This window comes from Motacilla alba, chromosome 3, assembly GCF_015832195.1.
Source record: "Motacilla alba alba isolate MOTALB_02 chromosome 3, Motacilla_alba_V1.0_pri, whole genome shotgun sequence".
Classification (NCBI taxonomy): domain Eukaryota; kingdom Metazoa; phylum Chordata; class Aves; order Passeriformes; family Motacillidae; genus Motacilla; species Motacilla alba.
The window spans coordinates 24922875-25034705 of NC_052018.1; the positions used below are offsets into that span (position 1 = coordinate 24922875).

Consider the following 111831-nt stretch of genomic DNA (forward strand, 5'->3'; position numbering starts at 1 on the left):
ATTTTAAATTGCCATTCACAAACTTTTGCGCACAGATTTGGATCATTTCAGCAGCTCTCAAATAACAAAAAAAAAAAAAAAAAAAAGATATTTTTATGGATTTCTATCCCACATAGTGTGTTTCCAAGTCAATATATGGGTTATGACTGAGTTGCTGCTGGTACTGCAAAAAAACTGGAAATAGGCAGTAGTATAATTTCATAGTAACATAATTTCATAGCCTCTGAAGTATTATTAGCTCAACAATCTACATAGAACCACTGTTTTGTGTCATATAGAAATGGCTTTGAAAGCACTTCCTTTTGTCTTTATAAGGGGGAAAAGTGGACGCTGCACAACTCTTCATAAACAGAATACTAAATTTTCTGCAATGTGAGAAGATTGCATGGTGACTGTGGAGGAGAAAAAGCTGATGTTGGTGGGAAGATGAGGAAACAGACATATAATTATTAAAACATTTGGTTGCAAGTAAATGAGCATAGTAATTTACCTACAACAAATGGGTGATTAGAAATGCATGAAATTAGAGCAGTCCAGAGGAAAGCTAATTGTTATAATTGATATGATGAGTGATATGGATTCTGTAGTCTTTGGGTAATCATGAAAACTAGATTATAAAGGCAAAACCTCTAAGTAGAAATGACCACAGATGAATTTTACATCTGACAGAGATCTCTTCCTTGCTAGAAAAGTCATAGTACTCTTCTTAATATCTAGAATATAATGAATGTACATATGCATGTAGAAAACCAAACTGGGGACAAGTGTTCTCATCATGATTCAAATCCATTAATGGGAGAGGTTACCATTCCTGGCTGCACTCCAGTGCTCTTCTGAAGAAGGTTACTGTATTGAGTAAATTTCTAGAGGAGCAATCTGTTTAAAAACTTGCAAAAAATCACATCTGTGAAATGAAACAGCCTGACTGCCTGGCATTGCTTGAAAATTTAAGCAGACTGCTCTCCTGGAAGGCTGATAGGCCTTACTTAGTGCTTAGAGTCAGGGCAGCGTCATGTAACTAATGACTGTAAGGAGAATGATAAAACAGCTGCGTATCATGTATAGTTACCTAATTAAAACAATTTAAATATGTACATTTCACATGATTTCTGCCTTAATAATTATTATTTGGCTCATTTCTTACAGCTTTTTTCAGCAGCAAAGGTCAATTAAGGGAAAATATTATGAGGAATGAGAGGAAAACATTGAAGGAAATATTTTGCAATTAGCTATTTTTAGCTAGTATTAGTTGCTTAGCTATTCTAGAGTAAATCCAGAGAAACTCTGCTGCTTCTACTGCAGTGTGTATTTACATCATGGGAAAAACCAAGAGAATGGGAAAAGAGACAGTCAGTGGAAATGGGGTGTAACATGATTGAAGAGAGGGGTCAAATTCTTTCCTGCCAAAAATGAGCAAACCTCTGTGAAAATGTCAGTGAAGCTTCACTCAGAAATGTCAGGAGAAATTCTAGCCAGAGTGGGAATTTCACAATGAATATGTTTCTGGTTTTTTGAAATAGATCCATACCTTTAAGCACTTTTATGATTGAATGCAAGCATTTTCAGTGGGCTCTGCTGTGCACCATTCTACAAGACACTTCTGTTTCCTTGCCGGACAGCCCCTGTGTCTGCACTGTGTTAGAGAAGGGAACCCTGCAGCTTCCAGGCTCTTTTCCACAAACGTGGGCTGCTGGCTCCTCACTGAGTTTATCAGTGCCCTGCAGCCACAGCCCCTGCCAGGCTGATGGCGCTTCTGCCAGGTGTCAACACAGTCTTGGCTTCTCTGCCCCAATGGCCACTTACACAGCGCTGCCGTGAGCTCTGCAGATCTGCAAGGACCTTTTAAAAAACCTTTTAAAAACTGCTTTCATTATTGTTTTTAAAACTTCTAATTTAAGTTTGGTAGCTTCCATATTCAGTTCAATTCTGAAGCATGGAATTAATTTCCCACAATTTTAAGTTATCTTCAGCCATATTTTGTTGTAGATGAGTGAGAGAAAAGAGTAAAAGCATCAGGCCTCATTTATAAGGAGAAGAAATTTGAGAATTAAGGAGTTAATTGTATTCTGGCATGAATACCATTCTCATTACCTCACTGTCCAATATGGGTAAACAGAAAGAATCAGAAACATGTTTACAAGTATTTCAAGGGCACTATCAATTTTGATAGATTTTATATGTACACTAATACATCCAAGAATATTGATCTGGTCCTTGCATATATGTCCTGAGGTTCACAGATTAGGTCCTGCAAATTAGAAACTCTTAAATTTTCACTGAATTAGTAGATTTCAAAACACGAAATGTTTTCAGGCACAGTAGTTTGCTAAAAGCTCTTTCCTTTACGGGGAATAGAATTGGCTATACTAATTCAATTTTCAAAGATGAATCCAAGTAGGGAGTTTTGTTTCTTGCTAAATGCACAAATCCTTTTCACGGACAAATTTCATGGAACCCTATGCACTTACCTATGTATTTTTATCCACAAGATTCATACCAAGATAGCAAACCAAGAAAAATCCAAATACATGCAAAAATAAAAGAAAAAATAAGCAAAAATATTTCTTAAAGTTTCACATCCTGATTAAACAAGTAACTGACTTGGCAGGTCTTGTCTTTGTTCTGTCCCTGCAGCACAGTCTAGGAAAGAGCACTCCCGGTGGGAGCTGTTAGTCTTGAATAATAAAACAGATAACATGCAGAGAAGGCTGAAAAGAGCCATTGCAGAGGTTAGGGGAGAAACACTAATTTTGGAAAGGAATCCCAGTGGTGGATGTAAAATTTGCCTGAATAAAAGGGAACACATGTTCCTGTGGCAAAACAGCTCAGCAACCGAGAAAATAACCAGGCATGAAAAGCTTTATTTTCCAATTAGATTAGTTTAGGGAGTTTGATATATGCACTCTGTTTCTCTACCATGTCTTGTCCAACTTTTGGTCTCTCTGCAGTCGCGTAGTTCCAGGTTCAAGCCTGGACTTCTCTGTCGAAGAATTTATGGGGGCAGAAATGCCAGAAAGATCCCCTACAAAGTTTTCTCCTTACAATTTAGTCAAAGACCTTTTCCATTTTCACAAGTGTTTCTGCTCATAAGTCAGCTGGAAGCCCAGAAGAGACCAGGACAAGTTTTACAGAGAAGATCTGCTCCCATATCTCTGCTGCAATAATATTCTCTGAGAGATGTTCCCTAGAAAATATGTTGCTCTCACATCTCCAGCCAACATCTGGCCTGAGAACCCCTGCTAGACAGATATGAACAGTCCCAGTCTTAACACATTGCTGAACTTCCCACTGAGGAGGAGGAAAATGCAAGAAAAGGGAGGGATGTAGCACTGCCTTCAACTCTAACAGTACAGATTTATAACCCTGTTGAAAAGGTGCTCAAAGATCTGCTGCAAGATAGTTGTTGGTTCCCTAGAAGTAGCTTTTAAATTCCACCACTCCCACATTGGAAAGGTGTGGTCTACATTCTGCACACAAATAACCATGAAAATAGAAAAATATTTTGTAAATGCAAAGTATAGGTCCAGGTAGCCCCTAAGACTGCCTATCTTTCCTTAAAGGTATGAGTTGCTTGGACAGAAGTGCAAGTGTATGCATCCCTTGCCAAGAGTGTGCAACAGGGTTTAGAGCAGTGGGACACTGGAGGCCTAGTTGTCTTCCCTATCCTGCCTCTCATCCGCTCTTCTCTTTGTCAAGCCTCTCCACTTTCCTGTACATGTAAAGTTTAGCAACATTAATAACACACACTTCTATTGTAAAGCATTAACATCTGCTAAAGCAATGAGAATATTCATTCGTATTAATAAGAATAATTGGTGGTGCCTATTGGAAGCAAAAACATACAGGAAGAGAACAGAAAGCATTTCGCTGGAAATATAGCAGTTGGGAGAAGTGTCTGTGTCATGTGTTGTAAATGTGGAAAACAGAATACAAAAGGCCCTTTTAATTCACATGAGATTCACGACCCCTCATATACCACGTTTGGTGGTGATTTATTTGAATTAAGATGGCAAGAAAACCTCCTCTCACTGTTTTTTGTTGCATTTTTTAGTTTAGTTTTCTTTTGTTTTTAATCAAGATCTTGCTCAAGCCCTGTGAGTAAGGATTCAGTAACACATTGTAAATCACATTTTGCAAGTTCTGTGACTTCAGATGAGATAGTAAAAGATAATGCTGTATAATTCACATGTGGCTGGTTTGTCATTCAGGCACCACATGTCAGATTCTCCCTCTACACAGCTGAATGTGTGAGCAAAAAAGCTGTAGAGACTGCAAATAATGTAATTTTAAGGTCCTGGTAATTAGAATGTTTTCATTATTGCTGAAACAATTCAGAGTCTTATGAGTACAAGCCTAAGCCATTTTTAACAATCTCTGAGTAAATTCAATTTATCATGAAGCTTTTCCAAAAGAGGAATTGAAAAAAAGCTCAAAAAACAACAACTGACCGAAACAGAAGTAGTACACAGTGAGCAGTCAAACCTTTCTGCAGTAAATGGTAGAGAAAATTCTATTCCAAAACAAAAGCGTGACATCCCATCATAATAACAGGAGGTTTCTCAAAGCTTCACATACAAAATAAACATCTGAGTAAAACTTTTTCAACAATGTAATGTTATTCTTAAGGTGTCAGGGATTGTCACTGGCTGCAGTTCCTCAAACGAGGTCTATGCGGAGTCACTGTCCCGAACCTACGCTGTAGTCTTTGGAGAGAAATAGGTGATTTGCAATCCAAAAAAGCAGCTTTTCTATGCTGTCCCTAAGAGAGTCTCAGTTAAGGTGTCTACATCATAGGTGTAACTCACACCACTCATGCATTTACCAAAATGAGGCCCCAAATGATCTGACAATTGACTCAGATCATAATGTAAAGACTAAGTGCTGTTTCATAGCTTTATACATCCCAGTTGGCAGAACAATCAGCTGCACTCTCATGTGCAACAAGGAAGGCCTGGTTTCTTATTCCTGAAGATACCCGAGCTCCTCAAGTGGCTTCATTTTCACTACCTACCTAATCACTCACACAAATGCATATTTACCTGAACAGCCTACTGCAGAAGGCTCTACATGCAGAGTCATGGCATTGTTAAGGACATGTCAGCATTTCAGAGAGATGCACAGTGGAAAGTAGCATGATCATTGTTTTGCTTGAAGACATCCACACCAACAGCTCTCCAAGACCTCTCTAGCTGGGTTTTGCACTGGTCCAATGTATTGCTATATTGTTAGCTACTAGACAGCTTTGCAACATTAATTCTGAGTTTTTTGGGTTTTCAGTCCTTGAGGTTCCAATTGTTAAGGATGTTGAAACCCTAAACAACTTGAAAAAGAGTAAAGCTCTTGTGTCCTAAATGATAACGGAAGAGTCTTCATAACTAGAGAAGTGGATATAGCTACATATAAGGGTAAATTTTCATATAATTATGTACACGTTGCATTAAATATGTGTGTGTATGTTTTGCATAAATATATATAAAATAACAGATATTTGATAGGATGAAGGAAAAGAAAAAAAGTCTTGCATTAGTTATTATTACTGAATAAGAGATTATCTGAACAGGTTTGAATGAAAACATGCCTACATTTACTTCTCCAGAGCATGTAGAAAGTTTGGTGTCACTATCCTTTATTGCAAACAGAGGAATGACCAGTTATGGATTTATTAGGAATTTCAAAAACCATTTTTCCTTTCTAGTATTTCCTTTCTAGTATCTAGTATTTTAAGTAGAGTACTAGCACTTGGAGGTATGATTTGAAGGTACGATTCTTATTAGAAGTGTAAATAGTTCACCATCTGCCGTTTAAGAAGCAACAAAATAAAAGTAATTTTGCAAAATGTCTGTACTAGAAATGAACTATAACAAAATCTGTCTGTAACCATTGATGATCTCCTGCTTTTCCTTTTTACAGGATACATCAAGTCAGTGTCATTTTGTCATGTTTAAGAAGCAAAGCCACAGCAGAGAAAAACATTATTATAAGTTTATTATGTCTCAAAATATAGAAATATATTCCAACAGCATATTTTAAAGAATAATATAACAATAATCTTCAGCTTCTTAGTCTCAAAATGGTACACCATTATTTAAAAATATATTACTTAATGTACCCAAAATTTAGTGTCCATCAAATTCCATTTAGAATAAATTGAGCTCAAAAAAGCATATCCACCTACACAATTTATACAGAAAAACCAGTAATTTTTTGAATACAACAGAGGAGTTTTTTCTAAAATGGTAATTCAGATGCAGACCTTTTTTCCTATACATTCTTGTGCATGAACTGCAACTAAATCTAGATATGTAGGTAATGTCAGTATAAAACACAGATGAGAGTGTAAAATGGAACTGTTCTCTTAAGGGGAAAGAGTTCCCAAGGCTGAAATCAGAACTGCTATTTTTTTTAATTGAGTGTATGCATAGAAAGGATTTATGTATTACTCCAATAGCAAGATAAAATAAATTAGTTTCTGCTAAAACAGCAGCTGCTTATTCACATGCATACACACAGTCACACACATGCTGATTTTACCAGTCTGTAATCATCTGAGATTTCTGAGATATGTTTTAAATAACCAGAGAAGCCAGAGTTTACATGATTAGACTATCTAAGAAACTTATCAATCGTATCCATTTTTAGCAACTCTTTTAGAATGGTTTAAAGGAAATATTTTTAATGAAGGCAGTTCATGACAAAAGTGTATTAGCCATGTAATAGAGAGAAAAACATTTCTATTTTCCCGTTTTCATAGCACTAAAACAAAGGGGTACCCAAAGACATTGAGTGTAATTAATTCAAAATAAACCTGTGTGTAGTGTTGATGGGAATGGTTATTTTTAATTGGTTGTGTAATTCAAAGCCAAAGGATTTAACTTGAGAAAATTTAGTGGGAATAAAAAGTTGTTGATATGTATTTAAGAACTATTAAAGTTGCAAGTGATAAATAAAAGTTTCCCACATTGAGTCCCATTATTTAAATCAATTCCCACCTGATAGAAAAGTAGATAGGACTGCAAGTAGGCTGCAAGTTACCAAACATCATCTTATGAAAGGTGTTTTTCATCTTTACCTGAAAACAGCCACCACCAGGGATAAGATTTTTGATTAAACACGTGACAACTGCTGCACCCCCTGTGCGTTCCCCTGCACACTCTTGAAACACATCCAGAAGTGGGAGCTAAATAAAGCAAAGCCCTTCCATACCCTCTATTCTGTATACTTTGTGTTTGTAATGGGAAGGCTTGTGTGGTTTTTTAAATTTGACTTTGGCTCGTTTTACACTAATATAAAAATACCTGCCAGAGCAGTGTCATAGATAATAGACCGATATGATGTGAGGTAAGAATGTTGTAGTTCAATTTTTAGTGTTAACTTGGAAAGTCATAGATAGAGGCAAGAGTCTGTCTACACAGAATTTCTGAAGCCTGGAGCCTTTTGCAAACTCTGCAGATCACAAGCCAAAAAGTAACATACTCCTCCAGTTACACTCATCTTGTTAAAGAAAATAGTTATAACAATTATGTGCAATTTTTTCACTTCTATTTTTTATCTGCTATTTATTTACTTAAGCACTGTTCAATGTTTCATTTTTTCTAATGGAGCAGAAGTTCTAAAAGAAAAAATATGTTTAGCTGAGCAGTTTTGTTTAGTTTTTTTCTTCCTGTGCCTTTTTCTAAATAAATACTTTGCCACAGTTTTCACTGGCAAAATATGAGCAAATACACTTTAGTTCTTCTAACAACACAAAGCAGTTACAGAACTTCTGGAATTTCTAGTTTTAAAAAATTCTACACAAAAGGCTTTATTTTACAATATTGAAGTGGGATAAAGCAAATTTCGGTGTGGTCAATTGGAAAATTAATTTGTGAACTTCTGCTGTATCGTGAGGTGACCCATTAAATAAATTGTTCTGAAATTTTGCTCATACAAAAGAAACTATATACTTTTAAATAAATAAAAGCTACTATGTACATTATACTGTACAATTAAATGAGAGACAACATGAAATGGAATAAATTTAGGCCTGCCTTTTCATCATCAATGCTCATATCTTGACTTTATTACAATTTTGAATAAAACCCTCTGCTTTAGATTAATTTTTTTTCTATTTTAGTGGCAGCCACATGAGCGCACCACCATATTTCTGTATTTTTTTAAAATAACATTGGAACTGTCATCAAAGTAGAGCACGGAGATTGCGTTCAGTTTTGTTGGTGCACAGCATGGCTTTGGGACGTGATCGGGGAACATCAAGTGAACCTGAAAGACAGATAAATACATAGCTCATATATCAAACAGAGAGGTGCAAGGACAATGTCAGTGCAAAACATGTCTTTGCAATTCAGCAAGGGCTGTGGTCACAAATTTTCCTCGGTTAGCAACTTTAAAGAACAGCTTACCTCCAGCACATTTTTCTGATTTCAGTTGCACAGGCGGGGATATTCAATAAAAGCAGATGGAGGGATAAATGAGAAGCGGCCAAGACAGAAAGTTGGTTTTCAGATGAAATTTAGAGAATTGGAGTTAGGCAGCTGCTCAGGAAAACATTTAAACAGATTGTCTGTACCATCTTTGCTGAGGGCAAGGCATTACATGAAGCAAGGGCTCAAGCCCCAGGTCTCACCAGGACCCCAGCGTGTGCTAAAATACTTTCCTGTGGGGACTCAGTGTGGAGGAAAATCTATTGCAGACAGCAAAGGTTGTGCAGGCAAAACCTCATAATGAAAATGTTTTCAGCCTATGAAATGGCAAGATGTGGGGTCTCAGACAGTACGAGTGCATTTTAAGGTCTTATCTAGGTATCTGTGGGTCTAATTCTACTTCCACTGAAATAAAAATTAGTTCATTAGGTGGGTGCCAGCTGGACAAAATATTTGGGGCAGGGGCTGAGGCAGAGAAGTCTTTATGTTCACCAGGCTGAAATATATCAATGAAAGATTAAAGTGAAAGAAAAGAGTTTTGAAAAGTGTCCCAGCACAAACAAGATCTAGTGGAAATAAAATGGAGGAAATTCAAGTTCTTTGTACTTGAAAGAAGGTTGGATGTAATGTTCTATACATGCTGAAGACTTGGAACCTGGGGAGCCAGAGAAGACGGAGTTATAATAGAGAGGGCAACATATTATTAAGGCATGGATGAAGACTTCAGCAGTAATAGATATTGTTTGTATGTTAAGTCTTTGTAAATCTGTTAGAGCCATCTGTCTTGCAGTGATATAAACCCAGAGCCTTTGCCAGACAACAGAGAACAGTCTATCAGGAAACGATTTTTACATAACAGTTACCATGAGAAGGTCTTTAGAAATGAGCAATAATAAATCCTGAAGTAGCTGTTTTGTAACAGTTTAGACACACATTTAAAAACTATTTAACAAATGAATGGCAAAGCACTGGAGAAAAAATGATTGTGCCTGACCTGGGAAGATGTTTGTGCAGCCATAAATCATGGTCCCACCAGCCCCTGCCACCCTGATGGAAGATCCACAGCCCGACAATACCCCCTTGGAAGTGATGTTCACAACCTTTTCAAGTGTTTACCCCAAATTCAGTGCAACCTGATAATCCACTGCCTTGCACGACCAGGAGGTCAGTGCTACCCCTGTGCCTGTTCTGAGGGTGATGCAGGAGACTAGAAGAAAGTTTAAAGAGCTTATTAAATGCACCCTGTCTTTTATTTATATACATCTGTACTGTCTGCCTGAGTTCAATTGCAGAGAAACAAGAGAGAAAGAGAGTGAGGTACTGGCCCGTATTTCTCCTATTCTTGTTACAGAAGAAAATAAAAAAGAATCAGTTAAGTTTGGAGGGGTACCAAGGAACAATCACTTCCCAAACCAAAGACCAGGCTTTTTCAGAATGGTGTAATCATTATGGCCAGGAGGTGACTGCATTTGGATCAGGGTGGAGCGTATGAATAATTGCTTCCAAAGCCATCCCCATATGCACACCTTGTGTAAATCTGAATTTTGTATAATTTAAACCAGAAAGCATTAAACTACTGTTATCTCATCTAATTTATGTACAGCTAAAACTTAATTGGCCTCATGATTTTTTGGCTGCGCTCAATGCATGTACAGTACATGTAAAGGGAGACACGCAATTCCAAAATGGCCATAAAAAGAGCAAAAATTAAGTATCCAATTTAAAAAAATAGGAGAAACTACACACATTTCCTAACAATGGGAAAATAACCATTTTTGGAAAGGAAAAACACACAAGAGAAAGTAGCACTGAGCCAACTCTTATTTAACAGTCCATAATCGCAGGAGGGAACTCTAACCTGGGGATCTCAGTGATATTGGCAACTTTTCTGGACAATGCTTGTGTAATACTAAGCTATTGCTTTGCTGACCTACTTCTTTTCTGCTCAGGACTGCAGATATGCTGTTCTTCATTGTCTTCTAAGAACATTGCTGTGTTCCTTGCCAACTGGCATTTTCTGTTCCCTTTCACCTGAACCCCTTAGCACACTTCTACTTATTTTCAGCCTCTGACATCTTCCCTCCTTTTTGTAAATCTTGCTGACTGGAATTCTAATATAGAGGAATAATGTTGCATTGGTGACTGGACTTGGAGAAGGTGAGTAAATGAAAAATTGAATGGAAGGGAAAAGTTCTCAGTATACACTGAGTTTTTGAAAATGTCCTCTCGTGTAGAAATACTTGGCAATTTTCACAAACAGAACTTGTTTTCTATCAGAAAGAAATCAAATTATATTTTTGTTTGTTTTCTTGCTTGGTTATGGTTTTTATTTTTTTCTGGTGTGGTTTAAATTTGAGGGGGATGTTTGGGCCGGTATCCCAGGTAGTAACTCCACTCATTTCTCAAGGGTGAAAGGTTTTTCAGGCCCAAATTTTGATGTGTAAGTAAAAGAAAAAGATCATTATCTTTGGACAGAGTCATCAGCATAATCTGATAGTCAGGATACCTTACCATTACTAGTTTAAATCAAACGGAACCTTAAATCCATGTTTCGCTAATGTCAGTTGAGTGTCTTGAACATTCCAGAAAGTAACTGGGGATGACAGCCCTTTCATGTTCTCATTACTTGCTGTGACTCCCTCCTTGTATGCTATCTTTCATTCCTCTCCTTCTTAATCATTCTGTATACCAGTGCTAGTCAGAGCCAGTTCTTCAGCTGGCACAGGTGAAAAATCAGTTTTTGACCAGACTTACCAGACTTTGGCCTCAGAGCATTACATTCAGCCATAGTCTAAAGGTCATGATTTCTGTAGCTGAACGCTGCTGGGGTAGAGGAGACCTAGCCAGCTGCCTCAACTAAGATCATCTTTTTGGCTGCTCCAGCTGAGGCACAGGACTAACATAAGAATTAGCAGAGGCAGAAAGCTGGCTGCAAATCCCCTTTTACATGTACCAGGCAGAGGAACGGATCCAAACACACTTATTTTTAAATTGCATTTGTAAGCCAGGCATGACTGAACACAATTTCGTACATGCAAATGCATCTGTTTGCAAAGCTTCACATTAAATTACAGTGTAAGAATCTGTGCCAACAGTTGACAACAGAGGTCCACAGAGTGGCCAAGTGTCATCATTTCTGGAAGGTATAACATATAGATGTTAACACTGAGTTTCAATAAGCTGCAAAAACTCTTGGAAGTCAAACCAGGGGGCCCCTTTGGTTCCGGTCTACACAATTCCCCAGTAATATAACACAGTCTTCTCATGTGCTATTGCATTTGAAATGGAGGTGAAACCTACCACACAGGCCACTCTGAGCAGTTCATCCTCTCTTCAACAAAATCACTAAAGCAGGTTTTGAAATAAGTTATGATTTACCAAGAAATAATCAAAATTCAGTAGTGGTAAACAGAAGTCAGACTGAGCAAAGACACAAACAACTTCAGCATAGCCAACTATAACACAGTCAGAGGCATACCAGAGTCTGAACAATGGCATGGTTTGTTGCATTCATGTGGGCATTGAGGGGAAAAGAACACTCTCCATCACAGTAAAACGCAGCGTAGCCCTCTGGTGCAATAATCCAATCCTAAAACAACAAATAAATCCACTCATTATATTTTCTCACTCAAGGAATTTATAACTATATCAAACTAAGACTTGCTCAATGACAAAATGAACTTCAGAAGGTGGCATGTGAAATGAATGTTGTTTTTTTTTTAAAAAAAGTGCTTGCTTTGTTCATGCAAAATTGAGATAAAAATTAATGAAACCTAAAAATCCGTACTGAGTACTAACTAATGAGGCTATAAGGGAGATTGAAGATTAAAATATATTTGCTGAATACTTTTCCTTCCAAACTAAAAGTCTTGAGCACTTCCTTGGTGTAACAAAAGTAATTAAAATGCATTCTCTTCCTTCAGCACAGTCAGTACTGTTAACTGCATTGCTGTGTGAGACAGCGTTGCTAGGGATTACCTGTTGGCATGTCAATGAATCATACATTTTCAGTATTCAAGCAACACAGCATGGGCAAAAGACCACAAGAGAGAAAATATTTTAAAATGTTAATGAAAGCTGTGTGTTTAGTTTGCTGAATTCCTCCTCTGCCAGGTAATGGAGGTGCTGCAGGAAAGGCAGAGAAGATCAAGTAGCTACTTGGGATTTGTATCTCTTTTTTTTGTATCGTATTTCACCCTGTGTTTCACTGATCAAATATTGTACAGTGTACCTCTGGCTTTCCAGCTGAAACTTTTAATTCTTACTGTAGCCTTTGTGTTAAAAATAGATTTTCTTTTTTTCTTTGACTACTGCGGCCACTAAGGCCACTGATCTGAGAGCCTAGCACATCTTAGAGCATACCAGAATTTACTGTTAAAAAAACCCCAAAAAACAAAAAAAACCAAACAAACAAAAAAACCAAAAAAACAAAAAAAAAACCCAAAAAAACCCCAAAACAAACAAACAAACAAACAAAAAAAAAGAAAACAACCAAAAAACTCTGTTGATATCTGAAAAAAAACCCCTGTAATCAAGAGACAATGGCTCACTTGTTCCGTGGCCTGAGTTCAATACCACAAGCCTGCTCTGTGGCCCTGGACAGGGTAATTATGCTTTGCAGACTTGGGAAAACAGCCTCTGCCTACTTTTCCAGGCTGCTGTGGGGATAAATATACTACAAAATATCAGAAAGGATAATGAGGCCATATGAGAATCTGAGCTAGATACATAAAGGTTGAGCTGTCACTAAAGAGATAGCATACTTTTGGTCCTTATAGACTTGTTCTGCTCCTGGAGAGTGGTTTTAAAATAATTCAGAGAAGTGTGAAGTTTTAAAATAATTCAGAGAAATGTGAAGAACCCCATCCCTGGGTTCTTACCTATATATGCAATAGTTAGAGGTTGCTGAAGGCCTTCTTGTTCTTTCTTTATAGAGAGTTCCTTGCTTTCTGGAAAAAAACCCTAGATTGATCTCTATTTTCTTCTCCCATAATGCCCTGCCTCTGACTTCCTGACCTTTTACTGTAAGTAAATTATTTTTTTGTTACTGTGTGGCAGGATGAGTTTTCCTCAGAAATTATATAAAATTAGCTATGGTATCATAAAGATCACTGAACCTATTTTCCTTAGGGAAATAAATCCAAGATTTACTTCCCTAAGGACCCTACCCCAGGGTGAAATCTCTATGACCTGCAGCAGACAGCACTGAACAAGGAGGATTTTAATCTGAACTAGTGAAAATTTGAAACCTTTCATTGCTTGATGTGGGGATTTTGGTTTCATTTAGTGCAGATTGATTCAACTCTTGAGCAGTGGTTTAAATTTATCTTTATGTGAATGAATCCATATTATAAAGTTGCTAATCTATGCAATATCTTTGAGAGAAGAGCTGAAAAAGGTAAAGTTTTAGTGATAGCAACACTGATAAGGATTTGTTACAAAATGCATTTAAAGAATCTGTCTCTCATCATTTTAATACCAATTTTTATAAAGAAAACAGAGTGTAAATAATGGGGGATTTTAAAATAGCTTGTCCCAGTTTGAACTGTTAGGAAAGAGCATTTATAATCTTACCTGCCATCCTAAGTCTCGGAAACTCACATAAAGTTCATGTTTCTTACATGCTTGCTTTTGCTCGCTTGTGTTATAATCTACAGGAAGTAAATAACATTAAAAAATTATTTGGAAGCATTGCTAGAACTGACATGCTTTAGCTATTTTTGAGATCCTTACCAAGCTGTACAAAGGAAAGGAAAACCATACTGTTATATATATTCCTAGGGTTAGTTGTAAAGGCAATGAAAACCTGGAAATACAGAATCAGCACAGTCAGACTGATACAATTTCTGTACACTGGCAAAATAATGCATACAGTATTGGGGGAAACAGGTTTACAAGATGTCTATTTGCTGGCTAGCAGGGAAACACCTCGGATAATATCCATACAGGTAATCAAAGAGGACAAGTGAGAGCCTGATCCAAAATATCAGGGAAATTAGGTTGGCACAGTTTTAATTCCCAGGTAAAGAAAGTAGCCCAGTTCAAAAGATGAATTAACAGCAATAAAAAATGTCCTGAAAGAAGGGAATTTCCAAAAGTCTTTTAGTTAAACACATAGTGGCACATATTACGCTTAATTTTTACCATGTATTCTGGAAATATTCACCACTTGATGATCTTTAGTTGCTAATACTAATGTAAAAAAGTAGACTAACAGGTGATTTTTAAAGGACTGAAAGCTCTCTGTCAGAGATGTGTCAGGAAAGAAGAGCACCCAGAACCTTCCATATATGCTTTTCCATGACAACCTTACTCCTGGAGCAATTCTAATACTTGTTCCTTACTGCTCCTAAGTAACAGGAAAGGAACAGGGTCATGCCTTCATCACATTAGCCCCCAGAGTTGGCTTATACAGCTATTCACGTGGTGCCATAAGTGAGGGATGTGACAGAGCAGGGAGTACAGACTGTCTCCTCTGCTTCCAATTCAAAATGCTTAAGGTGACTTTTTTGAACCAAAATACCCATTCTGGGGGGGAATAAAAAGAAAGTTCACAAAAAAATTCCACAACAACAACAAAGAAAAAGCAAATGAACAAAACTCCACAAAACTCTAACAAAGAAGACACGGGAAAATAAAACTAATATTTCAGTTTCAGAAAAAGAATTTTTAGATTTTTTTTAACATTATCAGACTTTAGACTGAAATGGGAAGGGCTCTGAAAAAATTCAGGATAATTAAGATTCATAGAGAAATTCCTTTTTCACATAAAATGAGAGGAACTTCCACAGTTTCTGAACTAATCTGCCAAGTTCTTTACCATCTGCAGAAAACTCTTCTAAATATATGGCCTAGAGGAGTTTCTCTGCAAATTTGTCAAGTGCTTTTTGTCAGCCATCCTGACCTCTGCTACCATTGCTTCTCTGGGCTCTCTTCAGCTTCTCTGTGTCTTTCCAAAGATGTGATGGCCACAACCAAAAAACAGTATAAAATAAAGTAAGATAGTTATTCAGGCTTGTTTTCTAGTAGTATTACCCAGAATAAGAGTCTTACCCAGAATAAGAGTTTTGCAGTAAAACCACACTGTCAAGTAATCAGCTTCCAAATTTTTTTTAATATATTCCTGCCTCATCAGCCTTAGGAGTCTGTTGTAGTTAAACAAATCAATACATAAAGAACAGATTGGAGATGAGGATGTTAGTGAGAAACGCAGCATGATGGGGCTGCAGCAACCATGGTAAAGGTTCTGAGGGATGACATCGACAACAGCATTGCAACCTGTTGCAAGTCAAGCAAATATGGCACAAATCCGCTGCGGTTGTCTAGGAAAATCTTGACTGAATTCAAATTTAAATAGGAAGCAAAAGTAATGTGTAATTGGGATGAACCACACAGAAATAATATAAGCATGTTGCCTGGGAAAACATAAGAAAAATACAGCTTTGTTGTTCAGTAGAGCAAAGGACCTAGCGACAAGGACTCAGAACAGGTTAATGTAGCCAGTGACTTCTTTGTCTTGTTTTTTACTGGCAAGATTTACCCTCAGGACTCCCAATTCCCTAACCCTAGTGGCTGAAGCTCTACCCACAGTAAAAGAGATAGAGTTAGGAGTCAGTTAAGCAGCTTGAAGATACATGAGTCCATATGAGCCGAAGGGATGAATTTCAGGGTGGGGAATGAGCTGACCAACACAGCAAAGTCACTTCCTGCCCTTTTTGAGCATTCATACACCAAAAGACATTTCCGATGACTCAAAATGGAAAACGTCACACCCATCTTCAAGAAGGCAAATCAGCTTAACCTCAGTTTCTGGGAAGTCTTTGGAACAAATTGTCATGGAAACTGTCCAGGCACACAAAGAACGAAGAAGGTGTTTTGGGAAGAGTAAGCATCAATTTACTAGTTCAAACTGTGCCTAACCAACCTGACTTTTCTGTGATGATCTGACTAGCTTTGTGGGCTTTTGAAGAGCTCTGGGTGTTGATCCCTTTGCTTTTAGGAGGGTTTTGGATATGGTCTCCCATAATATTCCTTGAGTCAAATTGGTCAAACCAATCAATAACTTTGATAGGTTAGAGTACTTTGATAGGTAAGAATATAATGGATGGAAACTTGTCTAGGCTGCTGGGCCCAAACACTTGGGATCAGTGGTACAGAGTCACCTGGCAGCTGGTTACTAGGGAGGTCCCTAAATGATCAGTACTGGTATTAGCATCCTTTTTAGAAGCCTGGACAATAGAACAGAATGTGTTCTCTGGAAGTTCACAGAGGATATGAGATCTAGGAGGAGTGCTCCATCATGCAAATTACCAATAAAAGGTTGGACTGAACCAGATCCAGAAGAGACTCCACAAGATATCATTCAAAATACACAGACAACTTTTTCTCTTACTGGTAACATGCTCTTTGAGTATGCTTTTTCTTTATTTTTTAAACAGGCTGTGTACCTACTTTCTCTTGAATACACATGGGCCCAATATGACTGCCAAACTGTGTCAAAAGCTGTCCACAAGTCACAAATATGTCCATTTGCAGTACTAAATAAGCATCAGGGATGTTAAGCTGGGCTTTCTAAGCTATGATTTCTCAAATCCTCATAGTTTTTAAAGACAAACACTGTGTTCTTTCCTATGGTATTTTCCTAGCCCTTCAATGACAGTTATTAAAGGATCTCCACATACGACTGGTTATGTGTTACCATCTCAGACACTCTCAGTTGTCCCAGAGCATGCAGGGTCAAAATATACACCCACATCCCATGGGATATCTATGTCTTTTTGGAGTAGCAACTGGAAGCAAGGCAGGATTCTCTAAGATATCACAATTTTTTAAAAATCCATCTGCCTTTGATACAACCAAAATCTCTGAGTCATACCTTGTGTTGAGTTGGATGTAATAATCCAATGCGTTTTGCACACACTCTAGAAGTACAGTGAAGGTAGATAAAGTAAAGGAACTTTAAAAAAAATGAGCTTTTTTCACTGATCACTCTTCACACAGATCTATGTATTCATTTTCACTAACATCAGTGCTCATAGGAGGTGAATATTGAGCTTTTCTGTCCCCGCTATTAGAGGGAATTTAAAAATCATACATATAGAATACAAGTCACTTTGCAAAAAAAAAACTGTGACTGAAAGATGTGGAAAATATGCACATGAGAAAGTCAGAAAAGTCACAATATGTTTTTTAATAGCACACAAGCAGGCAAACAAATGAAAGCTGGAGATTTTGCCAGCTTTCTCTGCAGTGACACTTTCTCATTTAAGAACATATTCAGAAGTTTTAGGGCCAGGATGTAGCAGAACATCCTACAGTTAAAGGCAAAAATCTGAATAATACATATGTAAGTCATTACACAGATGTCATCATTGCTGTGATACTCTGAGCCATTTGAATATGGGTTCAAATGACTAGTGGCCACACCAGAACACCTGATAAAATGGCCAGCATGTACAGACTGTAAGCCATCTAACCCATTCACCTACGAAGAAAGTGAAAATCGCGAAAGGCTGAATCCTTCCCGGAATTCTACCTTTCATGTAGGACAAGTATTGTGTGTAAAATAACATTTTATGTAAGTATCAAATTTGACATTTATAATAAGATCTGGTGCTAAGGATTCAATTTCACACACTGTAGCTTCAAAGCCCATATGCTTCTTCTGTCAAGAATCAAAACCATAGGCTATTGTGATTGAGAAAACTTTGTTCCTCAGTGGAATCTAAACCCCTACATGACAGAAAGAGCCATGAAAGGAGGTCAATAAAATATATGTATAAGAAATTTCATGAGCTTTTTTTTTTTTTTTCCGGGGGAAATAAAGACATAAAAACATGCTTATATGTAGTATTACAAAATACTACATTTTGAACCAGTTAATGTAACACCAATCAATAGCATGCACAAAATTTAATGTTAAGTATTGTTTCTTGGCTTCATCTCCATATGAACAAAACTTTTGTAGCTTTGTTTTTTAGTTTCCATTCAGTATGTAATTGTGGCTGTTCGCTAGTGCCTAGTTACACAGTAACTCTTTTTAGACAATGCTAAAATATTAAAATTTAGCCAGCTTTTTTTTTTTTTAGGGGAGAGGTATGTGACGTACTTTGTAAACAACCTGCCTGGTTTTGGTCTGGTTTGGGGATTTTCATTTTTTTGCTTCTAGCCATAGTTCAACAAAAATAAAACTGGGTAGATAACAAAGAGTTTAATCCTCTATGCATAGCAGGCAGGTAGAGCCTGAATGCTAAGCTTAATTCTGTCTGTCTTTACACTGCATTGATGTCATCTCCTCTTGAAGCTCTTAGCAAGAGAGGGATGGTGACCCCAAGTCTGTCAACAATTTCCCAGGTGTTACAATAATTGATACACAAGATTTTATTCCCTTTTACTGGGATTGTGTATATGAGAGAATCACAGAATGTTAGTTGGAAGTGACCTTAAAGATCATCTACTTCCAACTCCCCTACCAGGGGCAGGGACTCATCTCATTTTCCACTAACTAGGTCTCTTCCACCCTAATTCATTCTATGATTTCATGACACTTCATGAAAAATTGAAAAAGTATCTTGACCTTTGGAAGGGAAAAGCTGGGCTGTCCAGTGGAGCTTTCCTTTTTGACATGCTGAGAACACAGTCAAGCTAATTGCTGAAATCCAAGAACTTAAAAAGTAAGAAGGGGAAAAGTAGAAGGCAAAATACAAAATGCAAGAGGCAAAAGAAAGATGAAAAAAGTCAAGAGCAAGGGGAAACAGGAGAAAACAAAAGAGAAAGAAAAAAGGAAAGGGGAAAAAAAGGAGGAGAAAATGAAGAAGAAAGAAGCAAGGAGGAAGTGAAGACATGATTATAGTAAAGTTGAGGCCGATGTATAGAGAGAGAAATATTAGAAGTCTGTCATACATGAATGACAACATACCTATCTGGGTCTGGCTACATTACCTCTGGCTATATAAGTGAGCACTTTTCACTGTCAGTGTCTGTCTTACTTGCTGTAGACACAAGATCATGGAAGAAGCTTAGAAACAAAAGACCTACATCCCACAATTATCTTGGCCAGTTACTGTGTCAAGTGTCTGGCATCAAGGAGTGAATGAGGATTAAATATAGTCTATTGACTATCTTCCATGAGAAAGATGATGGGCAAAATTCTTTGTTTATTTCCCAAAAATTTTGTGTTTGAATATGAAGATGTGAATTTTACTTTTGAAGTTCTGCTCATTACTGAAGATGTAGAGAACTTAGACAATTAGCCTTCTCCACAAACCCATATGGATACAGTTTATCCCTCAGATCCTGGGGCTGGAAGAAAGAAGAAAAAGAGCATAGCTTTTCTCTGATAGCAGGCTCTCCATATAGAGGGACTATATTCTGAACAGTCAGAGATCAGAGAAATAAGAATGTGTTCTCTCCTCTATGTCTTTTTCACACTCTGGTGACATCTGGATAGAATCCGTACATTGCCTTTGTAGCTTTCAGCATGCTCATCCACAGTATTTCATGAGTATTCTTGCAGTAGTTATTAAAAGAATTCTGGATCACCCATGGTGGGAAAAGTCCAGTGGGCAATCATTAATGACACCCAAACAAGTCTGTTTATTTGTGATGTGGGGATTGTTGAGGCAAACGGCAAGGCAAGAGCATGGAATGTTGTCTGCCACAGTGCAGGAGCTACACCTTCAAGCAGTTTTGCCACAGGGGATGTTGCTATGTGAAGCTGTGGATGCTTATCTACCTTCATCTTTGCCATCTTTTCCAGCCTGCCTACATCTTACTGCCTCCCTCTATAGGCAATGGCCAATGCCTCTGATTTTCATGTAATTGCACGTGCAATTACTTCTTAACCTGATCTTCTTTTAACAGTATGGTTTTCTTGAACTGCAATCTCTTCTGAAAGAGGAGAGGAATCTCTTCTGATATGCCATGGATGAACATATGTAGTGATGTACTCTATGCTTATGTAGACCTTAAAAAGATTAAGACAAAATTTGTTTCATAATGCACATTTCACTAGAGATGTTCTGATTTTTCTTGTTTTACAACAGGTATGGAGCACAACTGGATTCAGAGACAAAGTTGAAAAGTATTTTGAGATTTACAGACAGCTCTCCCTGAGGTAATACTGATGTCAATGCAATGTGATAAGCTTGTGTTTTTCCCAGGTTAAACCAGCAAGGGGTTTGTGTTTAGCTTTCCTGCTATAATCAACGAGGCTTAAGAAATCTGTTCAATTCTCACTTTTTCATGCACTAGATACATAGGATTCAATCTGAAAGTGTGATATTTATATTTAGGTATCTTGTGTGTACCATGTACTCAGGTGATTATCCCTTCACCCAAAATAATGTGATTCTCAAAATTAGCAGACTTTCCAGAGAACATGAAAAATTATGTAAATAATTTCTTTGATTTCTTTAGCAACTCAGAAGTAATTTTTGGTTGTTATGGTAAATTTTTCCTTCTGCAGAAGATCTGGGAAAGGCTTTTTCATTGCATTAGAGTAGTCTTAGCCTGCTTCTGTCAAGGTTCTGAGACAGATATAAGTGATGCATATTGCTTATAACACTTCTCCTCAAATAGGTGAGCCCCACCCCAAGACTAAATTCCTTCCACAAAATATTGATTTGCTTACTTTTAGACTTCCATGGGATTTAAGAACAGCACTTATATTAAGGTTTTGATATGCTGTTATTAAATCTGCCATGCTTCTAGAAAGAAGCACTTTCACACCCTTTTCCCAAAAAGTAGAAATGTTTGTTCAGAAGTGAGAATATTTAGACTTTGGGCCTTCAGCTGAGAGGATTGTTTCAGGAAAAACTGGAGCAAAATTTATTCCAGGCTCTAAAGCAATTAAGAATATTTTTATGTGCATTATTGTCCATACCTTTCAAGTAAGGGACCAAATTCACTCCATAGAGGGATATATTTTATATTTCTCTCATTACTCATCAGCTGGTCTGAACTCCTAAACAGTTTATGATTTTGCAGATTGGTTAAGCTTCCTCATTTCCAGTATTGAGATTTTTGTGTTACATCTTGCCTTCTTCAGCTGAGAGGCAGTTTTGCTGAGGCTTGATAGACAAGTAGTAGGGGTACAATCCTTTTCCTCTATTTTTTAGTTATGCATAGCAGAGATATCATCCAGTTGCATACTGTGTAGGCTTAGCTTCAAGCTCAGACAAAGGCTTTCTTAAACTTCTTGGTCATTTCACCTCCCAGAGCCCATGACACATGTAATTGATCTGACTTACAGAAGGTAGATCACACCCAGGGCCAACATAACGAAAGAGGAGTGGGAGCACTGTTTCTGACAGTTCAGTCAGTGAGCAGTATCTTTGTGAGTTGTTGTGACTGTATTGCATTTGAGCAGGTGCCCATACCTCCTATAAAAAGACTGCAAATCATAGCTCCATCTTACCCCCAACGCTTGGCATCCTAGAGGACTCCTGCTGACTACTGGATTTGTTGCGGTTCTGATTTTTCCTTTTATTGTTGGCTGCTCGGACAGAACGGAAAAGCACCTCACTCGCCTTGAAGAATGCAACCATGAATGGTTGCTTTGACTGAGGCCCATGTCTTCCAACCAGGCCAGCAGATTTAACATTGATACTTCGACCTAAAAGCAATGGAAATTGCAAGTTAAAAGGTGAACTTCTGCCCTTCCCAAAGCCATAGCAGGACTTCTGCTGACTGAATCATACCAAGGAATTTGCTGCAATCCTGAATTTATATGATTAGGAATCTATCCACATTTTGTTGAATAGAACTTAAAAGGACAAAAAAAAAGCTAAACGATTTGCAAAAGTTTCAACAGCTTTATGGATACAATTTTTATTTCATAAAATTGCGGTCTCTGTGTGTTATATATCTTATTCATTATAGAGGTGTTTTAATTCAGTCTCATGCATATATCTATAGAACTGAAAAATAAATAATCCCCATTAAAGTCTATTTTCTACAGAAAGGATAATGTAATGAGGTCTTCTAATTTTGCGTCGTTTCAATGGGATGTGGAACTTTATATCCCCCAAGCAAACCAGTAGCAAATAGATGTGTAGATAACAAATATAATTCTGCTTTAAAAAGAAATATTGTGCAGTGTTACTCAAACTGATGTTCATTCACCAGTAAAGGTAGGAAGCCATTCAGTTGTTCAAGAGAAGAGAGTTTGAAATATGTGTATTATTGACTCTGGTTCTGTTCCCAGGGGATGTGCATATTTCTTTAAAATATTTGTTCAGTCAGGACTGTGTGGTAACCTCCCTATATTATGTGGTCTAAACCTCACTGAAAGAAAGGAAAGCAAAACAAGTCACTGAAACTGCATCAGTGACATTTTAGCAAATAAACCCTCACTCTTAACAGAATTTATTTTGGCAGCATAAACACTTTTGTGCGTACGTGTATTATACAGAGCCCTTCAACTGTCAGAAAATGAGACAGTGTCATGTGAAGCTGTGCAGCTGTGCAGGGTGGGGACACAGAGGTCCTTTAAACAGGAGGGTACGGGCACTGGCACCGCGCGCCGGGCGGCACCAGGGCGCCTCGGCATTCTTCTAAACCCGCTGGAAAATTTGTTACGTGGGCCACAAAGGAGCATCTGCCTCACAAATGTATGATGCTGTTAACTCAATCACCCTGAAAAAGAACTTGAAAACAAGCATAGGAGTAAACATTATAGAAATAAGCATATAGGTTTCCTTTTCAAACACAAACTCACAGTGGCTGCACGCCAGAGTCTATATTTCTTAAAAAAACTCTATCACTGGCGTAAATGAAAGAGGCAGTTTGATTTGTGGTTAAAGTAGTTTCCATTCTACTTCCACTGTAACAAATGTATTAATTCAGCTCAGACTTCCTCCTTCTGGCAGCCCTTTTGCAGTAAAAAGAGAAATTAGAAGTTCCAGCCAAATACCATACCTTGAACTGACCCACTTCAATACATAAACACTTTTACAACATGTTTATTCAGGTGTAGCACTTTAAATTGGTTTAAGATGTTTCCAGTGACAGAGAGCCCAGCAAAGGCAAGAGAAGAACTGAGAAAGTTAGCAGTTATGGAGCAGAGTAATTGGCAACATATTCTGAACAATTTTGATAATTACTTTTTTGACTGCAATGGAAAAATATATTTTTTGAAGCTTCTGATTTCATTTTAAATGCTTTTTTAGTCTTGTGTTTCTTTAATTCTTCTTTTCATGTGTTTGAGTTACTATTAAATAATTCAGTAACATTAATTTCTATATGTTCCAATCTTCTGTTGCAAGTCAGATATGAAAAACTGTACACGCTATTCTCTATTCATACCAACATGGACAAGCTAGCTTCTCACCACAAAATTCCACATTTCCCTTCATTTCTAGAGGGAATATTTTTACTATTTTTCTTTACTTTTCATTCCAATGACTCTCAGAATTTTAATTTTATCTGCAAAATATTAATGCTTTACTGGTGGACATTTTGAGAATACTATTAGATTTATATATGGAGAACTGTAAAGGTGTGTGAAGCTTTTCTGAATTTAAATTTAGGTTCCCTGAATTTACAATGGTTGATATTGTGTGCGAAGCAAAATATCCTTCAAACCAATGTGAACTCCCTTTAAAATAACTTTTAATATTATTAAGTTTCCTCTGGGTTTCCTTTAGACTTCAGCAATGAGATGGCTATTAAGATTCCACAACTTAAGGCTTACTTGGTTATCCAGGGTATAGAGATATACTATAAAAAATTAATCCTGTAACCCACAGCCTTTTTACACAGAGAGACAGCTTATGTGACTATATTCCTTTATGTGCTTGATCTTCTAAGCAGCCAGCGTAAGATTTTAGGACTCATTTGTTCAATTCATGAATTGTATATGCACTGGATCTGTTTCTTGTGCAGAGGAAAACTTTTATTGACTTCTGTGGGTACATTGTTAAACTTTTCTCTCTCAGTTTATCATATACCTTAGCTTAACTGCAACTTTCAGGAGATGAAGCAATCAAAATATACACTGCCCTTGAGACGCTATATTTCTTATGAGGAGGATCTCTGAACTGTTTGGTTTGGAAATTCAACCTACATATGTTGTCTCCATTTTAGGTTGCTTTTTTTCAAAAGAAATTTTGCATTTACAGAACTTCTATTATCCTTTAAAAAAAAAAGGAAGAAAAAAAGAAAAAAAATTGTGTATATGGGGGATATTTGCTTTCAGTCCCTTTTGCCCGCTCTTGGACAGGAGGTATTTCAATGCATTCTGCCTCTGAAAAACATCAAGCTTTCTGCCACAGCAGTAGCTCCATTATGTGTGCCATGGTCTTGTTAGGTAGTCCTTATTTTTGTTTGTAGTGTCAATTTCAGCATACATTAAAAAAATATTTGCTCTCTCCTGAATTGCCCTTTGTAGCATTCATTTTTGTATTTGGTTTTAATCTATTGTTTCTTGTAAACATTTCGAAAACTCTTGGCTTCAATGGCAACTGGAAATCCAGATCTCTGGGGCATGCAGCTGTTCCATGCTGTGGCATTAAAGCAATACTTTCTAAAGTCAGCTGTAGGACTCGGGCTGACCTGCTCAACTACCCTCGGAGCTTCAACCAGATGAAACTCGTAAAACCAAAACAGCAAGGTTTGTCTTTCTGCTTCTCTTGAGCATCTCTGAACAATGCTGTCAAGCATTCTGAAAAATGGGCTCCATTCTATCCTTCCATCAAATCTTAATTCTGAGGATTTCAAAGATTTTTTTTCAGATTTCAGAAGAAAAGAAGAAAGTGCAAGTAAGCAGCAGTCTGCTGGTGCCTGCTCCACTGAATTTAGCCACTGCAGTTGCCCCTGCACCCAGGAAAAACCCCAAAACCACAACAGATGGATTTACTCTGTGCAGTGATAGTCCAGAGCCCTTGTATTCTTCACATTCTGGCATGCACTTCTCAATACTGCTCTGATGATTCATTATCTCCTCTACATACTGGCAGGTATATTTGGAGACCAAGACTTATTTAAAGCATTATGTTTCAAATTTGCTGAACTCCTTAGTCCTTATTCATAGGATTCTGAGTCTTTGGCAAGATGTATTTGTTTGACTTGGCATTTAAATGTCTTTTTGGCTTTTATACTATTTGATAGTAAAGTGCCCTTAGCAGTTTGCATAAAAGCTTGCATGGAAGTTTGGGTTTGACTGACTGAACTGAATGAATATTATTTGTCTTTTCACATTCTCTCCCCTAACAATAAAGGAATCGCTGCTGCAAAAATAACTGTGAAGTTCAGCTTACAAAAAGGTCCTATCTCAAAAATCCTGACAATTTTGTGATTTTTTGTTTTTTCACCAACAAAATAGGAATTGCACTCGGGTTGATAACAGCAGAGCTATTTGCTGTGTCACTCTGTCTGCTTCAGTTCTGTCCCATGCAGTCATATCATACAATTCTTTGCGTGAACTGATCAAGTTCCATCTTAAAAGTTCATTTCCCCTCCAGCTGCTCCGAATGGAAATGCAAGAACCCTTCAAGCTTTCAATAATAATCTGTCTTGCAGTCTTGACCTGGAGACATATCCTTGTTTTTCATAACATTCAGAAAGACGTCTTTTTCCGAGACTGCCTGTGTGGATGCTCATGACAGTAAGATCTGTGCCTTGGCTTTATCTCCTCACACAGTATATATTTTAGGTAAAATATTGATCAGACACTTATTTTGCAAGAGCTTTCAGTCATTATGTATCCTAGCCAGATTTACACTGGCAACACAGCACAATGAGTAATTCAAAAATCCATTATTTTGTCCTGAGTCATCAGCCTGCACCAAACCACTCATTTTGTTATGAAAAGCAGGAACCTGTTTACTTTCAAGTGTTCAAGAAGTCACAAAACACATTTTATAGATTAACCACTACTGCTAGGTCACAGTAGTTATTTTGGTAATAATTTTATGTATTTGTACTTAGAAATGAAAAATGTAATGATTCTGAAAATTCATTTCAATGCCGTTTCCTGAAAAAAAAAAAGAAAGTTCCAGTGCCACACCTAGGATTTCCTTCTTTTGGACAGTGACATCTGAAATGAGGAAAGGCTTTTTGAAGAAAGACCCTGAGCATCCAAGGTCCAATAACATTTAATATTTGAGCAAAATCTACCCATAGGCTCTGACTATGAAAGCTGAGACTGTAGTTTTCAAAATTAGAGAGAAACTTTCATTATTTTTATGCCCGAACAGCACTCTTGAGAGCAATGGGACTTGAAACAAAAGAATTGAGCTAAAGCTTGGCTACCTAAGCTTATTTTTAAAAAAGACAAGAGAAAAGCTAATAACACCAATATGATAGTCTGTATATAACACATCCTCAACACTCCAATTCTAAAGTATTTTTTACTCTCTCTATTGTGTTATCTACATAAACTGTTGCTCAAACTTTTCCTTTGGTGGACACATTTATCTATAACAACATAAAATATGCTTTTGACACATGCTTTATGTGTTTTATTAACCCTTCTTCTCCCTGGAGGCTTTAAGGAATTCTGACAAATGGGTGGTCTTGGATGCTCTGTTTTGCCTTTCCTAGGCTTCACAACTTTAGTCAAGATTAGATTCATCTTTTGTTTGTCAAATTTTACATTTGGTTGTTTTCACTCAGTTCATTTAAAGGAATTTTGGGTATCTTTTTGTGTTAATTTTGGTATTCATAAAGCTCTTGAAGAAAGCACTTGGGAACACATAAGGAACTCTGATATACTGTATAATGTGGCAGTACCATATATGCTTACACAAAAAAAAAAAAAATCAGTTGTAATTATAGACAAAAATGCTCTGTAAGTACTTGATTTATCCTTCCAAGTTAATGCACTTAAACTGTGAGTGGCTTGTGGGAGTCCTGGGGCTTTTCTGCACCATTAAAAAATGTGTTCAGGAAGACAATAAAACAAGGAGAGATTAGATTAATTGGTCATCCACCAAAGAATAAAATGGATAAAAGCCTTGTGAATGGAATGGAAGACAAATGCCATTATCTCTAAACTAATGGTGTTGAGAAGCAGCTGTATCCTTCATCTGTCTGGGGAGCAGGGTGTGGGGTGATTTGCACAGCTGTACAGCAAGGACCAGTGTGCACCAGTGGTGGTAGGAGAAGGAGTGGGAGCCCATCTCACTCCCCTCCTTGGCCCTTCTGCTTAAAGTGAGTGTGCCCTTACTAACAAAGGGTGTGTTCACTAGCTGCAAGCCGACACAATGCGGATCATGTTTGTGACCCAGCTGGAAACTGTGGTTCCACCTATCTGAGCAAATTAAATAGTGCTGGAACTGGATCATCTGATCTGCTCAGGGTGGGAGTGTGCTCCTGATGCATTTACATCCTGTGCCAGTTCCACCACAGTCAACAGAACCTCAAGGCAGCACTGCAGCACTGGGACCTTTCTCATGGGGACAGCTGTCATGGGATCACCCTGTTTCGGAGACTGAGAGACTCATCCCTCCAGCTTGTTTCACACCACAGTACTGCCGAGCAGGTTTAATTTAAAACTAGTACAATTTTGGCCAAAGTCAGCTCTGAACCAGAAATGAATGTAGCTGTACTTAGGCAGTGCTTGAGCCCAAGCTAATAAAACCTGCTGAGGGGCAGGATGTATTAGCTCGGGTTCAGTGCTGTGCTAACATGGCTGTATGGCTTCCAGATGGCCCAGAATTTAGTCAGACCTATTGCCTGCCAAAGTCCATATATACATATATATCAATAGAAATACATATTTCCCAAGTTCCCCCACTATAAGGACAGTAATGAAGGTGACATTGCTCCTCATACTTTGCCTTGTAAGTACCAGATCCATCAAGAGGTTTAAAGGTAACAACCCTCCAGAGTACTTGATAGCTACCATGGCCATGTAAACGGGGTGCCAAGGTGGTCTAGGGGCAGCTGTGGGATAATATAATGACATTTAGTGTGGTAACGGTGACGCCAAAACAACATCAAGTATACAGCCAAGTACATGAAGAGGCCAGAGTGCTGCCACAGGTTGCCATGGCTTGAAAGCAATCCAGCCACTCCATGCCATGCCAAGAAAGCTGCCTTTCTGAAGGCTTAGTTGGAGAAAGGGACCTTGGAAGATCCAGGCTAAAAGGAAGAGAGGGTAAAAGAGAGAGAACTGTGTTTTTTAGTTTCTTCCCCAACATCTCTGGAGAAGAACTTCACCAACCCTTCATGCAGCATGTAGGGTTAAGAACCAAACCCCCTTCCAGAGGACACACATCAGAGCATACCCAAATTCCCGCTGAAGGGGAAATTAGCCTTCCACAGTCTTCACTTGGATTGAATAACCTATTTTTTTCAAGTTTGCTTTTGCTCTGGGGGAAAAAATACTTGAAGTAAGAGTCAGAATCAGGGAGCTGAGGGTTCCTGCTGCCTGCCCACCTCAAAAACCAAGAAAGCCCAAAGAAACCTTCTATGGGACTATGTGGTAACAGAAATCTTAATATTTGTTTTTTCAAAGTAGACACCAGTTTCTTCCCCTCTGGTGTGCTGGTAGATGAAACATAAGTGAGAACTGAAGTAATCTAATAAAAAGCACAGAACTATATGACTGTGGGGCTACTTAGGGTGTTGTGTTGAGAGCTGTGTATTTGGAATCCATTTTATTCTGTGGAATCACCACCAATCACATTGCACATTATCTCCCTCTCCCATTCTCTGTGAACAACTCTAGGTTCTCTTCAGCAATGACATAAATAGAAAAAGGATTACTCTTGTAGCTGTTTATACCACCTCAGCAATAGCGATGCCCATATCACTGCTAACGTCCACTTATAAAAATGCTAAATGTTAATACAAAGGTGCTGATTCACTAGAACAAGTTTTAAGTCTTAGGATACACGTGATATATATACAGGAAGAGGTTGCATGGTGTTTTTCAAATATCACCTCTCATTTGAATCACGACGTACAGTTTTGGTGTCAAAAGTAGGGAATCAGCCAAAAGGGGATGCTGCAGAATGTTGAGGATACATTTAAAAAGAGAATCAAAAAAAACCTGATCCTTAATTTGCCACAGCCCCAGGGAAAGAGCGCATTATATGTTGACAGCTTCCATATGTGTCATGCAAACCTTTATTCTTACTGTTCAAAATAAAATATCCTATTAAGAGAAAAAGTCTACATTTCATGCTAAAATGGGATGTATGATACCAAATACTGTCCTAAAGAAAAAATAAAACACATTCCAGTGTCATGTGGCTTTTTGTACTTTTTTCAGGATTTTCAGAGGGGGAAAAATATGAATTACAGCAACCAGACATTTTTCCACAGATTTTTTTTTTGCACTGTTATATTAGTTGCAATTTTTTTTTTATTCCTTATGTAGACATTATTATTATTAGTTGTGCACCATCTTCAGGAACGCAAAGAAATATATCTACACAAGTAATTGCCAAAAATGTCTCTGATAGATAACTGTAAGAAAGATTACTTTTAATGGCAGTGATAACAATATAGTAGCACCCTGGAGTCTCAGCAACTATTGGTGCCCCATATTGGATGTATGAATAAATCTAAAAATTAGTATACATTTACAGACTTGATTATCCAGGACCCCAGTGTAGCACTGGAATAACTCAATCAGGGATCCTCTTACTTAACAGAATCCCAGTTACTTTACTGATCTGTTGCTATAGAAAGGCTAATGGATCAGGTCTTATCATAAATATCTCTCCAGTTATGGGGACAGAAGTACTATGCCTCCTGTAAACTCAGCTGACAGCTGGAGGCATGAAGAAATGTGCTTCAGACCGGCATGGCCTGAAGTTCATTCGAGCCAAGGGGAGGTTTCTCAGTTTATTTGAGCCAGTCCCTGAGGTCTCACAGAGAACTGGTTGGAGGAAAGGTGGGTGGGGTTCTCTGGGTTACAAACCGAGTCCGCTACATACTGAGTCGTATAAAAATTCATGTTCCATCTGTACACAAACGTGTCATTCAACTGCTGGTGTTTCTAATAGCTTCCAGAAGTAACAGCAACCCAATAAAAATAATCAAAGCCTTAAGAGCAAAATTGTAAGAGCATGAAAGGATGATTTTGCTTGTGCTAAGCTGAAGTGGTGTAGCATAGGTCTATCCTATAGTTTTGAAAACTTTAGTCCCTAGAAGCAGACTCCTTGTACAAATAAAGTGAAAAAGGGAATAGAAAGTGAGGTAAAAGGCAAATTCCTTCATAAGTTAAATAAGTAAGGTGCAAAAGGTAAAGCTGTTAGTGGCTTTGGAATTTAAAATAGAAAATTATCTATCACCTTTCCAATCTTGGGAGTAGGACAGGGGAAATATTTACATGAGCTATTATTTTACAGTTTCTTCAGTGTATTAACCTAAAGGTTTCCTTTTACCCATACAAACTTTCCTGTAGTTTACCAAACAGATGTAATTTTGAGGCTAGAACCAACAAATTGCTGGTTGCAGGGTTTCTTAATGAATGCCTTTCATGGATATTTAATTTTCAACAATTTCTGTGTTCAAATCTCCAGGAAAAAAAAAAAAAAAAGTCAAGGATGGAGTTTATTCTGGAGCAGGAAAGCTGGCCAGAAGCCAGCCCACCTAATTTGGATTCCTGACGGAGGTGTCACCTCCCCAGAATTGTAAGAGCTTTAAAATGGCCTCAATAAACCAGGCTGCCTTAGAGATCTACTTCCCATGCAGCCCAAGCTCAGGAGTGGTGCCTTTGAAGGCTGGGTGAAGGCAGCAACGTGGTTTACTTTGCTCTGGTGCCCCCCTTGTCGACTGGCTGTACTCTGACCGTAAGGTAACATCAGATGAAATGGCCATGAGCTTAGGTGCAAGCCTGCCAGCTGTCTTCTTAAGCATCGTGCCTAAAGGACAGTTTTTGCATAACTCTCCGGCAGCCAGGGCACTTGCTGAAAAAGCATGAGATGCTTTGTTCACAGACCAGCTGAGCCTGAGGGAGAACTTAGATCAAAACCAATGAGAAAATGTAGCCAGAACAAAGAAGAAAAAAATATTAATCCTTACACCAGGGTTTCTTCTGCTACTCATTAACATTATGTCAGCTAAGGTTTAGATTAACTGGCATCATAGATCCCTTGACCTCTGACATAAAAAGCTTTTTTTGACAAAAAGAGTTAAATCTGAGTTTGCTTTTAAAGTGGTATGGATTAAGTGAACCATCACAGAAAAAGCAGTATATAAGTCTCTTTTTATTAGTTTCTAAAGAAGTCTAAGTAAAGAACATTTCTTCTAAAAATATTGTTTTGCACTGAGATGCATTTTCAAATTTAATGAAGAGCATAACTATGAATAATTCAGTAGCCCAGTAAATTTGTACTAAAACCCCCACAGCTCAAAACTTCAGTTTTGATAATATTTTTTTCTAATTTTCAGCTAACCAAAATTTTCAAGATTTCAAATTTTTAACCCATTTCAAGGTAAAAAACATTCATTTTTTTTTTTCGAATTGAAGAAAACCAATTCCCACGTTACCCTACTGTTAAACTTTCTTCAACATCAGTATCAACAGATGCTATACCTTCTGAATGGCTCTGAGGTTTATTTTATAACTTTTTCTATGCTTCAGCCCAAGAAGTTCTGCAAATCTGTCTGACTTTCCCGAATGCAATCATCAGTGGTAGAATATTAAAATGGATCTTAATTTTGTATGTAGGAGCTCTTATCCTGAACCAAATTCCACTTGATTCAGTTAGTTTTATAATTGCAATATTCTAAAGAATTGAAAATAATAGAAAATTTGCAGACCACATTAACAGCAGGATAAGATTGGTGTTATTTGCTTATAAACTCTCAGTGAATTGTCACCCAGTCAAGTTAAAAAACACCCATCCAGAAAAAAGTCCTAGCAAGGTTTGACAAGGGTACACAAGGCATTACGATCTGTAGTTTGGATCTTACCGTCCCCAGTTTCAGCGCAGAGTTGCAAGCCCAGGTTGTTCTGTGGATTAATCACCCAGTGATTGCTGGTCGCTGTAATGTCAAAGACAAACCAGCCCACATCAGAAGCTTGAGCCTTTCTTGTGTCTAACAGGAACAAGTCTGCATCCCTAAGTTAAAGAAAATAGAGAGTTAAGGTATTCAAATATTATTAGCTTTGTCCTTAATTTTCTTGCTGACGATAACTTCTTGGAGTTCAAAATAATAATCCTTTGACATATCCTCATTGTGACATAGCACAGCATGTGCTGTAGCTGACAGGTAGTTGGTAAGTATAATACAGGTATTGCCCCTAAGAGGCCTTTCTGAAATGAGTCTCAGCATGTAAAAACGATAGCTCTGGAAAATCTGAAAAATACAACTTCCTGATATAACTACAAGAAAAACATAATTGAGGCCGTGTATAAAAAAATTCGTCTTTCAACATTAGAATGCCTCAGGAAGATTCACTTTTATAAACTTTTCAGCATAAAAGACAAAAAATGTCAAAATCACTTCCCAATTTCAACTAAAACTCAGAGGTATAGCATTGCTAGAAAGATCTGTTGTTAATAACAGCTGTATCCTATGACAAAACATGAATAGATGGCAGTTCAGACCGTTTCCTATTACTACAGATGTTTAGAAAATAAGTCTCCATATCAAAGCAGAAATTACATATCTATTCAATAATATAATTTTACATTTTAACCCTCAGTTCCCTGGTATATTTTCAAATTTGTTCCCATGAAATCTTCCAGTAATTCAGAAGGACTGCCCAGGGGAGTTAGTATAATTGTGTTACTAAATTTTTAGCATGGGTCATTTATTCGTTCTATTTCCACATATCTCGTGACACAATTGGTTCCAGATCATCATCTGTATAACAAATAATTTACTACAATGACCAGACTAAACCCAAGATATTTAACTCTCATCAGTTTCATTTTACATGCTTCTACAAAGCAGCATGCATTATTAAAAACTGTTTTCACCATTTAACCTTTTAAACCTAAATCTATAGTTATAGAAACCTATTTTTTTATGCCATAAACAATAGTCAAAAGAGTAAGATACAAGAAAAAATGTTTTATTCTCATTTTTTACTGTACAAGTCAGCTAAAGGCAGAGTTGGCTCACATAGATCTGGGAATTGTACTGTTGCCTTACAGACAGAATGAATACACACTTAAAGAGGAAAGACAACCAGAAAGAACAGGCTTTGTGTGAAAAAGTGGATTTAAAATTGCTAGTGTCTTGTCACTGTATTCCTACAGTGCTTAATCACAATGACACCTTAGAAAGTTCCTGTCTTATCTAAACACAGTAAATGCACCTAGAAGGTCTGATAGCAAAAAAGCATCAATTGCACCTTTTGAAACTGTGGTTGCTAAATAATGAAGAAAATAAGACCAAGTGAACTATGACAAGCATATGTTTACTTGCATGTGAGATATATCTGCAAAATCAGGTTAAAGAGGTCAGAAATTATATATATATATATAAAAAAAAGTAATTGAAAGGGCTTTTTTTTCAAGTTGTCTTTTTTTTTTTCTTCTGTTAAAGAATAATCTTTTGCTTGCTCTTATCACTTCCATTCTAGTAGAACTGTGCTAATGACCACACAAGGAGAAAACTTACATTCCCCCTCTGGAGTTAACATGAAGAAAATCTTACCATTCAGAAGAGCCTGACCTGCTATGCTAGCACTGAACAAATTAACAACGTACCACAAGCTCATAAATAGTACTCTCTGGAGTCTTAAATGCCAACTTTTTTTCTCTAATAAGCAGTTTTATCAGAATTTTAAACCTGAAAAGTTCCGACTGTAATAGTCTTTGAGATTTTTATTTAGAAATACTTTTGCATCATTCTGTAGGTTTAATAGAAAACTGTAAAAGTGTTTGGAATATAAAATACTACAATACCACAATGAATAATTCTGCACTTGTCTTTTCTCCTCCTAGAATACATAATTGTTTTCTCGTATAGAGTCTTTCATTCCAAATCCAGGACTGATACTAAATGTTCTCAAAATCACAATGTTTCCCATGCCAAAACAGAATAAGGCACTACTAATGGTCCAATCCAGAAATTCCTATGAGGGACAAATTTTTCCTCAATGTGACTTTATTACTTTGTACTGCAGCAAAAACTAATACTAAAGTGTCTTTGGTATTGATATTTCAATTACTTGTCTGTCTCCCTGCAAGTACAGTGATCTGGCTAAGGTAATAAACTTTAATGAGACAGATTGCTCTTACTCATTAGCTCAGCAAATGAAACGAAAATGAGTTGGGGTTACCTACAGAAAACCAGAACTGATTCTTGAGACCACATAGAAGAATGGAGAAAATGTATCTGGACCAATACTAGTAATTTCGCCCGCATAGCAGCATGTTACCACAGAAATTCAGTCTGTAAAACTCAGGCAAAAAATTCAGGGAAAATAACAACTTCTTCCACAATTGATACAGACACAGGGTAAAAACCTGAACCCTGAGAAGGCAGCAGGAGCTCTGGGATCAGGGTTCCCCCGTTAGCTTGTGTCATTCATTCAAATTTCTCATCATATTTTGTGACATTTTTAATTTTAAAATTCTCCTTTATTCTTTGCAATCACACTTAAAATGAAAAACAGCTGCAAATTTTGGCTGAATTTTAAAAAATATTTCTATTTAAAATATAGCCCACAACACATAATAAAAACCCAAGGCATTATGTCGTAAATAGCCCAAAATGCAAGAGTGAATACATTCAGGCAGAATGCAGCTGATTGGCTTTACCTTTACAGAGACTCTTTAAGTTTAGTGATTTCAGTCTGGTCCCCAGTGATCAGTTTTCTAAAGGAGAAATGCTACCATAGTCAAGAATTTCAGCAAAGAGGCTGAAGGCAGAACATCTAAGCTCCACAGCTCCTGGGGCCCTTAAGGAAGTAAAGGTGGAACAAACCAGCTACACGTTCCCTGAAACCCAGAACAGTCCTTGAAGACCAAATAATCATTACAGTGAAATAGGCCATCCCAACAATGCCGTTTTACCTCTAGGCTCATTCTGGAAACCTGCTTTTGTATCTTACTGCCACTTGAGCATTCCCTAATGGGGGGAAGACCCCTCAGAGTTTACTTGAATCAGTGGCTAGCTACCAGCAAATCATGAACAAAGCTTTGGCATCAATTGGATAATATTTACTTTTGTCTTGAGGAAAGACCCAGGTAGGAGTTGATGGTGGGGCTCCATAGGAAGTCAGCCTGCTATGGGCCATGCTGTACATTTCCTCAAACCAAATAAAAAACTTCAATCCCAAAAATAAAAACTTCAATCCCAAATACTGGAACTTCAGCAAACTCCAAGGGAATTAAACACACACACTTCAGTAACCATGCTGCCATAGAGACAGAAAAATGCCTGAGACTACAGCACAATCCTTAGTATGCAACTTGGAAACCCTGAAGCCTGGGCACTCCCTGCCTGAAAGCATAGCAGGACTGTGTTTGGGATTGCAGAATCCTGTCAGACACCCGTGTTTCCTGCTCAAAACAAAGGGTGGAGGGGCAGTTTTGCTGTGGAATGTCACTAGTAAGGACTGCGGGATATTACAGAATCACAGAATCAAAGAGAGGTTTGGGTTAGAAGGGACCTCAAAGATCACCAAGTCCCAACCACATGCCATGGGCAGGGACACCTTACACTAGGACCTGTGGCTCAAAGCCCCATTCAGCCTGGCCTTGAAACCTTCCAGGAATGTGGCATTCACAACTTATGTGGGCAACATGTTCCAGTGCCTCCCCATCTTCAAAGTTCTCTCCCTCTCCCATTCTGTAGTTGCAACTCCTAAAAAGTTTGTACCTGAAACCAAATGTACATATGTAGAATAAACCTGAGGTGACAAAGTCAAGAAAATCACAAGGGAAATCTGGGCCCAAAAGCAAAAGGTGTGGCTTTGTTGGAAAAAGAAAAATTTCTGGGAGCTCGTCTTGGGGTCTCTTCTGCCTGGAGACAGCAAGGGGCTCGTGGAAAAATTTTCTTGTTTCTAATTAGAACAGTGAAGAGCTTGTGGTCTTCTTCTATCCTGTTCCACTGAAGCAGTTGCCTATCAGAACCCTACATATGAGCAGAAACTGTCAAAATCAACAGCAGGAGAGCAACACTCAGTCTATGTCTGAAGCTTCTGTACTTAGCTGGTGAAATCAAACACATGGCATGTCATTGCCTGCTCCTCCTTTCAGCATTATGCTTCCATTAGAGGACATGGGGCTTTTATAATTATAAATGTAAATATAAAGCATTTATAAATTTCTGTTTATGCATTGAAAGAAATCAAAAGCATTGCTTAATGGCTCCACAGAAGCAGTTGCCATTTGAATAAGTCAGATAATATTAACTGTGATTTTCATCTGAGAGGCAAACAGTTTTGCTTTCTCTAAAATAGAATACAAACCACCAACAGTGAAAATATTCAAAAACTTAAAAAGAAAACATCAGAAGTATTATAACAACTAACTTTTCCCATTAGTTCATAAAAAAAATCCAAGTTCTCAGGTGAAAAGTTTTCATCACCTTAGCCTTGACCTGTGCTCTTAAAAAAAAAGATGTGCTTTTCCCCTTCCTGCTTCATTCCTTCCTCCAAGAAGTTTCTTTCAGTACTTATGTCAAAAGAATTTTTGGGAAGCTGAAGATAGAGGTTAAAAAAAAAAAAAAACAAACAAAAAACCCAACACTATTTCTTCATCCCCAAATTTACTAAGAAAGCAAAAGTTATTCTGTAAGGATGAGTGCTTTCCCTCCTGTTGATTCCATTGGTATAAAATGCATCCCTGTTTATAGCCATAAATATTTTATAACTTGGAGTGCAGAGATATGACCTGGAGGGTACAAGCTCAAGGTTCTGTGGGCAGAAAAGAGATTTGAATTCTGGCCCAGCCTTCAAGCTAACTCGTGATGGGGCTTTTATTTCCTCCCGAATACTCTGTAAGTTTAAGCTGACATTTTCTTTGGTTTTGCCAAACCTTCCTGGGATAGAAATCAGTTCCAAGATGAAGAAGAATTTTTGTTTATCTTAAAATAGAACTTTTTTCCCCCTGCCTTTTCTGAGAAAAGACATAAATTAATTTAATTTCAATCCCTATATATTGGGTCTATGTAGCTTTTTCAGAAGTATCTTGGAATTGATACTAGTTTTCAATCATAATTTTCAGGTAATTAGCTACTTTGCCTGCTGAAACCTGCTAATTTACTGAGGTCTTGTAGAGTCTTGGAAACATGTCATACACAGAGCTCTGCAAACTCAAATTCAGAGATTTGCTCATGCAACATCATATATGGCACTTTTGGGCATGGTTTATTGGTGGATTTGGCAGTGTTAGGTTTATGGTTGGACTTGATCTCAAAGATATTTTCCAACCTAGATGATTCTATGATTTGTTTTAGTTTTCAGTTACGGGGAGCAGCATGTGTTAAGTGTGCACATGCCATCTTAAAGTTAATGCATGATTTAATTCTAATTCAATATTTTAATTACTTTCTGCAGAATTGTCAAACACAAGCAAAAAAGCCATGCTTCTTCAAAAGTAATCAAAGTTAGACAATCTTTCTGCCTCTAAGAAGCTAGGTGAATCTTGGCTTGCAGTACCTCAGTGCCAGCGAATGGTGCATGTTCCAAATCTAGACACTTAGATTGTGCATGGGACTCTACCATCTGCTCGCTGAGAACATGAAGCCTCACCTGCTCTATTATTTGCTGAACTTGGACATAAACCTGGAATAAATTACATTTAACGTAAGTCTTATTCTTGTTCAGTGCTTGCTGTTGTTGCCTAAGAATTAATACTGCCCAAGGCACAGTGGTGACAACGATGCCTTGTCAGGGGTACGCCTATGATCGATTATTGTCTCCCTACTTAAGACAGGCAAATGGGATGGAATTCAACATGTGATGAGTTCCTTCCAGGATTAGGATACCTGTTGGGATACTCCTTGATGATCTGATATATGCTAATCTGAATGGTTTCATTCTCAAAGCGGCTGTTGCTCCGATCTTTGTATATCCGGAACTCGGCGGCTGTCACTGCCTCTCCGTGAGGGATCTGAGTCAGGTCAAAGCGGAATTCTTTGTAGTGCCTTCGGTGGTGGGAGAAGTCCTTGTCCCTTTCAACTGTGAGAAGAAGAATTCAATGTAAATTAAAGACGTGAAACAAATGCCCATTTCCCATGATTAATGGAGCATTCCCTCTGCTTGGGGGTTAACAAACATGACAATATAAAACTGTGCAAATAATAAAACCACAAGCCCAGACATACTTTCAGTTAAAGGAAATTCCACCAGCCCAGTATCTTCAGTTCAAAAGGAAAAAAAACTCCGTGGCTTTTATATAAATTCCAGAAGCTGGAGTGGAAAGAATATCAAAAAAAGCTGAAAGGGGGCATGTTGTAAAGCAACTAGAAATATGGATAAACTAAAAGCTGTGAAAAGATTTAGGACTTCAGTGTAGCCATAAGCACAGCAATAACAATGTCAGAACTATAGATGACTTTGGAAAACACTAATTGCCTCTAATAACCAGGCTGATGAGAGGAATGCAGCTCATTTGCATTTAACATAATAAAAGTGGTACTAAAGTGCACTGCAACAACTATATAGTTAAGAAGCAGTTAAGTCATATAAATTAACACAAGTTGTACTCTAATCGCATGCACATCATCTTTCCAGTGGTCAGAAGAAGGAACTGCGGGTCAGGGCCAAGTGGTTCTGGCACCCCAGCTGCATAGGATGTACAATTCTGGCTTGAGAAGTCCCCTCAAACCTGTTCTTGGTGGGCAGGTACAACTCCCACTGCTTCTGATATTGCCACAATTTAAAATAAAAAATCAAATCTCATGATTGCTTAATTGAGGTTTCTACAGAATTTTAAGAGGAACAAACCAGAGTATTTTGATTTATAACTGGTTTGGGTCTATTTCCATTGTCTGCTGCAGTTCTGATTCTGAGTTAGGAGCAACTTTTGCAATGGAATATATGTTTTGATGTGACAACGGAAACTACAGGCCATAGTACTGGCTGATGATCGCCTTATGGGATTAATACTTCAGATTTTAAGGATGTGGAAAGGAAAATGATCCATGGTTTCCACTTCCACAGAGTACAACGTATCACTGACCTATGAATAAGCTGTGCTCAGTGGGAAGACAGAATTTCTCTCTTCTGGAAAGTTCTACCTGCCTCATGAAATATGTGCTTTGTTTAACTGATGGTGGACAAAGTCTAAAACACAGAGTTGGGATTTGGTTTAGATAACCAACTAAACATTTATGGCTGCACTCAGCTCCCCTAAACACTCTCTCCTGTAACCCCAGCTCTTTTATTGCAGTTTAATCCTAAGATCTGAGGGAGGAACAATATCTGTTCTGAAAAAGCACACATTTGCATTACTAAATGCTACATGTATAAATAATGGGTAAATTATTACAATATTTCTACTTACATGCTCACATATACCTCCCTCCCAAACAATTTTTTCTACATACATAATGTGTAAGTGTTTGCATGCATATACATATAATTATACAATTTTTTATATAAACCTACATATCTGTATTATTATAATGTATATGTTGTCTTAGAAAATAGAAATCTACTAAAAGGTAAAAAAATCATTTTGGGCTTGCCATATAAGGGTATAATTTTGGACATATTAAAGTGGGAGCTATTGAACAAAAAGTATTTAACACTACTTTCAGAGCAGTAGTTACTAGTTAAGTCACCTGTGGTCATGTAACGAGTTCTTTACAGTGTACTTCCCTGTCACCTTTTCAAAAATGCAAACTCTCCTTGTTTTCATTAGATTTTACTTTTTTTTTTTTACATACAAGTCTGTATTGCTTAAAGAACCAACAAAAATAAAATATATAGGCTATAAGAACACTTTATCTTCAGTGAAAATGAACTTTCTCCTGGCTGACAAAAGGAAAATTGTCTGCTAACTGTGAGGTTTACTTGGCTCAAGTGCATATTTAGCTTACATGGGTTTGCCATCGAACGCTGTGTAGAAAAAGTAAAGCAGAAAAGCAGCAGAAGCATGTAAACTGGCTGCTCTGTACCTGAAGATGGATGGGCTGCTACTGAAGAGAAACAGGATACAGTCTATTTAGCAGCTCCACTGCCTGGTTCTAAACTGTGAGATATATACAGAGATCTGACTTAGGGTTTGGAAATTGTTTGCTTTTTTTTTTAAAAACCCATGTAAAGCCTTTCATTTCAGAGGAGCTTGGCAGAGATTAGCATATGCAAAAGCGCTGAGCCGGGAGGGTTTTTTCTAGTACAAAGAGTCTGCTCCAAGTTTCTGAGGTTATAACTGAGCATTTCAAAACTGTCCTGGAACAGATGTGTCAATAACCTTCAAATGAGAACTATATTTAACACAGACTTAGTATAGTGCAAACCCTTCCACTGTCTCTGGATAGTATTTTTTCAAGAAATATTTACCAGCATGCATGGGTAGCTAAGCACTACTCACTATGAGTAAATACTGAATAATTAGACAGTGAATAAAAGGTATAAATGCCACTACTCCTGGACTGATTGATTTTTATTTGGGTTTGAAGCTTCCTTTTGTGTAGTTTCTACCAAGTACTTTCTAATTAGTAATATCAGTTTAGAAATAGTAGTTGTCTCCCTGTGTGTTATAGTTTGGACAGAAGCCTCCACAATACCCCTAACAGTATTAGTGGGGATCTCTCAGGATCACTCACAACTGCTGAAAGAATACTGACAGCCACTTTCTGGTGGGCCTCAAATTAATTGTTACAACTCACACAGATAGTACTTATCTGCGTTTCCACGTATATACCAAGGAAGATGCAGCACTGTCATCTGAAAGGGACACAAGTTCAAAATTTCTCTGGTTCAAGACAGCATTTACAGGCAGGCCAGGACTTCAGAGTAGCAACAATCTGCAGAAGTGAAGGACAACCCTGCAAAAACACCCCAAGCCCAGGGAGGTCCCGTTCCTTGCAGTGAATCCAGAATGTCTATCTGCAAATTTATACCAGCCAATGTATAAAGAAAAAAAAAAAAAAAAATTGCATACAAATGTAGACAACTTAAAATCTTGCATTATATAGCAGACTGCAAAAAAGAGGTGGTGGTGACGTTACAATAAAGACCAATGGTTAGAATGGTAGCCAAGTTAAAAAAGTAAAATATTATTTAATGATAATGAATATTTTATTACTGAAAATAAGACACAAATCTTAGTCCCTTCTGCATTTAATAAATGCATTGTCAGGCAAGACTGTGAAGGCTCAGTAGGGTATCTGTCAGGCCCTTTGTCCAGCTGAAATAGCATGAAGTGAAAGGAGGCACCATTTCTCAAATAGTTTTATTTCACAGGCAAGAGCTTTTCAACACTGGCAGCCTGAAAAACACAGGTTAAAATTTTCAAGTATTCTGTCTTTTCAGAATGTTCTCATGTCATTCCAGCCCTGCTCAGTACATCTGCCAAAATGCATTTCTGTGGGACAAATCACAGCATCTAAAAACCAGTTGACCAGAAAATCAGTAATCAGTATTTTTTAATCATTGGAGGAATAAAATTTTTCTAAGTAAAAAATAAGTAGAATATTAGGGGCAATGTTGATTACAAAAAAAAAAAAATATTAAAAAAAGTCTTCCTTTGCTCTCATTGATGAGGATTCTTAGCATTGACTTTTAAAAATGGTATTTTTATACCACCTGAAGTTAATATATGCAGCCCTGCAGTTACATCAGACAAGTTGTGGCTCAGGGGAATATCACAAACACCTGTGTGTAAGATGGGAAAGAATGATATTTTCCACCCATGTGGCAAACTGATGAAACATTTATACTGTATTAACACTACGTCCAACTCTAAGAAGAAAAAAGTCAAATTTACAGGAAAAAAGGTATTTTGGAAAAGAGGTCTTCCTTCACACCAAAATAAAATATCATGCACCGTTTTTCATTAACAAAATTATTTCTTTTATGGGGGGGGGAACACTGAAAGCACTTACATAGATGTGTAACAAGTAATCAGTATTTTAGAAATTCAGCTATAAATATCTGACTATGTTGACTGAGCTAAAAAATATAAAAACTGCTAGCAATGAGTTTACGTCATAGTGCATGAGATGTGCTCTTTCGTTAGTGATTAGCTCCACACTGATATGTGCTTCACTTTTCCTGAAGACGTTGGTGTGTGGCTGTGACACATAGGCAAAGTGAAAGCTGCTTTGGGAAATGGGTAGCAAACCAAAGATATGCTGAAAGACATGTTATAATAAGCTGTTTTACATTATGACATCCCAGGGTCCCAACTGGCTTCACAAACAGTGAAGCCTCACTAATCAAATTAATGTCACTTTTTAACTACTAAGTCTATGTCCCAAGGCAAAATGAAGGGTCTTACAGACCTGTGTAACTATAAAGGCTCATTTACACTAATCTCATTGAATTTCACTGTTTGACTCTAAATTCTTTGTATAACTACTGAGTAAACCAGTCAGTTTTAATCACTCCAGGGTGATAAAGTTTACAGTAAGCTGATACACTACAAACGACATTCATTTACATCTTGAATATAATGAAATGATAGTTTATCTACAGTGAACACTTGTGGTTATCTGACCAAAACGGGTCAAAGGTTCCAGGCATTTTCTCCTGAAATTACTCAGTGCTGCCTCTAATGACTGATAATTGAAAGCAGAGACTGGAAATATCAAATGTGGTAGGTGACAGATAAGCAACAGATTAATGCAAGTACTCTGTTACAGGACACTGAAAGGTCAGAGGCCCTAGGAATTAGCTATTGTGCTACTGTGAAAAGACAGACATCAAATAGCTGTTTACCCCATTCTTGCTCTTCTCTCTCTCATTCAAATTCCAGTATCACAAATGAGACTGTTTAGAGTGACTCACCTTTCATAAATTAAGGGAACAAATGTTTTGTAGGGTGTGAGTAAAGGTGAAAAGTGATTCTAGAGAAGCATACAGGGTTAAAAAAAAAAAAACCAAAATAAAACAGCTATGCTAGGTGCAAATATTTCAATGAAGTGCTTCTGAGAGAAGTTAAGGACATTCATCAGAATGTCATTCTCAGTAGAAGAGAGACCAGATTACAGATTCTAAAATATTTATTTTTATATTTTTAAGATTTGTAACTTTTTTGGCTTGTAGAAAATGAATATCAGCTTTAGAAACCACTTTATATGGGAAAGCATACCTTTCATTTTTTTACCCTGGAAGTCTTAAAAATATAAAATCTAGTTAATATTGAAGTAAGGGCAGCCATTTTATCCTGTTCTTTGGCCTTTGAATAAGGATTACAGTCTTCTAGAAAAGGTTTTAAATCAGGTGAACTTTTAAAGTCCAAGAATGAAGAAAAATAACTTCCCAAAGTAGTGTTTAAAAAAAAAACAAAAAACAGATCATGATTCTACTTCTCTAAGCACTACTGTTTTACTAGGTTTATCTGTTTTTTATAACAGTAAGTTTCCTGATCTAAACTCAGAGAATCTATTTTGAGTTAGATGGTAAAACTGGAAAAAACAGTCACCTGTCCTTAAAGCATTGCTTTAGACATCAGAGATAGCTGCCTGATATGGTCAGTGGAGAGACAATTCTGTTAAGGGTCAACTGTCTTGTACCAGCCAGTAAAAACAATGAAAGAGTTTATTTACATTTCCCCCCTTGGTCCACTGCAGCTCCAGTGGATAGTCCTTGCTCAAAGGACAGTTCAATCCTTATCAGCTGATTTCAGTGACTGTATCCTAACTGCCAGGATGCCAGTAACCCAGCAATGGGACATCCTGAGCCATTCCACAGAAGAAATGCAGGGGTTGAGGTCCAAAATGATAATGAAATGGGCTTTTGTTCCCACACCTGACTTCTTTTTATTATTTACCATTTACATTACCATAATCCTTCAGCTGAGTGTTTTATCTACAAAACTTGCCCACTGCCTGTCTTCCATTTAGGCTGAAGTAGTTGTCACCTCAGAAACATGATGGGATGTCTTGGACAACTAAAGTACTGCTAAAGGTGGCTATAAACTCCTGAGAAGGGATAGGCAAGGAAGGAGCAGCAGTGAGGTAGCCCTCTATATTAGGGGACGTTTTGATTGCCTAGAACTTAATTATGGTGACAGCTGGGTTGAGTGCTTATAGGGAAGAATCAGAGGGAAGGCAAAAGGCAGATATCCTGGTAGGAGTCTGTTACAGACCATCCAGCCAGGATGGATAGGGAAATGTTCTACAAGCAGCTGGGAGAAGTCTCCCAGTCACCAGCCCTTGTTCTCATGGGGAATTTCGACTTACCAGATGTCTGCTGGAAATACAGCACAGCAGAGAGAAAACAGTCTAGGAAGTTCCTAGAATGTGTGGAAGAGAACTCCCTCACATAGCTGGTGAGGGATTCAGCTAGGGAAGATGAACATGCTGCTAATGAGCAGAGAATCACTGGTGGGTGATGTGATAGTTGGAGGCCTCTTGGGCACAGCAAACACAGAATTATGAAATTTTAATGGAGTTTTTAATTCTTGAAGAAGTAAGGTAGTGGGTCAGCAGAACTGCTCCTCTGGACTTCCTGAGGACAGACTTTTGCCTGTTTAGTTGGCAGAGTCCCTTGGGAGGCAGACCTGAAGCATGAAGGAGTCCAGGAAGGATGGACATCCTTCACGAGAGAGATCTGAAAGCCTAGGAGCAGGCTGTCATCTGTGCCAAAAAACCAGCCGATGGGGAAGAGGAGCAGCCTGCCTGAACAAAGAGCTTTGGCTGGAAATCAGGAAAAGAAAGGGGAGTTTATGTGCTTTGGAAGAAGGGGCAGGAAAACAGAAGGACTACAAGGATGCATGAGGTTATGCAGAGAGAAAATGAGAAGGGCCAAAGCCCAACTATAATGTAATCTGGGCACTGCCTTAAAACACAATGAAAAGGTTATTGCAAATACATCAGCAACAAATGGAGTGCAAAGGAGAATCTCCATTCTATTGGATGTGGGGAAAAACACAGTGAAAAAGGATGAGGAAAAAGGATGAGCTGGAGTACTTAATGTCTTCTTTGTCTCACCCTTTAATAGAGCTGGGCCAGTTGTTCTCTGGGTGCCATCTCCCTGAGGTTGAAGACAGGTACAGGGAGCAGAATGAAGCCCTCAAAGTGGTCGACTTGTCAGTGAATGTTTAATACTTGGAGTCAATGGTCTTAAAGACCTTTCTCAATATAAATTATTCTATATAAAAAAAAAAGTAGGCAGAGGTTGAAAATAGGAGTCCCCAAAATTACATTCCATACATATTCTGTCTTAGACACGAAAGTCATTGTCAGAAACTTAATCTACATTCAGATCCCCTTCCAACTGGAGCAAAGCTGTTTCCTTTATCAGTGGGGATTTTGCTTAATTAGAAAGGGCAAGTCTGGAGAATTTTTTTTTCATTGCAACAGTTCTGTTTCTTAAAAACTGATTTATTGCAGTACTTTTTATTTGAGTTTCTCTGCATTTATTATTATTATATTGGTTGTATTTAAAGTAATTGTATATTTACAGATGTGGTTTTGAAATAATAATGTAAATTACTTTCACATGAAACTTTCTTTTCAAAACACAAAGAATCAAGTTTGATCGGTCATGTGCAGAAGCTAGATACACTGCTGTAAATGTAGAGTTATTTCACAAAATCCTTTATTTTCAGGTCAGCTACTGACATCAATGAGCAATATTTTCCTCTTTTGTTTACCAAAATTAGAGGCAGTTTGAAAATTGTTTGATGAAATACTGTGCAATTAGTGACAGATTTAATAAATAAAATACTTATTGAACACAAATTTTTAGTGGTTTAACATCTCTTCTATAATTAAACAGACTTACTGAATTGTATAAATTGCATAGTAATTCAAATCAAAATAAAGTCAATGCAAAAACCTTCAACAATGGCAATATAAAGCAAGAAGGAAAACAGAAAGCATAATAAAAAAAATCAAACCAACAAAACCCGATTACCTGTCTTTTTTCAAAGCAAATATTTCACTTATTGGTTTTCTTTCTTTAACCCTCAAAGAAACACATTTCAAAATCCCATACTTTATAAAAAAATAAGTTACACTGTATTAATGTATTTTAATCAAGCAGTTAGTATTACATCTTTTGAGAGCGCTGTTCTATTATTAAAATGTTCATTTCTTCATTTTGTTATTGTAGTCAATAAGGTCTCATAGATCCTTGCCACTTAACAAAACACACATTTCAGAAACTCCTAATAGTGTAAAGACTAAAATATTATTAAGGTGGACTTTCAAATTATGTGATTTCTACTTTCTAATCCTCTCAAAATGTGTAGGCAATGTTTTCACTTTAGTAAGTGATAGACACTACCCAGGTAAATAATGAAAGTTATACACCCATGCTAGAATATAAGTGAATATGTAAAAGGATAAGTTCCTTTTTTTTTTTTTCATGAATTATTTTCAGAATTAGAACTCAGTTAATAGTTAAAAGCTTCCAGCATTCACCATGAGAACGAAAGAAACCATGTAACAGCGCCTGCCAGCAACTTTTCTAAGCAGATACCTAAAGAAATGCCTCCATCAAAGAGGCAGAACTGGGCTTGGCTTTCTCACACAGAATCTCGCAGGTGATCTGGACACTGTGAGATTTCCCATGATACCTTCTGGTTACTTTACATTAAATTATGGAGTGAAGCAGAAGTTTTAATGAAATTGCTGGTCTTCATTCAATAGCCAATGTTTTGTTGAAAATTTCATTGCTAAACATGTGTTATTCATTCAATTTACTCTTCTTCCAAGTCAAATGCACTTGCTCAACAAGTCAAAACAAGTGCTGCACTGCAGCTGGTCCAATGATAATTAAACGCTGGAAGGCTTTCAGTTGTTGATACAAAATAAGTGGGAAAGCAACACCCTGCTTTTCTTATGCTGCCTTGAACCCGGCCAAAACAAGAGGAGAAGTAACCAGAAAAAGAGACTGAGTTTTACAAGTGAACAGAACTTTGAGAGTCTGAGTTTGGGTACTATCACAATCCTAACATAGAAGATAGTTGGCAACGTGATTCCTCAGAATCTCCTTTTACTGATGGTTTTGACAGTATAATGCACTGTATCTTTCAACCTGACAAATGCAAATCTTCCACTCCAGTTGCTCAGCTGTAGCATGAAGCACAACAAAAGATACAACTGCACATATGTGTGAAATTAATTCTTTCATAAGTAAGGACCCTGTGCTTTCTTTGTTGTTTTAAGACACACCATATTACAAAGGCACTCCAATCACAAATACAAATGTTAATCTAACTCTACTAGATTTCTGATTGTGTTCAGTTTCATCAGCGATAAATAAATCTTTACTTGGAAAAAAAGAACTCCACAAAGATCCCTCTATTACGTAGTTCTGAGCTAATGCATAGATAAATTAGTTAATCCTTACACCACCACATCTTCAGGTTGCTAATTTTGCCTGCTGTTTTCAATGATGTCTATTTTGCCTCACCTTTGGCAAAGCCAGTAAATTTTGATACCATCTGTCAATAGACATCCATTTTTTCTCACATTTAATTTTGTTTTTCTATAATCACAGATCATCACAAAGAAAACTAACAATTATTGCCAGGTTTCTGACTGTGTGTGAAAGTCAGGATGTCAGATCAACACAACCTCAAGGTTAACAAATGACAGAAAAAAAAAGATCCCTCTTGGGTTCAGCTGCAACTGAATAGAAACAAAAGTTATACCTCTGGGATCCAATGGTCAGAAAATAGGTGTAAGTTATAACTGTTTTGACACTGTAAAAGTATACAGATGGAACATAACTTCTGAGGAGGGTGAAAGGGCATATATCATCATAGGGCAACTGGCAGGGGAGGAAAAGCTAAACATTAAAGTGTACTCTATCTTCTCACATCTCCTTAGTTTCTGTTCATGTTAACCCTCTGCTCACTTCCAGCCAGAGATGGCAAGTAACTCTAACATTTACCATTCACCCATGCTGTCTGATAAACTCCATCTCTTTTCTGCTGTGGAATTTGTTGGAAAGGCTTCCAAGGAAGTTGTGTCTGAACATTAAACTGGATATGACTGGAAAGGCAATATTTTCTGCTTACTCTGTGCTCATATCTTAGTATTTCAATATTACCCATACCCATTAACACTGATCAAGCATTCCATAAAAACAGTCCAGCTGTAATAAGGATAAGGAAGGAAGCCCTCAAGAACATCTCATTTAGAGAGTAGAAGAAGGCTTCTTTATATATAAGAAATTTTTAAAAATTGCTAGACTATATTATAGACAGGATATTAAATACAGTTGCAAAAAATAGCTGCTGACAGGCCATGCACTTAGTTATTATGTCAGCTTGGATCAAATAAAATCAGAACTCCACTGATTTATACTTCAGTTGCACAAATGTATACTGGGCTAATCACTATACTGAGTCATCATCTTAAAATCAAAAATGTAAGGACACTAAGCTTCATCTTCTATAATCTGCTGGCCCTTGTTTTGCAGGTTTGTCCTGCGCACTCTTGCTGTTGTCCAACACCAAGGACCCACCTAGCAGAGCCTAAGCAGTGGTGCTGAGAAACAGAGCCGGGGGGCCAGAAGCACAGCAGGGGCAGGCCCTCACAGACATTACACTGGAAGAACACAGGAGAAGATGAGGAGGAAGACAGGAGACTGGCCTGGGGTGGTGAGAAATGGCACTTTCAGATGGCAGGTTTTAACAGCCAGTTTGGGATCTGACAGTGGTTTTAACAGCTTGTTCATATGGATACAAAATATATCCATATCCTCTCCTCTGTAGCTCTGTCAGTCTAATCTGACCATGATTTATTCTCACAGAGACAATTTCGCCCCCATATGGAATAAGTCCCCTTAAAAAGAAGGAAAAAAAAATTGTGTTTTTTTTTTTTTCTGGAAGAAGTTTAAAATTTACCAAAGTTAATTATAATTTTGACCCTCTTTCTGGGCAGAAACTCACTGACGGTTAGTGAATAAAATACCTCTGGATTAATAAAATACTTCCAGCATTACACCCGCACTGCCAAAGGAAAGGAAAAATAATCTCCACAAACAATGTGAAGAGCTCAGATTAACTCCAGGTAACACGACAGTAGGTTGTGATCCCTCATAATAGGTTCTTTTGGATAGACTTGGGGAGAGAGACGCAGGAGACTCAAAATGACATAAGCAAGAAAATAATTTCCAAAGTAGAAGGTATGTCATTTTGAGCAAACAGTACTGTTCGTGCAACAATTGTCAGATGCAAGACCATCACTCCTCTCCAGAAAAGACCCAATGATTGTTGTCATTGTATAAGACAAGAGTAAGGTCCCCTTCCTTTGTAGCTACTCTGTCACAGAGTTGCGGAGAGGCTACAGTTGGAGGGGACTTGAGGAGGTCATCCGCTCCTGGCTCAGGCACAGCCACCTAGAGCTGGTTGCTCAGGACTGTGGACATGCTTGTAATATTTCCACATTTCAGTGTTATTCCCCCTGGGACTGCATTTCTCATACTCCTCACACAGTTACTTACAAACTCAATAACTAAGCTGATTGTAGAGGCATCTTCAATCACGCCGTAGGTATAACACTTCTCTGGAACAGCAAAGATGGTCTCCTGGAGCTCGTGCTCTGCTGAGCTGATGTGCCCCAGACAAAACTCATGTGTCTTTCTGAGCAGAAGGTACGAATGAGCAGGGATGGGAACCTGACCTGCAATCTTTTTGGTACAACACCACTAAGAATATTTCACATGCATTTTGCAGCAGCTGGTCAGCCTTTGCCCACGCTTGTGCTAAACCTTTGTTTCCACTAGGTTTGGAAGTGACAACTGCTCTAATCTCTAGGGATAGGCTTAAAAAGTAAAAAAACCCATTTGTCAATCTGGAAGCATCACAGTCTCATCTTTTGGATACATGCTTTCATTCCCATTTTGATTAAAACATGCTCCCTACCTGCAGACAAGGAGAAGCTCATGATTTAATGGAGGTTGTGGTAAATCTCACTGATATAATGATGTAATGTTAATGATACAGTGATATGTTAATAAAAGAAGCTTCACTACTGTACAGCAACAGATGGTAATGTAAACACAGCATGAACTTGTTTGGCAGCTGTGCCCATGGAGCCAAGATTTCAGTTCATGCGTGTTACTGTGTACTGGTTCCAGTTGAGTGATGGACACCTTTTAGACAAGGTCTCCCATGCACACACACATCCTAATAAGGACAGCGTTTGTATTTCACATTTATAAGGAATACATAAAAATATGGAAGAAGCAGAACACAACTGCTGGGCAATCAAAATATTGGCAATATGCTGTCAATCCTAATGACATTACTCTCTTCATTCTGAGCCAATGAATTGCAGCATGAACTTGAACTAATCGACTTCAAGATTAGCTCTGTTGGCCAGAGCATGGTGCTAATATGACTAAGGCTGGGGTTCAATCCCCATATAGGCCATTAATCACTTAAGAGGCACTTCATTCTTGTGAGTCCCTTTCACCTCTGAATATTCTGTGATCTGTGTCTTATAATTCACTCCAGAGCACCAATTGCCTCTGGATTTTGCATTAACACATATCTATATTTCTATAGAAAAATATATATGTACATATATTTTATAAAATTAGAATATATATTTAAGATATACTTATTTAAATTAAAAATTTTATATATCTAAAAATGTTTGCCTTGTAAATGTAATCTCATTATTATATACAGCCTCATTAAACATGATTATTAATTCAATACTTTAAGAAGTGATGAAAAAGAATTACCTTTTGAAGAACCATAGTTGATATCTATAGGATATGATATAGGAGATAACCAAAGAATTAAAGAAAAGATGAAACTTTATTCCTAAATAATATTCCTAAGTAATTTTAAATTACTGTGATATACAATACTGTGTAGTGTCACATTATGCTAGCTCTCAAAACTCTGAAAAATATATCAGAACTCCCGGAATGTCATCATATTTAACTGTATGTTTTCAGGTATATTTTTTACTGCTTAACACCCAAGAGAATTTAAACATTGTGATCTTTTGAATACCTTACTATGACATCCAGCAAATTCTGTCTTTTATTTTTAATCACATAAGCTTGTAATTTAAATCAATACACAAAAAATATTTAACTGTGTAAAACTAATTGTGTTAAACTATAGGTTTAACCTTTGCTACATGAAAGACAGTACAGTTTTAGCTTTCACAATAGTGTTCAGTTCACAGTGACAACCATGGGCAGTCCTGCATCAGCCAAAGAGCTCACAGCACAGCTCTAAGTAACTTATCTTTTTTATCTAGAATTTGACTCATACTGTATGATAAATCATTGAAATAATGCCATAATGATATGCAATTAACCACTACAAACAATTAGTTTTTTATAGCACTTCATTCTGCAAGAAGCCTATTGATCATAGTTATAATAAAACAAACTTGGAGGTGTATTCTTTTGCCTTGCCTTAAAATTTTGGGACTAGATTTTCATCTTGTAATGGTAATTTTATAGCTTCTATTCCCTTTTTACTTAATGTATTTCAGGAAATTGAGTTTACTACAAATTGGTGGAAAGTAAGCTAAGGAACAGCAACAGAAAAAGACACACACACACACACACACACACACACACACACACACATATATATATGTATTTTATCACTAGTAAGAAGAGACGTGAAATGGTCAATGTCATGTGTTTCAAAAGTCATCAACTATATGAAAAGCATTGCAAAATAAAAAGTGCTTGAAGTTACTTTCTGAGCCTTTAGACTGACCATTTTCAAGAACTGCAGCTCTTTCTGGATGTTGATTTGTTTTCATTTTTGTTTTTCTGCAGCTGCAGGGGATAATTGCTGATCTTTGATGAAACCTTAGATGTGCTCATAAATCATCAATGCACAGAAAATCTCATAACAAATATTATGTAAGCCTCAAAAAACTCAAGAGAACTGGCAATTTTATGGAAGCACAAGAAACTGAAATTTTTGAAAACTACAGAAATATCATGGAAACAGAGGATACTGTCTTTTATCTCATCAGATATGAATTTCTGCCCTTGCAGTACAGTTGATATCTCAGTCCTTTCTTGATCTCTTTGGAGAAACATCCAAGCTGTCAGTCAGAGGAGAAGCCCTTCTCCAAACAAAAAAAAAAAAATTGTGATTTTATTCACAGAAGTACCAATGATCCTAAATGGAAAAGGACTGGTGTAAGGATCTAATTTGGCCATTGACTGGACAAACCACAGCTCTCATCAGCCTCACTACAAGACTACTCAGCACCTCATACCACTGAATTCTGCTGCCGTTTTAGTCTTCAGGTCTTTGGAGCAGATCCATAAACTCGCCTCCTTATTTCAAAATGTTACAACAGGATGTAATTAAGTACAATTAACAAGGAGGTCAAATGGTCATCTGATAAACACTGGTCCAAACAGGCAGCTTGAAAGGTCAGGGCTGTTAAAGCCACATAGTATTGATGGGAAAGAATATTATGATTTAAGGGGGAAAAAATTCAAGTGACTAAAACTGAAGAGATTTACATGCTTTCTATATTACATACACAAAGCCATGCACACAGACTGATATGCATGCGCACATGACTCGGAGAGACAGAAACCTATATTCTGAGAACAAGAGCTAAGCTAGCCACACTTCCTCTCTTCATTACACCAGAACACAAATCTCAGTTTTGGTGCTTAAATTCCAGTGCCTCTTTCTCATTTTCATTATTTTGTAAACCGTGTTTTAAGAATAGCAAACTTGTTGCCTTTATAGAAGAACCTTTTTAGCCCTTTCTAAAATAACATCTAAGATCACCATGATGAAATGCAAGGTGTTGTGAGGCTTTTAGGAGCAAAGTATTTTACAGAGCACACAGCCAGAGTAAAACACAAGAAGAAAGCTCTAACAGACCTCTGCAACATCAAAGAATGACAATGCACAGAGGAGAAAATGAACACAGAAGTGTTTGCCCATCCTCATTTTATGGACTGGAAAACAGAGGCACACTGTCTTCATTCTCTATCTGAGGCTCTTCAGGATTTTCCTATTAGGTTGCTCTGATATTTCACTCTCTGACTCAGCTGGGGGTGGGACTGACTCACTGCAAAACCTTTGCATACATTTGATTCTCATGTATGAGGCAGCAAGGTAACCTGGTCAGGAGCAGCAGATTAACCTTTGGGATCACTGGCGTGTTATGACTTGTAGTTTTTCACAAATATTCCAGCTGAGCTAACCTTGCTAGAGGTTCCTGCTGGATCTCCACCATCCTAAGTGACCCCGAAGACTACAGCTGTTATGGAATTGTACACTGGGTTTGGACTTGCTCCCACAGCAGTATCATCCACACTACTGTTCTCCCACTCTTTCGATTTCTCAGCTTGTGTTTTTGAAAACTGTGCCACCAGAATCCCATGGCTCTAGGCACCAGATACCATCAGATACCATCTGCCCACTGCTCCAAAATCAGAGTCCCTGCTCATTCAGTGTCCCTGCTCTTTCTTTTTCTAAGGCCTAGAACAAAACAGATATAGGGTTTTTTTTCCAGAATTTTATTCTGTGTCAGAACAGAATTTAACACCTCTACATCCAAAAACGATGCCATTCATAATTGAAAAAGTCCAATAAAATGAATTTTTTAATTTATTTTGCAGTAACTCATAGAGGCATGTGTATTTCCCCTACATTTTTGTTTTAAATGGGTATGGCTAGATAAATTGCTCTTAATTTACAATAATTACTCTGGAATAGGGGTAGGTTTTGGTAGTTTTACCAGATCATATGAATTTAACTTCATTAATTTGACTACAGTCAAATACCTGCAAATGAAAACAACAACAATTTCATTTAATTGACCCAGTCAACAAAGGGATATAATTACAGAATCATCAAAGTTGGAAAAGACCTTAAGGTTCTCATGAAGTCTGAATAAGTAATATTGTTAAGTCAGACAAAAATAAACCTTACAGAAATTTCAGTTGTACAAATTTCTTCCTCATCCTGACTCTCCTTGAATAAGAGAATTACGTCGAATTTTGCTTCTGCAAAGTCACTGGTTATTGGCTACAGATACATATCATGAACCAGCACTAGCTGTCCTGGATAGTTTTCTAGGCTCTGACTCATTAATAATTTTATAATAATGCCTCAGTTTGCCTTGAATTACAGTGGGAAAAAAGTAGAACCAAATTTTGGTGAGCTACCACATGTGCTTCATATACTATATGTGTATTAAGTGGTAAAGTAGTGGTTAATAAAGCCAGGTTCTGATCTATTGCACCAAAATAATTGCTCAAAAAGAGCTGGGAATTAAACACCAAAATTCACCTCTTGGAGCACCTCTCAATAACTGGGAAATTTCCGAGTGGAAAGTTGAGCTACAAAATCTTTCCTTTTCTGCTTTTATTACAGTCATGTTTTATATAGAAAAATATTCATAATTCAGTACAAAACACAAAACAGCTCTTGCTTGTTGTACCCCGCCCACAAACTTAAATAATGTAGTTGTCAGGGTTGACAAGTTCTGCCCGCTGTAGCATTTCTGTGTTTTATAGGAAATTTTAATCAGGGGTGTTTTTTTAGGAGATGAGCAAATAGGGAAACCCCATGGCCTAGCCAATAAATATGAACTTTAGGTGCAATGGAGCACTCATAAATATGACTCAGAACAAGGGGATTCATTGTTTCTCCTGACCCCTCTTAGCTGCTCCTCTGATCTCAACCTCTGTGTGCGTCATGGCAGCCCTCATCCTTTAACCTGCGGTTTTTAAAAGCGGCTTCTAAGTTATTTACGGCTGCAAACGTTAGTAGCCCGTCTGTGTACTCCTGGCACACACATACCGAAGGGTGGGGGGAGCTGCATTTTGTTTTGCAAGGATGAAGAGTTTTGCCTTGGAAGCCAAGTGCCTGGGGAGGCTGAGGTAGCTGCTCTGCCACAAGGGATTCAGGAGAAAAGTGCTCCCTTTGCCTTCAAGGCTTACCCAGAGAAGAAACCCACACCTGCGCTAATTTTGCCTTTCATTCGTACATTATCTCTCTTTATCATGCTCTTTGCTCTTTCTCCATCGACATTCACCTTCTCCCTACATGACTCTCCTACTGGCATGGGAAATGCTCTCAGTGCTGCAACATCATGCTCCACATGAGGCACAGAAAGCGGGACTAAATCTTCCAGCAATTTCTGCAGAGGCTGTTTCTCTGTTGAGAACCTTTCCCATGCCCAGCAGGTCTGTATCCAGCCCTGCACGTTGGCTGCTGCCTACTGGGAAGAGGGATGTCCTCCTAAAGCCCAGCCTGTGCTTTGCTGCTTTTCTGTCATGCCTGTTCTCATTCCTTCCCTCTCCATCTCCTGCACTGTCGCCTGGACTCACCACTTCTCAGCCTTTAATCCTTTCTACAGCCAAATGCCACTGACATAAAACTAAAGTTCAGTGACCCTGCCTAGGCAGCAGGGGTTAGAGACAAGGGAAAGGACAAGGAGGAGAGGATAGGGAAAAGTGTGGGAAATAATTATAAAGTCTGGTAGCAGCCAGAGCTCTCCTGAAGCCCTGGGGAGCCTTTCTTTAGCTGGAGGCTGCAATTGGCACTTCATAAACTGTTCATTCTCAGCTATGTGGAAACACCAGACGACACCTAGAATGATCAGACTGCAATCAATCATTTTTTTCCAAATTCTATTAGTTTGTGGGCCTATGAAAGCAAGCTAAATGGAACTGCCATGGCTAAAAAGAAAAGAGAAGGGAACTGCCCCTGTCATAATTACCCCCATAAGTCAGGCAGTAAGCAGGCAGGTAGCCACAGTAAAATTCTTTGCATAATTTAACAGTCAGAGAAAATAATAACAGGAGCAATAATTGTGGGAGATTACATAGATGCCAAAGTTGTTCAGTTATCTTAGAAAACAACCCAGAGTTTAGAGAGAGAACCAAGAGGCTCCCCATCCAATCCATGGCAGGATTCCTCCCCTAATACTCTCCACACAGAGATGTCTCTACAAGCCTGCCTCTTTCTCTTTCATGGTTAACTAGAGTCACTGCCAGATTGTGTTTTCCTGGGAAAATGTGCACTGTACAATACATACAATCCCCAAAACCCCACCCAAAGTCTGTGTTTAGTCTGGAAAGGAACACTTTTTAAAGAAGAAGCGGAACTGGGTCAGCCGTTCTTCCCAATGGGAAAAATATTAATAATAATATATATTTTTATATATCCATACATATATATAGCTTTTCGCCATGCACGTCTAACCATCTGCTAAATCAGTTTGTCTTCAGTTATCTGCAAATTCTTTCAAACCTGTCGGCAAGGAGAGTCAGACAGTTTTATACCCCAGTTAATGGAGAGCTTGACATTTTTTTGGCTGGGTAGATACAATAATTTACTTGGATTTAAAGTGTTAACTTTGGCAAAAAAATTAATTGACAGTTATAAAAACATTATTTTGTTAGATGATATTTATGGATCACACAAACCTATTTTGAGGTAGAGCCATATAGTTCTTAAGATTCATGTAACTTGAGAGATTTCAAAGGAAATATAAAGTATTTCAATATAAAACAACAAATGTGGTGTAATTCAGAAAAGGGATATGGAGAATATTTATTTCTAAAAATTAAAAGCGATCTCCAAAAACCTGCTCTGCCATTACACAAAAATTGGTTAAAACTCTAATGAATTGTAAGTATGGGTTGAGGATTTTTAGCTCATGTCATCCTGTGAGTAAAGACCTTTCATTCTAGAAACAAAAAAAGTATTTTGCAAAGAGTTGTCTTATTTGATTATAGAAAATTATTTCATAATTTAAAGTTATTTCTAATGCCTGACTGTACCAGGTCACATGAAATTCATTCAGTTCACTCACTGGGTGATAAAACTTTGAGGGGAAAAAAATCTTAGAATTTCAAGATGTCAAGTGGTGTCTACTTCAGATGAAAATTAAGTGAGACCTCCTTGATCCAATTTTCTCTAAATGTTCTGTAAAACAGTGAAAAACGGCACCTTATTGACTTGGGGTTGCCACTGAATAAAAGCTTCATAAATAGAATAAGAATAAAACCAGACATTTTCTCATTTTTTCTCAGTATTGCTCCAATTCCACAATGAAAGACAAGAGGTCTATTTGTAATTTAACAAGTTTTATCTCTGCAATAGCATCCCTCTGTTCAAGGCAAGATAATAGTGCTCTTTCCATCACTTCAGCTAAGGCTGTGTCAATATTTTCATTAGAAGCCTAAGTTTATACACTAAAACTGTACCACAGCCAAAGAAATTAATGTACAGTTAAAATTAAGACAGCAACATCTGAAATCCTGTGGAAAAGCAAGAAAATGTGCTCATTCCTGAGCTTTAGGAGAGAAGTTAATGATCCTGAGGCCTTTTTGCATGTATCCTTCAAACCCCTTCCTCAGCTCCTGGCATTTTATAGCTTAGCACTCCATATTCCTTGCTGATGATATGTTAGCTGTGAGTGGAAGGTTGTAGAAACTGAATTAGTTTAATTTAAGAAACGAGCTACCAAATATGCTCAGGGTCTAATTGCAGTAAGGAATCCTTTCTTTTTCATGTGTAACAAAAATATATTTTTACAGGTATTTGGTGTGGATTGATGTACTATAGGCTTCTCAAAGTAGCTGTAAAATTTGTTCTATACCATGTTAGCATTCTCCAGTGAACACAATGGCCTATAAATCTTTTGAATTTATGTATTTACTTAATGATTCATGTTTTAAAGAAGCATATAATCTGTAAAACAGTGTTCAAAGTTGGGATAGAGAAACTGCAGAAATATGAGCAGTCCTCTGTGCCTCAGACAAAATTTCCATTGATTTCAGTGTCTGATTTAAGAACTGAACACAGCACGCGTGGTTTCAAAATTATTCTAAGATTGTGGAATCATTCACATTGTCTGTGAAGAAGAAAAAATGTCTTTCTGGGATGCACTGGTTACTTTAAAAATTTCAGTAATTATTCTATCCTTCTTAGCACGTGTAGATCAGGGGTCACAAATTTTATTGTGATCTTCACATTCAAGTTTTTGAAATTAATTTTATATGCTAAAAAAGAAAACATAACAGAAGACCACAAAAGCAGATATGTATCTCTCATTTTAGGGAAGGTTCATATCATTTAGCAGGAAAATATGAAGAAAGCAAACAGGCTTGCTTAGTAAATGAAACAATCTGTTTGGAGAAAAATTAACAAATATGTAAAAAAATGAAAATACAGAGCATTTGAATGGCATGAGAAGGAACAGCTAAGTAAAGTGGATTTAATGACCACTTTGATGATAATGGAAGAATCAGTATTTGACATGTTTAAATACAGTTTACAAAAGGGCTGCTGTTTTTCTAAGCCTCATCCACGTAGATCTATTTTATTCAATCACCCTCTTTTTGTAAGAGATGAAGAGTGGGAACACTAACATTTATCTTAAAAAAGCCCTTCCCTAACTAAATTTTGAGTGAGCAAAAAAGTGAGTTGGACTGCATAAGTATTACTTGCCTGGTCTCTGGGGAATGGGGTATCCTATAGATGTCATTTTGGGAGACCAGCCAAAAAAGAAGATGCCAGAACGCTAAAGAGTCGAGGTTTTGTAATAATAAAAAAAAATAAAAATAATAGGATAAAAAAAACACCCAGTCAGGAAAACAAAGTTCTGAATTTGAAGGTGATATAATCAGATCTATGAAAACCCCAGTGTGTTTAGTGAAGGATTTATTCTTTGACTGCTGGACCAAACCCAGTTAACTCCTCTGTTACACTCATCAATATTTGTGGCAGGTTGCCAACACACACAGTCTTATACAAAACACAAGACAAGACAAAGTCTCTGTCTTGTTGTATCTTTCAAGAAAGAAAGAGATGGAAATTCTGATATAAATTCCAGTAGAAAGAGCAGGTGTTTACAATTTTAACTTCAGGAGAAGTAAATGCATTCTTATTTTTCTGCCTGGTTGCTTGAGAGAATTATGATTGCAGTTCCCTTGATATTATTTTCTAAATTTGTTTTTGAAAATAAGGTATTTGCAGCTCTGACAGGTCGGGTTTTTAATCAAAGTTAACATATTAGTTTAAATTTTTAATCTTTAATATTAATTTATTTGCTTTTGTCAATTTTTCCTTTATTTTTAATCTTATTCAGTATTTTCAATTCTTATGCTTAATAACTTCTATCCAACCTCTCAGCTACATATTTCTTGTTTCAATATATGCGTCTTAAATTGTTATAACTGGTACAACTATACACAAAAGTTTCAATTTAAAATATCATGATGATTAATAGAGTTTTATAATTACACATTATGTAATTAATGGTGTGCAAGTATGAACATGGTGAATACTATTTTCAGAGCAGATTTATTTGATGCAAGTTGTCTGGGGCTTCAATTCTAAATCCATTTGAATTATTACTGTGCTGCATCAGCATTTATTGATTTTAAGGTACAACATTAGCATTCACTTATCACTGCATATTTTTCCCCATTCTCCATTAAAAGAGCTTGCTCTCATCTGTCACAATCTCATACTGCATAAATCATATAAAATGGTTACTTGTTTCCATGATTTATTTTGTTTTTATGTTAATTATACTGAAACAGAGGATTGTTTAATAAAAATGTTGAAGCTAATCTATATTGGTCATCAATATTTTTTACGCATTTTACACCATGGAATGTGTGATACACCACAATATCCAACTTGTATGGAAGGGTATTTAAAGTGAATTAGGATTTAAACTAACTTAGAGCTGAAACACATTTTAATTTTACAGATGCCAAATCAAACCTGATATTTACACAGTATTTTAAGTTAAAGGTGTCTATTAATATTAATCACTAGAAAAATACAGCATCTCAGCCCCAGTTTTCACAGTTTTGAGACACAAGATAAGCTTTAGCTTCTCAGAATTACTTTCTTAAGGCAGCACTGGCATCCCAACAAAATTAGACAAATATTAGAAAATTCCTACCCAAGGTAAGACACTCAGTGGAAACCTGAGTTCTTCCAGTGAAGGTTTTTGTCTGGGAAAGCACAGTAGGATCAGCCTAGGACACATCTGACTCTGAAACATCAAAGACTTCTGCTCATTCACTGCAAGAAGTCCTATTGTAATCAAAGACATTTCTGAAATCAAAGGCTAGGTCCCATGTAAATAGTCCTCAGGGATGATGATGGAATGGTCCCCGATATATTTACAGAGGGTACTTCTCAGGATACACAAGGAAAATTTTTGCAGGATCAGTGCCTTGACTAATGTTAAGGATAAGAGCATTTCTGATTTTTCTGTATAACTTTGCTATTTTAAATTCAGCTGACTCCAGATGCTCTGGGTAAATCAAGGCATGCAATGTTAATTTAAAAGTAAGGCATGAGCAATATATAACTGTTGCCTAATGATAAGGAACACATATTAAAAAAAACCAGATTCCATTTCTTTCCTAACCTGCTATTTCCGGAGCAAAAACAACAAGCAAATGTATTTAGAGGTGTGGACATCTGTTACTTTTAAGAAAAAAGATCTCAGACTTGAACACCTCCCTGTCAGCCAAAAAACTAATGAAAAGTGGTTTTATTATTATGGCAAATAAACTCTAGAGTGTTACTTTCCTAGAATTTTAGTATTTGGAGAATTAGTATTTACTAAAAACCTGGTAGGCATAAAAAGTACAGAATGTGTGTTATAAAATGAAGGTATTTTGGAACATGTGCTGCTGTTAAAAAGTTTCTACAGAAAGTATTACCCTGGAAAACAAGAGTTCATCAGAATTTGTACCAGCTTATTGTGAAACTTCAAGTTTTCAATTGAATCTCTTGCTATTCCGGTCCAATAAGAAGTGGCTTTTTTAGCCAAATTTATGAGTCCTACAGCATTTCAAATACTTATAAAAATACTAAATGGATTTCTTGAATTATTTGCAGCTTTCTAGATGAGATTTAAGTTGTGCTTTAGTAAAGAAATCTGTAAATGCTTTTTTCTCCTACAATGCAACTGGCAAGCATGTTTATTACACTCAGAAGCCAATATAATTTCGTTTTATCAGGTTTTGTATCTGAATTTATATAATTTTCAAAAGCATTCTTTGCTTGCATGTTTCTGGTATTTAATACTCTACTTGTCATTTAATTTATTTATGACAGAGAAAATAAGAACCATTGTAGATTCTGAGCACCATAGCAGTATAATAAAACGCAGCCTGTTGTTATTAAATAGAAATAACAAAGGAACAGCAACAGATTATTTAAAATCCAGCCATTCAACTAAAAAGATAATAAAATTCTGACTCTTAACAACAGGAAATAAAAACACTAAATAACCTAAGAATTTTTTTAATGGTTTAATTTTCCTTTTTCATACCTTTCTAGCCTTTAAAATATTAACAACTGATGTTTGTTCATGTGTAAGCTTTAAGAAAACACTGAGGGAAATAACTGAGCAATAGGCATAAGTGTTTGATTTTTAGAGATTTAAAAAAAAGGAGTTAGTTGGCCTAAGGCTAGAATTTTCATTACATCAATGAAAGAAAGAAAACAGAAGCCAGCAGAGGGAAGTTATAGAAACTGACTTTATATAAACAGTGAGAAAAATCTTTTTCCATGGCCACCTACAATGTAGCTACTTTACCATCCGTATGATTTTTCTTTTACCAGTGGCACAGCAGCCTGGGCTCAATCCTGCTGTTTTAGAACAGGTTACAGTTCGGCTGAGAAGTTTGCCCTTCACAAGATCAGGCTAACAGTTTGTCAGAGAGAGCAAAAACAAAAAATATTTCCACGTACCTAAATTGACAAAGCTCATGACCATGTCAGCATCATTCAGAAAGTTGGTGTCGTGCAGGCTGGCTAAGGGAGGATTCTGTGTGGTCAGGGGGGTCATGCGTGATAATTGTATTCTCCGCGAATATCCATTTGGAGAGGCAGGGTATCCTTTTCGTATCCCTCTGCTCTCCCCTGCCATTGATCCCTTTAGTGAATACTCCAGCTCCTCAGAATCCTCTTCATTTGTCATGGCATTATACAGGTCCAGCATGAAGAGGGGTGCAGAAGAAGCCTGCTTTCCTGGTGAAAATGGTCTGGGTCTGTGAGGTAAACCCAGGATAGAGAGAATCTCTCTCTGAATCTCCCTTCTCTCATGGTTCCGCAGCCTCCTGTAAATAAAACTTGAATGGACATGATTGTCTCCTAAACCTCCCTGTGCGTGACCCACCAGAACCCAGCAATTCCAGAGCAAGCCCACGAAAGCTTTGAGCGCAGTTAGGTTCATCTTTGAAAAGAAAAAGAACAAGGAAAAAAAAAAAAAACAACAACTTTTCTCCTACTTGTTCTGAGTTCCTATGAGGTCTGCTTTCCCAGTAGTTGAAAAACAAAATTTACCTATTCTTCATGTCAATGTCATCTCTAAACGTAACATCGTAACATCTTTGGTGATTCCTCTCCCCCCACCCTGTTTAAATATTATGGAATGTGTCAGGTTGCAGTTATTTCTAAGAAAGCTGAAATTCAGACTTCCAATTTTCCAATGTTGTTATCGTTTTTTCTGCATTTATGGAGCAGAAGACCAGTATTTTGTCAGCTGACCTAGGCATTCCTATGTAAACCTTAGATAACCAGGTCTTTGGTGGGGAGTAGTATTAGCAAGAGATGTTCTTCTGACACATTGTAGTTCCCAGAGTTATCTTCCCTCGTTATTCTGAGTTCTTCGTACACCTTGCGCTCTTCCCAAGATAAAATCCTGAGTCACAGATTTGTCTTGATCTGTACCTTGGTGGTGTAACACATATTTGTCCAGCAGCCTGGAGATAACTTTAACATCTTTCAAATCTCTTGAGTGTAAAGTAATTCTAAAGCATGTACTAATCAAATTAATGTGTTGCCATGAATTTACTTGCAAAAAATAACCTTCTGTAAATCCATTCAACCCTTTTCAGCTTCTGAACTGTTATTTCCAACTGTAGCAGGCACAAATATAACAGCTCTCTTCAAGAGAGATCTAAAGACTAATGTAAGCACAACCCTGCTGGGAAAGAAGAGGCTTCTCATTGTAATTTGAAACGGGTATAGCAAGAAAGTCCTTAACCCTTCTCTTGCCAAATAGAGCTTTAAACCTTTCCCCCGTCTCTCAAATTTACAGTAATATACCTAATTTTGGCTAATGGCTGTTTTTTTCATAATAGCTTGTACAATCAATTTTAACTTTAACAATTTTAGGATAGATGGCGTAATATGGAAGCTCTTGTGAGTCTCATTATGAGTCTATGGTTTATTAAACCTGAGTAGGAAACTCTCGTAACAGACTAAAATAGCAACTCACTGATTCAAGGAAAGTTTATGTTTTAGGCAAATTTAGCAAACAAGGGTGAACTTTTTAATAAACTCTGTAGAAAATTTTGTAAGTGAGGCTTGATTCACTCTTTAAAAAACGTTGGGAATGCAATCTGAATGAAAACAAATTTATTCAGCAAGCAAGATTTCAAATTGTGCACAGCCAATGCTGTAATTATGATTATAGTCACTACTTTCATAAACTGTAATTTGCAATGATAATTTATTCAAAGTAAATTTTTACTCATAAATTGCTACACTACTTTTCCCAGTAAAGATGTAATGTTACGATTTAATCCCACAGCCTGTTATTAACTTAAGTTTAACTGAAGAAATAAGAATATTAAATAGATTTTAAAGCTGCTGCCCATGAAGTTAAGGTTCAGTGTAGAATTTTTTGACAGCAGGTAACTGGTGTTTTCCTCTCACTAAAATAAAATCACCATGTCAAATTTCATACTGCTCAGATTATTGGTGGTCATTTTCCTTGCTGCTGAAATTTGCCTTTAGCCTTGAGGAGACTTTACTTTGATGAAGGGTAGGAAAAAGGGACAAAAAAGGTTTTTTGTCAGCATGAAATTAGGGGGGAAAACTAGCTATACAAAATCCATCGCTTTGGGTTTTCCTTTACATGACACCTACTCAGCAAATCACACAGTCCTTGAGTAAACTTGGGAGTGTGACAGCAAGTATAGTCACACCCTAAGAAGCCAGGAACAATTTATCTAGTATATTAAGCACAAACTTTACACTCTAGTCCAGCCATCACCTGAATACAGCTAATTCTCTCTCATAAATCAGCACATGTAATGAACAATGCTTCTCCCAAGACAGGATTTATCTCATGCTAGACCTGCCAAATTGGCACTAAAATTAAGAAGATATTTAGCAAAAGTCTAGTTCTTCTTAGCAGAAGAGCAAACACAATCAGAATACATTTTCTTTCCTCGCTAAGGTGTTTCTTCAAAATCTATTTGTTAAAAGTGTTATTTCCTGGTTTTTCTTCTTTTCCTTTGTTCTTTTCAGTCAGCTGCAATGATACACGAGACTTTACCATATATATGTCTTTTCTAAATTTGGCCGTCGCATATCCTGCAACAAAATTTCTTCCTCTTTTCCAGTAATATATTTCCTTTTTCCCCTAAGCATTCATAAAAGGCAGTGGATTGATTGCTTGGACGATTTAAGTCCTCAGCCCATCAGTATGTCCAGCAATAGAAATTTCCTATATTATAGCACTAGAAGTTCCACATAAGTTAATTTTTTTTTTCATTAAAAAAGCCAAAAAGCACCTTTAAATTCAAGGGTATTTTTATGTAGCAAACATCTTTCCAGACAGAAACTAAATAAGAATATATCTAAACTAGTAACCATATGTTTGATGAAAAGAGCTCCTGTTATTTTTTGTTAGAGCCACAACCAAGCCAGTAACATAAATACAAAGCATTTATTTTACAATAACTTGCACTACACTCAGCCACCAATGTCCCAGACCAGAACACAGAAATAATTAACAGTTTTTTATTAATATAAACAAAATATCCTTTTGCATAAGCTTATATTCCACAAACACTCAGTCTTAGCATGGGTATTTCATACAGGGCAGACACAGCTCCAAAACTGAAAGTCTTTGCTAAAGAAGTGAAAGATGTCTGTAATCGCTGATAGACCCCATTTTGCATTTCCAATATGAAACAATGAACTTCTAAAGAAAAAAATACCAGGTAAAATTTCAGCATGTCAAGATATACACAGATAGACCTTTCTTTCCCAGATGCTAAACCTGGTAGCAACATAAAAAATCACCTGAACAGCCCTTACCCAGCCCTTTAAAAATAAAAGGAATACTAAAATGGCTCCATAAGTGAACTCCCCTTAGGGATAGATATCTGAGAAAGGAGCACATAACCAGTGGTGCACCTGGAGAGCAGAGACTCAGAAGCAGAAAAGCAGCAGAGCACCATGCAGGCACCCTGGCAGTACAAGATAGGAAGCAGCTGCATGAATTTCTTAAACAATGTGGCATGTATGCACATGATGAGTCAATTCAGAGCTCATTACGTTTGTACTAATCTAAACAATGTTAGAGAAAATATCATAGGGGAAGTAATGAAACCTGGGAATCCAGATCTTGCCAATCTTGTATTCCAATGGATCACCATTCACTATAAGAATGAAGAAAATTATAGCTACCCAGCAGACCACTGTAATCATTGAGGGTAGAAGCACTTTTGTGGGCAACGCCCACTACTCAAAAATATACAAAAATCAGTGGATGGTTTCTCAATGCAGAATGCCTTTGGTTCTCAGTGTCACATCAATAGAGGGTGATTCCCCACAGCAATGGTTCTCTGCAATTGTTTGGCAAGTTAGGCTAAAATGCAGACCCTCTTCAGGACATTTGCAGTCTAAATCTGAAACATATGCATGCACACAGAATAATTCTGATGGCTCTTTCCCTCCTTAATGGCCAGCTAAATTTGACATTCAGATCAATATTATGCATAAACAGATTATTCAGCATTAAAAATGCTTAAGTCTGTTCTTGTTACATCCCTGCAAGGCTTATTGCCACAAAAAGTACCTGGAGAAAGACTCCTATAAAAAGATTTCATGAGAGCTGGAGAATAATTAGTTGCTAAAGCTACAGATTCCCCAGCAGAAAGAAAGCAAGTAGTCTGAAAATCTCCTGGGGGAGGAATGTGACACTGACACCATAATTTGGCAAACCTGTTGCACTACCTGTATCCAAGTCAGATTTAGAGTGGTATGGACTGCGTAAGGTGTACATTTGAGATTTTGGACATAAGTATGCACATGTCCAAATGTTCCAAATGTCCAATCAAAAAAAAAACCAACAAAAAACTTGTACCATAACTTTCACTCAGTATTTTATTTTATTGAGTTGGATGTTGTATGACAGATGTATTCTTACCCTGCTAACGTAAGAATGAAGCACAAATATATTTTTCTGCATCATTGAAAGACATGTCTTCTAATGCAAAGGTAATTCCATTTGTAATGGGCACAGTGTGAAAACTGGTAGAATTCACTGCAGAAACCGGCAGCTGAGACATAAATTAAGTATGATGCTTATACTACATAAATTAAGTATGATGCTTATAAACCCTTTTTATTCAGATTATTCTTTATTTATAGAGAGAGTACTTTTTATGCCACAGCAAGAGGAATCCATTGCAAAATAACACTTATTATGTGGAAGTGTTCAATACTTAGATTATAGCGTTATTTATTCAGTTAACAACCAGTTTCCTGGAAAAAAAAAAAAAAAAAAAAGAGTTTTTCATCCAGGTACTCAAAAGCACAGGAAAAATCACAAATCAGCCTAGGAGGTAAGTTTTCAAGCATTTTATAGATGGCATTTAATAGAACACTTCGTTTAAAATTTATAGAAAGGGCTCCAGCATTAAGTACAATAATTTGTGAAGTTAGTTCTATTCACAGTACATACACAATGTTGTAAAACTGTCAGCACAGAATACTCTGCAGTATTAAAATTATATTTCAACATTAAGAAAATTGAGAAAAATAATTTTGCAATCTGCCTGAGGACTTTTTTGAAACTTATTGTATTCAAGGACTGAGAAATAAAAAACCTTGTTTCACACATATACTTCAGAAACGAGAACAACAAAATATACAATAAATAATATGATTCAAGATCACAGTGCTATCGTTTGTATAACTTAAAAACCCAAAGAGCTCCCAGAAATCCCCTTTGGTTTAAAATAAGCCCGTAATTATCCCAGAAGAAAAAAAAAAAAAAGTAACTGCACTGAAGCAAATACAAAACACTTGGACAAGAGCAACAACATTTGCAAGTAGTAAAGCACTTTTAAAGAAGATTATTCTTGGCTCAGCTTGTAGAAGGGTTTTATTGTGCCCCAGCTGTAGACTGGTACCTGCTGGTTTCCTTGTTCTCTGGCTGCAGTACGGCCAGAAGTATCTTGTGCTGTTCCCAGGATGGTTGAAGTGCTTTTCCAGGGGACATCTTCTGCTTCTTGCTGGAGTTATTTTTTTTTTTTCCAACTGCAGAGTCAAACAGAAATTAATATCTAACCAGATGCCTAGGTAGCTGCACTGTACTATTGTTCATATCGTGAAATACTCTACCTATCTAAATGCAGGAATTATTTCTTCCCTTGAGCATTTTGCTACTCTATTCCATAGCCGTGGCTTTAGCACCTCTACTGGCAATGGGATAGTGCAGCAGTCTCTTAATCTCTAGCTAAATTAGTTTTGGGGGTTTTATACCATTTCCCTGTGCTTCATTTTATACACTCTCTCCCTCTCTTCCCAGTACTTTCTCCTATTACATCTCTCTACATTTAGTTTGCCACTTGAATGTGCTGCCTCTGATCCCACATGGACTTTCTTTTCAGCTTTTTAAACTTCAAATATTTTTTCTCCACCATCTCCATTTTCACATTTCTTCTTTCCCTCTCCACATATCTGTAGACAGATGTTATTTCCTTCTTTTAAAATTACTTCCTTTGTTTAGCAAAGTTTCCCCTTTTGTAAGAGATCAGCTGGCCTCTCAGGCAGTAAAAAAGGAGCTGCTGCTCCAGTATTTTCAATTGAAAGTGATCACTACCATGAATCACACAGTCCTTGAGAGACTAGTAATCCCTGCTGTTGGAGGAGAATTGTGGAAGAAAAAGATGTGCATGGTACAACTGCTAGACTATGTGCACCCTAAAATCTTTGGTATGTGCTAACTGATCTTTCTACATAGAATTGTCAAATAATTTAGGTTGGAAAAGAAGAAGGAGAAGGAGAAGGAGAAGGAGAAGAAGAAGAAGAAGAAGAAGAAGAAGAAGAAGAAGAAGAAGAAGAAGAAGAAGAAGAAGAAGAAGAAGAAGAAGAAGAAGAAGAAGATCAAGTCCAGCCATTAACCCAACACTGCCAAGTCCACTACTCAACCATGTCCCAAAGTGCCACATCTATGTCTTTTAAAAAGCTCAGGGGATGGTATCTCAGCCATTTCCCTGGGACAGCCTATTTCACTGACTAACAGTCCTTTCTGTGAAGAAATTTCTTTATCTGAACTTCCCCTGGTGCAACTTGAGGTCACTTCCCCTTGTCCTGTCATTTGTTACTTGGGAGAAGAGATAGACCCTCACTTTGCTAACCCTTCCTTTCAGGTAGCTAAAGAGAGCAATAACGTCTCCCCTGAGCCTATTCTCCAGGCTAAACAACCCCAGCTCCCTCAAATGCTCCTCATAAGACTTGTGCTCCAGAACTTTCACCAGCTTCATTACCCTTCTCTGGGCTTGCTCCACTCTGACACAGAACTGGATACAGCATTCGAGGTGTGGCCTCAGCAGTGCTGAGTACAGGGGGACAATCACTGCCCTGGTCCTGCTGGTCACACTATTGCTGATACAGGCCAGGATGCCACCAGCCTTTCTTGGCAACTTGGGCACACACTGGCTCATGTTTAGCCAAATGTAAACCAGCACTCCCGGGTTTTCTGCTGGGCAGATTTCCAGCCACTCAGCCCCCAGCCTGTAGTTCTGTGTGGGGTTGTTGTGACCCATATGTAGGACTCAGCACTTGGCCATAATGAGCCTCATAAAATTGTCTTTGACCCATTGATCCAGCCCATCCAAATACCCTTTCTTACAATCCAGCATATCAACATACCTGCCCAACTTGGTGTCACGTAAAAACTGACTAAGGTGCACTTGATTCCCTGGTCCAGATAATTGTTGAAGATATTAAACAGGGCTGGTCCAAATCCCTGATCACTGTTGAACACCACTTACCAAGGAACACCAGTTACCAAGTGGATGTGGCACCATTCAGCGCCACTCTCTGAGCCCAGCTATCCAGTTTTTAATCCAGAAAAAAGTGCAACTGTTCAAGCTGTGGGTCTATTTAATAAACCAACATGGTATAGCACTGTGGCAATGTTAAAACACAAATCAAGAAAAGTCTTTAAAATAAAATACTGTTTTCCTGAATTTCTCTCAGTCAACCATACTCTCTCCTAGCATGTAATGCCTTGATCTTGCAAAATTATTACAATTGGTCACGGCTGATAAAGTTTATTTAATTAACAATTGGTAACTGTTGCCAGTATTTACTACAGCAGTCTATTCAAACCAGAATTTGATAAGCTGTCAAAGCAAAGGAATAAAGTGAAAAATCAGTTTATGCTGTTGGTCTAGAAAATCCATTTATTTCTCTAAGATGGTTGTTATGGTGGTTGAAAAAAATCTGAAATACTGGAGAAAGTATATACCTAAAATCTGCAGTAAATTTGCTGCAAAATCTTTACATCGAAGTTGAAAAATTATTGTAGCTACTAAACTTTCCTTTATGTAGCCAGAGGTCTGAAAACATGACCTGCATGATGCCAAATAGAGTAATCCAAGGCTCTCGTAAAGTAGGCTTAGGCAAGAGGAACATGATTTGCATTGCAACCCTTGCATCTGAAACTGCATAGTAATCTGTAATCTGTAAAAATGGAAGAGACACGCAAGCAGTCCTCATTTCTGCTTCTTTAGCTTTACTACTTTCAGTGTTTGTTCCTTAACATTTAGACCTTTAAATTGGAAAAAAATAGTATTTCCTGAAGGGATTCTAGCTAAGCCATGCAAATTATAAAACAGCTACAGATGCTGACTGAGACTGTAGGACAGTGTTTTCCTTTGGAAAGTGAATTCACAATATTTTCATAGGTTTTACTATCTGTTGTTCACTGCTAATCATCAAAAAATATATCTGCCCCTCTAGAAAGAAGCATTGAATCACAAAAAACAAACTGAATCTTGTTCATGAGTAGTTTAGATTAGGATGGTACATATGATAAAAATACTTCTGCATAGCCCAAGCATGTGGGTGTACCTTCTCATCGTGATCTCTCAGAACAGATGCCCAATATTTTCTGTGCTCTTTTTCTTCTCTTTATCACCATTTAGTGATAAAATGTAAACTGGGACAAATCAATGAGAATTTTCCCCGACTTTTAGGCTTTTTGGATATTTTCTGTATGCTCCTGTGAGCACTGCTAGAAGAACCAGGTGTAATGGACTGGCAGGAAAGCTTCCACCTTTGAGATGTAGCTGCCTCCTGGCTCTGACATCTCCCTTTAGCATGAGAAGGTGCTAGAAAGGGAAGGTTAGTCTCATGGCAGAAGTAACAATTCATTCTCAAGGTTAACTAAGTTCTCATTCTTCATTGTAATTCAAAGCTAATCAGTCTTTATTATTTCTGTAAAGATTTGTGAAGTTTGTTTTCCTATATTTATGGACGTTTAAAGAACTAAAATTCTCTGCTTTCAAGCAATGACTGGTCCTGTTAATGCAGATGAAAAAAAAAAAGAAATATGTTTATACTACAGAATGGCCAGAGAGCCTCAAACCATAAAACTTCTGGCTTATTTAGTGCTCTCCTAAAAAACATAAAGATGACCAAACATATTATTTTTATTTAGGAAAAAAAAAATTTAAGAAGAGAGAAACAAAACTTTTCAGTCTAAGAATTTTGTTTCCAAGTTCAATCTAAAATCATGTTTTATGGATACATTATGAATTGCTTAAAAATGGGGTTTATAATGGAAATGGTGACAAACTTAACTATGGCAGCAATAGCAGGCGCCAGCATAATTACAGTCTTCTCAAGACATAACTTATTACAGGCTACACAACAGAGCCAGTATTTTGTATTTTAATTAAGAAACCTGGATTTTGTTTGTAATAATTGACTGTTATGCTGCCCCTCTTGCCAGGACACTCTTTTACAAGAGACTCTTGCCTCTAGTAGTCTTTTTTTGTTAAATATTTTAAATGCATTTTATATTTTTGACCAGAAGATTGCATGCATTTTATAGGTCATTATTAACTGTCTTTTGATGACTTCAGTTGTTCTATATTTTTTTTATGGAGATCTTTGTTCCTCTCATCTGTGACCAGGAAAGGTTTACAGTTCAGGTCTCTGAGAAGTATAATACTGTAATATCTGTGTTATCTGCCTCAATCTGTACTATGCAGGCCTTCCATAAGAAAGCATTTTCCTTGGCAATGCTGTCCTAATGCTCTAGGCAGGTACTGCGGACCCCGTTACCCAGAGATACCATAACAATTACAGTGTCTCTCTGCTGTCCTGACAAGGCCATCATGTCAGCTCCCGCCATGGGACAGAGTTCAGTTCCTGGCACTGGGCCGTATATCCTACTTGTTACAAGCTCCTTGTGCGTTGCTGAAATTAAAAAAGATGGTGCATGGTGGTCTGAGAGACACCAGCTGTTTGTCAGTGTTGGGGAGGAGCCAGCCAGGCACTGGGACAATGCCACAAGGGCTGCTGCCACCATTCAGCACCTCAGACCCTCAGTGGCCATGCTCCCCCACCTGCCTTGCCCTCACCCTCACCCTTACCTCTGCAGCAGCTGCTGCTACAAACATCCTCCTTCAGTTTTTGAGCTTTGCCTTAGTTTCCTGATTTCTTTCAGCTGTTCTTCATGTTGCAGGAGTGTGTCCTCCACAGCCAACACTGACAGATGGCAGCAGCTCTGGACAAGCTTGGTCCACAAGCACTAGGTTTCTAATTTTGACAGCAGGTAATTAGATGTTTAGAGAAGGACCTTGATCTGCACAAAATTAAGTAGATCACACCAGCCCATGTGCAAATTAATATGCTGTAGCTTAACAAACACATGTACAAGCAAGATCTATAGAAGCATTTAGCATTTTTAACTGGAAACAACATATGAATTGAAGCAGTTCAGAACAAATAGAATATTTTTCTCAATTTTTTTTTTTTTAATGTGCCTGACTGGCGCCGAGTACAGCAAAGTCAGCTAAAAGCATTGTTCACAGTCCCTTTCTTTCTCTCTGTTTGGCCTTGGAACAATGCTGTTCCAACTAACACTATTCAGTCATTTTCCCCCAGGACTGTCTACCAACCAGAGAGATTATCAAAGTTAATTATGTCACTTCCTTTCTTTTCTCCAACACACTTACAGACTAAGAAAAGAGACAAAGGAGTCAGCCTTACCAGCAGATCTCTGCTTCCTCCTACAGAAGTTTGCCTACTGCCAATAAGACCTTCAACAAGACTTGGCTGCTTTTGGATCTTCCAAGTGGAGCACAGGAAAGATAGCATAGAATATAATCTACCACCACATGGTATCGGAGGAAAAAACATCTAGAAAATAGTGGCATCATCTTGTGATTTTCTTTTGGATCATGAAGCTCTTATCAGTATTGCATTAGCAAAGAGATGACTAAAAATGGACAAAAAAGTTTTTATTTATATTTTGAGTCCTTGAAAAACAATTCCAAAGTGAAGAGTGAGTGGAGGAAGAAATAGACAGCAAGAAAATTCATAGAAAATACTCAGAAATTATATCACAAATGTCTATATTAGAGACATCAAATATCTTAAAAATCACTCTTTACCAGCTATGTATTAGGTGGCATTGATTTCAACTGTGTGAGGGAAAAAAGCTGTAAAACATATTTCAGGGATAACACTCAGTCAGAAGAACTGATGAGCAAGCAATAATGTGTGGGATGACTGGAAAGGCTGAAGTCTGAGCCCAGAAAGCCCACATCAAGGTCTAGTGAGGTCCCTAAGAAAAGGAAAGTCTATTGGATGAATTGGTAGATCATTTTCTGACATGCACCCTGCTTTTAATCATGGAAAAGAGGGAAGTCTGTAAGGTGAGATAGCAAGCAATTTCCAGTTCAGCTGATGCTACACAAGGGAAGGAGCAACCTTGTCCAGGAAAGTTGTCCAGCAAGAGAGGCACCCAGCACCTTCCAAGCAGTGTTATGGAGCTGAGAGCAAGGAGACAGAGTGGGGTATGACCACCAGACTTTAGAAAACATAGAAGATTTGAGGAATGCTAATGAAGTATTATTGCAGTCAGTGCTAATGTAGGTTCAGTTCCATAACTTTTTCTCTGCTTGATCATGTGTCAAAACACCTTTTCATCTGATTCTCCAAATACAGCTCAAGCAATATTTCATCATGCAGGAAACAAGAGGGACCAACAAACAGACTGCATGTGACAATGAAAAGGAAAAAAAAAAACCAGCCCCATGATCTGATTCTTTTATCCAAACTGACTAGACTGATTGCCTTGACATCATGTTTATCAATTCCACATGTTTTAGGGGAAACTTTTTCTAATTCCCAGAAAAGGATGCCTACAAAGGTGAAAGCAGAAACGAGAAGAATCCATCTCCTAGGAGTATGTATTTGACTGCAGTACTTTGTTATTTTGTGCCATAGAAGGGAAGTTAATACACCCTTTTAAAAGCAGCAATAAATTTTGAAAATATGCATGTGTTTGAGAAACAAAACTTACAGAAAAAGAAGTGTGTCAAAAAAAGTAAATTGAGTATATTTGTATAAAAAGTATAATTGTCTCTTCTGTAGTCAAGAGAAAGACAGCGTGACAGAGAAGTTCTTGAACACCAAGAGATTTTCCACTTGAAGCATCTTGAAATATGAACCTGAGTTATTGTCAAGATTTAGGCTACTCAAGAAGAAGAGACATAATAAAAAATACTATTAGGAGTCATTGCTAGAAAACCAGAATTAGATATTAGTCTTCCAAGAATGATACACAACTAGGAAACTAATGGACCTGATTCTGTGCCACCAGATATCAAAACCAGAAAAGATGTAATAAGTAAAATAAAAGATTAAGGATTTTTATTGGAAATACAGTACTATTTTTTACAGGATTTATCAAAACAGAGCTTCCTATGCAAAATGTAAAAGAGCTAAGAGCAAAAGCTTTGTTTTGTTTACCTGACAGGAAACCTCTTCTATCACATGCTATGTGTAAACAGAAGACCTGAGAGCTCAACAGGAGCTGAGCAACAGAATTATCTGCTATCATTAGCAGTTGTGAATCCATTTTCAGGTTCTGAAGTCATCTTCCATTTGTTCTCTGAATGCAGCGTGGAGCACGACTCCTTCTCAGCTGGAATTTTTCCGGCGACTTCTGTCATAACATTGGAATGATAGGAAATGTTGGCCAAATCATGCAGGCTTTAGTCAGTCGGTGCACCTAATTAAGTCAGTCAGAGAGATCTTCCCTTCATTTGAACTGTGGAAATGAGCCTGTTTTCTTTATTCACTCATAGAACATGATTCTTACTATTTTTTGTTTGTTTGTTTGTGCAGTACTGAAGGATAACATGAACACTGTCTGGCTATTTAATGGAATAACAATCCTGTCCACCATGTATCAACTCCATCCTTCGCAGGGGTGCAGTTGGATATAAAGGTGTCTGTTACAGCACATGCACAAACTCATTCTAATCAGCAGCAAAATGTACTTTGGCTCCATTCCAGCAGAGCACTCAATCATTTGCTTATCAGTCAAAAGGATAACTCAAATACTCCAAATTATGAACACCCTTTTATGCCTTGTTCTATCACACCCAGAATGTTTGCACTATTTGCCTGGGTTAATATTAACCAGAGACTGAAAGAGATTAAATAGGGGAGAGATGTTTAGAGCAAACTGACATTCCAAGCACCACAACACACAACTGCAATATTTTAATCCTACTAATACTTTTCAAATGGTTTTGCACAACCACCTGCTTAACAGATGAGATTAGAAACTTAAGCCTCTGGTCTTAAGTCTCTGATTAGAAGCTTAAACCTCTGGTCTTCAGAAGTACTAATTTTTTAAAGAAAGAACCTTTTTTTAAAGTCATCCCAAACCATTCCACTCGCATTTAAGTCGGTGTCATCAGTATTTCAGTTTCCTGGGATGCTTACTGAAAATGTCCTAAGGTCTTTGCTTTTCCTAAAATTATTTCTCTTACCTGCTATAGATGACACAATATCCATAAAATCAGGACCTCTTCCAGGTAGTGCTAGCTGTCTGTGGGTGATGTCTAAGTGAGGCTACCAATAGTGCTGCTGATCAGATTTCAGTCTGGCACAGCTTCTTTTCCACAGCCACATGCATCTTTCACTTTCTGAACCATGGGCATGCCCCACTTTTACCCATTGATTTATTTGTAATGAAATAATACTCAAAGTCAGAGAAATATTTATATGGATAAAGTAGTAAAGAAATGAAATCAAGGCTGAATACAGTTTTGTATGGATGACATAAAATATTATTTTAAATTACTGTGTTATTTGATAAAAAGTAATAAAAGAAATGCATCAAACCAGAAAACTTTGGTCATTAAAATTTAAAAGACAGTGGCTACAGACTGTTACAGATGAACAAGTGTATACAAAAACAAGAACTAATGATAAATACTTTGAAAATACTTAGACTAGGAGAGAGCCAAAAGTCTGCCAAAAGAAAAAGTAGGAAAGCAAAAAAAAATGGAGGGATTTGTGAAGAGATTATATTTTATAGAAATTTCTTCATTGTAGCTCAAGAAAATACGAACATTTTTCAGCATAAGTTTTTAAGGAAAAAACAAAAATCAGAGTTGATGTTATGGACCAAAGCTCTGTGGTTACCATCATGCTGCAAATATCTTTAGGTTACAAACCAGTATTTATGTACACCTTTGAAAAAAACAAAATCAGCAGGTTTCCACCATCCCTTTTAATGGTAGTATCAGGCTGATACCAATGGGAGCGGTTCACTCCCATGCTTACTAGGCATATTTAACAGAAGTATTGAGAGTAAAAGCACAGATATCCACACACAATTAACTCAACAAATGAGAAGTGAAAAAAAAAAAAATTCACTTTTACATGACATTTATGCTTGTGAGTGAAGTTTGCACAGACACTATAATTTACATTTCTAATTTCACCTCTAATCTACAGCAGTGTGAACTACCTGCCTTTTTATTTAGATTATTACTACCTGAATAAAATAATCTACAAATTGTCCATTACTTAAATCTCCTCTTATTTCCCATAAGATGACATACAACTGGAAACTGACCGCTGTAGTTTTCATCTTAGCTTCAGTGTTCCAGTGCCCACTTCGGTTTGACAGAAACGACCTAGCTCCCTGTTGGTGACTATTAGGGAACTTTGTAGGACAGACAGCCATTTGTCATTGGGCCACCATCTCTCTTGAGGTGGCTGGGACTTACATCCATCCTGCCTAATGGCAAGCATAAGGGTAGGTTCTTCATAGTCAAAAGAGAGGAATGGGTCTAGCCAGGATGCCTGTCATTCCTCAGGTATCCTCATCCTTCTCAAGAAATTACAAGCCACTAGGATTCTGTAGTCTGTAATTCTTCTCAAAGGATAGCACTGCTCTCCAAACACTCCAGCTTTTCTGTTTAACAGGAGCTAGGTGTGTGAATTATTCAGTAAAGATAATCGTACATGGATTTCTATCATGAGATTTTTCCATAGAGAAAAGAGAATTTATGAAATATACTACATCAACAATCTGCAGTAGCAAAAAGCATCTATCTGACCTTATCCAATAGAGGTAGAGGTCATTTTCAACACTCTTGGGCCATTTACTGTTCACTATGCAAGTACCAATGCCTCACTCCTAGCTGAAATAACTGTGATACACTTACAAACTCGATATATCTGGAAGACAGAATAATCCTGAAAATTAACAATGTCTCATAAAAGTCACTGACATTTTGATTAAGTTAATTGTGGAAACTATTTACTAAATATCTCAGTGAATTATTAAACCTAATACATCAAATATCTAAAATGTATAAATAATGAATTTTAAATCTGTCAGAATATGGGTTAAATATATAATATGATAAATATTATTCATCGCCACTAATAAATTTTCTTAAGCAATCTTAATCCTGCTTGCTGGTTTATTCTAAAGTAATATATGGCAAGCACTGGGGTTTAACTTAGAGCTTCATTTTTTATCATAAGAGAACTCATATTTTTGGAGAAACACAGATTTACAATCAAGGAGACAGCTATATGACAATCTTGATAGAGAAACTGGTCATACTGTGGGCATATTTAATAAAGAAATAAATCAAACATTCAAATAATTCTCTGAGGAAACTTACTTCATTTGAAGGGAGAAATAAAGGTTCACCAGTAACCATAGTGAGTTCATATTATTGCCTTTGTTTTTATAAGTTGTTGCCATGACTTTTTTGACTTTTGGGCTAGATTGGACTTAAAACACAACAGATGGCTACAATTATGTGTCTGTAACTCTTTTTTAGAATAACTAAACAGAACACAATAAAATAAACAGGCTTATATTCCAAAGAGACTCACACAGTTTAAGAGAGCTACACATGGTTATTAAAAAAAATCCAAAACATTCTAGACTCTATATACAATAGGAATAAAGCATAAATGAGTAGTTAGTTTCACAATGTGCTGTATTCCGTAGGCACATGATTCATACCTATAATTTAATTCCTTTGACTAGCAACTTCAGGAATTAAATGAAATCACAATATAATTTTGTGATTACTTGGGGTCCAAGTGTGCATTCCTTTCAACAGGACAGCTTCCATTAAATTTTGTCTCAACAAGAAGTGCTATCTTGGGCTTTTTGTAGGGTAGCTTTTAAGTAAGCACAGCTCAATTTTAGTATTTTATATCTAGAATGAGACCATAAGAAGCCTTTGGATCAATTGTTTCCAAAAAAGGAATTTATTTTATTACCTCATGGTACCTCAATTTCTATACCAGCAGCCTTAGTAAAGGGCAAAAAGAGACTTTAATAATGGGAATGGAAAAAGTCATGGAAATTTTTTGTGACTAAACAACACCTCACTGAATCAAAACCACAACATCATTGTGCCTTTAAGGCCATGTTGTGCAACAGAGATTAACACAAGCTATTTTGAAGAGCATAAATGACCTCAGCTGTTGCAAAAATCAGGGTATATTTTAATGGAATATCAAACTTCAAAGGTTAACATTTGAACTTTCTAGAATTGTTCCTTGCTATTTTATTTTTTTAAATGAGGCTGTTAATTAATTTCTTCTCTGTAACTCTTTAAGTTATTGAGGCGTTTTAGACATATGTGTGTCTGAAAAGACTTGGGTATTACTAGTGGTGTCCTCGTCATGCTCTGCCTGGGTTAGCCAGCAAAGAAACTGGGAGGGAGCCTTTTGGCTCCTGTCACACCCCAGGCTGCTAAGTCCGACCCATCCAGCACACTCCCATGCACCTTTCCCATCTATGACTGAAGCAGAAACTCGGATTTTTTCTTCAGAAATCACTGATATGTCCAGTGACTACATGACCATACCTGCAAGACTGATGTCAAGCTGAAGTTTTGCAAGTTAAAGTCAGCAGCTTTCCCCTCATCAACAGCATAGTCTACCTAAACTGTAAACAAATGCAGAGCAGTAGTGACTTGAATAGGTCAGTCTCAGGCACCCATTCACGTAATCTTTTATTTCTCCTATGGAAAGTAACCGTAACTTGCCCACTAATAATATTGTGGGTGTCTGGATCCATTAGTTGTGCAATGTCTTCCTTTCCGTAGGCTTCTGCTACTCTAAGCTCGTCCTTGAACACATAAAGCATCTTTTCAAAGCCACATCATTAGCTTTGAATGGACCACAATGGAGTTTTTGACACAATGATGGCAGCACACTGAAGGATCAAGAGGCATGTTACTGCAAACATACCTCCTTATCTAAGAAGATAGGAAAGCAGTTTCTTGATCTCAGTCCAGTTGACTCAACAGTTCTCACTGATCTCCTCATCTTTTGTTTCTCATCCCTGCTGTACACAGCTTCCATGGGACACTTTTTGCCTTGAAAAGTGACTTTTTTTCACTACTTATCAAGAGCAAAGTGAATTTTTAAAGTAAGAAATTATTTGAGCTGTGAAAGCAAAGGTGACAAGCATGAGAAACTTAGACAGCATAATAAAAGCATGATGTATCATAAGATACAACCAAGATATCCAGTTCAGCAAAGCCCTCCAGCATATACTAACCTTTAAACATATGCAAAAATTCACAGAGGCAAATTCCTCTTAAGTACTTTACTGGATCCAGGATAAGTTTTAGAACACAGTAAGTAACAAAAAAAAAAAAAAAAAAAAAAAAAAAAAAAAAAAAAGGCAACAGACACGTCAGGTATTTAAAGATTTATTTATAAGCATTTACTAAAACTCTGTATACAAAACAAGGTGATCTTGTCTTCATGATGTCCACAACTAATTATCCTGATGATATGACTACGGTCTTTGCTGTAGTGCCCCAATTTTAGTCAGAGTATAAAATAGCTGGTAAATCTAAACACAGAGAAGTTATTCAGTCTGGCAGTATATATATTCCAAAACGTCAAGGAAAATGGGAAAACCAAATTTGCTGTACCACTGACACTTGATTCAGAAGTGTCATGGAAAAATGGAAAAATGCAAAAGGTGAGAGGCACTAGTACTGTTTAAGGTGGGGTAGACCAAGAATGACTGATTAAGTGTAATCACCAATGCACATTTTGAATTTACAATTTTACTGTCAAGTTGTCAGTATGGCTCATAGAAAAGGCTTTGCTGATGGATATTCACATATACTGTATGTACATAATCATTTTCTGTAATTGCTGTTCCTTGAATTATGAAGATAGATGGCTTTTCCTTAGTTTGGTTGATTTTTCAGTTTAATTTTGATTTCTAATCTATCAAACATGTTCTGTTCCTTGCTTCAACAGCTCCTTTGAAGTCATCTCTTCACTTTTACTCTGGCTAATTAAATGTTTCCTAAGAATCTTTATAAGCTGTTAAATTTTAAATGAAAAAAGCATGGAGGATGCCACACGAGAAGGAAAACTCTACTTCAGTTCCTTCAAACCAAATTCCACCAGCTTCTGTTGAAATCATGAACTCCCCACTTTCTTTATGAAAGCTGACACTTATGAACATTCCCCATAAGCTTCATTTTATAAGATCTGATGAAGGATGAAACAGCAAGGTCTCTAGATTTGTTTAATAGGTGAAGAGATAGGACCACACCAAAGTGTAAATGGGAATTGCCGGGTTGCTGCAAAGAGTTTTTCAGTCTTGCAGCACTATTTGTATGAGATTTCTTTCTCCTACAAGAAAACTGATGGGGGAGTTTTCTACAACTTGTTCAAACACTTCATGGAAAGGAGATTAGTTTGGCTTTAATTTAACCAACTAAATTGAGTGTTATTACTGGAAACAGCTCTAAGCTTTTCAATTCCCCTAATGAGGTCCAAACTTCTATGGATGCTATCACCTGAGACTACTGTAATATTTTATTTGGATTTAAATCTTTAACTTGGCAGCACTGCTGTGTCTCCGTGGACACCTCTCATTTTAGTTTTATATTCTCCCAGGTGGTTGATTACTTATCCCCGTAACAGGATTCCTTTTCATATTGAGGAAGCTCTGACCTCCATTCCAGCACCGTGCTGAAATTTTAGCAGACATGGGATGTTGTTTTTTTTTTGTTTTGTTTCACTATCAAGACCAAACAACCCATTATATTGGATTTATTTGACAGATATTTCAAGGCATCTAAATTTGCTCAGTTTCTTTGATTCTTAATGTTGTTTGGAACTAATCTCTTCTGCTAACATGAAAGCAAACTAAGAGCCAAGATTTTTATGGGAGACAGGAAACATATATTTAAAGTAGTGCTGTGTTATCTTTTACAGCAACAACAAAGGGAATATAGACCCAAATATACCCCCAAGTGACATAGTTGATTTTTTAACTGGTTTTAAGTGTAAGCACTCTTGGAATATTTATATGGTATCAGCAAAAGCATTAAAATCTGCTTAGAACCACAATCCCAAAGTAGCATTACTGTCTGCCAACCTGCCCAAAACTGTAATGGATACCTGATCAGTTGGAAATGTTATTTCACGGAAGGAATTTCCCTTTGTTGATGACTTGCCCTCTGTTTTATGATTACAAATAGAAAAGTAGGAAAAAAACTCCCAACACCTAGGCAACTTTTTCAACAAAATTGTTTATATACATTAAAACAGCTTCTCATACACAAGAAAGAGTATTTCTTAACATGACTGCCATTCTGTGTGACAGACCTCACTGAAATAATTCCCTTAAGCAATGTAGAGAGAAATAGCATTACACTGTCCAGAGAATCTTCTTCCAATCTAGAAATAAAATATGTTTATTTAGCTTAATTGGTCTCTATGAGATGTTGAGGTTAGGCTGATTTCTACACAGTGCTGTTAAAACATTTAATGATTTGTGTAATAGTAGGTATGAAAATGGTAGCAAGAAAGCAAGGTTGAGCTCACTTAAGAAATACAGTTGACAGCACAATTTTTCTAACAAGAGACATGAGTTAAGGGAACAAGTTTGACAATGTTTGTTTTCTGCCTGATAAAAGGGCTAAGAAACAAGAGCGTAAAACCAAAATCCAAAATTAAGGGCAATTTCCAACAAGCTACAAAATAATTTGCTTGTATCAACGTATCATTTCAGTAGTTAAAAGTAATACAATGGACATCCTCAAACCACACAATAGGAGGAAAGGCATCCTTCAAAAAATAATTTGTGTTTTGCTATTTCATATGCAATCCATGAATTTAGAATTTTAAGGGTAGTGTGAGGGTACTGACATCATTCTGTGTGAAACAGTTCTTGCAAGAACACAGGCTCAAAATGAGCTAGAGAGAGAACAGCACAGTTAAATTCCAGCAATCTATCACTATCTTTTTGCCTGATGCCAAAAATACTGAGGTGCCTTCAGATACTGTCAGGACATCTCCTTTGTCAAGCAAAACATTGTACCTGAAACAAATTTATGCTGAGAACATGCATTCTTTTATGCTCAGTCAGCCCAATTTTCCTTCTGCAGAACTGCATGTCCAGTTCTCTCACTGGAGTAATCAGATCAGATTCATGCAGATTAGAAATATCTACATCTGAGCTGGGTTACCCCACCCACTGGCAGCAGACTTTAAAAGACAGAACATGTATTGTGCCTAAGAAAGCCTGGGCAGGGAGCAGCACACAGTGGCTGACAGAGATGCATGAAATGGGGAGTGATGAATCCAGCCTGATCCTGTCCTGTCTCTGGCCACAGTCCCATGGTTGGAGGGCAGTGTGCTCACTCATACTGTGGGGGTGCTGTGTGCCCTTCCTGGAAGACCTGTGATGTGTAAATATGTTTTATGGACACATTCACCCAGAAAAAACACGGAGATTATACAACTTATGTGCATGAAAGATCTTGCAAAGGCCTGTGACAGACTTTGCTGTGAGTAGCAAAGGTCACATTCTGACTCCAAAATGCATTTCCTTACCAATTCCTCCTTGCTAGAATTTCAAATCCCTTACTCCAGAGCACCAGACAGCAAGACTCATTCAAAAAAAAGAGCCCAGATTTTATTTTAAAAAACATGGAGCAAATAATCCTTCTTCCCAACCTTCTCAGCCAAAAATTTTCAAATATTTTGGCCTGAGGCACAGCCAGGATATAAAATAGTACCCTGAAAAAGTGTTCAGTTCAGAAAATCATAAGGGGATGAAAAATGGCATTTAGAACTGGCAATATTAAAAGCATGGGTGGTTCAATTAATCACAATAATAAATAATTTAAATATCTAGGATATCTTTAAGTCAGGAGAATAAGTTAACTAACTAACAGTTAATTAAAGCAAACTGAGGTCCAAGTATTTTTCTGTTTGGAAACTTTCTACTGACACTAAGCAGTTCAGCTGTTCCATGGATATAAAACAATAAAATAATTTTAGCTGGAGTTAAGGCCTTTTACACCATTTTGCTTTCCACTGACCTTTTCAGAATACATTCTACCACCTTCAGCCTGAGGCGTAGCTAGGTTTTTCAGTATTTCCAGTCTGCAGATGATATTGAAGCCAAATTTGTATGAAAAACATTCACAGTAAATAATTGTATTATCAGCTGTGGAGTTCTCTCATGCAGAGAAAAACACCTAGGGGGAAAAATAGTCACATCACAGATCCATATTTACATAAATGCATGTATACATGACAGAGGGAGATTTCTGTAGCTGTGTATATGTGCAGTGCACATTTGCTGCATTATTCAATGAAGATTCCAGCTGCTGGAGCTGCAAATGCTCTAGGAAGAGCTAGCAAAACAAGAATCATTGTCTTGTCCCAGTGCTGTACCTAAGCCACGTTAAACTGAATATCCATGAAAATGTTAGTGAAAACTATTACAAGGTAAAAATCTTATCAACTCAATATGTTACCCAATACAAAGCATTTAAAATGCAAATATTATATTCTATTATATATACAGTCTCAAAACATGGCACATATTATAAAGGAAACATTGTACACAATAGTATTTGCATCAGTTTCATTGCATTTTTGCAGCTTCATTTACATAATTTTTATACAGAAATTTCTATAAGCATTTCTGATTTCAATGCCATGTAAGTAATAAGAGATTTTTGCAATCAGACCCTTACAATTTAAATTTACTTATTTACCTACTTTTTTACTTACTAATTTACTTATTACTTGCTTTATTTGTAGGGAGAGAGAGTGGAGCTGTATACTCAAAGGAATCTGGATAATGTATGACCAGATAAACTTGTAAGAATTAAAATCTCCGTACTTGTGGGCAAAACATAGTATACAAGTCCAGCAATTCTGTATGTTGTTAGAATTGCTAAATATTGTGGTGCAAAGCATCTTCTGCCATCTAGTGGGAAACGCGCCTGACAGGCTGCCTTCAGGCTCACTGCTTCCCCGCCGCTTGGAAAAGCCACGGAGAAATACTCACACTGACTGGAAAAGCAAGTATCACTGCTTTAGTGCAAAACCAGGCTCACTTTGGAAATCTTCTTTGAGATAAGTACCTACCCAGAAAATTTGTCATTAATATATATTCCTTAAATTCAAAATTTAAATATTGGATGGGTTTATTACCGTGGCTTTATCACTTGAAGTACTTCAGAGCATAGTTAAAGCATATCAAGTCTGTAATAAGGACCAAAGCATTGTAATATCAGGCAATCTGGAGGAGGAATCCAAAATAATGGCTTCAGTTTCAACTAAAACCCTGAGATGGTTTGCTGTCAAAATGCAAAGGATTAAATGACAGTGTACCTATGAACCTCTTCCAAATAATGGTACAGTACTTTCAAAAATCCTCCCAGTTTCTTGTAGATGATTATATTCAGTAAATTCAACCTAAAAAAAACCTAATTATTCCAGTATAGAATGAGATGAAAGTTTTACAACCTTTAGTCCAAAAAGAGCCAGAAGTTATCATAATTGTAGCATAGCTAAGAATTATTTTTCTCTTAGCTGGTCTTCACAGAATCACAAACTCAATTAGGTTGGAAGAGACCTTTGAGATCATCAAGTCCAACCTATGACTGGACACCACCTTGTCAACTAGACCATGGCAGCAGGAGCCACATCCAGTCTTAGACATTTACAGAGAAAAGACTCCAACAACCTCTCTTCCAATGCCTAATCACCCTTTCCAGGAAGAGATTCTTCCCAATGTCCAACTTAAACCTTCTCTGGTACAGTTTAAGACTGTGTCCTCTGCTCCTATCACTGGTTCCCTAGGAGAAAAGGCCAGTCCCCACATGGCTACAACCTCCTTTCAGGCAGTTGTAGATCCCTTCCAATGGATTTTGTATTTCAGATACACAAATCAGAACTGTCAGCCCTAAGAGGCAATATATTCTTGTATTTACATTCACAGTCATAATCCTGACCTTAAAGCCTAGCCTGGAAAGCTGTATTGGGCACTTTTGCTGGACAAAAGTGACAGGAACTCAATAGACCTCCTGCAACATTCTTCCACCTTCCCACAGTGAAGCAATAAAGGAAATTACAGCTTAAGTCATTAAAGGCTGTCCACAGGGAAAGGCTAGTGCTAGATTCAGGAGCCCTGAATTCAACAGAGAAGGGGTTGTTCAGATTCACATCCAGCTATGAAGAATCACAGTTCAGGCCTATCCAAACCAGAGATTTTATCCTCATTGTGTCTCGAGAGGTGCTATTTCTCTGAACACTGAGAGGTGTAATTTCTCACTGACACCAGAGCTGGGCCAAATTCCATCCACAAGGCCATATCTGCAGGATGAAGGTGTAAGAGACCCTGCCTGGTGTCACAGCAACAGCCACTGGGAAAGAGTTGGTATGGCAGGCTGGCCCCAACCCTCATGCACGCTTCCATGCTTATTCCCCCAAACCAGCAAGACGAGGGACAGAATAGGACAAACATGAGTAAAAATCCCATGGATTGAGATGAAGACAGGGAGACCAATTACCAAGCACTGTCCTGGGCAAAACAGATTCAACCTGGCCAATCAAATGTTAACAAAAAAAACAATTTAACAATCAATCCAAAAAATGTGGGGAAAAGGCAAAAATTAAAAAATAAAAAAGGGGAAAAAACACTCATCATCCTCTCCCAGTCTCAGCTCCTCATCAGGCACCTCTCCTCTCCACAGCTGGTCCCTGTGTCACTTCTTCCCTCCAGTCCTTTCTTCTCTCTGCTTGCTCTTGCCGCAGGTCCATTCAGTGCCTTTAGAGGAGGTAATGGGTGGCACAGGCGATGGGGGTCAGTTCACAGTGGTTCCTCCCTGCCAATCCTTCCTTCCTTCAGTTTGCCCGTGCTCTGGCATGTGCCCTCCACGGGCTGGAGTGCCTCTGGGGTGTGCCTGTTCTGCCACAGTGCACCTCCTGCTCCTCTGACCGTGCGCTCCCTCTGCTGTCCTTCCCCCGGTTCTCTCCTCCTCCTCCTCTCTCCACATCGCCCTGTCCTCCTGGATGTTCCAAGGTGTTTCCTCCCTTCTCGAACACCTTCCCCCGCAGTTCTCTGCCCCAGCCGTGGGTCAGCCCTGCCCTGCAGTGCCTGGCTGGATCCGGCTGGAACCGGACATTGGATCCGACTGGAACCGGACATTGGATCCGACTGGAACTGGACATTGGATCCGGCTGGAAATGGACATTGGATCCGGCTGGAACTGGACAATGGATCCGGCTGGAACCGGCCATGTCCGGCTGGAACCAGACATTGGATCCAGCTGGAACTGGCCGTGTCCGGCTGGGGCAGCCCCGGCCTCCCCTCACGGAGCTCCGCAGCCCCCACTGGGAGTCCTGGTGTTGAGAGGAGCTGACTAACACCAATCTAGGTTGTAATTAGGTATCTTTTATAACATTGAAAGTAGCAGTAAAGGAAATCGTACATCCTGCATGGGAAGGTTATTGCAGTAAATATAGAATTAATCCTAGCATAAAGCTAACCTTACATGCGTAGGTCGCATTATTTGTTTTTTCTCCATGGGGTCCCTAGTAACTAAAAGCATCAGGGAAATATTTGTTTACTGTTCCTGCCTGGCTCAAACACACAGATTTTTAAGCTGCACAGTGGTCCAAGCATTTACTCCAAATCTTGCAAACAAATGTAAAAAATATAAAAAAATCCAATATACTTACGTAACTATTTTTTTCTGGGTGATAAAACATCTCTACCTCGGGTATAACAGCAGAATCCAGCTCTCTTCTCTATGGCCATCTTGTCAATTCACTAATTCTGAAACGGGGCAAGAAGAAGACCTGAAGATCCCTTTTCTGAACTTGATCCTTTAAGTCCCCACAGCTCTACAGCTCCACAGGAATAGGAAATTCTGTTACAAGTGGCCATGTAGGGATGAGAGCAAGCAGATTCAGTGAAGGAACACCAGAACATGACCTCAGTTAGCATTGAACATACAGATGAGAATTACCTAACTGCCCTGCATGCCAAGGGGAAGGGAGAGATGAAATAAACTGTTCTATATTGACATTTGAACTTCACATCACATATTTCTTCTATCAGAAAAGCATAAGGAGGAAAAGGAAGGGACAGCCAAAGTTGCATTAGCTTAAGTCTCAAAGCTGCCATCCTTTCAAAAGTCATAAAGATAGGTATGCTTTCCACCAAGGAGCTTCTCCAGCAATTTACAATTACTGTCATTTACAGATGTAACATTATAGAAAACACCCAATTTGTTAGTGGACCTTAAAGCTATGGACTTGTTCAGAGCCTACTAAGAGCCAAAGGTCAGCACAGAAATATTTGGGAGATTCATCTGGTGTGTGAATACCTACTACAGATGGTACAGCTCATGCTTGATTTAGAGCAGAGTCTCAACTGCCCATCTCCCACATCCACTGTGAGCACTTATTACTATTTGCTATTTTTCACTGGCAAAAACCCCTAGACATAAGCTACCTATGCAGCTGGCCTGAATTAGGACTTTAACTCCAGAAGAAGAAGTATAGATGAGGAGAGATCTAGATCTGGCACTAGCACAGCAGATTAGGAACAGCACTATAATATTAAAGTTACTTAAAGATGTAGATCAAGATGAATTTACATTTAAAACTGCTAGCAAAACACAAAAGGGAATCTAGCTTCAGCATAAAGTCTGTAGAAAAAATGCTATTATTTTAAATATTTTCAGGTCCATTAAGACTTCTATTTGGTTAAACATCCAAACATAAATGAACTGAACTAGCATGCCATTGAAGGCTAATCACAAATCTTTAAGAGAGAAGTACAAACACTTACTATTCTCAAATTACATAATGACAGGCAGAGACTACAAGCTTTTTACCCCCTGAAAACTAAGTAGAAGCAAAAAAAAAAAAAAAACAACAAACAAACAAACCAAACAAAACAAACAAATAAAAGACCCCAAAATAATGGAAACAACTAGTTTATTTCATGACCTGGAAGTTCTTTCAATTTATGCAATGTGTTTCTACATGAACATGTCACATCAATTTTCTATTCCCCTGAGGGCATTGTTAAATATAAGTGTTGCAACTGTGTCTGATATGTTGCAAAGCTTCATAAGGTAAGACTTCCAAAATGCATGAAAATTGACCAAGAAAAAAAGTGTGGGAACAGAAATCAGGACTTCATGGCTTCCTTTAGCTTCTGCCCCAGATGAAAAGGTAGTCAAGTGAGAAAATAAAATGCATCATTTATGTCTTGATTAACTTGATATGATTGCATGGATATATTGGAAAAAAGAGATTGCTGTCTCATTTATAAATTATAATGTGATCAGAGAATTAATTTTGCAAATCATTCTGATGAAGCAGAAATAAAAGTCTATACTTGATATTAAAACTGATGTATTTTTCTTGATTCCTTAGACTGATCAAACAACTTTAATTTTTCTTATTTACATTTATAATCAAACAACTCTAATTTGTACCAAGTTTTCCTCCTTATTTTTCCTGACTCACCAGCAATCAGGTTCAAAGCATAGTTTAACAGGGATAAGATAAAGTTGCCATAGTGAGATGGGGATCTAGGGAGTCTTCCTTCTTAGATCAGTAAGTGCAAACGATCGCTCTCTTCCCACACTTGTGCAACCATATCTTTACCTTCTCATACAGAGCTGAGACTAGTTTCCCTTGAAGTATTAATTATACCAAAAGATCCTAGAAAAATCAAGACAACTCTAGCTTTCTGCAGCATGTGCCAAAACATTTCTCTCTGTCGAAAATGGATATCTTTTTAAGGGTCAGGTTTCTCCTGTGAGTTCCAGATTGACTGCAGCAAACAATTTCAGGATAAATAGTAGGCAGAATTTTAAAATGCAGTCCACTAGAAGTTTACTTTAGACAATTACTTTTTCTAAAGGGATTGAAATAGCTGTTTTGTAGTTTTTAATTTATGCTGTGCTTACTCTAGCATACACATAATAAATAGTAATAACCACTAAAAGCAAGAGCATAAACTGACCTCTAAGCTACACAAGAGTCATACTGAACAAGAGCTGGTCATAACTGTATTTTTAATTACATTCACTTTTTAATTACCATTTAATCAAACAAATGTCTTTTATAATACTGCCCACATCCTCTTAAGCAATCAGTGAAATTTTTTTATATACAACCTTACCAAAAAGGTCACAACAAAAGTAAGCCATTAAGTTATCACAGATAAGTCTGGAAGTAATTATGTAAAGCCAAACAAATCCTGACAGATGAATTAAACAAATCAAAGTTCATTGTTAGAAGAACTAGAGCCTGACCCAGTAACCTCATGTGTTTGTTCCTCTGATTCCATGAGAAAAGAAAAAGAGGTCCTCAGAAACCTAAGATAAGAAAGATTAGTATTAAACATGTTTATTAGCATGGCAGTCTTTCATGACCAAGGAGAGCTGGACTCCATTGTGGTAGACAGACGTTGCAGAGGCACAGAGCAGCATGTGTAGTGCCATTGCTAGAAAGTCACTAAGCTAGTTTACCTTAAACTTATCCAAACTAGAAATCCACTGTTAAAAAAAGGTGACTTTTGAAAACTTTATTAGAATAATTTTTAAAAAATCTTTACATGGAAATTCAGAACCAATCCTAAAATTATCCTTGTGGGTCCCTTCCAGCTCAGAATATTCTGTCATTGTGTGACTGCTCCATTTCTCATCAGACTGGATGCAGTTGGCGTTTGGAGAGATGTGAGTTTTTGCTTGCATTTAAGAGACTTTAGAATTTTATTTACACTTCAGAAAAATGCAGGTATTTTAGCAAGGAATCTTTTTTTTTTTTATTATTGCTAATATTTTTAACAGGAAAATCTTTTTATGGTGGCCACCACGTGACAAATATAATATTTGAGGAGCCAGTTTTACTAGCTTTCATAATACCATAATCAGCCTTGTTCAATGATTGTGGAAGATCTGAAGACATATACTAAAAAGCTAGTACAGACTCAGAGTTGCTTATCATGAGACCAAATGAAAGTACCTACTCAGAATCTGCTGTTTAAACAAGCTAGAACTAAGGAATCAAACCTTTGCTTAATTTAAATCAGTGAAACATCCCCTAAAATCTGTCTGGGATGGAGGTCTGCTTTTTTTAAAACCTCCCTTTGCACAAGGAACAAGCAGTAAAGATGCTGCACCCTCAGTGCAGTGCACTGCCTGTCTTACCAATGCAAGCACAATTTATTTTTGTAGGATTATGTTTGATTTCCTCTCTTAGCTTAGAGATAAAAGATAGATATTTCAGCCACTGGGAACCAAAGCCTCTACATGTAAGCAATCTCCCTAGTAATTGAAATGTATCATTTCCATAGTGTGAATTTGCAAGTGTTCAGAAACACTCTACTATACAATTGCACTGGAAAGTACAATAGCTTTTAGTTCATTCAGGTCAATAGGTTGATTTCAGAAAGTTAGATTCAAATGACCAAAGTTTTCTGCCCAAGGACATTGGATTTTAAATAGTAAAACTGATATAGAAATTTGAAATTTTGTACACCAGATGGCAATGTATTCTTAAAAATGGCTAAATGAACTGTTTCATGGAGATCAGCAGATCATTGCTACTTATTACTGAGTACTTAACCTGTAAATAAGACCAACTCAGAAGACATTGATCCAACTGCTCTGATGTGCAGATTCCACCTAACTCTTCACTTGAAACTCTCAGTGAAGATTTTTTTATCTAAAGGGTAATTTTTAGTATTGTATACTCCAATTACTCCAAGTTGAGATTTCAGGTTAATACGAATGCTTGTATTTTAGGAACTTTTCTTTTGAGAATTTCTAAAATGAAAATGTCTAATGAAAAAGGCTACTCAGTAGTAAAAGAGCATTAGTGTTCAGCTGCAAGTCAGCAAGTCTACAGGGCTTCATCTGACAACATTCAGCTTTGTACTAAACCCTGTAATCTCTAAGTTGTCAAAAAGGGTGCCTAGCAATATTCAACTGAAGAAGAGGTCAAGGCATATGTGAAAACCTAAAAATCTCCTTCTATGTGAAAAGGTTTTAAAAGTCTAGGATGTATTTCTTTTTTTTTTTTTTCTTCCCAGCAGTAATACAGCTAACAGCTAAACCACACTGGAACAAGCTTTGCATGATGATTTACGATTTTGCATTATTGCTTTACAGTCAAAAAAGAGAGGCTTAATCCTAAAAATCAAATTAAGTATTTTTCAGATTTCCGTAATAATTAAAATTTTCACACAGAAATTCCTTTCTTCATCTCCATGCAGTGATTTGTTTTTAGCATTGTTCTTCCTGTGGAGAAGAAAACTGAAGTCTTCAAACACAAGGATGAGAACTACACCATTCCCCAGGAAGAAAAAATCCAAACAAATGTTTGCTGCAGCAACTGAAATTTCTCCATCTCCAGACACAAACATTTCCTTTACAGTTCATGTGATCTTTGTCTCTCAGTAGCAGGGACTTATGTGTCATCAGACAGCCAGTGCAGACCCAAGCTTTTTTCTCCAGATTCTTGATCAGATCTTACTTTTCTACGGTTATGGCTGGGAAACTCCCTGATTGTCTCAGTTAAGGGCCCCATCTTAGTCACATAGCTAGCAGTCAGGATCAATCCTGCTTATCTCAACAGCCCCTTTTCATTGAAATTACAGGTTCCTATCTTTTGCTTTTTACCAGCTTCACCCAGCTAGACCCTGACCCTGCTTGCCACAGATTTGTTTGTCCCATATCAGAGTCTTATTCCAGGAAAAAGCAGAAATGTTTTTTTTTTTACTGCTACTTCATCTTTCTAAGGTACACATTGCTTTATGGCTATTTTAAGTCCACCTAAAATTATACCTTTTCTGCAAAAAAAGGCTTTTCAGGGTAATATGTCCAAAAATTCTTCATCCACTTAAGAATGAAACGGAAAATTGTGGGCCCTATTTGTTAGTCTTAACTTTTGAAACCAAAATCATGGGTGTGTGCAGGAAGTTAGGAGGAAAACATCTCTTTGGGTTCTGTGAAACAAGACAAGAAAGACCCTCCAAGGTTCTTAAAACTCTTCAGTGACAATAATTTCCTTCTAAAACTGTTTTACTAGTAATCAGCATCTGCATACCTAAGAGTACATATTTTTGGAAAAGAGTACTTCTTTTCCAAAGTCCCTAAGAGACAGGTATAACCTGAGGGTAAATAGTTATGGCTATGGAGACAAAAAGATTCATTCCAGAGAAATCTCAAGCTTTCACTCACTTGGAAGATCATACAATGCACAAATGTCCCTCCAGCAAAAATTTAAAAAAAAAAATCATCTTACCAGCAACTGAAGTGCTCAGCTATTTGGAGTTGGTCTGAAAGTGTCTAAATATACGAAATACAAGCTCTTTGTGTCAGTTATGGTTGTGATTCAGTGGCTGACTTCTGCCCACAGCAGGACACATAGAGACATGTACACCACCTGTTTTTGGGTAACTCCCTGTTTTGTTGTGGGGTTTTGTTCTACACTTTTTACAAGCCCACACTTTTTAAAAGCTACCTTGCTCCTGACATGCTGAGCAACCAATCCCCTTTGTTCCTCAGGAGCTTTGTGGCAGAGTACAAGTGAGTCCAGGGATGCTGCAACAGACTGCTTGCATGGGATCTCAGCAGTTCTTTCTGCATGTGTCAGTTCTTGGTCAGGTGAAACTGCAACAAATAAAATAATTATAAAGCCAATTCTGCTAAGAATGACAAGGCACCTTTCAAAATGTAACAGGTACCCTTCAAATGCAATTTTGAGACTAATCTAAATCAGGATTGATTATGTACTTAAACTCATCTTCCTTTCAGAAGCAGCTGATTCCAGGAGTAATACAGCAGGAGCTATAATTAATGCTGTGATATATCCCTCTCAAGTCACAATTCATTTGTAGTAGGAACAGCTGAGGGGAAAAAAAGCAAGCAACCAACCAACCAACTAAACATGTACCTTTAAAATGAAAAGCTATGAAAAGATATCCATTATTTAAAATTTAAAAAGCCCCAAACAAGCAAACCACCCCCCCCCAAAAACCCAAACCCTAACCCCCAAGGAAAATCTTACATTTTCAAAAGCAGGTTCATTTTCCCCCATTTATAGCATATATTAAAAAACATAGTATTTTTGTCTTACTGTTTCTTTCTCAAAATATTACTCTCAGTTATGAAAAATTTGGGCTCAGAAATTGAGCCGCATGGGATGCCATCTAAGCTTCGTTATCACAAGTGCTGATTCCTCTTGCTTACTTGGTCAGGTCAATAAAGAAATAACCAGGTTTCACTGATATGAAGAATAATATCTTATAATCATTGGCATAAAAATGCATTTACAAAATAAATTTTATGTTCCTGGACAGGGGAAACTACATATTGGTTTCAGCTAATGTATACATATGTTGACCACATGTTTTAAGCCTGTCCTGAACACTTACAAGTATTTTCCAATAAATCCTCAGTGTTATTTCACCCTCTCTGCTCTTCCTAATACAAGGATTTCTTGATTTTATTTAAAAGCTAGATATTTGTGAAGTATCAGTTTTAAATATTTGAAGACTATACTGTACCCCACTGTGAATTGTAGCTCATCCATTCTGACCACTGCATTTTAAAGATGATTTGTAAGCACAGTTCTGGAGCCCCTGTGCAAGCCAGGCTGTAAACAACTGTTTTATTACTGAAATTTTGCTAAGAAGAAAATTGCTAGTTTTCTTTGAAAGAAATGAAGAAAACTTTTCACTGGAAATACTTGTGAAAAGTAAGTTAAGTGGTACTGACTGAATTTATTGCAGTCTGACGTCCTAAGTTTGCATGAGTCAGTAGGTTCAAATGCTTGAAAAATATGTAGAAGAAAGATAAAATCCTCATTAACTGAATCCCACAGTCCATGTGAATGCTGTAATTTCCCTCTATTTAATTTCTACACTATTCTGAGTTCCCTCAGAACCTGCAAAAGAGTTCACAACTCTTGCCTGAAGTGAGACCTGCAAAGAGGAAGCTCACATCACCAAACTTCAAGCTAATAGGGACACACATGCACCTCCAAAGGGTAATTCTGAATAGGAGCAATGGAAAATTTCCTATATATAGGAAGTGTGTCTCTTTTTGGTATAGGAATTGAATTTAAGTGTTTCTCTTTGAAGATCTTCTTTTAGGATTTTTCTACATATGGGAAGACAGAAAGACTATTGTATATCTTAGGGAGGTGCCTACAATTTGACAACAGAGAATATGAAATATGTCTCCTCCTCAAAATATATTCTATAGAATATATTGCATTTTCATATCCTCAGACACTTTCACTGGTTAGCAACATGACAGTCTATGTCATCTGAGCATAAAGCAGTGCCTCATTTTCCTTTGCAAGTAGAGAAAGTGTTTATTTAACCACCTTTTGTTTCTTGTTAAATAGACATTCCACTTAATGAAAAATTAAAGAGAAGAACATATTATAGTGCACCCACGTATGTTCTTATAACAATTTCATTCTAGTCTTCAAAATCCATGTGAAAAGAGTGACTTTCATCTATAGCAATACTAGTTTTTGAATCTTCCTCTTAAAAATGTAGGATTGTACTGCAAATGCAAGTTCAAACAGTAAACATCTTGATATAATCCAAAATTAACTCATAGAAGAGCTATTTTTGTCCCAATCTTTTGGGACATTGCTGACATGAATAAGAGGATCTGGCTGCACAACATTTTTCCTACCTTTTTAGGCACTGGTCTCTTTAGTAAAATTGGGTTAGAGTACCCTGTACCCTTATTTTGCTGCATAGGTAAAAAACCTAAGTTCTAAACAATTAGAAATTTCACTTAAGTTGACTTATCAGGGAAAACATTTACAAACAAATAAGACTTTGTTAGAAATAAATGTATTGATCCTGCTGCTCAGGGGCTTGGTTGGACAGTGACATCCCTCAATGGAGCTGCTAGTTCTAAGCTTTTGGCCAGAAAAAAAATTACTCTGACAACTACATTATCTGTGTTGCAAACACAAGTGTTAAGTGCATAATATATTAACTGTATGTTGTTAAACACAGAGCTATGGAAACTTGCATCTAACCATGTATGGTAAACTGGAGTTTATATTTCAGTTCATTTGCGAAGTATGGGAAGAGGAAGAGCCTACAATAAACACTTGTCCAGTTTGTTAAACATCATCAATAAATGACACAGCAGTGCAATTCCTGTTTAAGAGCGTAATGTTCTTATGTACAGTCTCATGACAGAACAAAGTCAAAGAAACCAGGGGCCTCTACACAATTCTCTTGTGTCCCGTCACTCTTCTCACTGATGTCCAAAGCCACATTGGCCTACTGCTGGGAACACCTATTGTCCAGGGTGTGATTGCTTCCAAGAGCAGTAAAGAAAACAGCGTTATCACTCAGCAGAGAATGCACTTTGCCCATAACAAGTATTTAAGAATCAACAAGAGGAAGTACTTTTTCACACAACACATAATTACATTTTGGAACTCATTGCCACAGGATGTTGTTAAGGCCAAAGCATAAATGGAGTTAAAGAAGAGATTAGGCAAATTCATGGAGAAAGGGTCCACCAGTGGCTATTAAAATATGATGGTCCAGATGCTGCCTCTAATTCAGGAAATCCCTAAGCCATTGATTGCCAAAAGCTGAGGAGAGAGTAAGGGACATAGAACAGCAGACAATGTTCAGTACTGGTGTATTATTCTTGTATGGATGCTCAGTAAAAAACATTTAAAATTAAATAAGAACTATACCATACTATCAATCCTACCCTGCCTAAAAACTTTTGATCTCAAGGTAACCAAGATTTAAGCAAATTTGACAAAGAAGTTGGTGAAAATAGGCAGATCAATGGAAGAGAGACTTTTTAATGCCTCAAAGCTGCAGTACCAGCTCAGCTTTTATTAAATATTTACCCAAGGCAAATACATAGGAGGTCCAAAAGCATTGCAACTCTGTTCACAAAACTATGTGCTATTATAATATATATACTTCATAGCTCATCAAAATAGTTGGAACTGAATGAGAGCTCTAGTGAACTATAATGAATATTTAACACTCAACACTGACTTACAGCCACATAAATAACCCTAACTAATTCACAACCTAGAGTCAACCCAGCTGCTGAAATCCAATCAGTACATGCCATGAAATAAAACAAGGAGAAAAAACAGCCCTAGAAACAATAAGAAACAAATTTTTTTACATTTGATAGTAAAAATGTACATTTTACATCACCATTCATTTGTAGCCACGTACCATAAAGTCACATCTGCACCAAATGTTCAACTCCCTCCCTTTGAACTCCTTTGAAATATTTCCTTGGTCTTTTTAAAGGAGTGTAAAAATGGCTTCAGACAACTAATTCAAGATCTGTTTTGTTTCTTATCAAGATTTCCTTCCAGATTATTAAGAGGGCCTCAAAATTTAGCTAAACAAAATAATCATGTTGGAAAAAAATTAATGATTCATTTGGAAAAAAACATGCTTCTTGGCAAAAAGGAAAGGAAACTATTAGAAGACTAAGGCAATAACTGAAGTACTTCCTTATAGAAACAAGCCTGAATGAATGTCAACACTGATTCCTTATAGTCAGCACACATGATATGAATTGTATTAACTCTTTGTGTGTTATACATTATATATGGTAGTACACTTCAGACCAAACCATTTCACAAAGTCAATGCTGGTTCATGACTTAACTTTTTATCCAGAAAAACATCTTCCTGGCATTCCTGAGAGAGCTACAGAGTCCATAAAAGACAGAAATGAAAATCTGTCTTGTTAGAAGTTATTGCCCTTTGGGGAAACCCTAAATCTGAATGCAAAGTATCAGTATAGGAAGACTACAATGCTTGGCCAGGGAACAGGCATGGCTATGGGATTGCTTTTTGGATTGACTCTGACTTCAGTATATTTATTTCTGAATCTCAAAATTTCGAGCCAATAATAGTCCAAAACCACAATTTCATCTTTTAATTTTGCATCAGAAGTGTTTTATATACTGCCCAACTTACAATACCTTGTAAATGGAAATAAATATATAAGAGTACCCTGAAGACCAAACTTACTGCAAATGGCTAAATCCTAAAGCTTGTAGTTTTACTGAGTTCACTAAGGCAGTTGAGTATGTTTAAGTGTGAAGGCTCAGAACTCTCTGAGGAAAATGAAGAGTAGATAATTGTTTCTAACATATCATTTAAATGTTGTGAGCTGTCCCCAGTTGTTCACAAAGAAATCACTCATTCATGCCTTCTCCTTACAGAGAGGTAAGGAGTCTGGATAATAAGATGACATTCAGGGAATAGAGAATGCTAAGACTTGCTTGAGATAGTAAATTTTTAATTTTTTTTTACAAAGTAACGAAAAGTACATCTGCAATTGTCTATGTCATACAATTAATTTATCAATGGAAAGGAAACTCCTTTAGTGGAAATGGAATACTGAAACTATTTTGGGAAAATAACCATTCCAGTGCCTCAAGGTCTCAGTGAGTGCCTCACTGCCTGTGCCTAAGGCTGCAGACAGCTGCAGTCCTGTGTCAGTAAAAGTGCCCTCGCAGTTACATGCTGCAAAGCTTCCATCCTTGCCCAGATAGTGAGAAGGAAATATTTTATTAAACTTCAAGTCCATGCACTCCTTAATATTCAGCAATGGCAGTACTTAGGGGAAACCAAGAATATGTCACTAAGATGAATATCTGTTAAGATACTCCCATATCGCTTTACATTGATTTCAAAAGAATTTCCAGCTAAAGTAAAAGCCTATCAATTTCCAGTTCTCCAGCAGTCATGTAATTGTGTGATGTAAGCCCATTGGAGTCTACTGGAGTCTTTCCAGCTGCTTTAATATGTCTGGGGATGAAATATATCAGCTGAACTGACTAGGTAGTAACACTGGGGCAGATTGCCTAGGACTCCAGATGAGCTTCCTGTCAGTTCCCACAGCTCTTCCCCCGAACAGCTCTGATTAGGAAACAGCAATAACCATACTCTGATGATTTCAGATGAGGCAGTAAAGCTTTGACTACCGTGTATACACTGTGACTTGGAGGCTTCCTTCTGATAAGTGTTTGAAGGATAGAAGCTAATTATTTTCCAGGAACTTAGGTTAAGGGTATAGATGAAACCATAGGAATAAAATACATAAGTCAAAAAGTAAACGTGATTTACATGGTCCTCTCAAATAAGGCATCTTTCTAAAATAAAGAAAAACATTTTCATTCTTTTTCATTAATACAAGTGATTCAATTCACTTGTCCTCACACAGGCATCCAATGACATTTGGGATACGCAGAAGCCATTATGAAGTCTCGGAAGAAGAGGAGTGTTCTTTCTTTTCAAATAAATAATGCATTTACTCTAATTCTGAACTACAAAGAACAAATGTCAGAGTAAAGTTTAACTAACAACATCATAAATAGGTAATCTCATCACAAGTAACATTAATTTCATAGAGACACTCCTGAGACACATGCTGGAGAAACAATGAATCTCTACTTTTCAGAATAATAATGCTGAACCCAAAAGAGAACTTCAGCTGATGTGATTTCTTTCATTGCTGGGCTTACCTGGCCAAATATTAAATTTTGCCCAAGTAGTCTCTGTGTTCATATGAAACAGCAGATCAGGTGATGCCTTCAACAGTTACAATGCATTTTAATTGCACCCTCAAGGAATCTTCACTTAATTACTGAGGGCTCGGTTGATGCAAAGTCACGTAATGTACAGATCAGGTGTGAATATAAGAATAACAAGTAAAGTCTTCCGGTAAAAGAAATGTAAGTTATGAAATTTTTCAGCCTGATAGGCTTCATACAAATATTTTGGCTGGCTGGCCAGAAGTCCTTCTAATTTGGAAAAGGGATGGAGTTACAGTGTTGTTACTGTGAGTTGTTGTCATAGAGAGCACTATCACCTTCACTTTTCCATCATTATTCTCGCACGTCTTTGAAAAAAGATATGGAGTCATTTTAATGCAAGAAGAGATTACATAGTCTTTCAGTTTGGACAGAGAAAACAAAAGGGAGACATGATGGAGGTCTATAAAACCATTAAATATGTAGAGAAATTGAATAGGGAAGCACTAGTCTCTGTTTTTTTAGTGTAAGAATCAGGGAGTACCCAATTTATTTACCAGGCAGAAAGTTTAAAACAAACATAGGAAGTCATTTTTCACACATAATTAGATCTCATTCAAATTAAACTGTGGAACTCATTATCACAGGATGTTGGGGAGGTCAAAAGTCCAAAAGGCTCCAAAAGGCATTAAAAAATTCTCATGGAGACTTGATCCATCAGAGGTTACATAGCAGGATAGTCCAGATGAGACCCACAGTTCAGGAAATGTTTATAACCACTGATTGTCATAAATGAGGAACTCACTCCAGGGAAGTGAGCAGGTGTAGCACACTCTATCCATTATAAATTTATATTAAGTGTCTGCTACTGGTCATTGCAAAGTACAAAATAAGCCAGGATGGACAGATGATCTAAATAAGCATGGCATCGCTTCTTTTCTGTAAATCTGTTATTTATATGAATGAAAAGTAAATATGGAATGGCTGCCATTTTGCAATAGTAGAATCTTTAATGAAATTGATTAAAAGAAAATGCAAGGTGCACAGTAATGATCAGGTGTTCTCTGGAGCACCATCAGTAGAATACTGCAGAGTTACAGTTTTTCTCTTGGTTAGGAATTCAAGAGTAGAAACTGTTCTTTTTGTGCTCCTCAAAAGAAGAATATTTTGAAAGACCTATGTATTTCTCAGCCTAATTCCACATAATCATCTTCCAAAAGTATTCTATGTCTTTTTCACTCTAGTAGTAAGGAATTGACAAATTTCCTATGTCCTCATTGATTTCATCATCTAAACAATTTTCTTTTTAAGCATGTTTTCCTCAAAGATCCAGATGACATTTATGAAATACTGATGTACTTTGGAAAGGAAAAGAAAAATTGAACAAACCGACATTGCTGCATATTGCTATTAGTTCAGGGAATGTTTTAGTTGCAAAGCTGTATATATATACTTACGTGTTTAAAAAAGACAATATACATGAACTAGAGCACACCATGTTAAAATACAGGCCAAGGCTATAATAATGGGTCTTAGGAAGGAAATTTCCAGTTCTCCTTACTATGTTTACAGAAAGAAGTGCTATGTTTTAACATCAGGCAGGAAAGCAAGTTTCCACAGGCAATGACCTACAACAAGTAACAAGATGCATTTCTGTAGCCAGCACATGTGGTAGTTCTATTAGCTCGGAGATTTCAAGTAAGAATCCCCCAAATCCAGCTGCACACAGGAGCTGCTTAATTTTATGTCAGCCACATGTACATTTTTCCAGCTCAACAAACTGTGCAAATAATTTGACTAAGGATTAGATGATTCCCAGCAATTTTAAGTGCTCCAAAGAACATATGCTAAGTAACTTTCTAGTTTGTTTTGCCTTCAATGTATTTGAACAATTAAGGAAAAAGAAGGAAGTGGAAAATTAGCTAATAACCAATTCTGATGAGCAAGGTCATTTACAAGTTCTGAGGGCTTGAATTGGGGTAACTGTGTCCTGAAATCACTTTTTGATTTTGATAAGCTTATGACATTGTCTTGTTTCTTCATGGTTAATTTGGAATATTCTGTGATGGGATTACACTATGATGTAAATTCTTGCAAATTAGGTAGGTTTCACCTTGATTAATAATTAGAGATATCAAAAGAAAACCAAAGCTTTTTGCTGCCATGTCACTAGAAAATAGTTTTACTGTTAGGATACTAGCTATTGCTCTGGACAACAGTAGCTATTAGTTTCAGAAGTAGATCTGAATATCCACTATATTTTCATTTGGTATCCTGATCTGCAAACAGTGAAGCAGAAGGGAACTAGGTGTTACAGAAGTGTAACCAAAAGCATAACTGTTTCAAGGAGAATCAAATATGACAATGCATTGATTTTGTACAAGCCCACAAAATACAGATGTTTCTAGCATATGACATATCCCAAATCTGTTTTGAAGCACATTTTGTACAGAAATGTGTTGTGTGTATGGAACCCTTCCAGTATACATATTACTTGCCTATTGCTAGGTTCAAACTAGTCTTTCTTATTCTCCACTTCTTGCCCTTCTCTCAAGAACACCACAGCTAGAAAATTATATTTGTCATAGAAATGTGCTCTCCAATGATGCAAAAGGTCAATAAAAGGATGCTTTCCCAGTCTATAGTCTCTATTACTCTGCCTTGATTGGTGAACTGGTGATAAGTGGGCTGATAACATTAAGTCAGTTTTTCTGTTCCTGCTGTTCCTGCTGTTTCTGTCTGTTGCTCCTGGGCATCTTTTCTCCTTTGGTTTCTGGTGCATTCTACATCACGGACTCAACATACCCAGCATTGTAGCCTCGCCATCAAATGACAGGAATCTACAGAACAGCTATAAAAAGAAGATTTTTTTATTTTTTTGGTACAGAAGAGGAGTATAAAATAAAAGTTTCTGCCATCACATGAAATGTGAGCATTGTCCATAACTAAAGGCCATTAAAAAAACGCTGACCTTATGGATCAGGAACTTGATCTAACTTCAAGGTAGGCTTTAATTTCCAAGATGGCTCTTCTTTGAGCAGAGATACCAGGTTACTTTCAGAAGTCCTTTCTAATCCAAATTATTCAATGTTTCTCTGTCCTGCCAGTTTATCCCGGCCACTAACATCTACTTGACTTCCCCAAATTACATATATGTTATAATAACCGCTTATTTGTATCCATTTTTGTAATCACTATCTTGGAGGAACATACTCTAGGCTTTAATGAGAAGTTATTGTAACCACCTAAAGAAAACCACGGAAAAAAAGGAAAGAAAGGAAAGTAAAGAGGTGGTGCAAAGGTGTTTACTATCAGAGGTATAAAACAGGAAAATTAAGATCAGAATATTATGCAAGGAAAATGTTTGGACTTCAGTGTAGGAGGGCCCCTTCTTAATGGACCTTCATTGGAGACATCTGCTTGGCATATCTTGCACTGCTTCTGTAAAGGCTGTGTTCAAATGGGCATGCCAACAAATACGAGGATCTACTTATACAGACATCTTAAAGACTGGATCTTACATCCACTGAAAGTGAGGAAATCAAAATAAAAAAAGTCCATCCAAAATGTTGCTCTTAGGAGGTCCTCTCAAGAACAGCAGGAGAGCTTGACAAGGAAGTGGGCTGACTGAAATATAATAAATATTTATTTGCCTGAAGCAGAGTAAGATCTGGAAATGTGAAGGCTGTAGGTTATCTAGGGAATCAGAAGCAACTTTGGCAGGAGAGAAGGAATGTGGCTCAGTCAGGAAGTGCTGCTTGCTCAGCCTCAGCAACCAAGGCCAATAACTCATTTCTATCTTGGTGACCTGCAAGGAATCTACCATTCCAATTTGAAAAATGTGCCCTAAGGCCTCTGCTTCTTCTTTATAGTGGTGCTTGCACATTTTGAAGAGCAGTGCTTCTGGGACTCGGTGCTGAGGAAGCTGAAAGAATGATCTGCTGACTTGTGAAGTATCAGAAAGTGCCACTGCAAAGGGCCTGGAATCCACTTAGAGAAAAGCTGCCAGGGCTCATCTGAATCACAGACTACTCCACCACATTGCTAACCCACATAAAAATTGGTGGTTCCTCTGGGACTAAAAGTGAGCAGATCAGAAACTACTAGAACCAGAGGCTCAAGCTATATTCTCCTCAACTCCCCTCAGTGTATGAAAAGGCTAGACAATGACTGACCTCTTTTGGATAGAATGAGATAAACATACGTTTTCAGGGATATAAGGACAAAATAAAAGCAGTCAGTAGAAGGAAGAGAAAATATACCTTATTTATGTGCGTACCTATTCTGGTAGCACTTTGGCTTCCTTTTTTATGCTACAAATAGACTGCTGCATAGACATGCTGTAGCACCCAAAAAGAAAGGAAGGAAACTTTTTGGATACCATAATCTGAAACTCTTGAAGAAATTTCAGTCATTGAGGATAAGTGAGTAAAGTGGCACGAAAGAAAATAGGAAAGGTAATTTTTTAGGATGATGAATATCTTCCAGCCTAAATGTCATCCAAAAGTAAAGAGATCTAGCAAAATCTGGAAGCCTTCATACCTTCAAAATGATTAGCCAATGAGAATAAGAGAGATTTCTTGGATGCAGCATTAGCAAAGATCTCAGTTTTTCAGAAATAAAATACAGTAGGAAGATGATATAGGGGTTACCTGGAAATACATGCATGTAGGATTTGGTGTAGAGGGAAATAGCAACCACAGTCATGATAAGGACAACAGTGATTATCCATAGAGAGAATTTAAACCATTGGGAGCTCTGAAATAGAAAGGGGACATTAATACTCTCATACTAGTTAGCTAATGTTTATTAACTTTCCCAAGTAGATAAGTTAGTAATTTCCCCAGACAACCAGGTCGGATGGAGCTGGCAATGTCTAATCTGATGAACTGTCTTGGTGTCTAAAACATGGTGTTTATATGTGCCTACATGCACATGTCTTACGAGATGGTCTCTGGAATGTTTTCACTTCTGAACTGAACTTGGCAATTATTTAGGTGAACATCATGCCAGGGAGTTTTCCCTCTATTCACTGACTCAAAAATATTCACTGGCAGTATTTCACTTTCTAGTACAAATTCAGCCACAGAGAAGGATGAATCGTGCCTGGTTTTAATATAACTCCATTGTAGATGCTACTCCCAACATAGTAATCCTTAGTTTCCAGTAAATGAGAACAGGCACTTTTAGAAAGGATTTAATCTAGCCTAGTTTGGACATTTACACTAAAATGAGAAAAAAAAAATCACACTCTGTTTCTCTCTCAAGAAAATAAAAAACTATAAGAATGTAGCTAAGGATGAACATTGGTATGGAGTATGCCTGATTTTTCAAAGCCTCTCAGCAAGATCCCTTGCTAAGGTAAAAGAAACTATCATGCACTAAGAGTCAAAAATTTCTCAGGATATTAGTAATTGGTTAAAAGATAGAAAGCTAGGCAAAAAGAAATAGACTGAGATTACACGAATCTGCTGTCAGGTCTTTTTTGCTGCTCCATATTTTCAGAAGTTATTTGAAATATGGAACAAATAATGAGTTCACAACTGTTGCCAAGTTCACAGATGGCAGAGATGTACTCAGGATCATCAACTCTTAGACTGGATGAATAGGGCAACAAACAAAAAGTGGTTTTCACTAGAAAGTGTTACCAAGCAATTAAAAAGACTGAAGATGAAAACCATTATCCAGTGAGTGAAATTCTATGGATGTAGAGTGAAAAAAGTTCCAAATTACAGATACAGAAAGGTGTGTCTGAATTTCTTATTACAGTTCAAAGGCCTCAGAGTTGCTTTAAGTATATTTGTGAAAACATTAATTTAAAGCTCAGCCACAGCTGAAAGGCAAGTATTATTTGGAATTACTACAGTAAAGGAGGAAAACACATCAAAAACCAGTAGAAACAGTACAGAAAATGAAAAAACTCACTGCATCATGCCACGGTATCATGCTTTTTGGTATATCATACAACTAGGAAAAGCTCAGAAAAAGAGACTGTAAGGATGGCAGGGAAAGATTCCTATACAAAAGTAGATTAAGAACCGAAAAAAAGATATTTGAGGAAGAATGTAGTAGTAGTGATCTACAAAACCCTTTAGAGTATGAAAAAACTGAGCAGTTTAACTCACACATGTTAGAAAACCTAGTTCCAGTGAGAAATCCATATCCAGTTTTAAAAGTTGTAAGATGAATGAGGAAATTAACACTTGTGTGAGAAATTGAAAAGAAGTAAAACAGTATTTGGTTTTTTCGGTCACAAAAATGTGTTTCATTGTCCGACATCTCTTGCTTTGGCAAAAGAAAAAGGGAGACCAAATAAGAAGATAGAAAAAAATAGCAACCCCCTCCCCCTACTAAACTTGATTGGTTTCCATTTCATGTAGATTCTGTCTCACAATTAAATAATAAGTAATTATGTGTCTATGTATGGAATTTCTCAGTTAGCTTTTTGTGCTATGTTCTTTAACAAAAGTTTGGGTTCAAGCAGAGAATGAGGTTTTGAGCCTTCTGACTGCCTTTTTTAATATCTCCCATTTGTATACACATACACATTTTATTTGTTTGATTGTAATGGGTTTATTTGCCTTGTGGGCTTCTTCCCCCTACCTCCTTATTCCCGTTCTTTTGTGTCTTTTTACTTCAAAAGCTTTGTTTGATTTTCCAGGAATGAAAAAATATACAAAGTTGTGAAACAAAGGAAATGTAACAATTTAATATTCCTTCAGGACGGAATTGTACGAGGAATTTTATAGGAGGGCAATTATAAACCTCGGTATGAAGCTTTCTGTCTTTTATGTGTGTAGTAATTTTGGGCACTCATTTGGGCCCAGGATCAAGACTGGAACTGGCGCAACTCAAAAACGACTAATTGAATGTTTCAGTCAAAAGCTGCGATGCTAAAATCCTGTTTAGTGTGCCACTGCTGGATGCAGAGACCAGATCAGCCTCAGTGCTCCACATCTTCTCCTTTGAAGTCCCTCAAGTATTTAGACAGCAGTGAAACTGCTTCTAAAAAACAGATATAAAGCTGGTCTGGTGCCCAAATTCAAGCCCTACCTCCACTGTCCACATGAAACCAAGGTTTTTTCACAGAACTACTTTTCTGGCCCTGCGACAGGGTCTGTTTGTGGCCCAGCTACCTCCAACTATTTCAGGAGCCCCTTGGGGGTACCATGCTCTCAGAGCTTCCCTGTCTAACCCAGGAAAGGGGCAGAAACTCCCACCCTCCACTGCATGTGCTGTCAGCTCAAGTTCCGGTTGTGTGAGAGGGGGTATGAAGTCAGCCCAAAGGACCCAGTGGGCTCCAGGATGCAGCAGAGGATGTGCCAGGAGCCCTCTGACAGCAGCAAACTGCAGAAACTTGGCACATGGCTTATTTCTCATTCAGAATGCCTGGTCTGGGTTGTTCCCTGCAGAAATCCTGCCATGACCCTTGTTCCAGGTTCTCCACTGCAGCCAGCTCTGCCACTTACGACCTCCTTCAAAGTGCCACAGCCCATCTGCACGAGGTCACACCCAGGCACCAGCGCAAACATCCAAGAATCAGGGAGGAGTTTCAGCCCTCTTGGCTTGAGACACTCAAGCTCCCAGCCAAAACACTAATGTAAAGATTACCTGGGGTGCTTTCTTTAACTCGTGCTGCTCTGTAAGCTTTTCTCCCAGGGTGGGAGCACAACACCATGGTCTGACTTTTAAGACACTTTATCTGCAAGTAGTGCAGTCTGTTCAGTTCAAAGCCTGTTTCTTTAGGCAATGGGCATTCATATGTGTGAAATTCTCTGGGGGCAGTAGTAGCATTTCCACTTTCCTACACAACTTCTGTGCAGCTGCCCCACAGCTGCCCTACAGTTCTGCCCCTCCTGCTCCTTTCAGCCAAACTGAACCCTTCAATTTCAAGCAGGAATCAAATGTTCTCACTGTAGTTTGGATGAGTGTTTTCAAACATAGTTTGAAATTTCCTTTTTAAAATAAATTTCCCTTTATAGGAAAGGGAAATTACAATCATATTGGTGTGTATCAGGAGAAAATTTCACAAGCCTTAATTCAGATGTGGCTAATGGGTCGGAAACTTTGCTATCCACCCTAGCACTGAGAGAGGTTACTTCTGTGCAGAAACCAAGGCTGATCCTTCCCTAAGTCTTTCCCTCTCAGCTCACTCTCAGCAGCTCTTTATTAGTTTAGGAAATCCAGGTACATCACCCAGGGCTCTAAGGCCAGCTCTAAAGATCACTGGCAGTACTGGATCTGAATCAGCCCTTAAACCTCTTCATGTCAGCTCCCTGAGCAATTATGAACACTCTTAGAGTGGTGTGGTGAGTGAATCCAGAGAATTTTCACTGTTTTCTTGAGTCCTCAGCACCATAATGAGGGGGAATGAGGGGAATTTCAAGCCTTGTCTTCAGTCTGGAAGAAATATCTCTTTCAAATTAAGATCAACCCTTGTTTTCTGAGGCAATCTGATTCATTAGTGATGGACTGAGGTTGATACATTTACTCATAATATAAAAATATTAATTCTCATTTCAAAGAATTAGGAAATATCTGGCTGTTGATTTATATCCTCCCCTAATTTTAAGAAAAATCAGTTAGAAAAGTAGCATGAGAGCTTTCTCTAGAAAGGCAAGTATTCCTTGACTGGAATTTACTCTTTCTTGGCTGGACTGACATTCATTCCAATGAGAAACAGAGGAACTATATCTGTCGTGTTCCTTTAGCTGTAACTCTGCAAATGGTCGAGACTGCTTTTTCAGAATAGTTTTTTTCCTTTCCAAATTCTGGGCTATTTTTGATTATGAAAGAATACACTCAGTTTTCAGCAACATGGAATGCTAAGTTGCTACTGTCTTTCAGCCAGCATGTCTTCACATGTATGGATTTGGATGTCATTTTGTGTTAAATGAGCTTTCAAATGACAAAGATATTGCAGAGAGAACTTGATCATGCATATTAGCACTGAATATATACTTTTTAGAACTGAATGAACATTGCTGAACTGCTCAGAAATGTCTGTACCTTACATTAAGGAGCTCTACCTATTTTCTCTTCTGAATGAAACACATGCTTAGATACTAAGAATAAACACAAGACACTTTCTTTGACTTGTGTGGAGGACTGAACTTCAATCATTTTAAACAGATTGAGAAGTGAATTTGATGGCAATGTACATAATTCACTGAATACGTACAGAAAGGTGAACGTACAGAGTTGAAGCAGAACTGCACTGAACACAGTAAAGGTGAGACAGCCAGGAGAAGCTCTTCATTAAATAGCATATTACAAGAGCTTCTCATGGCACGAGTCACTTGAATTAGAACTATGTTTTGTCTGATCATATTTTTAGACATAATATCATGGTTTAGACCATGAAGAGACTTTCCCCCAGTCAGGCTATGAACACTGCTGGGAGAAGGGAAAAGAACTTGCATCAAAAATTTCTCTCTGTTACATGTACAACGAAAATGAGCAGATGAAGTTGTGTGAAAACAATGTTTCAAAGTGTACAGTTGTGTGTCTTCCTTCTGATCATCCAGCATGGAAAAGTGTCTGCTTACCATCAAGGATATGCCGGAACACCTCCTGTAACCATAACATTTCTCATAAGTACACTTGCTATAAAAATTAATTTCCATTTGTCAACACCTAGTGCCCAGTGCTCTCAGGGCATTTTAACAGATGACAATTTGTTTAAAACTTTTGATTTAAGCATGACGAACATTTTATTATGTATCTATAAAGCTCCAAGTATGATCCAAGTATTTTTACTGGAAATTAAAATGTCAGTTCTTACAAACATGTTATTTCTTTACTTGGCATGCAGGCACAACAGCTGGAGTAAATGTGAGAAATTGCTGTAACACTGAGAAAAGGTGGTTCTCAATGCTGAAGAGTTTGGAATCCATGTTAAAATTTGCCTCCTTGACTTCCTTGAAGGCACTGGCATGTAATGCCATTAATGCACATACTGCATAATCTTGCAAGGAATAAATGTTGATACCATATGCACATCTGCCAGTAACTCACTTTATTCCTCAGGATCTAGGGAAATACCTGGCTTTTGCACCTCCTGTTTACAGCAGCATTGTAAGCACAGCAGAAGGGACTGAAGTAGAAGGAAGATGTGGATAAAGACACATACAGACTGTGCCATGACACTTAACAAAAGCAGAAATGTAGTCAAATGTAGTCAAAAAGAAAAAAAAAAAAGAAAATGAAAGTGAGATTTAAGAAAAAAAAGTTCGCTGCAGATAGAGGGAAAAAAAAGAAGATTCACTGATGAGCTACCATCAAAATATTACTCCAAGGTTTCTCAAGCTTTTGTCAGTATGAATGCAATACAAAGACATCCTTTAGGTAGTGATGTCATTGTGAGGTAAAATGATAACAATCTACTTCTATTTTGAGCTATATAAAATTTGCTTTCTCATCACAGATGCTGCCTGAGTTTATCTACCAAAAAGGAAGTTTTCCTATTTATTTAATCTACTACATCTACATGTTAAAGGAGCATTGACAGTAACTTTTATTACCTGTTTGCTTTTGCCAGTTGGTATTTTGTGGGTACCTCCAGTAGCTGCTTTTGTATAAGCTCAGTGTATATACACCTCCAGTTTGTTGGAAGGCACCTCCAACAAACACTAGCGTGTACAATAATTTGATTCATAATTTAGCAGTGATCTGGTTACAGTGACTACTGAACAGAAAATGACTTCTGAACACTGGGCTTCTGTTAGCCTGAGTAATAATGAGCTGCCCTGGAGAAAGCTGCTGGATGCTGCATTTCTGAATGCAACAGACACCCTGGTGCAAGATAAAAAAATAAAGTTTGGGGGATTTTTTGAATGCCAGTGCAGCCCCTTCCTCAGAAAGGCAAAGTAACGCAGTTCCTGAGCACAGATGGCTTTGGATATTCAGTAGGAGATTTATGTGACCACAACACACAAAGCCACATTCTTTTTCCTCAGTTCTAGGGTTGGTTTTTTGTTTTTTTTTCCTAACAAGCATTGTAAAAGGACTTATATGTACATTTAAAAAATCTTTAAATTTCATAACACAAATACGGTTAAGTGCTAGCATTTGCTTGCCAATTTCCAGAGGACGAGTTAGATAGTATCAGGGCAAGACAGTTATCATGATCCTGAATTCTCATCCAGACCTTTGGTCCCAGTTGTCAGAGATTGCTGGTGCTCATCACTGACACATTTATCATGAGCTTCCACTTTTGGCAGGTCTGCTCCTTCATATCAAGAGGAGTGCTATACCCACAGTGTACTTTCCCATAATTTTCTTTTTGAGAAGGACAAGGAGAAGCACAATTCATTCAATACATATTACATTAGAGTGAAGGAATAAAGAAGATGACCTTTTTCTTCCCCTTCATTTGGTACCCAGACTCCTGTATTGCTTAAGCCATTTTTCTTCAGGATCCATCTTTGCTACATTAAAGGTAGCCCTTCATTCCCACATTCCCCATCTTACATACCTTGAAGAACCATGTCCCACTTAGAAGAGAGTTTTTTTTAATCTCCATCTCTCAGGTAGCATTATACCTTTCTACAGTTCAATAATTTTATTTATTTGAAACACAGTTTCTCTGCATTATTGGAGTGGTTTTTTGCATTATATTCAATATGTGATTTCAATGTTCCCCAGAGATACCATGATTTTTTTCACATTTTAAAAAAGGAAAATCAGAAAACAACAAATTAAATGCTCTTTGGAGTTACAAGCTTCCAACGTGAGAAAGATATTTAGGAAGCATTATGGACATATGATGTTGTAACTGTCAAATGGCTAAATCTTCTGATGAATTCTCACCTACCTTTTTCTTAAGTGGATACTACATACTTTTACAAGCACAGATTGGGGAAAAGTGTCAGAAAATCAATACAAAGCACTTAAGTTTTTTAAGCCTATCGCAGACAGCCAAGAAGCTTCAACCTGCCAATATACCCACAGGAGAGCTAGCTGAGTGGCCAGATATGACTTCTGAAAAAACATCTAGTGCTTGCATTTTGTGCCAAGAAAGAAAACCATAAGACAGAATAATACAATATACTGGAATGTCACCAGAATATTTTTGATACGAAAAAGCACTTCTATGTGAATACTGGGAGAGGGAAGATGCTTGTAAAGAAAAAAAATCAGGAACCATATAGTAATGATTTCCCCATGGTAAAAAAGGACTTAAATTCTCCAAGATACATAGATGATGTCCTCTATGAGAAAATCCTGCTTATCATCAGAAGAAAATAACCTACAATTTGTTTTTATATTAATTCAAGTTTTAAACATTTCAATAGCACTCCAGAAGGCAATAGCTCTTAAAAGGGTTTATGGTCTCTGCTGACTATGGACTATCAGGTATTTTGATTTATCACCTGTGTGTTCCCCCTACAGGAAAAGCTTACAGTATCTTTTCACAGAGGTTTGATTCAATCCATGCGAGCCACAGTGACAGTGTTCATTGCCAGGACAGTCAGATGTGCTGAAATTTCATTTTAATGCACCTTGAGTTTTCACACAAATGAGGTTCTCTAGTTCTGAAAGATGCACAGCTGGCAATTCTCAGCTCCTCCTCTGAAAGGCCAACCAAACTTGACATTTGCTGACTACTCCTGAAGCTGACAAGGACACCTTGGCTCTGAAGCAGTAGAAAGACTGAGATTGTTAAAACTTACAAGACTAGATTTCCAGACTAGACTGCACAGTCCAGAAAGACAGGATGCCATCCACAGGGCCATGGACAAGCTTGAGAAGTGGGCCCATGACAGTCTCATGAGGTTTAATGAGACCAAGTGCACAGTGCTGCACCTGGGTCAGGGCAACCCTCAGTATCAATCCAGGCTGGGGGATGAGCAGATCCAGAGCAGCCCTGACGGGAAGGACCTGGGGGTGCTGGTGAATGAGAGGCTGGCCTGGCAATGTCAGCTTGTAGCCAAGAAAGCCAAATGTGTCCTGGGCTGCACAAAAAGCAGC

The 111831-nt window shown here is 37.4% G+C and overlaps 1 protein-coding gene and 1 long non-coding RNA gene across 5 annotated transcripts; one reads left to right on the top strand and one right to left on the bottom strand.

Moving 5' to 3' along the window:
- Positions 1 to 6009: 6009 nt before the first annotated feature.
- Positions 6010 to 63407, bottom strand: BMP5 (bone morphogenetic protein 5). 4 transcript variants are annotated; one of them, XM_038133688.1, is made up of 8 exons: positions 62918 to 63407; positions 62120 to 62487; positions 38274 to 38466; positions 32295 to 32443; positions 21838 to 22035; positions 13995 to 14071; positions 11899 to 12009; positions 6010 to 8259 (listed from the first exon to the last, which is right to left on the bottom strand). In XM_038133688.1, exons 1-8 carry the CDS (start codon positions 62923 to 62925, stop codon positions 8110 to 8112), a joined length of 1254 nt encoding a protein of 417 aa, XP_037989616.1. In that variant the 5' UTR covers positions 62926 to 63407; the 3' UTR covers positions 6010 to 8109. The 4 variants fall into 4 exon arrangements, with proteins under 4 accessions (XP_037989616.1, XP_037989615.1, XP_037989617.1 ...); XM_038133687.1 differs by having other exon boundaries at positions 62714 to 63407; XM_038133689.1 differs by having other exon boundaries at positions 63101 to 63404.
- Positions 10274 to 21888, top strand: LOC119699760. The gene is made up of 3 exons (XR_005256529.1): positions 10274 to 10577; positions 20465 to 20535; positions 21790 to 21888. It is a non-coding gene; the product is annotated as an uncharacterized LOC119699760 (long non-coding RNA).
- Positions 63408 to 111831: the final 48424 nt, after the last annotated feature.

Excerpts from the sequence above, each read along its gene's own strand:
- BMP5 (XM_038133686.1), bottom strand. The coding sequence starts at position 62,603 with ATGAACCTAACTGCGCTCAAAGCTTTCGTGGGCTTGCTCTGGAATTGC. Across the intron at positions 38,467-62,119 it reads CATGAGCTTTGTCAATTTAG|TTGAAAGGGACAAGGACTTC; the intron begins GTACGTGGAAAT and ends TTCTTCTCACAG. Across the intron at positions 22,036-32,294 it reads CTGCGCTGAAACTGGGGACG|GTCGAAGTATCAATGTTAAA; the intron begins GTAAGATCCAAA and ends CATTGCTTTTAG.